Source organism: Rattus norvegicus, chromosome 18 (genome assembly GCF_021556685.1).
Source record: "Rattus norvegicus strain SHRSP/BbbUtx chromosome 18, alternate assembly SHRSP_T2T, whole genome shotgun sequence".
Taxonomy (NCBI): Eukaryota; Metazoa; Chordata; class Mammalia; order Rodentia; family Muridae; genus Rattus; species Rattus norvegicus.
In genome coordinates, this window is record NC_141551.1 from 38,593,431 (window position 1) to 38,737,609 (window position 144,179).

The following is a 144,179-nucleotide window of genomic DNA, read 5'->3' on the forward strand; positions in this document are numbered from 1 at the left end:
GATTCCATTCGTGAAATTTTTCTATATCCCGAACAGTCCACTTATTACTACTGCGGCCTATTGGGAACTAACCGAATTCACCATGTTACTCAGATTCGTCACACCAAATTTTGATAAATCTTTAGAAGTACGCATATTACAAGAGCCTGCTACTGGGAACTAACTGAATTCACAGAGAAACAGTGTTTCCGTACCTTAAAACGCTGCTCTATCTTGAATAACAAGCTTATTACATGCGAATCCTATTGGGAACCTACTGAATTCACCATGATACTTAGAGTCCGTTCCTTAAAATGTTGTTACATATTGAAAAGCACACTCATACAAGCGTGTCACTTTGGGAACTCACTGAATTCGCCTAGAAATTTTGATTCCATTCGTGAAAATTTTTCTATATCCCGAACAGTCCACTTATTACTACTGCGGCCTATTGGGAACTAACCGAATTCACCATGTTACTCAGATTCGGCACACCAAATTTTGATAAATCTTTAGAAGTACGCATATTACAAGAGCCTGCTACTGGGAACTAACTGAATTCACAGAGAAACAGTGTTTCCGTACCTTAAAACGTTGCTCAATCTTGAACAACAAGCTTATTACATGTGAATCCTATTGGGAACCTACTGAATTCACCATGATACTTAGAGTCCGTTCCTTAAAATGTTGTTACATATTGAAAAGCACACTCATACAAGCGTGTCCCTTTGGGAACTCACTGAATTCGCCTAGAAATTTTGATTCCATTCGTGAAAATTTTTCTATATCCCGAACAGTCCACTTATTACTACTGCGGCCTATTGGGAACTAACCGAATTCACCATGTTACTCAGATTCGGCACACCAAATTTTGATAAATCTTTAGAAGTACGCATATTACAAGAGCCTGCTACTGGGAACTAACTGAATTCACAGAGAACAGTGTATCCGTTCCTTAAAACGCTGCTCTATCTTGAATAACAAGCTTATTACATGCGAATCCTATTGGGAACCTACTGAATTCACCATGATACTTAGAGTCCGTTCGTTAAAATGTTGTTACATATTGAAAAGCACACTCATACAAGCATGTCCCATTGGGAACTCACTGAATTCGCCTAGAAATTTTGATTCCATTCGTGAAAATTTTTCTATATCCCGAACAGTCCACTTATTACTACTGCGGCCGATTGGGAACTAACCGAATTCACCATGTTACTCAGATTCGTCACACCAAATTTTGATAAATCTTTAGAAGTACGCATATTACAAGAGCCTGCTACTGGGAACTAACTGAATTCACAGAGAAACAGTGTTTCCGTTCCTTAAAACGTTGCTCAATCTTGAACAACAAGCTTATTACATGCGAATCCTATTGGGAACCTACTGAATTCACCATGATACTTAGAGTCCGTTCCTTAAAATGTTGTTACATATTGAAAAGCACACTCATACAAGCATGTCCCATTGGGAACTCACTGAATTTGCCTAGAAATTTTGATTCCATTCGTGAAAATTTTTCTATATCCCGAACAGTCCACTTATTACTACTGCGGCCTATTGGGAACTAACCGAATTCACCATGTTACTCAGATTCGGCACACCAAATTTTGATAAGTCTTTAGAAGTACGCATATTACAAAGGCCTGCTACTGGGAACTAACTGAATTCACAGAGAAACAGTGTTTCCGTACCTTAAAACGTTGCTCTATCTTGAACAACAAGCTTATTACATGCGAATCCTATTGGGAACCTACTGAATTCACCATGATACTTAGAGTCCGTTCCTTAAAATGTTGTTACATATTGAAAAGCACACTCATACAAGCATGTCCCATTGGGAACTCACTGAATTGGCCTAGAAATTTTGATTCCATTCGTGAAATTTTTCTATATCCCGAACAGTCCACTTATTACTACTGCGGCCTATTGGGAACTAACCGAATTCACCATGTTACTCAGATTCGTCACACCAAATTTTGATAAATCTTTAGAAGTACGCATATTACAAGAGCCTGCTACTGGGAACTAACTGAATTCACAGAGAAACAGTGTTTCCGTACCTTAAAACGCTGCTCTATCTTGAATAACAAGCTTATTACATGCGAATCCTATTGGGAACCTACTGAATTCACCATGATACTTAGAGTCCGTTCCTTAAAATGTTGTTACATATTGAAAAGCACACTCATACAAGCGTGTCCCTTTGGGAACTCACTGAATTCGCCTAGAAATTTTGATTCCATTCGTGAAAATTTTTCTATATCCCGAACAGTCCACTTATTACTACTGCGGCCTATTGGGAACTAACCGAATTCACCATGTTACTCAGATTCGGCACACCAAATTTTGATAAATCTTTAGAAGTACGCATATTACAAGAGCCTGCTACTGGGAACTAACTGAATTCACAGAGAAACAGTGTTTCCGTACCTTAAAACGTTGCTCAATCTTGAACAACAAGCTTATTACATGTGAATCCTATTGGGAACCTACTGAATTCACCATGATACTTAGAGTCCGTTCCTTAAAATGTTGTTACATATTGAAAAGCACACTCATACAAGCGTGTCCCTTTGGGAACTCACTGAATTCGCCTAGAAATTTTGATTCCATTCGTGAAAATTTTTCTATATCCCGAACAGTCCACTTATTACTACTGCGGCCTATTGGGAACTAACCGAATTCACCATGTTACTCAGATTCGGCACACCAAATTTTGATAAATCTTTAGAAGTACGCATATTACAAGAGCCTGCTACTGGGAACTAACTGAATTCACAGAGAACAGTGTATCCGTTCCTTAAAACGCTGCTCTATCTTGAATAACAAGCTTATTACATGCGAATCCTATTGGGAACCTACTGAATTCACCATGATACTTAGAGTCCGTTCGTTAAAATGTTGTTACATATTGAAAAGCACACTCATACAAGCATGTCCCATTGGGAACTCACTGAATTCGCCTAGAAATTTTGATTCCATTCGTGAAAATTTTTCTATATCCCGAACAGTCCACTTATTACTACTGCGGCCGATTGGGAACTAACCGAATTCACCATGTTACTCAGATTCGGCACACCAAATTTTGATAAATCTTTAGAAGTACGCATATTACAAGAGCCTGCTACTGGGAACTAACTGAATTCACAGAGAAACAGTGTTTCCGTTCCTAAAAAAGCTGCTCTATCTTGAATAACAAGCTTATTACATGCGAATCCTATTGGGAACCTACTTAATTCACCATGATACTTAGAGTCCGTTCCTTAAAATATTGTTACATATTGAAAAGCACACTCACACAAGCATGTCCCATTGGGAACTCACTGAATTCGCCTAGAAATTTTGATTCCATTCGTGAAAATTTTTCTATATCCCGAACAGTCCACTTATTACTACTGCGGCCTATTGGGAACTAACCGAATTCACCATGTTACTCAGATTCGGCACACCAAATTTTGATAAATCTTTAGAATTATGCATATGACAAGAGCCTGCTACTGGGAACTAACTGAATTCACAGAGAAACAGTGTTTCCGTTCCTTAAAACGTTGCTCTATCTTGAATAACAAGCTTATTACATGCGAATCCTATTGGGAACCTACTGAATTCACCATGATACTTAGAGTCCGTTCCTTAAAATGTTGTTACATATTGAAAAGCACACTCATACAAGCATGTCCCATTGGGAACTCACTGAATTTGCCTAGAAATTTTGATTCCATTCGTGAAAATTTTTCTATATCCCGTACAGTCCACTTATTACTACTGCGGCCTATTGGGAACTAACCGAATTCACCATGTTACTCAGATTCGGCACACCAAATTTTGATAAGTCTTTAGAAGTACGCATATTACAAAGGCCTGCTACTGGGAACTAACTGAATTCACAGAGAAACAGTGTTTCCGTACCTTAAAACGTTGCTCTATCTTGAACAACAAGCTTATTACATGCGAATCCAATTGGGAACCTACTGAATTCACCATGATACTTAGAGGCCGTTCCTTAAAATGTTGTTACATATTGAAAAGCACACTCATACAAGCGTGTCCCTTTGGGAACTCACTGAATTCGCCTAGAAATTTTGATTCCATTCGTGAAAATTTTTCTATATCCCGAACAGTCCACTTATTACTACTGCGGCCTATTGGGAACTAACCGAATTCACCATGTTACTCAGATTCGGCACACCAAATTTTGATAAATCTTTAGAAGTACGCATATTACAAGAGCCTGCTACTGGGAACTAACTGAATTCACAGAGAACAGTGTATCCGTTCCTTAAAACGCTGCTCTATCTTGAATAACAAGCTTATTACATGCGAATCCTATTGGGAACCTACTGAATTCACCATGATACTTAGAGTCCGTTCGTTAAAATGTTGTTACATATTGAAAAGCACACTCATACAAGCATGTCCCATTGGGAACTCACTGAATTCGCCTAGAAATTTTGATTCCATTCGTGAAAATTTTTCTATATCCCGAACAGTCCACTTATTACTACTGCGGCCTATTGCGAACTAACCGAATTCACCATGTTACTCAGATTCGGCACACCAAATTTTGATAAATCTTTAGAAGTACGCATATTACAAGAGCCTGCTACTGGGAACTAACTGAATTCACAGAGAAACAGTGTTTCCGTTCCTAAAAAAGCTGCTCTATCTTGAATAACAAGCTTATTACATGCGAATCCTATTGGGAACCTACTTAATTCACCATGATACTTAGAGTCCGTTCCTTAAAATATTGTTACATATTGAAAAGCACACTCACACAAGCATGTCCCATTGGGAACTCACTGAATTCGCCTAGAAATTTTGATTCCATTCGTGAAAATTTTTCTATATCCCGAACAGTCCACTTATTACTACTGCGGCCTATTGGGAACTAACCGAATTCACCATGTTACTCAGATTCGGCACACCAAATTTTGATAAATCTTTAGAATTATGCATATTACAAGAGCCTGCTACTGGGAACTAACTGAATTCACAGAGAAACAGTGTTTCCGTTCCTTAAAACGTTGCTCTATCTTGAATAACAAGCTTATTACATGCGAATCCTATTGGGAACCTACTGAATTCACCATGATACTTAGAGTCCGTTCCTTAAAATGTTGTTACATATTGAAAAGCACACTCATACAAGCATGTCCCATTGGGAACTCACTGAATTTGCCTAGAAATTTTGATTCCTTTCGTGAAAATTTTTCTATATCCCGAACAGTCCACTTATTACTACTGCGGCCTATTGGGAACTAACCGAATTCACCATGTTACTCAGATTCGGCACACCAAATTTTGATAAGTCTTTAGAAGTACGCATATTACAAAGGCTTGCTACTGGGAACTAACTGAATTCACAGAGAAACAGTGTTTCCGTACCTTAAAACGTTGCTCTATCTTGAACAACAAGCTTATTGCATGCGAATCCTATTGGGAACCTACTGAATTCACCATGATACTTAGAGTCCGTTCCTTAAAATGTTGTTTCATATTGAAAAGCACACTCATACAAGCATGTCCCATGGGAACTCACTGAATTCGCCTAGAAATTTTGATTCCATTCGTGAAATTTTTCTATATCCCGAACAGTCCACTTATTACTACTGCGGCCTATTGGGAACTAACCGAATTCACCATGTTACTCAGATTCGGCACACCAAATTTTGATAAATCTTTAGAAGTACGCATATTACAAGAGCCTGCTACTGGGAACTAACTGAATTCACAGAGAAACAGTGTTTCCGTACCTTAAAACGTTGCTCAATCTTGAACAACAAGCTTATTACATGCGAATCCTATTGGGAACCTACTTAATTCACCATGATACTTAGAGTCCGTTCCTTAAAATGTTGTTACATATTGAAAAGCACACTCACACAAGCATGTCCCATTGGGAACTCACTGAATTCGCCTAGAAATTTTGATTCCATTCGTGAAAATTTTTCTATATCCCGAACAGTCCACTTATTACTACTGCGGCCTATTGGGAACTAACCGAATTCACCATGTTACTCAGATTCGGCACACCAAATTTTGATAAATCTTTAGAATTATGCATATTACAAGAGCCTGCTACTGGGAACTAACTGAATTCACAGAGAAACAGTGTTTCCGTTCCTTAAAACGTAGCTCTATCTTGAATAACAAGCTTATTATATGCGAATCCTATTGGGAACCTACTGAATTCACCATGATACTTAGAGTCCGTTCCTTAAAATGTTGTTACATATTGAAAAGCACACTCATACAAGCATGTCCCATTGGGAACTCACTGAATTTGCCTAGAAATTTTGATTCCATTCGTGAAAATTTTTCTATATCCCGAACAGTCCACTTATTACTACTGCGGCCTATTGGGAACTAACCGAATTCACCATGTTACTCAGATTCGGCACACCAAATTGTGATAAGTCTTTAGAAGTACGCATATTACAAAGGCCTGCTACTGGGAACTAACTGAATTCACAGAGAAACAGTGTTTCCGTACCTTAAAACGCTGCTCTATCTTGAATAACAAACTTATTACATGCGAATCCTATTGGGAACCTACTGAATTCACCATGATACTTAGAGTCCGTTCCTTAAAATGTTGTTACATATTGAAAAGCACACTCATACAAGCGTGTCCCTTTGGGAACTCACTGAATTCGCCTAGAAATTTTGATTCCATTCGTGAAAATTTTTCTATATCCCGAACAGTCCACTTATTACTACTGCGGCCTATTGGGAACTAACCGAATTCACCATGTTACTCAGATTCGGCACACCAAATTTTGATAAATCTTTGGAAGTACGCATATTACAAGAGCCTGCTACTGGGAACTAACTGAATTCACAGAGAACAGTGTATCCGTTCCTTAAAACGCTGCTCTATCTTGAATAACAAGCTTATTACATGCGAATCCTATTGGGAACCTACTGAATTCACCATGATACTTAGAGTCCGTTCGTTAAAATGTTGTTACATATTGAAAAGCACACTCATACAAGCATGTCCCATTGGGAACTCACTGAATTCGCCTAGAAATTTTGATTCCATTCGTGAAAATTTTTCTATATCCCGAACAGTCCACTTATTACTACTGCGGCCTATTGGGAACTAACCGAATTCACCATGTTACTCAGATTCGGCACACCAAATTTTGATAAATCTTTAGAAGTACGCATATTACAAGAGCCTGCTACTGGGAACTAACTGAATTCACAGAGAAACAGTGTTTCCGTTCCTAAAAAAGCTGCTCTATCTTGAATAACAAGCTTATTACATGCGAATCCTATTGGGAACCTACTTAATTCACCATGATACTTAGAGGCCGTTCGTTAAAATGTTGTTACATATTGAAAAGCACACTCACACAAGCATGTCCCATTGGGAACTCACTGAATTCGCCTAGAAATTTTGATTCCATTCTTGAAAATTTTTCTATATCCCGAAGTCCACTTATTACTACTGCGGCCTATTGAGAACTAACCGAATTCACCATGTTACTCAGATTCGGCACACCAAATTTTGATAAATCTTTAGAATTATGCATATTACAAGAGCCTGCTACTGGGAACTAACTGAATTCACAGAGAAACAGTGTTTCCGTTCCTTAAAACGTTGCTCTATCTTGAATAACAAGCTTATTACATGCGAATCCTATTGGGAACCTACTGAATTCACCATGATACTTAGAGTCCGTTCCTTAAAATGTTGTTACATATTGAAAAGCACACTCATACAAGCATGTCCCATTGGGAACTCACTGAATTTGCCTAGAAATTTTGATTCCATTCGTGAAAATTTTTCTATATCCCGAACAGTCCACTTATTACTACTGCGGCCTATTGGGAACTAACCGAATTCACCATGTTACTCAGATTCGGCACACCAAATTTTGATAAGTCTTTAGAAGTACGCATATTACAAAGGCCTGCTACTGGGAACTAACTGAATTCACAGAGAAACAGTGTTTCCGTACCTTAAAACGTTGCTCTATCTTGAACAACAAGCTTATTACATGCGAATCCTATTGGGAACCTACTGAATTCACCATGATACTTAGAGTCCGTTCCTTAAAATGTTGTTACATATTGAAAAGCACACTCATACAAGCATGTCCCATTGGGAACTCACTGAATTGGCCTAGAAATTTTGATTCCATTCGTGAAATTTTTCTATATCCCGAACAGTCCACTTATTACTACTGCGGCCTATTGGGAACTAACCGAATTCACCATTTTACTCAGATTCGTCACACCAAATTTTGATAAATCTTTAGAAGTACGCATATTACAAGAGCCTGCTACTGGGAACTAACTGAATTCACAGAGAAATAGTGTTTCCGTACCTTAAAACGCTGCTCTATCTTGAATAACAAGCTTATTACATGCGAATCCTATTGGGAACCTACTGAATTCACCATGATACTTAGAGTCCGTTCCTTAAAATGTTGTTACATATTGAAAAGCACACTCATACAAGCGTGTCCCTTTGGGAACTCACTGAATTCGCCTAGAAATTTTGATTCCATTCGTGAAAATTTTTCTATATCCCGAACAGTCCACTTATTACTACTGCGGCCTATTGGGAACTAACCGAATTCACCATGTTACTCAGATTCGGCACACCAAATTTTGATAAATCTTTAGAATTACGCATATTACAAGAGCCTGCTACTGGGAACTAACTGAATTCACAGAGAAACAGTGTTTCCGTTCCTTAAAACGCTGCTCTATCTTGAATAACAAGCTTATTACATGCGAATCCTATTGGGAACCTACTGAATTCACCATGATACTTAGAGTCCGTTCCTTAAAATGTTGTTACATATTGAAAAGCACACTCATACAAGCATGTCCCATTGGGAACTCACTGAATTCGCCTAGAAATTTTGATTCCTTTCGTGAAAATTTTTCTATATCCCGAACAGTCCACTTATTACTACTGTGGCCTATTGGGAACTAACCGAATTCACCATTACTCAGATTCGGCACACCAAATTTTGATAAATCTTTGGAAGTACGCATATTACAAGAGCCTGCTACTGGGAACTAACTGAATTCACAGAGAACAGTGTTTCCGTTCCTTAAAACGCTGCTCTATCTTGAATAACAAGCTTATTACATGCGAATCCTATTGGGAACCTACTGAATTCACCATGATACTTAGAGTCCGTTCCTTAAAATGTTGTTACATATTGAAAAGCACACTCATACAAGCATGTCCCATTGGGAACTCACTGAATTCGCCTAGAAATTTTGATTCCATTCGTGAAAATTTTTCTATATCCCGAACAGTCCACTTATTACTACTGCGGCCTATTGGGAACTAACCGAATTCACCATGTTACTCAGATTCGGCACACCAAATTTTGATAAATCTTTAGAAGTACGCATATTACAAGAGCCTGCTACTGGGAACTAACTGAATTCACAGAGAAACAGTGTTTCCGTACCTTAAAACGCTGCTCTATCTTGAATAACAAGCTTATTACATGCGAATCCTATTGGGAACCTACTGAATTCACCATGATACTTAGAGTCCGTTCGTTAAAATGTTGTTACATATTGAAAAGCACACTCATACAAGCATGTCCCATTGGGAACTCACTGAATTCGCCTAGAAATTTTGATTCCATTCGTGAAAATTTTTCTATATCCCGAACAGTCCACTTATTACTACTGCGGCCTATTGGGACTAACCGAATTCACCATGTTACTCAGATTCGGCACACCAAATTTTGATAAATCTTTGGAAGTACGCATATTACAAGAGCCTGCTACTGGGAACTAACTGAATTCACAGAGAACAGTGTTTCCGTTCCTTAAAACGCTGCTCTATCTTGAATAACAAGCTTATTACATGCGAATCCTATTGGGAACCTACTGAATTCACCATGATACTTAGAGTCCGTTCCTTAAAATGTTGTTACATATTGAAAAGCACACTCATACAAGCATGTCCCATTGGGAACTCACTGAATTCGCCTAGAAATTTTGATTCCATTCGTGAAAATTTTTCTATGTCCCGAACAGTCCACTTATTACTACTGCGGCCTATTGGGAACTAACCGAATTCACCATGTTACTCAGATTCGGCACACCAAATTTTGATAAATCTTTAGAAGTACGCATATTACAAGAGCCTGCTACTGGGAACTAACTGAATTCACAGAGAAACAGTGTTTCCGTACCTTAAAACGCTGCTCTATCTTGAATAACAAGCTTATTACATGCGAATCCTATTGGGAACCTACTGAATTCACCATGATACTTAGAGTCCGTTCGTTAAAATGTTGTTACATATTGAAAAGCACACTCATACAAGCATGTCCCATTGGGAACTCACTGAATTCGCCTAGAAATTTTGATTCCATTCGTGAAAATTTTTCTATATCCCGAACAGTCCACTTATTACTACTGCGGCCTATTGGGACTAACCGAATTCACCATGTTACTCAGATTCGGCACACCAAATTTTGATAAATCTTTGGAAGTACGCATATTACAAGAGCCTGCTACTGGGAACTAACTGAATTCACAGAGAAACAGTGTTTCCGTTCCTTAAAACGCTGCTCTATCTTGAATAACAAGCTTATTACATGCGAATCCTATTGGGAACCTACTGAATTCACCATGATACTTAGAGTCCGTTCCTTAAAATGTTGTTACATATTGAAAAGCACACTCATACAAGCATGTCCCATTGGGAACTCACTGAATTCGCCTAGAAATTTTGATTCCATTCGTGAAAATTTTTCTATATCCCGAACAGTCCACTTATTACTACTGCGGCCTATTGGGAACTAACCGAATTCACCATGTTACTCAGATTCGGCACACCACATTTTGATAAATCTTTAGAAGTACGCATATTACAAGAGCCTGCTACTGGGAACTAACTGAATTCACAGAGAAACAGTGTTTCCGTACCTTAAAACGCTGCTCTATCTTGAATAACAAGCTTATTACATGCGAATCCTATTGGGAACCTACTGAATTCACCATGATACTTAGAGTCCGTTCCTTAAAATGTTGTTACATATTGAAAAGCACACTCATACAAGCATGTCCCATTGGGAACTCACTGAATTCGCCTAGAAATTTTGATTCCATTCGTGAAAATTTTTCTATATCCCGTACAGTCCACTTATTACTACTGCGGCCTATTGGGATTAACCGAATTCACCATGTTACTCAGATTCGGCACACCAAATTTTGATAAATCTTTGGAAGTACGCATATTACAAGAGCCTGCTACTGGGAACTAACTGAATTCACAGAGAACAGTGTTTCCGTTCCTTAAAACGCTGCTCTATCTTGAATAACAAGCTTATTACATGCGAATCCTATTGGGAACCTACTGAATTCACCATGATACTTAGAGTCCGTTCGTTAAAATGTTGTTACATATTGAAAAGCACACTCATACAAGCATGTCCCATTGGGAACTCACTGAATTCGCCTAGAAATTTTGATTCCATTCGGGAAAATTTTTCTATATCCCGAACAGTCCACTTATTACTACTGCGGCCTATTGGGACTAACCGAATTCACCATGTTACTCAGATTCGGCACACCAAATTTTGATAAATCTTTAGAAGTACGCATATTACAAGAGCCTGCTACTGGGAACTAACTGAATTCACAGAGAAACAGTGTTTCCGTTCCTTAAAACGCTGCTCTATCTTGAATAACAAGCTTATTACATGCGAATCCTATTGGGAACCTACTGAATTCACCATGATACTTAGAGTCCGTTCCTTAAAATGTTGTTACATATTGAAAAGCACACTCATACAAGCATGTCCCATTGGGAACTCACTGAATTCGCCTAGAAATTTTGATTCCTTTCGTGAAAATTTTTCTATATCCCGAACAGTCCACTTATTACTACTGTGGCCTATTGGGAACTAACCGAATTCACCATTACTCAGATTCGGCACACCAAATTTTGATAAATCTTTGGAAGTACGCATATTACAAGAGCCTGCTACTGGGAACTAACTGAATTCACAGAGAACAGTGTTTCCGTTCCTTAAAACGCTGCTCTATCTTGAATAACAAGCTTATTACATGCGAATCCTATTGGGAACCTACTGAATTCACCATGATACTTAGAGTCCGTACCTTAAAATGTTGTTACATATTGAAAAGCACACTCATACAAGCATGTCCCATTGGGAACTCACTGAATTCGCCTAGAAATTTTGATTCCATTCGTGAAAATTTTTCTATATCCCGAACAGTCCACTTATTACTACTGCGGCCTATTGGGAACTAACCGAATTCACCATGTTACTCAGATTCGGCACACCAAATTTTGATAAATCTTTAGAAGTACGCATATTACAAGAGCCTGCTACTGGGAACTAACTGAATTCACAGAGAAACAGTGTTTCCGTACCTTAAAACGCTGCTCTATCTTGAATAACAAGCTTATTACATGCGAATCCTATTGGGAACCTACTGAATTCACCATGATACTTAGAGTCCGTTCGTTAAAATGTTGTTACATATTGAAAAGCACACTCATACAAGCATGTCCCATTGGGAACTCACTGAATTCGCCTAGAAATTTTGATTCCATTCGTGAAAATTTTTCTATATCCCGAACAGTCCACTTATTACTACTGCGGCCTATTGGGACTAACCGAATTCACCATGTTACTCAGATTCGGCACACCAAATTTTGATAAATCTTTGGAAGTACGCATATTACAAGAGCCTGCTACTGGGAACTAACTGAATTCACAGAGAACAGTGTTTCCGTTCCTTAAAACGCTGCTCTATCTTGAATAACAAGCTTATTACATGCGAATCCTATTGGGAACTTACTGAATTCACCATGATACTTAGAGTCCGTTCCTTAAAATGTTGTTACATATTGAAAAGCACACTCATACAAGCATGTCCCATTGGGAACTCACTGAATTCGCCTAGAAATTTTGATTCCATTCGTGAAAATTTTTCTATGTCCCGAACAGTCCACTTATTACTACTGCGGCCTATTGGGAACTAACCGAATTCACCATGTTACTCAGATTCGGCACACCAAATTTTGATAAATCTTTAGAAGTACGCATATTACAAGAGCCTGCTACTGGGAACTAACTGAATTCACAGAGAAACAGTGTTTCCGTACCTTAAAACGCTGCTCTATCTTGAATAACAAGCTTATTACATGCGAATCCTATTGGGAACCTACTGAATTCACCATGATACTTAGAGTCCGTTCCTTAAAATGTTGTTACATATTGAAAAGCACACTCATACAAGCATGTCCCATTGGGAACTCACTGAATTCGCCTAGAAATTTTGATTCCATTCGTGAAAATTTTTCTATGTCCCGAACAGTCCACTTATTACTACTGCGGCCTATTGGGACTAACCGAATTCACCATGTTACTCAGATTCGGCACACCAAATTTTGATAAATCTTTGGAAGTACGCATATTACAAGAGCCTGCTACTGGGAACTAACTGAATTCACAGAGAACAGTGTTTCCGTTCCTTAAAACGCTGCTCTATCTTGAATAACAAGATTATTACATGCGAATCCTATTGGGAACCTACTGAATTCACCATGATACTTAGAGTCCGTTCCTTAAAATGTTGTTACGTATTGAAAAGCACACTCATACAAGCATGTCCCATTGGGAACTCACTGAATTCGCCTAGATTTTGATTCCATTCGTGAAAATTTTTCTATATCCTGAACAGTCCACTTATTACTACTGCGGCCTATTGGGAACTAACCGAATTCACCATGTTACTCAGATTCGGCACACCAAATTTTGATAAATCTTTAGAAGTACGCATATTACAAGAGCCTGCTACTGGGAACTAACTGAATTCACAGAGAAACAGTGTTTCCGTACCTTAAAACGCTGCTCTATCTTGAATAACAAGCTTATTACATGCGAATCCTATTGGGAACCTACTGATTTCACCATGATACTTAGAGTCCGTTCCTTAAAATGTTGTTACATATTGAAAAGCACACTCATACAAGCATGTCCCATTGGGAACTCACTGAATTCGCCTAGAAATTTTGATTCCATTCGTGAAAATTTTTCTATATCCCGTACAGTCCACTTATTACTACTGCGGCCTATTGGGACTAACCGAATTCACCATGTTACTCAGATTCGGCACACCAAATTTTGATAAATCTTTGGAAGTACGCATATTACAAGAGCCTGCTACTGGGAACTAACTGAATTCACAGAGAACAGTGTTTCCGTTCCTTAAAACGCTGCTCTATCTTGAATAACAAGCTTATTACATGCGAATCCTATTGGGAACCTACTGAATTCACCATGATACTTAGAGTCCGTTCGTTAAAATGTTGTTACATATTGAAAAGCACACTCATACAAGCATGTCCCATTGGGAACTCACTGAATTCGCCTAGAAATTTTGATTCCATTCGTGAAAATTTTTCTATATCCCGAACAGTCCACTTATTACTACTGCGGCCTATTGGGACTAACCGAATTCACCATGTTACTCAGATTCGGCACACCAAATTTTGATAAATCTTTAGAAGTACGCATATTACAAGAGCCTGCTACTGGGAACTAACTGAATTCACAGAGAAACAGTGTTTCCGTACCTTAAAACGCTGCTCTATCTTGAATAACAAGCTTATTACATGCGAATCCTATTGGGAACCTACTGAATTCACCATGATACTTAGAGTCCGTTCGTTAAAATGTTGTTACATATTGAAAAGCACACTCATACAAGTATGTCCCATTGGGAACTCACTGAATTCGCCTAGAAATTTTGATTCCATTCGTGAAAATTTTTCTATATCCCGAACAATCCACTTATTACTACTGCGGCCTATTGGGACTAACCGAATTCACCATGTTACTCAGATTCGGCACACCAAATTTTGATAAATCTTTGGAAGTACGCATATTACAAGAGCCTGCTATTGGGAACTAACTGAATTCACAGAGAACAGTGTTTCCGTTCCTTAAAACGCTGCTCTATCTTGAATAACAAGCTTATTACATGCGAATCCTATTGGGAACCTACTGAATTCACCATGATACTTAGAGTCCGTTCGTTAAAATGTTGTTACATATTGAAAAGCACACTCATACAAGCATGTCCCATTGGGAACTCACTGAATTCGCCTAGAAATTTTGATTCCATTCGTGAAAATTTTTCTATATCCCGAACAGTCCACTTATTACTACTGCGGCCTATTGGGACTAACCGAATTCACCATGTTACTCAGATTCGGCACACCGAATTTTGATAAATCTTTGGAAGTACGCATATTACAAGAGCCTGCTACTGGGAACTAACTGAATTCACAGAGAAACAGTGTTTCCGTACCTTAAAACGCTGCTCTATCTTGAATAACAAGCTTATTACATGCGAATCCTATTGGGAACCTACTAAATTCACCATGATACTTAGAGTCCGTTCGTTATAATGTTGTTACATATTGAAAAGCACACTCATACAAGCATGTCCCATTGGGAACTCACTGAATTCGCCTAGAAATTTTGATTCCATTCGTGAAAATTTTTCTATATCCCGAACAGTCCACTTATTACTACTGCGGCCTATTGGGACTAACCGAATTCACCATGTTACTCAGATTCGGCACACCAAATTTTGATAAATCTTTGGAAGTACGCATATTACAAGAGCCTGCTACTGGGAACTAACTGAATTCACAGAGAACAGTGTTTCCGTTCCTTAAAACGCTGCTCTATCTTGAATAACAAGCTTATTACATGCGAATCCTATTGGGAACCTACTGAATTCACCATTATACTTAGAGTCCGTTCGTTAAAATGTTGTTACATATTGAAAAGCACACTCATACAAGCATGTCCCATTGGGAACTCACTGAATTCGCCTAGAAATTTTGATTCCATTCGTGAAAATTTTTCTATATCCCGAACAGTCCACTTATTACTACTGCGGCCTATTGGGACTAACCGAATTCACCATGTTACTCAGATTCGGCACACCAAATTTTGATAAATCTTTAGAAGTACGCATATTACAAGAGCCTGCTACTGGGAACTAACTGAATTCACAGAGAAACAGTGTTTCCGTTCCTTAAAACGTTGCTCTATCTTGAATAACAAGCTTATTACATGCGAATCCTATTGGGAACCTACTGAATTCACCATGATACTTAGAGTCCGTTCCTTAAACTGTTGTTACATATTGAAAAGCACACTCATACAAGCATGTCCCATTGGGAACTCAGTGAATTCGCCTAGAAATTTTGATTCCATTCGTGAAAATTTTTCTATATCCCGAACAGTCCACTTATTACTACTGCGGCCTATTGGGAACTAACAGAATTCACCATGTTACTCAGATTCCGCACACCAAATTTTGATAAATCTTTAGAAGTACGCATACTACAAGAGCCTGCTACTGGGAACTAACTGAATTCATAGAGAAACAGTGTTTCCGTACCTTAAAACGCTGCTCTATCTTGAATAACAAGCTTATTACATGCGAATCCTATTGGGAACCTACTGAATTCACCATGATACTTAGAGTCCGTTCCTTAAAATGTTGTTACATATTGAAAAGCACACTCATACAAGCATGTCCCATTGGGAACTCACTGAATTCGCCTAGAAATTTTGATTCCATTCGTGAAAATTTTTCTATATCCCGAACAGTCCACTTATTACTACTGCGGCCTATTGGGAACTAACCGAATTCACCATGTTACTCAGATTCGGCACACCAAATTTTGATAAATCTTTGGAAGTACGCATATTACAAGAGCCTGCTCCTGGGAACTAACTGAATTCACAGAGAACAGTGTTTCCGTTCCTTAAAACGCTGCTCTATCTTGAATAACAAGCTTATTACATGCGAATCCTATTGGGAACCTACTGAATTCACCATGATACTTAGAGTCCGTTCCTTAAAATGTTGTTACATATTGAAAAGCACACTCATACAAGCATGTCCCATTGGGAACTCACTGAATTCGCCTAGAAATTTTGATTCCATTCGTGAAAATTTTTCTATATCCCGAACAGTCCACTTATTACTACTGCGGCCTATTGGGAACTAACCGAATTCACCATGTTACTCAGATTCGGCACACCAAATTTTGATAAACCTTTAGAAGTACGCATATTACAAGAGCCTGCTACTGGGAACTAACTGAATTCACAGAGAAACAGTGTTTCCGTACCTTAAAACGCTGCTCTATCTTGAATAACAAGCTTATTACATGCGAATCCTATTGGGAACCTACTAAATTCACCATGATACTTAGAGTCCGTTCGTTAAAATGTTGTTACATATTGAAAAGCACACTCATACAAGCATGTCCCATTGGGAACTCACTGAATTCGCCTAGAAATTTTGATTCCATTCGTGAAAATTTTTCTATATCCCGAACAGTCCACTTATTACTACTGCGGCCTATTGGGACTAACCGAATTCACCATGTTACTCAGATTCCGCACACCAAATTTTGATAAATCTTTGGAAGTACGCATATTACAAGAGCCTGCTACTGGGAACTAACTGAATTCACAGAGAACAGTGTTTCCGTTCCTTAAAACGCTGCTCTATCTTGAATAACAAGCTTATTACATGCGAATCCTATTGGGAACCTACTGAATTCACCATGATACTTAGAGTCCGTTCGTTAAAATGTTGTTACATATTGAAAAGCACACTCATACAAGCATGTCCCATTGGGAACTCACTGAATTCGCCTAGAAATTTTGATTCCATTCGTGAAAATTTTTCTATATCCAGAACAGTCCACTTATTACTACTGCGGCCTATTGGGACTAACCGAATTCACCATGTTACTCAGATTCGGCACACCAAATTTTGATAAATCTTTAGAAGTACGCATATTACAAGAGCCTGCTACTGGGAACTAACTGAATTCACAGAGAAACAGTGTTTCCGTTCCTTAAAACGTTGCTCTATCTTGAATAACAAGCTTATTACATGCGAATCCTATTGGGAACCTACTGAATTCACCATGATACTTAGAGTCCGTTCCTTAAACTGTTGTTACATATTGAAAAGCACACTCATACAAGCATGTCCCATTGGGAACTCAGTGAATTCGCCTAGAAATTTTGATTCCATTCGTGAAAATTTTTCTATATCCCGAACAGTCCACTTATTACTACTGCGGCCTATTGGGAACTAACAGAATTCACCATGTTACTCAGATTCCGCACACCAAATTTTGATAAATCTTTGGAAGTACGCATATTACAAGAGCCTGCTACTGGGAACTAACTGAATTCACAGAGAACAGTGTTTCCGTTCCTTAAAACGCTGCTCTATCTTGAATAACAAGCTTATTACATGCGAATCCTATTGGGAACCTACTGAATTCACCATGATACTTAGAGTCCGTTCGTTAAAATGTTGTTACATATTGAAAAGCACACTCATACAAGCATGTCCCATTGGGAACTCACTGAATTCGCCTAGAAATTTTGATTCCATTCGTGAAAATTTTTCTATATCCCGAACAGTCCACTTATTACTACTGCGGCCTATTGGGACTAACCGAATTCACCATGTTACTCAGATTCGGCACACCAAATTTTGATAAATCTTTAGAAGTACGCATATTACAAGAGCCTGCTACTGGGAACTAACTGAATTCACAGAGAAACAGTGTTTCCGTTCCTTAAAACGTTGCTCTATCTTGAATAACAAGCTTATTAAAAGCGAATCCTATTGGGAACCTACTGAATTCACCATGATACTTAGAGTCCGTTCCTTAAACTGTTGTTACATATTGAAAAGCACACTCATACAAGCATGTCCCATTGGGAACTCAGTGAATTCGCCTAGAAATTTTGATTCCATTCGTGAAAATTTTTCTATATCCCGAACAGTCCACTTATTACTACTGCGGCCTATTGGGAACTAACAGAATTCACCATGTTACTCAGATTCCGCACACCAAATTTTGATAAATCTTTAGAAGTACGCATACTACAAGAGCCTGCTACTGGGAACTAACTGAATTCACAGAGAAACAGTGTTTCCGTACCTTAAAACGCTGCTCTATCTTGAATAACAAGCTTATTACATGCGAATCCTATTGGGAACCTACTGAATTCACCATGATACTTAGAGTCCGTTCGTTAAAACGTTGTTACATATTGAAAAGCACACTCATACAAGCATGTCCCATTGGGAACTCACTGAATTCGCCTAGAAATTTTGATTCCATTCGTGAAAATTTTTCTATATCCCGAACAGTCCACTTATTACTACTGCGGCCTATTGGGACTAACCGAATTCACCATGTTACTCAGATTCGGCACACCAAATTTTGATAAATCTTTGGAAGTACGCATATTACAAGAGCCTGCTACTGGGAACTAACTGAATTCACAGAGAACAGTGTTTCCGTTCCTTAAAACGCTGCTCTATCTTGAATAACAAGCTTATTACATGCGAATCCTATTGGGAACCTACTGAATTCACCATGATACTTAGAGTCCGTTCCTTAAAATGTTGTTACATATTGAAAAGCACACTCATACAAGCATGTCCCATTGGGAACTCACTGAATTCGCCTAGAAATTTTGATTCCATTCGTGAAAATTTTTCTATATCCCGAACAGTCCACTTATTACTACTGCGGCCTATTGGGACTAACCGAATTCACCATGTTACTCAGATTCGGCACACCAAATTTTGATAAATCTTTAGAAGTACGCATATTACAAGAGCCTGCTACTGGGAACTAACTGAATTCACAGAGAAACAGTGTTTCCGTTCCTTAAAACGTTGCTCTATCTTGAATAACAAGCTTATTACATGCGAATCCTATTGGGAACCTACTGAATTCACCATGATACTTAGAGTCCGTTCCTTAAACTGTTGTTACATATTGAAAAGCACACTCATACAAGCATGTCCCATTGGGAACTCAGTGAATTCGCCTAGAAATTTTGATTCCATTCGTGAAAATTTTTCTATATCCCGAACAGTCCACTTATTACTACTGCGGCCTATTGGGAACTAACAGAATTCACCATGTTACTCAGATTCCGCACACCAAATTTTGATAAATCTTTAGAAGTACGCATACTACAAGACCCTGCTACTGGGAACTAACTGAATTCACAGAGAAACAGTGTTTCCGTACCTTAAAACGCTGCTCTATCTTGAATAACAAGCTTATTACATGCGAATCCTATTGGGAACCTACTGAATTCACCATGATACTTAGAGTCCGTTCGTTAAAACGTTGTTACATATTGAAAAGCACACTCATACAAGCATGTCCCATTGGGAACTCACTGAATTCGCCTAGAAATTTTGATTCCATTCGTGAAAATTTTTCTATATCCCGAACAGTCCACTTATTACTACTGCGGCCTATTGGGACTAACCGAATTCACCATGTTACTCAGATTCGGCACACCAAATTTTGATAAATCTTTGGAAGTACGCATATTACATGAGCCTGCTACTGGGAACTAACTGAATTCACAGAGAACAGTGTTTTCGTTCCTTAAAACGCTGCTCTATCTTGAATAACAAGCTTATTACATGCGAATCCTATTGGGAACCTACTGAATTCACCATGATACTTAGAGTCCGTTCCTTAAAATGTTGTTACATATTGAAAAGCACACTCATACAAGCATGTCCCATTGGGAACTCACTGAATTCGCCTAGAAATTTTGATTCCATTCCTGAAAATTTTTCTATATCCCGAACAGTCCACTTATTACTACTGCGGCCTATTGGGAACTAACCGAATTCACCATGTTACTCAGATTCGGCACACCAAATTTTGATAAATCTTTAGAAGTACGCATATTACAAGAGCCTGCTACTGGGAACTAACTGAATTCACAGAGAAACAGTGTTTCCGTACCTTAAAACGCTGCTCTATCTTGAATAACAAGCTTATTACATGCGAATCCTATTGGGAACCTACTGAATTCACCATGATACTTAGAGTCCGTTCGTTAAAATGTTGTTACATATTGAAAAGCACACTCATACAAGCATGTCCCATTGGGAACTCACTGAATTCGCCTAGAAATTTTGATTCCATTCGTGAAAATTTTTCTATATCCCGAACAGTCCACTTATTACTACTGCGGCCTATTGGGACTAACCGAATTCACCATGTTACTCAGATTCGGCACACCAAATTTTGATAAATCTTTGGAAGTACGCATATTACAAGAGCCTGCTACTGGGAACTAACTGAATTCACAGAGAACAGTGTTTCTGTTCCTTAAAACGCTGCTCTATCTTGAATAACAAGCTTATTACATGCGAATCCTATTGGGAACCTACTGAATTCACCATGATACTTAGAGTCCGTTCGTTAAAATGTTGTTACATATTGAAAAGCACACTCATACAAGCATGTCCCATTGGGAACTCACTGAATTCGCCTAGAAATTTTGATTCCATTCGTGAAAATTCTTCTATATCCCGAACAGTCCACTTATTACTACTGCGGCCTATTGGGACTAACCGAATTCACCATGTTACTCAGATTCGGCACACCAAATTTTGATAAATCTTTAGAAGTACGCATATTACAAGAGCCTGCTACTGGGAACTAACTGAATTCACAGAGAAACAGTGTTTCCGTACCTTAAAACGCTGCTCTATCTTGAATAACAAGCTTATTACTTGCGAATCCTATTGGGAACCTACTGAATTCACCATGATACTTAGAGTCCGTTTGTTAAAATGTTGTTACATATTGAAAAGCACACTCATACAAGTATGTCCCATTGGGAACTCACTGAATTCGCCTAGAAATTTTGATTCCATTCGTGAAAATTTTTCTATATCCCGAACAGTCCACTTATTACTACTGCGGCCTATTGGGACTAACCGAATTCACCATGTTACTCAGATTCGGCACACGAAATTTTGATAAGTCTTTAGAAGTACGCATATTACAAAGGCCTGCTACTGGGAACTAACTGAATTCACAGAGAAACAGTGTTTCCGTACCTTAAAACGTTGCTCTATCTTGAACAACAAGCTTATTACAGGCGAATCCTATTGGGAACCTACGGAATTCACCATGATACTTAGAGTCCGTTCCTTAAAATGTTGTTACATATTGAAAAGCACACTCATACAAGCATGTCCCATTGGGAACTCACTGAATTCGCCTAGAAATTTTGATTCCTTTCGTGAAATTTTTCTATATCCCGAACAGTCCACTTATTACTACTGCGGCCTATTGGGAACTAACCGAATTCACCATGTTACTCAGATTCGGCACACCAAATTTTGATAAATCTTTAGAAGTACGCATATTACAAGAGCCTGCTACTGGGAACTAACTGAATTCACAGAGAAACAGTGTTCCCGTTCCTAAAAAAGCTGCTCTATCTTGAATAACAAGCTTATTACATGCGAATCCTATTGGGAACCTACTGAATTCACCATGATACTTAGAGTCCGTTCCTTAAAATGTTGTTACATATTGAAAAGCACACTCATACAAGCATGTCCCATTGGGAACTCACTGAATTCGCCTAGAAATTTTGATTCCATTCGTGAAAATTTTTCTATATCCCGAACAGTCCACTTATTACTACTGCGGCCTATTGGGAACTAACCGAATTCACCATGTTACTCAGATTCGGCACACCAAATTTTGATAAGTCTTTAGAATAACGCATATTACAAGAGCCTGCTACTGGGAACTAACTGAATTCACAGAGAAACAGTGTTTCCGTTCCTTAAAACGCTGCTCTATCTTGAATAACAAGCTTATTACATGCGAATCCTATTGGGAACCTACTGAATTCACCATGATACTTAGAGTCCGGTCCTTAAAATGTTGTTACATATTGAAAAGCACACTCATACAAGCATGTCCCATTGGGAACTCACTGAATTTGCCTAGAAATTTTGATTCCATTCGTGAAAATTTTTCTATATCCCGAACAGTCCACTTATTACTACTGCGGCCTATTGGGAACTAACCGAATTCACCATGTTACTCAGATTCGGCACACCAAATTTTGATAAGTCTTTAGAAGTACGCATATTACAAAGGCCTGCTACTGGGAACTAACTGAATTCACAGAGAAACAGTGTTTCCGTTCCTTAAAACGCTGCTCTATCTTGAATAACAAGCTTATTACATGCGAATCCTATTGGGAACCTACTGAGTTCACCATGATACTTAGAGTCCGTTCCTTAAAATGTTGTTACATATTGAAAAGCACACTCATACAAGCATGTCCCATTGGGAACTCACTGAATTCGCCTAGAAATTTTGATTCCTTTCGTGAAAATTTTTCTATATCCCGAACAGTCCACTTATTACTACTGTGGCCTATTGGGAACTAACAGAATTCACCATGTTACTCAGATTCGGCACACCAAATTTTGATAAATCTTTAGAAGTACGCATATTACAAGAGCCTGCTACTGGGAACTAACTGAATTCACAGAGAAACAGTGTTTCCGTTCCTAAAAAAGCTGCTCTATCTTGAATAACAAGCTTATTACATGCGAATCCTATTGGGAACCTACTGAATTCACCATGATACTTAGAGTCCGTTCCTTAAAATGTTGTTACATATTGAAAAGCACACTCATACAAGCATGTCCCATTGGGAACTCACTGAATTCGCCTAGAAATTTTGATTCCTTTCGTGAAAATTTTTCTATATCCCGAACAGTCCACTTATTACTACTGTGGCCTATTGGGAACTAACCGAATTCACCATGTTACTCAGATTCCGCACACCAAATTTTGATAAATCTTTAGAAGTACGCATATTACAAGAGCCTGCTACTGGGAACTAACTGAATTCACAGAGAAGCAGTGTTTCCGTACCTTAAAACGCTGCTCTATCTTCAATAACAAGCTTATTACATGCGAATCCTATTGGGAACCTACTGAATTCACCATGATACTTAGAGAACGTTCCTTAAAATGTTGTTACATATTGAAAAGCACACTCATACAAGCATGTCCCATTGGGAACTCACTGAATTCGCCTAGAAATTTTGATTCCATTCGTGAAATTTTTCTATATCCCGAACAGTCCACTTATTACTACTGCGGCCTATTGGGAACTAACCGAATTCACCATGTTACTCAGATTCGGCACACCAAATTTTGATAAATCTTTAGTAGTACGCATATTACAAGAGCCTGCTACTGGGAACTAACTGAATTCACAGAGAAACAGTGTTTCCGTTCCTTAAAACGCTGCTCTATCTTGAATAACAAGCTTATTACATGCGAATCCTATTGGGAACCTACTGAATTCACCATGATACTTAGAGTCCGTTTGTTAAAATGTTGTTACATATTGAAAAGCACACTCATACAAGCATGTCCCATTGGGAACTCACTGAATTCGCCTAGAAGTTTTGATTCCATTCGTGAAAATTTTTCTATATCCCGAACAGTCCACTTATTACTACTGCGGCCTATTGGGACTAACCGAATTCACCATGTTACTCAGATTCGGCACACGAAATTTTGATAAATCTTTAGAAGTACGCATATTACAAGAGCCTGCTCCTGGGAACTAACTGAATTCACAGAGAACAGTGTTTCCGTTCCTTAAAACGCTGCTCTATCTTGAATAACAAGCTTATTACATGCGAATCCTATTGGGAACCTACTGAATTCACCATGATACTTAGAGTCCGTTCGTTAAAATGTTGTTACATATTGAAAAGCACACTCATACAAGCATGTCCCATTGGGAACTCACTGAATTCGCCTAGAAATTTTGATTCCATTCGTGAAAATTTTTCTATATCCCGAACAGTCCACTTATTACTACTGCGGCCTATTGGGAACTAACCGAATTCACCATGTTACTCAGATTCGGCACACCAAATTTTGATAAATCTTTAGAAGTACGCATATTACAAGAGCCTGCTACTGGGAACTAACTGAATTCACAGAGAAACAGTGTTTCCGTTCCTTAAGACGCTGCTCTATCTTAAATAACAAGCTTATTACATGCGAATCCTTTTGGGAACCTACTGAATTCACCATGATACTTAGAGTCCGTTCCTTAAAATGTTGTTACATATTGAAAAGCACACTCATACAAGCATGTCCCATTGGGAACTCACTGAATTCGCCTAGAAATTTTGATTCCATTCGTGAAAATTTTTCTATATCCCGAACAGTCCACTTATTACTACTGCGGCCTATTGGGAACTAACCGAATTCACAATGTTACTCAGATTCGGCACACCAAATTTTGATAAATCTTTAGAATTATGCATATTACAAGAGCCTGCTACTGGGAACTAACTGAATTCACAGAGAAACAGTGTTTCCGTTCCTTAAAACGTTGCTCTATCTTGAATAACAAGCTTATTACATGCGAATCCTATTGGGAACCTACTGAATTCACCATGATACTTAGACTCCGTTCCTTAAAATGTTGTTACATATTGAAAAGCACACTCATACAAGCATGTCCCATTGGGAACTCACTGAATTTGCCTAGAAATTTTGATTCCATTCGTGAAAATTTTTCTATATCCCGAACAGTCCACTTATTACTACTGCGGCCTATTGGGAACTAACCGAATTCACCATGTTACTCAGATTCGGCACACCAAATTTTGATATGTCTTTAGAAGTACGCATATTACAAAGGCCTGCTACTGGGAACTAACTGAATTCACAGAGAAATAGCGTTTCCGTTCCTTAAAACGTTGCTCTATCTTGAATAACAATCTTATTACATGCGAATCCTATTGGGAACCTACTGAATTCACCATGATACTTAGAGTCCGTTCCTTAAAATGTTGTTACATATTGAAAAGCACACTCATACAAGCATGTCCCTTTGGGAACTCAGTGAATTCGCCTAGAAATTTTGATTCCATTCGTGAAAATTTTTCTATATCCCGAACAGTCCAGTTATTACTACTGCGGCCTATTGGGACTAACCGAATTCACCATGTTACTCAGATTCCGCACACCAAATTTTGATAAATCTTTGGAAGTACGCATAAAACAAGAGCCTGCTACTGGGAACTAACTGAATTCACAGAGAACAGTGTTTCCGTTCCTTAAAACGCTGCTCTATCTTGAATAACAAGCTTATTACATGCGAATCCTATTGGGAACCTACTGAATTCACCATGATACTTAGAGTCCGTTCGTTAAAATGTTGTTACATATTGAAAAGCACACTCATACAAGCATGTCCCATTGGGAACTCACTGAATTCGCCTAGAAATTATGATTCCATTCGTGAAAATTTTTCTATATCCCGAACAGTCCACTTATTACTACTGCGGCCTATTGGGACTAACCGAATTCACCATGTTACTCAGATTCGGCACACCAAATTTTGATAAATCTTTAGAAGTACGCATATTACAAGAGCCTGCTACTGGGAACTAACTGAATTCACAGAGAAACAGTGTTTCCGTTCCTTAAAACGTTGCTCTATCTTGAATAACAAGCTTATTACATGCGAATCCTATTGGGAACCTACTGAATTCACCATGATACTTAGAGTCCGTTCCTTAAACTGTTGTTACATATTGAAAAGCACACTCATACAAGCATGTCCCATTGGGAACTCAGTGAATTCGCCTAGAAATTTTGATTCCATTCGTGAAAATTTTTCTATATCCCGAACAGTCCACTTATTACTACTGCGGCCTATTGGGAACTAACAGAATTCACCATGTTACTCAGATTCCGCACACCAAATTTTGATAAATCTTTAGAAGTACGCATACTACAAGAGCCTGCTACTGGGAACTAACTGAATTCACAGAGAAACAGTGTTTCCGTACCTTAAAACGCTGCTCTATCTTGAATAACAAGCTTATTACATGCGAATCCTATTGGGAACCTACTGAATTCACCATGATACTTAGAGTCCGTTCGTTAAAATGTTGTTACATATTGAAAAGCACACTCATACAAGCATGTCCCATTGGGAACTCACTGAATTCGCCTAGAAATTTTGATTCCATTCGTGAAAATTTTTCTATATCCCGAACAGTCCACTTATTACTACTGCGGCCTATTGGGACTAACCGAATTCACCATGTTACTCAGATTCGGCACACCAAATTTTGATAAATCTTTAGAAGTACGCATATTACAAGAGCCTGCTACTGGGAACTAACTGAATTCACAGAGAACAGTGTTTCCGTTCCTTAAAACGCTGCTCTATCTTGAATAACAAGCTTATTACATGCGAATCCTATTGGGAACCTACTGAATTCACCATGATACTTAGAGTCCGTTCGTTAAAATGTTGTTACATATTGAAAAGCACACTCATACAAGCATGTCCCATTGGGAACTCACTGAATTCGCCTAGAAATTTTGATTCCATTCGTGAAAATTTTTCTATATCCCGAACAGTCCACTTATTACTACTGCGGCCTATTGGGACTAACCGAATTCACCATGTTACTCAGATTCGGCACACCAAATTTTGATAAATCTTTAGAAGTACGCATATTACAAGAGCCTGCTACTGGGAACTAACTGAATTCACAGAGAAACAGTGTTTCCGTACCTTAAAACGCTGCTCTATCTTGAATAACAAGCTTATTACATGCGAATCCTATTGGGAACCTACTGAATTCACCATGATACTTAGAGTCCGTTTGTTAAAATGTTGTTACATATTGAAAAGCACACTCATACAAGTATGTCCCATTGGGAACTCACTGAATTCGCCTAGAAATTTTGATTCCATTCGTGAAAATTTTTCTATATCCCGAACAATCCACTTATTACTACTGCGGCCTATTGGGACTAACCGAATTCACCATGTTACTCAGATTCGGCACACCAAATTTTGATAAATCTTTGGAAGTACGCATATTACAAGAGCCTGCTATTGGGAACTAACTGAATTCACAGAGAACAGTGTTTCCGTTCCTTAAAACGCTGCTCTATCTTGAAAAACAAGCTTATTACATGCGAATCCTATTGGGAACCTACTGAATTCACCATGATACTTAGAGTCCGTTCCTTAAAATGTTGTTACATATTGAAAAGCACACTCATACAAGCATGTCCCATTGGGAACTCACTGAATTCGCCTAGAAATTTTGATTCCATTCGTGAAAATTTTTCTATATCCCGAACAGTCCACTTATTACTACTGCGGCCTATTGGGACTAACCGAATTCACCATGTTACTCAGATTCGGCACACCAAATTTTGATAAATCTTTGGAAGTACGCATATTACAAGAGCCTGCTCCTGGGAACTAACTGAATTCACAGAGAACAGTGTTTCCGTTCCTTAAAACGCTGCTCTATCTTGAATAACAAGCTTATTACATGCGAATCCTATTGGGAACCTACTGAATTCACCATGATACTTAGAGTCCGTTCCTTAAAATGTTGTTACATATTGAAAAGCACACTCATACAAGCATGTCCCATTGGGAACTCACTGAATTCGCCTAGAAATTTTGATTCCATTCGTGAAAATTTTTCTATATCCCGAACAGTCCACTTATTACTACTGCGGCCTATTGGGAACTAACCGAATTCACCATGTTACTCAGATTCGGCACACCAAATTTTGATAAACCTTTAGAAGTACGCATATTACAAGAGCCTGCTACTGGGAACTAACTGAATTCACAGAGAAACAGTGTTTCCGTACCTTAAAACGCTGCTCTATCTTGAATAACAAGCTTATTACATGCGAATCCTATTGGGAACCTACTAAATTCACCATGATACTTAGAGTCCGTTCCTTAAAATGTTGTTACATATTGAAAAGCACACTCATACAAGCATGTCCCATTGGGAACTCACTGAATTCGCCTAGAAATTTTGATTCCATTCGTGAAAATTTTTCTATATCCCGAACAGTCCACTTATTACTACTGCGGCCTATTGGGACTAACCGAATTCACCATGTTACTCAGATTCCGCACACCAAATTTTGATAAATCTTTGGAAGTACGCATATTACAAGAGCCTGCTACTGGGAACTAACTGAATTCACAGAGAACAGTGTTTCCGTTCCTTAAAACGCTGCTCTATCTTGAATAACAAGCTTATTACATGCGAATCCTATTGGGAACCTACTGAATTCACCATGATACTTAGAGTCCGTTCGTTAAAATGTTGTTACATATTGAAAAGCACACTCATACAAGCATGTCCCATTGGGAACTCACTGAATTCGCCTAGAAATTTTGATTCCATTCGTGAAAATTTTTCTATATCCCGAACAGTCCACTTATTACTACTGCGGCCTATTGGGACTAACCGAATTCACCATGTTACTCAGATTCGGCACACCAAATTTTGATAAATCTTTAGAAGTACGCATATTACAAGAGCCTGCTACTGGGAACTAACTGAATTCACAGAGAAACAGTGTTTCCGTTCCTTAAAACGTTGCTCTATCTTGAATAACAAGCTTATTACATGCGAATCCTATTGGGAACCTACTGAATTCACCATGATACTTAGAGTCCGTTCCTTAAACTGTTGTTACATATTGAAAAGCACACTCATACAAGCATGTCCCATTGGGAACTCAGTGAATTCGCCTAGAAATTTTGATTCCATTCGTGAAAATTTTTCTATATCCCGAACAGTCCACTTATTACTACTGCGGCCTATTGGGAACTAACAGAATTCACCATGTTACTCAGATTCCGCACACCAAATTTTGATAAATCTTTAGAAGTACGCATACTACAAGAGCCTGCTACTGGGAACTAACTGAATTCACAGAGAAACAGTGTTTCCGTACCTTAAAACGCTGCTCTATCTTGAATAACAAGCTTATTACATGCGAATCCTATTGGGAACCTACTGAATTCACCATGATACTTAGAGTCCGTTCGTTAAAATGTTGTTACATATTGAAAAGCACACTCATACAAGCATGTCCCATTGGGAACTCACTGAATTCGCCTAGAAATTTTGATTCCATTCGTGAAAATTTTTCTATATCCCGAACAGTCCACTTATTACTACTGCGGCCTATTGGGAACTAACCGAATTCACCATGATACTCAGATTCGGCACACCAAATTTTGATAAGTCTTTAGAATAACGCATATTACAAGAGCCTGCTACTGGGAACTAACTGAATTCACAGAGAAACAGTGTTTCCGTTCCTTAAAACGCTGCTCTATCTTGAATAACAAGCTTATTACATGCGAATCCTATTGGGAACCTACTGAATTCACCATGATACTTAGAGTCCGTTCCTTAAAATGTTGTTACATATTGAAAAGCACACTCATACAAGCATGTCCCATTGGGAACTCACTGAATTCGCCTAGAAATTTTGATTCCTTTCGTGAAAATTTTTCTATATCCCGAACAGTCCACTTATTACTACTGTGGCCTATTGGGAACTAACCGAATTCACCATGTTACTCAGATTCCGCACACCAAATTTTGATAAATCTTTAGAAGTACGCATATTACAAGAGCCTGCTACTGGGAACTAACTGAATTCACAGAGAAGCAGTGTTTCCGTACCTTAAAACGCTGCTCTATCTTCAATAACAAGCTTATTACATGCGAATCCTATTGGGAACCTACTGAATTCACCATGATACTTAGAGTCCGTTCCTTAAAATGTTGTTACATATTGAAAAGCACACTCATACAAGCATGTCCCATTGGGAACTCACTGAATTCGCCTAGAAATTTTGATTCCATTCGTGAAATTTTTCTATATCCCGAACAGTCCACTTATTACTACTGCGGCCTATTGGGAACTAACCGAATTCACCATGTTACTCAGATTCGGCACACCAAATTTTGATAAATCTTTAGTAGTACGCATATTACAAGAGCCTGCTACTGGGAACTAACTGAATTCACAGAGAAACAGTGTTTCCGTTCCTTAAAACGCTGCTCTATCTTGAATAACAAGCTTATTACATGCGAATCCTATTGGGAACCTACTGAATTCACCATGATACTTAGAGTCCGTTTGTTAAAATGTTGTTACATATTGAAAAGCACACTCATACAAGCATGTCCCATTGGGAACTCACTGAATTCGCCTAGAAGTTTTGATTCCATTCGTGAAAATTTTTCTATATCCCGAACAGTCCACTTATTACTACTGCGGCCTATTGGGACTAACCGAATTCACCATGTTACTCAGATTCGGCACACGAAATTTTGATAAATCTTTAGAAGTACGCATATTACAAGAGCCTGCTCCTGGGAACTAACTGAATTCACAGAGAACAGTGTTTCCGTTCCTTAAAACGCTGCTCTATCTTGAATAACAAGCTTATTACATGCGAATCCTATTGGGAACCTACTGAATTCACCATGATACTTAGAGTCCGTTCGTTAAAATGTTGTTACATATTGAAAAGCACACTCATACAAGCATGTCCCATTGGGAACTCACTGAATTCGCCTAGAAATTTTGATTCCATTCGTGAAAATTTTTCTATATCCCGAACAGTCCACTTATTACTACTGCGGCCTATTGGGAACTAACCGAATTCACCATGTTACTCAGATTCGGCACACCAAATTTTGATAAATCTTTAGAGGTACGCACATTACAAGAGCCTGCTACTGGGAACTAACTGAATTCACAGAGAAACAGTGTTTCCGTACCTTAAAACGCTGCTCTATCTTGAATAACAAGCTTATTACATGCGAATCCTATTGGGAACCTACTGAATTCACCATGATACTTAGAGTCCGTTCGTTAAAATGTTGTTACATATTGAAAAGCACACTCATACAAGCATGTCCCATTGGGAACTCACTGAATTCGCCTAGAAATTTTGATTCCATTCGTGAAAATTTTTCTATATCCCGAACAGTCCACTTATTACTACTGCGGCCTATTGGGAACTAACCGAATTCACAATGTTACTCAGATTCGGCACACCAAATTTTGATAAATCTTTAGAATTATGCATATTACAAGAGCCTGCTACTGGGAACTAACTGAATTCACAGAGAAACAGTGTTTCCGTTCCTTAAAACGTTGCTCTATCTTGAATAACAAGCTTATTACATGCGAATCCTATTGGGAACCTACTGAATTCACCATGATACTTAGACTCCGTTCCTTAAAATGTTGTTACATATTGAAAAGCACACTCATACAAGCATGTCCCATTGGGAACTCACTGAATTTGCCTAGAAATTTTGATTCCATTCGTGAAAATTTTTCTATATCCCGAACAGTCCACTTATTACTACTGCGGCCTATTGGGAACTAACCGAATTCACCATGTTACTCAGATTCGGCACACCAAATTTTGATAAGTCTTTAGAAGTACGCATATTACAAAGGCCTGCTACTGGGAACTAACTGAATTCACAGAGAAATAGTGTTTCCGTTCCTTAAAACGTTGCTCTATCTTGAATAACAATCTTATTACATGCGAATCCTATTGGGAACCTACTGAATTCACCATGATACTTAGAGTCCGTTCCTTAAAATGTTGTTACATATTGAAAAGCACACTCATACAAGCATGTCCCTTTGGGAACTCAGTGAATTCGCCTAGAAATTTTGATTCCATTCGTGAAAATTTTTCTATATCCCGAACAGTCCACTTATTACTACTGCGGCCTATTGGGACTAACCGAATTCACCATGTTACTCAGATTCCGCACACCAAATTTTGATAAATCTTTGGAAGTACGCATATTACAAGAGCCTGCTACTGGGAACTAACTGAATTCACAGAGAACAGTGTTTCCGTTCCTTAAAACGCTGCTCTATCTTGAATAACAAGCTTATTACATGCGAATCCTATTGGGAACCTACTGAATTCACCATGATACTTAGAGTCCGTTCGTTAAAATGTTGTTACATATTGAAAAGCACACTCATACAAGCATGTCCCATTGGGAACTCACTGAATTCGCCTAGAAATTTTGATTCCATTCGTGAAAATTTTTCTATATCCCGAACAGTCCACTTATTACTACTGCGGCCTATTGGGACTAACCGAATTCACCATGTTACTCAGATTCGGCACACCAAATTTTGATAAATCTTTAGAAGTACGCATATTACAAGAGCCTGCTACTGGGAACTAACTGAATTCATAGAGAAACAGTGTTTCCGTTCCTTAAAACGTTGCTCTATCTTGAATAACAAGCTTATTACATGCGAATCCTATTGGGAACCTACTGAATTCACCATGATACTTAGAGTCCGTTCCTTAAACTGTTGTTACATATTGAAAAGCACACTCATACAAGCATGTCCCATTGGGAACTCAGTGAATTCGCCTAGAAATTTTGATTCCATTCGTGAAAATTTTTCTATATCCCGAACAGTCCACTTATTACTACTGCGGCCTATTGGGAACTAACAGAATTCACCATGTTACTCAGATTCCGCACACCAAATTTTGATAAATCTTTAGAAGTACGCATACTACAAGAGCCTGCTACTGGGAACTAACTGAATTCACAGAGAAACAGTGTTTCCGTACCTTAAAACGCTGCTCTATCTTGAATAACAAGCTTATTACATGCGAATCCTATTGGGAACCTACTGAATTCACCATGATACTTAGAGTCCGTTCGTTAAAATGTTGTTACATATTGAAAAGCACACTCATACAAGCATGTCCCATTGGGAACTCACTGAATTCGCCTAGAAATTTTGATTCCATTCGTGAAAATTTTTCTATATCCCGAACAGTCCACTTATTACTACTGCGGCCTATTGGGACTAACCGAATTCACCATGTTACTCAGATTCGGCACACCAAATTTTGATAAATCTTTGGAAGTACGCATATTACAAGAGCCTGCTACTGGGAACTAACTGAATTCACAGAGAACAGTGTTTCCGTTCCTTAAAACGCTGCTCTATCTTGAATAACAAGCTTATTACATGCGAATCCTATTGGGAACCTACTGAATTCACCATGATACTTAGAGTCCGTTTGTTAAAATGTTGTTACATATTGAAAAGCACACTCATACAAGTATGTCCCATTGGGAACTCACTGAATTCGCCTAGAAATTTTGATTCCATTCGTGAAAATTTTTCTATATCCCGAACAATCCACTTATTACTACTGCGGCCTATTGGGACTAACCGAATTCACCATGTTACTCAGATTCGGCACACCAAATTTTGATAAATCTTTGGAAGTACGCATATTACAAGAGCCTGCTATTGGGAACTAACTGAATTCACAGAGAACAGTGTTTCCGTTCCTTAAAACGCTGCTCTATCTTGAATAACAAGCTTATTACATGCGAATCCTATTGGGAACCTACTGAATTCACCATGATACTTAGAGTCCGTTCCTTAAAATGTTGTTACATATTGAAAAGCACACTCATACAAGCATGTCCCATTGGGAACTCACTGAATTCGCCTAGAAATTTTGATTCCATTCGTGAAAATTTTTCTATATCCCGAACAGTCCACTTATTACTACTGCGGCCTATTGGGACTAACCGAATTCACCATGTTACTCAGATTCGGCACACCAAATTTTGATAAATCTTTGGAAGTACGCATATTACAAGAGCCTGCTCCTGGGAACTAACTGAATTCACAGAGAACAGTGTTTCCGTTCCTTAAAACGCTGCTCTATCTTGAATAACAAGCTTATTACATGCGAATCCTATTGGGAACCTACTGAATTCACCATGATACTTAGAGTCCGTTCCTTAAAATGTTGTTACATATTGAAAAGCACACTCATACAAGCATGTCCCATTGGGAACTCACTGAATTCGCCTAGAAATTTTGATTCCATTCGTGAAAATTTTTCTATATCCCGAACAGTCCACTTATTACTACTGCGGCCTATTGGGAACTAACCGAATTCACCATGTTACTCAGATTCGGCACACCAAATTTTGATAAACCTTTAGAAGTACGCATATTACAAGAGCCTGCTACTGGGAACTAACTGAATTCACAGAGAAACAGTGTTTCCGTACCTTAAAACGCTGCTCTATCTTGAATAACAAGCTTATTACATGCGAATCCTATTGGGAACCTACTAAATTCACCATGATACTTAGAGTCCGTTCGTTAAAATGTTGTTACATATTGAAAAGCACACTCATACAAGCATGTCCCATTGGGAACTCACTGAATTCGCCTAGAAATTTTGATTCCATTCGTGAAAATTTTTCTATATCCCGAACAGTCCACTTATTACTACTGCGGCCTATTGGGACTAACCGAATTCACCATGTTACTCAGATTCCGCACACCAAATTTTGATAAATCTTTGGAAGTACGCATATTACAAGAGCCTGCTACTGGGAACTAACTGAATTCACAGAGAACAGTGTTTCCGTTCCTTAAAACGCTGCTCTATCTTGAATAACAAGCTTATTACATGCGAATCCTATTGGGAACCTACTGAATTCACCATGATACTTAGAGTCCGTTCGTTAAAATGTTGTTACATAATGAAAAGCACACTCATACAAGCATGTCCCATTGGGAACTCACTGAATTCGCCTAGAAATTTTGATTCCATTCGTGAAAATTTTTCTATATCCCGAACAGTCCACTTATTACTACTGCGGCCTATTGGGACTAACCGAATTCACCATGTTACTCAGATTCGGCACACCAAATTTTGATAAATCTTTAGAAGTACGCATATTACAAGAGCCTGCTACTGGGAACTAACTGAATTCACAGAGAAACAGTGTTTCCGTTCCTTAAAACGTTGCTCTATCTTGAATAACAAGCTTATTACATGCGAATCCTATTGGGAACCTACTGAATTCACCATGATACTTAGAGTCCGTTCCTTAAAATGTTGTTACATATTGAAAAGCACACTCACACAAGCATGTCCCATTGGGAACTCACTGAATTCGCCTAGAAATTTTGATTCCATTCGTGAAAATTTTTCTATATCCCGAACAGTCCACTTATTACTACTGCGGCCTATTGGGAACTAACCGAATTCACCATGTTACTCAGATTCGGCACACGAAATTTTGATAAGTCTTTAGAAGTACGCATATTACAAAGGCCTGCTACTGGGAACTAACTGAATTCACAGAGAAACAGTGTTTCCGTACCTTAAAACGTTGCTCTATCTTGAACAACAAGCTTATTACAGGCGAATCCTATTGGGAACCTACGGAATTCACCATGATACTTAGAGTCCGTTCCTTAAAATGTTGTTACATATTGAAAAGCACACTCATACAAGCGTGTCCCATTGGGAACTCACTGAATTCGCCTAGAAATTTTGATTCCATTCGTGAAATTTTTCTATATCCCGAACAGTCCACTTATTACTACTGCGGCCTATTGGGAACTAACCGAATTCACCATGTTACTCAGATTCGGCACACCAAATTTTGATAAATCTTTAGAAGTACGCATATTACAAGAGCCTGCTACTGGGAACTAACTGAATTCACAGAGAAACAGTGTTCCCGTTCCTAAAAAAGCTGCTCTATCTTGAATAACAAGCTTATTACATGCGAATCCTATTGGGAACCTACTGAATTCACCATGATACTTAGAGTCCGTTCCTTAAAATGTTGTTACATATTGAAAAGCACACTCATACAAGCATGTCCCATTGGGAACTCACTGAATTCGCCTAGAAATTTTGATTCCATTCGTGAAAATTTTTCTATATCCCGAACAGTCCACTTATTACTACTGCGGCCTATTGGGAACTAACCGAATTCACCATGTTACTCAGATTCGGCACACCAAATTTTGATAAGTCTTTAGAATAACGCATATTACAAGAGCCTGCTACTGGGAACTAACTGAATTCACAGAGAAACAGTGTTTCCGTTCCTTAAAACGCTGCTCTATCTTGAATAACAAGCTTATTACATGCGAATCCTATTGGGACCCCACTGAATTCACCATGATACTTAGAGTCCGGTCCTTAAAATGTTGTTACATATTGAAAAGCACACTCATACAAGCATGTCCCATTGGGAACTCACTGAATTCGCCTAGAAATTTTGATTCCATTCGTGAAAATTTTTCTATATCCCGAACAGTCCACTTATTACTACTGCGGCCTATTGGGAACTAACCGAATTCACCATGTTACTCAGATTCGGCACACCAAATTTTGATAAGTCTTTAGAAGTACGCATATTACAAAGGCCTGCTACTGGGAACTAACTGAATTCACAGAGAAACAGTGTTTCCGTTCCTTAAAACGCTGCTCTATCTTGAATAACAAGCTTATTACATGCGAATCCTATTGGGAACCTACTGAATTCACCATGATACTTAGAGTCCGTTCCTTAAAATGTTGTTACATATTGAAAAGCACACTCATACAAGCATGTCCCATTGGGAACTCACTGAATTCGCCTAGAAATTTTGATTCCTTTCGTGAAAATTTTTCTATATCCCGAACAGTCCACTTATTACTACTGTGGCCTATTGGGAACTAACCGAATTCACCATGTTACTCAGATTCGGCACACCAAATTTTGATAAATCTTTAGAAGTACGCATATTACAAGAGCCTGCTACTGGTAACTAACTGAATTCACAGAGAAACAGTGTTTCCGTTCCTTAAAACGTTGCTCTATCTTGAATAACAAGCTTATTACATGCGAATCCTATTGGGAACCTATTGAATTCACCATGATACTTAGAGTCCGTTCCTTAAAATGTTGTTACATATTGAAAAGCACACTCATACAAGCATGTCCCATTGGGAACTCACTGAATTCGCCTAGAAATTTTGATTCCTTTCGTGAAAATTTTTCTATATCCCGAACAGTCCACTTATTACTACTGTGGCCTATTGGGAACTAACTGAATTCACCATGTTACTCAGATTCCGCACACCAAATTTTGATAAATCTTTAGAAGTACGCATATTACAAGAGCCTGCTACTGGGAACTAACTGAATTCACAGAGAAGCAGTGTTTCCGTACCTTAAAACGCTGCTCTATCTTCAATAACAAGCTTATTACATGCGAATCCTATTGGGAACCTACTGAATTCACCATGATACTTAGAGTCCGTTCCTTAAAATGTTGTTACATATTGAAAAGCACACTCATACAAGCATGTCCCATTGGGAACTCACTGAATTCGCCTAGAAATTTTGATTCCATTCGTGAAATTTTTCTATATCCCGAACAGTCCACTTATTACTACTGCGGCCTATTGGGAACTAACCGAATTCACCATGTTACTCAGATTCGGCACACCAAATTTTGATAAATCTTTAGTAGTACCCATATTACAAGAGCCTGCTACTGGGAACTAACTGAATTCACAGAGAAACAGTGTTTCCGTTCCTTAAAACGCTGCTCTATCTTGAATAACAAGCTTATTACATGCGAATCCTATTGGGAACCTACTGAATTCACCATGATACTTAGAGTCCGTTTGTTAAAATGTTGTTACATATTGAAAAGCACACTCATACAAGCATGTCCCATTGGGAACTCACTGAATTCGCCTAGAAGTTTTGATTCCATTCGTGAAAATTTTTCTATATCCCGAACAGTCCACTTATTACTACTGCGGCCTATTGGGACTAACCGAATTCACCATGTTACTCAGATTCGGCACACGAAATTTTGATAAATCTTTAGAAGTACGCATATTACAAGAGCCTGCTCCTGGGAACTAACTGAATTCACAGAGAACAGTGTTTCCGTTCCTTAAAACGCTGCTCTATCTTGAATAACAAGCTTATTACATGCGAATCCTATTGGGAACCTACTGAATTCACCATGATACTTAGAGTCCGTTCGTTAAAATGTTGTTACATATTGAAAAGCACACTCATACAAGCATGTCCCATTGGGAACTCACTGAATTCGCCTAGAAATTTTGATTCCATTCGTGAAAATTTTTCTATATCCCGAACAGTCCACTTATTACTACTGCGGCCTATTGGGAACTAACCGAATTCACCATGTTACTCAGATTCGGCACACCAAATTTTGATAAATCTTTAGAGGTACGGACATTACAAAGGCCTGCTACTGGGAACTAACTGAATTCACAGAGAAACAGTGTTTCCGTACCTTAAAACGCTGCTCTATCTTGAATAACAAGCTTATTACATGCGAATCCTATTGGGAACCTACTGAATTCACCATGATACTTAGAGTCCGTTCGTTAAAATGTTGTTACATATTGAAAATCACACTCATACAAGCATGTCCCATTGGGAACTCACTGAATTCGCCTAGAAATTTTGATTCCATTCGTGAAAATTTTTCTATATCCCGAACAGTCCACTTATTACTACTGCGTCCTATTGGGAACTAACCGAATTCACCATGTTACTCAGATTCGGCACACCAAATTTTGATAAATCTTTAGAAGTACGCATATTACAAGAGCCTGCTACTGGGAACTAACTGAATTCACAGAGAACAGTGTTTCCGTTCCTTAAAACGCTGCTCTATCTTGAATAACAAGCTTATTACATGCGAATCCTATTGGGACCCCACTGAATTCACCATGATACTTAGAGTCCGTTCGTTAAAATGTTGTTACATATTGAAAAGCACACTCATACAAGCATGTCCCATTGGGAACTCACTGAATTCGCCTAGAAATTTTGATTCCATTCGTGAAAATTTTTCTATATCCCGAACAGTCCTCTTATTACTACTGCGGCCTATTGGGAACTAACCGAATTCACCATGTTACTCAGATTCGGCACACCAAATTTTGATAAATCTTTAGAAGTACGCATATTACAAGAGCCTGCTACTGGGAACTAACTGAATTCACAGAGAAACAGTGTTTCCGTTCCTAAAAAAGCTGCTCTATCTTGAATAACAAGCTTATTACATGCGAATCCTATTGGGAACCTACTTAATTCACCATGATACTTAGAGTCCGTTCCTTAAAATGTTGTTACATATTGAAAAGCACACTCACACAAGCATGTCCCATTGGGAACTCACTGAATTCGCCTAGAAATTTTGATTCCATTCGTGAAAATTTTTCTATATCCCGAACAGTCCACTTATTACTACTGCGGCCTATTGGGAACTAACCGAATTCACCATGTTACTCAGATTCGGCACACCAAATTTTGATAAATCTTTAGAATTATGCATATTACAAGAGCCTGCTACTGGGAACTAACTGAATTCACAGAGAAACAGTGTTTCCGTTCCTTAAAACGTTGCTCTATCTTGAATAACAAGCTTATTACATGCGAATCCTATTGGGAACCTACTGAATTCACCATGATACTTAGAGTCCGTTCCTTAAAATGTTGTTACATATTGAAAAGCACACTCATACAAGCATGTCCCATTGGGAACTCACTGAATTTGCCTAGAAATTTTGATTCCATTCGTGAAAATTTTTCTATATCCCGAACAGTCCACTTATTACTACTGCGGCCTATTGGGAACTAACCGAATTCACCATGTTACTCAGATTCGGCACACCAAATTTTGATAAGTCTTTAGAAGTACGCATATTACAAAGGCCTGCTACTGGGAACTAACTGAATTCACAGAGAAACAGTGTTTCCGTACCTGAAAACGTTGCTCTATCTTGAACAACAAGCTTATTACAGGCGAATCCTATTGGGAACCTACTGAATTCACCATGATACTTAGAGTCCGTTCCTTAAAATGTTCTTACATATTGAAAAGCACACTCATACAAGCATGTCCCATTGGGAACTCACTGAATTCGCCTAGAAATTTTCATTCCATTCGTGAAATTTTTCTATATCCCGAACAGTCCACTTATTACTACTGCGGCCTATTGGGAACTAACCGAATTCACCATGTTACTCAGATTCGGCACACCAAATTTTGATAAGTCTTTAGAAGTACGCATATTACAAAGGCCTGCTACTGGGAACTAACTGAATTCACAGAGAAACAGTGTTTCCGTACCTTAAAACGCTGCTCTATCTTGAATAACAAGCTTATTACATGCGAATCCTATTGGGAACCTACTGAATTCACCATGATACTTAGAGTCCGCTCGTTAAAATGTTGTTACATATTGAAAAGCACACTCATACAAGCATGTCCCATTGGGAACTCACTGAATTCGCCTAGAAATTTTGATTCCATTCGTGAAAATTTTTCTATATCCCGAACAGTCCACTTATTACTACTGCGTCCTATTGGGAACTAACCGAATTCACCATGTTACTCAGATTCGGCACACCAAATTTTGATAAATCTTTAGAAGTACGCATATTACAAGAGCCTGCTACTGGGAACTAACTGAATTCACAGAGAAACAGTGTTTCCGTTCCTAAAAAAGCTGCTCTATCTTGAATAACAAGCTTATTACATGCGAATCCTATTGGGAACCTACTTAATTCACCATGATACTTAGAGTCCGTTCGTTAAAATGTTGTTACATATTGAAAAGCACACTCACACAAGCATGTCCCATTGGGAACTCACTGAATTCGCCTAGAAATTTTGATTCCATTCGTGAAAATTTTTCTATATCCCGAACAGTCCACTTATTACTACTGCGGCCTATTGGGAACTAACCGAATTCACCATGTTACTCAGATTCGGCACACCAAATTTTGATAAATCTTTAGAAGTACGCATATTACAAGAGCCTGCTACTGGGAACTAACTGAATTCACAGAGAAACAGTGTTTCCGTTCCTTAAAACGCTGCTCTATCTTGAATAACAAGCTTATTACATGCGAATCCTATTGGGAACCTACTGAATTCACCATGATACTTAGAGTCCGTTCGTTAAAATGTTGTTACATATTGAAAAGCACACTCATACAAGCATGTCCCATTGGGAACTCACTGAATTTGCCTAGAAATTTTGATTCCATTCGTGAAAATTTTTCTATATCCCGAACAGTCCACTTATTACTACTGCGGCCTATTGGGACTAACCGAATTCACCATGTTACTCATATTCGGCACACCAAATTTTGATAAATCTTTGGAAGTACGCATATTACAAGAGCCTGCTACTGGGAACTAACTGAATTCACAGAGAACAGTGTTTCCGTTCCTTAAAACGCTGCTCTATCTTGAATAACAAGCTTATTACATGCGAATCCTATTGGGACCCCACTGAATTCACCATGATACTTAGAGTCCGTTCGTTAAAATGTTGTTACATATTGAAAAGCACACTCATACAAGCATGTCCCATTGGGAACTCACTGAATTCGCCTAGAAATTTTGATTCCATTCGTGAAAATTTTTCTATATCCCGAACAGTCCTCTTATTACTACTGCGGCCTATTGGGAACTAACCGAATTCACCATGTTACTCAGATTCGGCACACCAAATTTTGATAAATCTTTAGAAGTACGCATATTACAAGAGCCTGCTACTGGGAACTAACTGAATTCACAGAGAAACAGTGTTTCCGTTCCTAAAAAAGCTGCTCTATCTTGAATAACAAGCTTATTACATGCGAATCCTATTGGGAACCTACTTAATTCACCATGATACTTAGAGTCCGTTCCTTAAAATGTTGTTACATATTGAAAAGCACACTCACACAAGCATGTCCCATTGGGAACTCACTGAATTCGCCTAGAAATTTTGATTCCATTCGTGAAAATTTTTCTATATCCCGAACAGTCCACTTATTACTACTGCGGCCTATTGGGAACTAACCGAATTCACCATGTTACTCATATTCGGCACACCAAATTTTGATAAATCTTTGGAAGTACGCATATTACAAGAGCCTGCTACTGGGAACTAACTGAATTCCCAGAGAACAGTGTTTCCGTTCCTTAAAACGCTGCTCTATCTTGAATAACAAGCTTATTACATGCGAATCCTATTGGGACCCCACTGAATTCACCATGATACTTAGAGTCCGTTCGTTAAAATGTTGTTACATATTGAAAAGCACACTCATACAAGCATGACCCATTGGGAACTCACTGAATTCGCCTAGAAATTTTGATTCCATTCGTGAAAATTTTTCTATATCCCGAACAGTCCTCTTATTACTACTGCGGCCTATTGGGAACTAACCGAATTCACCATGTTACTCAGATTCGGCACACCAAATTTTGATAAATCTTTAGAAGTACGCATATTACAAGAGCCTGCTACTGGGAACTAACTGAATTCACAGAGAAACAGTGTTTCCGTTCCTAAAAAAGCTGCTCTATCTTGAATAACAAGCTTATTACATGCGAATCCTATTGGGAACCTACTTAATTCACCATGATACTTAGAGTCCGTTCCTTAAAATGTTGTTACATATTGAAAAGCACACTCACACAAGCATGTCCCATTGGGAACTCACTGAATTCGCCTAGAAATTTTGATTCCATTCGTGAAAATTTTTCTATATCCCGAACAGTCCACTTATTACTACTGCGGCCTATTGGGAACTAACCGAATTCACCATGTTACTCAGATTCGGCACACCAAATTTTGATAAATCTTTAGAAGTACGCATATTACAAGAGCCTGCTACTGGGAACTAACTGAATTCACAGAGAAACAGTGTTTCCGTTCCTTAAAACGCTGCTCTATCTTGAATAACAAGCTTATTACATGCGAATCCTATTGGGACCCCACTGAATTCACCATGATACTTAGAGTCCGTTCGTTAAAATGTTGTTACATATTGAAAAGCACACTCATACAAGCATGTCCCATTGGGAACTCACTGAATTCGCCTAGAAATTTTGATTCCATTCGTGAAAATTTTTCTATATCCCGAACAGTCCTCTTATTACTACTGCGGCCTATTGGGAACTAACCGAATTCACCATGTTACTCAGATTCGGCACACCAAATTTTGATAAATCTTTAGAAGTACGCATATTACAAGAGCCTGCTACTGGGAACTAACTGAATTCACAGAGAAACAGTGTTTCTGTTCCTAAAAAAGCTGCTCTATCTTGAATAACAAGCTTATTACATGCGAATCCTATTGGGAACCTACTTAATTCACCATGATACTTAGAGTCCGTTCCTTAAAATGTTGTTACATATTGAAAAGCACACTCACACAAGCATGTCCCATTGGGAACTCACTGAATTCGCCTAGAAATTTTGATTCCATTCGTGAAAATTTTTCTATATCCCGAACAGTCCACTTATTACTACTGCGGCCTATTGGGAACTAACCGAATTCACCATGTTACTCAGATTCGGCACACCAAATTTTGATAAATCTTTAGAATTATGCATATTACAAGAGCCTGCTACTGGGAACTAACTGAATTCACAGAGAAACAGTGTTTCCGTTCCTTAAAACGTTGCTCTATCTTGAATAACAAGCTTATTACATGCGAATCCTATTGGGAACCTACTGAATTCACCATGATACTTAGAGTCCGTTCCTTAAAATGTTGTTACATATTGAAAAGCACACTCATACAAGCATGTCCCATTGGGAACTCACTGAATTTGCCTAGAAATTTTGATTCCATTCGTGAAAATTTTTCTATATCCCGAACAGTCCACTTATTACTACTGCGGCCTATTGGGAACTAACCGAATTCACCATGTTACTCAGATTCGGCACACCAAATTTTGATAAGTCTTTAGAAGTACGCATATTACAAAGGCCTGCTACTGGGAACTAACTGAATTCACAGAGAAACAGTGTTTCCGTACCTTAAAACGTTGCTCTATCTTGAATAACAAGCTTATTACAGGCGAATCCTATTGGGAACCTACTGAATTCACCATGATACTTAGAGTCCGTTCCTTAAAATGTTGTTACATATTGAAAAGCACACTCATACAAGCATGTCCCATTGGGAACTCACTGAATTCGCCTAGAAATTTTGATTCCATTCGTGAAATTTTTCTATATCCCGAACAGTCCACTTATTACTACTGCGGCCTATTGGGAACTAACCGAATTCACCATGTTACTCAGATTCGTCACACCAAATTTTGATAAATCTTTAGAAGTACGCATATTACAAGAGCCTGCTACTGGGAACTAACTGAATTCACAGAGAAACAGTGTTTCCGTACCTTAAAACGCTGCTCTATCTTGAATAACAAGCTTATTACATGCGAATCCTATTGGGAACCTACTGAATTCACCATGATACTTAGAGTCCGTTCCTTAAAATGTTGTTACATATTGAAAAGCACACTCATACAAGCGTGTCCCTTTGGGAACTCACTGAATTCGCCCAGAAATTTTGATTCCATTCGTGAAAATTTTTCTATATCCCGAACAGTCCACTTATTACTACTGCGGCCTATTGGGAACTAACCGAATTCACCATGTTACTCAGATTCGGCACACCAAATTTTGATAAATCTTTAGAAGTACGCATATTACAAGAGCCTGCTACTGGGAACTAACTGAATTCACAGAGAAACAGTGTTTCCGTACCTTAAAACGTTGCTCAATCTTGAACAACAAGCTTATTACATGCGAATCCTATTGGGAACCTACTGAATTCACCATGATACTTAGAGTCCGTTCCTTAAAATGTTGTTACATATTGAAAAGCACACTCATACAAGCGTGTCCCTTTGGGAACTCACTGAATTCGCCCAGAAATTTTGATTCCATTCGTGAAAATTTTTCTATATCCCGAACAGTCCACTTATTACTACTGCGGCCTATTGGGAACTAACCGAATTCACCATGTTACTCAGATTCGGCACACCAAATTTTGATAAATCTTTAGAAGTACGCATATTACAAGAGCCTGCTACTGGGAACTAACTGAATTCACAGAGAAACAGTGTTCCCGTTCCTAAAAAAGCTGCTCTATCTTGAATAACAAGCTTATTACATGCGAATCCTATTGGGAACCTACTGAATTCACCATGATACTTAGAGTCCGTTCCTTAAAATGTTGTTACATATTGAAAAGCACACTCATACAAGCATGTCCCATTGGGAACTCACTGAATTCGCCTAGAAATTTTGATTCCATTCGTGAAAATTTTTCTATATCCCGAACAGTCCACTTATTACTACTGCGGCCTATTGGGAACTAACGGAATTCACCATGTTACTCAGATTCGGCACACCAAATTTTGATAAGTCTTTAGAATAACGCATATTACAAGAGCCTGCTACTGGGAACTAACTGAATTCACAGAGAAACAGTGTTTCCGTTCCTTAAAACGCTGCTCTATCTTGAATAACAAGCTTATTACATGCGAATCCTATTGGGAACCTACTGAATTCACCATGATACTTAGAGTCCGTTCGTTAAAATGTTGTTACATATTGAAAAGCACACTCATAGAAGCATGTCCCATTGGGAACTCACTGAATTCGCCTAGAAATTTTGATTCCATTCGTGAAAATTTTTCTATATCCCGAACAGTCCACTTATTACTACTGCGGCCTATTGGGAACTAACCGAATTCACCATGTTACTCAGATTCGGCACACCAAATTTTGATAAGTCTTTAGAAGTACGCATATTACAAAGGCCTGCTACTGGGAACTAACTGAATTCACAGAGAAACAGTGTTTCCGTTCCTTAAAACGCTGCTCTATCGTGAAAAACAAGCTTATTACATGCGAATCCTATTGGGAACCTACTGTATTCACCATGATACTTAGAGTCCGTTCCTTAAAATGTTGTTACATATTGAAAAGCACACTCATACAAGCATGTCCCATTGGGAACTCACTGAATTCGCCTAGAAATTTTGATTCCATTCGTGAAAATTTTTCTATATCCCGAACAGTCCACTTATTACCACTGCGGCCTATTGGGAACTAACCGAATTCACCATATTACTCAGATTCGGCACACCAAATTTTGATAAATCTTTAGAAGTACGCATATTACAAGAGCCTGCTACTGGGAACTAACTGAATTCACAGAGAAACAGTGTTTCCGTTCCTTAAAACGCTGCTCTATCTTGAATAACAAGATTATTACATGCGAATCCTATTGGGACCCTACTGAATTCACCATGATACTTAGAGTCCGTTCCTTAAAATGTTGTTACATATTGAAAAGCACACTCATACAAGCATGTCCCATTGGGAACTCACTGAATTCGCCTAGAAATTTTGATTCCATTCGTGAAAATTTTTCTATATCCCGAACGGTCCACTTATTACTACTGCGGACTATTGGGAACTAACCGAATTCACCATGTTACTCAGGTTCGGCACACCAAATTTTGATAAATCTTTAGAAGTTCGCATATTACAAGAGCCTGCTACTGGGAACTAACTGAATTCACAGAGAAACAGTGTTTCCGTTCCTTAAAACGCTGCTCTATCTTGAATAACAAGCTTAACACATGCGAATCCTATTGGGAACCTACTGAATTCACCATGATACTTAGAGTCCGTTCCTTAAAATGTTGTTACATATTGAAAAGCACACTCATACAAGCATGTCCCATTGGGAACTCACTGAATTCGCCTAGAAATTTTGATTCCATTCGTGAAAATTTTTCTATATCCCGAACGGTCCACTTATTACTACTGCGGCCTATTGGGAACTAACCGAATTCACCATGTTACTCAGATTCGGCACACCAAATTTTGATAAATCTTTAGAAGTACGCATATTACAAGAGCCTGCTACTGGGAACTAACTGAATTCACAGAGAAACAGTGTTTCCGTTCCTTAAAACGCTGCTCTATCTTGAATAACAAGCTTATTACATGCGAATCCTATTGGGAACCTACTGAATTCACCATGATACTTAGAGTCCGTTCCATAAATGTTGTTACATATTGAAAAGCACACTCATACAAGCATGTCCCATTGGGAACTCACTGAATTCGCCTAGAAATTTTGATTCCATTCGTGAAAATTTTTCTATATCCCGAACAGTCCACTTATTACTACTGCGGCCTATTGGGAACTAACTGAATTCTCCATGTTACTCAGATTCGGCACACCAAATTTTGATAAGTCTTTAGAAGTACGCATATTACAAAGGCCTGCTACTGGGAACTAACTGAATTCACAGAGAAACAGTGTTTCCGTACCTTAAAACGCTGCTCTATCTTGAATAACAAGCTTATTACATGCGAATCCTATTGGGAACCTACTGAATTCACCATGATACTTAGAGTCCGTTCCTTAAAATGTTGTTACATATTGAAAAGCACACTCATACAAGCGTGTCCCTTTGGGAACTCACTGAATTCGCCTAGAAATTTTGATTCCTTTCGTGAAAATTTTTCTATATCCCGAACAGTCCACTTATTACTACTGTGGCCTATTGGGAACTAACCGAATTCACCATGTTACTCAGATTCGGCACACCAAATTTTGATAAATCTTTAGAAGTACGCATATTACAAGAGCCTGCTCCTGGGAACTAACTGAATTCACAGAGAAACAGTGTTTCCGTTCCTTAAAACGTTGCTCTATCTTGAATAACAAGCTTATTACATGCGAATCCTATTGGGAACCTACTGAATTCACCATGATACTTAGAGTCCGTTCCTTAAAATGTTGTTACATATTGAAAAGCACACTCATACAAGCATGTCCCATTGGGAACTCAGTGAATTCTCCTAGAAATTTTGATTCCATTCGTGAAAATTTTTCTATATCCCGAACAGTCCACTTATTACCACTGCGGCCCATTGGGAACTAACCGAATTCACCATGTTACTCAGATTCCGCACACCAAATTTTGATAAATCTTTAGAAGTACGCATACTACAAGAGCCTGCTACTGGGAACTAACTGAATTCACAGAGAAACAGTGTTTCCGTTCCTTAAAACGTTGCTCTATCTTGAATAACAAGCTTATTACATGCGAATCCTATTGGGAACCTACTGAATTCACCATGATACTTAGAGTCCGTTCCTTAAAATGTTGTTACATATTGAAAAGCACACTCATACAAGCATGTCCCATTGGGAACTCACTGAATTCGCCTAGAAATTTTGATTCCATTCGTGAAAATTTTTCTATATCCCGAACAGTCCACTTATTACCACTGCGGCATATTGGGAACTAACCGAATTCACCATGTTACTCAGATTCCGCACACCAAATTTTGATAAATCTTTAGAAGTACGCATACTACAAGAGCCTGCTACTGGGAACTAACTGAATTCACAGAGAAACAGTGTTTCCGTTCCTTAAAACGTTGCTCTATCTTGAATAACAAGCTTATTACATGCGAATCCTATTGGGAACCTACTGAATTCACCATGATACTTAGAGTCCGTTCCTTAAAATGTTGTTACATATTGAAAAGCACACTCATACAAGCATGTCCCATTGGGAACTCACTGAATTCGCCTAGAAATTTTGATTCCATTCGTGAAAATTTTTCTATATCCCGAACAGTCCATTTATTACTACTGCGGCCTATTGGGAACTAACCGAATTCACCATGTTACTCAGATTCGGCACACCAAATTTTGATAAATCTTTGGAAGTACGCATAATACAAGAGCCTGCTACTGGGAACTAACTGAATTCCCAAGAACAGTGTTTCCGTTCCTTAAAACGCTGCTCTATCTTGAATAACAAGCTTATTACATGCGAATCCTATTGGGAACCTACTGAATTCACCATGATACTTAGAGTCCGTTCCTTAAAATGTTGTTACATATTGAAAAGCACACTCATACAAGCATGTCCCATTGGGAACTCACTGAATTCGCCTAGAAATTTTGATTCCATTCGTAAAAATTTTTCTATATCCCGAACAGTCCACTTATTACTACTGCGGCCTATTGGGAACTAACCGAATTCACCATGTTACTCAGATTCGGCACACCAAATTTTGATAAATCTTTAGAAGTACGCATATTACAAGAGCCTGCTACTGGGAACTAACTGAATTCACAGAGAAACAGTGTTTCCGTTCCTTAAAACGCTGCTCTATCTTGAATAACAAGCTTATTACATGCGAATCCTTTTGGGACCTACTGAATTCACCATGATACTTAGAGTCCGTTCCTTAAAATGTTGTTACATATTGAAAAGCACACTCATACAAGCATGTCCCATTGGGAACTCACTGAATTCGCCTAGAAATTTTGATTCCATTCGTGAAAATTTTTCTATATCCCGAACAGTCCACTTATTACTACTGCGGCCTATTGGGAACTAACCGAATTCACCATGTTACTCAGGTTCGGCACACCAAATTTTGATAAATCTTTAGAAGTTCGCATATTACAAGAGCCTGCTACTGGGAACTAACTGAATTCACAGAGAAACAGTGTTTCCGTTCCTTAAAACGCTGCTCTATCTTGAATAACAAGCTTATTACATGCGAATCCTATTGGGAACCTACTGAATTCACCATGATACTTAGAGTCCGTTCCTTAAAATGTTGTTATATATTGAAAAGCACACTCATACAAGCATGTCCCATTGGGAACTCACTGAATTCGCCTAGAAATTTTGATTCCATTCGTGAAAATTTTTCTATATCCCGAACAGTCCACTTATTACTACTGCGGCCTATTGGGAACTAACCGAATTCACCATGTTACTCAGATTCGGCACACCAAATTTTGATAAATCTTTAGAAGTACGCATATTACAAGAGCCTGCTAATGGGAACTAACTGAATTCACAGAGAAACAGTGTTTCCGTTCCTTAAAACGCTGCTCTATCTTGAATAACAAGCTTATTACATGCGAATCCTATTGGGAACCTACTGAATTCACCATGATACTTAGAGTCCGTTCCTTAAAATGTTGTTACATATTGAAAAGCACACTCATACAAGCATGTCCCATTGGGAACTCACTGAATTCGCCTAGAAATTTTGATTCCATTCGTGAAAATTTTTCTATATCCCGAACAGTCCACTTAATACTACTGCGGCCTATTGGGAACTAACCGAATTCACCATGTTACTCAGATTCGGCACACCAAATTTTGATAAATCTTTAGAAGTACGCATATTACAAGAGCCTGCTACTGGGAACTAACTGAATTCACAGAGAAACAGTGTTTCCGTTCCTTAAAACGCTGCTCTATCTTGAATAACAAGCTTATTACATGCGAATCCTATTGGGACCCTACTGAATTCACCATGATACTTAGAGTCCGTTCCTTAAAATGTTGTTACATATTGAAAAGCACACTCATACAAGCATGTCCCATTGGGAACTCACTGAATTCGCCTAGAAATTTTGATTCCATTCGTGAAAATTTTTCTATATCCCGAACAGTCCACTTATTACTACTGCGGCCTATTGGGAACTAACTGAATTCTCCATGTTACTCAGATTCGGCACACCAAATTTTGATAAGTCTTTAGAAGTACGCATATTACAAAGGCCTGCTACTGGGAACTAACTGAATTCACAGAGAAACAGTGTTTCCGTACCTTAAAACGCTGCTCTATCTTGAATAACAAGCTTATTACATGCGAATCCTATTGGGAACCTACTGAATTCACCATGATACTTAGAGTCCGTTCCTTAAAATGTTGTTACATTTGAAAAGCACACTCATACAAGCGTGTCCCTTTGGGAACTCACTGAATTCGCCTAGAAATTTTGATTCCTTTCGTGAAAATTTTTCTATATCCCGAACAGTCCACTTATTACTACTGTGGCCTATTGGGAACTAACCGAATTCACCATGTTACTCAGATTCGGCACACCAAATTTTGATAAATCTTTAGAAGTACGCATATTACAAGAGCCTGCTCCTGGGAACTAACTGAATTCACAGAGAAACAGTGTTTCCGTTCCTTAAAACGTTGCTCTATCTTGAATAACAAGCTTATTACATGCGAATCCTATTGGGAACCTACTGAATTCACCATGATACTTAGAGTCCGTTCCTTAAAATGTTGTTACATATTGAAAAGCACAGTCATACAAGCATGTCCCATTGGGAACTCACTGAATTCGCCTAGAAATTTTGATTCCATTCGTGAAAATTTTTCTATATCCCGAACAGTCCACTTATTACTACTGCGGACTATTGGGAACTAACCGAATTCACCATGTTACTCAGATTCGGCACACCAAATTTTGATAAATCTTTAGAAGTACGCATACTACAGAGCCTGCTACTGGGAACTAACGAATTCACAGAGAAACAGTGTTTCCGTTCCTTAAAACGCTGCTCTATCTTGAATAACAAGCTTATTACATGCGAATCCTTTTGGGAACCTACTGAATTCACCATGATACTTAGAGTCCGTTCAATAAAATGTTGTTACATATTGAAAAGCACACTCATACAAGCATGTCCCATTGGGAACTCACTGAATTCGCCTAGAAATTTTGATTCCATTCGTGAAAATTTTTCTATATCCCGAACAGTCCACTTATTACCACTGCGGCCCATTGGGAACTAACCGAATTCACCATGTTACTCAGATTCCGCACACCAAATTTTGATAAATCTTTAGAAGTACGCATACTAGAAGAGCCTGCTACTGGGAACTAACTGAATTCACAGAGAAACAGTGTTTCCGTTCCTTAAAACGTTGCTCTATCTTGAATAACAAGCTTATTACATGCGAATCCTATTGGGAACCTACTGAATTCACCATGATACTTAGAGTCCGTTCCTTAAAATGTTGTTACATATTGAAAAGCACACTCATACAAGCATGTCCCATTGGGAACTCACTGAATTCGCCTAGAAATTTTGATTCCATTCGTGAAAATTTTTCTATATCCCGAACAGTCCACTTATTACTACTGCGGCCTATTGGGAACTAACCGAATTCACCATGTTACTCAGATTCGGCACACCAAATTTTGATAAATCTTTAGAAGTACGCATATTACAAGAGCCTGCTACTGGGAACTAACTGAATTCACAGAGAAACAGTGTTTCCGTTCCTTAAAACGCTGCTCTATCTTGAATAACAAGCTTATTACATGCGAATCCTATTGGGAACCTACTGAATTCACCATGATACTTAGAGTCCGTTCCAAAAATGTTGTTACATATTGAAAAGCACACTCATACAAGCATGTCCCATTGGGAACTCACTGAATTCGCCTAGAAATTTTGATTCCATTCGTGAAAATTTTTCTATATCCCGAACAGTCCACTTATTACTACTGCGGCCTATTGGGAACTAACCGAATTCTCCATGTTACTCAGATTCGGCACACCAAATTTTGATAAGTCTTTAGAAGTACGCATATTACAAAGGCCTGCTACTGGGAACTAACTGAATTCACAGAGAAACAGTGTTTCCGTACCTTAAAACGCTGCTCTATCTTGAATAACAAGCTTATTACATGCGAATCCTATTGGGAACCTACTGAATTCACCATGATACTTAGAGTCCGTTCCTTAAAATGTTGTTACATATTGAAAAGCACACTCATACAAGCGTGTCCCTTTGGGAACTCACTGAATTCGCCTAGAAATTTTGATTCCTTTCGTGAAAATTTTTCTATATCCCGAACAGTCCACTTATTACTACTGTGGCCTATTGGGAACTAACCGAATTCACCATGTTACTCAGATTCGGCACACCAAATTTTGATAAATCTTTAGAAGTTCGCATATTACAAGAGCCTGCTCCTGGGAACTAACTGAATTCACAGAGAAACAGTGTTTCCGTTCCTTAAAACGTTGCTCTATCTTGAATAACAAGCTTATTACATGCGAATCCTATTGGGAACCTACTGAATTCACCATGATACTTAGAGTCCGTTCCTTAAAATGTTGTTACATATTGAAAAGCACACTCATACAAGCATGTCCCATTGGGAACTCAGTGAATTCTCCTAGAAATTTTGATTCCATTCGTGAAAATTTTTCTATATCCCGAACAGTCCACTTATTACCACTGCGGCCCATTGGGAACTAACCGAATTCACCATGTTACTCAGATTCCGCACACCAAATTTTGATAAATCTTTAGAAGTACGCATACTACAAGAGCCTGCTACTGGGAACTAACTGAATTCACAGAGAAACAGTGTTTCCGTTCCTTAAAACGTTGCTCTATCTTGAATAACAAGCTTATTACATGCGAATCCTATTGGGAACCTACTGAATTCACCATGATACTTAGAGTACGTTCCTTAAAATGTTGTTACATATTGAAAAGCACACTCATACAAGCATGTCCCATTGGGAACTCACTGAATTCGCCTAGAAATTTTGATTCCATTCGTGAAAATTTTTCTATATCCCGAACAGTCCACTTATTACTACTGCGGCCTATTGGGAACTAACCGAATTCACCATGTTACTCAGATTCGGCACACCAAATTTTGATAAATCTTTAGAAGTACGCATATTACAAGAGCCTGCTCCTGGGAACTAACTGAATTCACAGAGAAACAGTGTTTCCGTTCCTTAAAACGCTGCTCTATCTTGAATAACAAGCTCATTACATGCGAATCCTTTTGGGAACCTACTGAATTCACCATGATACTTAGAGTCCGTTCCTTAAAATGTTGTTACATATTGAAAAGCACACTCATACAAGCATGTCCCATTGGGAACTCACTGAATTCGCCTAGAAATTTTGATTCCTTTCGTGAAAATTTTTCTATATCCCGAACAGTCCACTTATTACTACTGCGGCCTATTGGGAACTAACCGAATTCACCATGTTACTCAGATTCGGCACACCAAATTTTGATAAATCTTTAGAAGTACGCATATTACAAGAGCCTGCTACTGGGAACTAACTGAATTCACAGAGAAACAGTGTTTCCGTTCCTTAAAACGCTGCTCTATCTTGAATAACAAGCTTATTACATGCGAATCCTATTGGGACCCTACTGAATTCGCCATGATACTTAGAGTCCGTTCCTTTAAATGTTATTACATATTGAAAAGCACACTCATACAAGCATGTCCCATTGGGAACTCACTGAATTCGCCTAGAAATTTTGATTCCATTCGTGAAAATTTTTCTATATCCCGAACAGTCCACTTATTACTACTGCGGCCTATTGGGAACTAACCGAATTCACCATGTTACTCAGATTCGGCACACCAAATTTTGATAAATCTTTAGAAGTACGCATATTACAAGAGCCTGCTACTGGGAACTAACTGAATTCACAGAGAAACAGTGTTTCCGTTCCTTAAAACGCTGCTCTATCTTGAATAACAAGCTTATTACATGCGAATCCTATTGGGAACCTACTGAATTCACCATGATACTTAGAGTCCGTTCCTTAAAATGTTGTTACATATTGAAAAGCACACTCATACAAGCATGTCCCATTGGGAACTCACTGAATTCGCCTAGAAATTTTGATTCCATTCGTGAAAATTTTTCTATATCCCGAACAGTCCACTTATTACTACTGCGGCCTATTGGGAACTAACCGAATTCACCATGTTACTCAGATTCGGCACACCAAATTTTGATAAATCTTTAGAAGTACGCATATTACAAGAGCCTGCTACTGGGAACTAACTGAATTCACAGAGAAACAGTGTTTCCGTTCCTTAAAACGCTGCTCTATCTTGAATAACAAGCTTATTACATGCGAATCCTATTGGGACCCTACTGAATTCACCATGATACTTAGAGTCCGTTCCTTAAAATGTTGTTACATATTGAAAAGCACACTCATACAAGCATGTCCCATTGGGAACTCACTGAATTCGCCTAGAAATTTTGATTCCATTCGTGAAAATTTTTCTATATCCCGAACAGTCCACTTATTACTACTGCGGCCTATTGGGAACTAACCGAATTCACCATGTTACTCAGATTCGGCACACCAAATTTTGATAAATCTTTAGAAGTACGCATATTACAAGAGCCTGCTACTGGGAACTAACTGAATTCACAGAGAAACAGTGTTTCCGTTCCTTAAAACGCTGCTCTATCTTGAATAACAAGCTTATTACATGCGAATCCTATTGGGACCCTACTGAATTCACCATGATACTTAGAGTCCGTTCCTTAAAATGTTGTTACATATTGAAAAGCACACTCATACAAGCATGTCCATTGGGAACTCACTGAATTCGCCTAGAAATTTTGATTCCATTCGTGAAAATTTTTCTATATCCCGAACAGTCCACTTATTACTACTGCGGCCTATTGGGAACTAACCGAATTCACCATGTTACTAGGGTTCGGCACACCAAATTTTGATAAATCTTTAGAAGTTCGCATATTACAAGAGCCTGCTACTGGGAACTAACTGAATTCACAGAGAAACAGTGTTTCCGTTCCTTAAAACGTTGCTCTATCTTGAATAACAAGCTTATTACATGCGAATCCTATTGGGAACCTACTGAATTCACCATGATACTTAGAGTCCGTTCCTTAAAATGTTGTTACATATTGAAAAGCACACTCATACAAGCATGTCCCATTGGGAACTCACTGAATTCGCCTAGAAATTTTGATTCCATTTGTGAAAATTTTTCTATATCCCGAACAGTCCACTTATTACTACTGCGGCCTATTGGGAACTAACCGAATTCACCATGTTACTCAGATTCGGCACACCAAATTTTGATAAATCTTTAGAAGTACGCATATTACAAGAGCCTGCTACTGGGAACTAACTGAATTCACAGAGAAACAGTGTTTCCGTTCCTTAAAACGCTGCTCTATCTTGAATAACAAGCTTATTACATGCGAATCCTATTGGGAACCTAATGAATTCACCATGATACTTAGAGTCCGTTCCATAAATGTTGTTACATATTGAAAAGCACACTCATACAAGCATGTCCCATTGGGAACTCACTGAATTCGCCTAGAAATTTTGATTCCATTCGTGAAAATTTTTCTATATCCCGAACAGTCCACTTATTACTACTGCGGCCTATTGGGAACTAACTGAATTCTCCATGTTACTCAGATTCGGCACACCAAATTTTGATAAGTCTTTAGAAGTACGCATATTACAAAGGCCTGCTACTGGGAACTAACTGAATTCACAGAGAAACAGTGTTTCCGTACCTTAAAACGCTGCTCTATCTTGAATAACAAGCTTATTACATGCGAATCCTATTGGGAACCTACTGAATTCACCATGATACTTAGAGTCCGTTCCTTAAAATGTTGTTACATATTGAAAAGCACACTCATACAAGCGTGTCCCTTTGGGAACTCACTGAATTCGCCTAGAAATTTTGATTCCTTTCGTGAAAATTTTTCTATATCCCGAACAGTCCACTTATTACTACTGTGGCCTATTGGGAACTAACCGAATTCACCATGTTACTCAGATTCGGCACACCAAATTTTGATAAATCTTTAGAAGTACGCATATTACAAGAGCCTGCTCCTGGGAACTAACTGAATTCACAGAGAAACAGTGTTTCCGTTCCTTAAAACGTTGCTCTATCTTGAATAACAAGCTTATTACATGCGAATCCTATTGGGAACCTACTGAATTCACCATGATACTTAGAGTCCGTTCCTTAAAATGTTGTTACATATTGAAAAGCACACTCATACAAGCATGTCCCATTGGGAACTCAGTGAATTCTCCTAGAAATTTTGATTCCATTCGTGAAAATTTTTCTATATCCCGAACAGTCCACTTATTACCACTGCGGCCCATTGGGAACTAACCGAATTCACCATGTTACTCAGATTCCGCACACCAAATTTTGATAAATCTTTAGAAGTACGCATACTACAAGAGCCTGCTACTGGGAACTAACTGAATTCACAGAGAAACAGTGTTTCCGTTCCTTAAAACGTTGCTCTATCTTGAATAACAAGCTTATTACATGCGAATCCTATTGGGAACCTACTGAATTCACCATGATACTTAGAGTACGTTCCTTAAAATGTTGTTACATATTGAAAAGCACACTCATACAAGCATGTCCCATTGGGAACTCACTGAATTCGCCTAGAAATTTTGATTCCATTCGTGAAAATTTTTCTATATCCCGAACAGTCCACTTATTACTACTGCGGCCTATTGGGAACTAACCGAATTCACCATGTTACTCAGATTCGGCACACCAAATTTTGATAAATCTTTAGAAGTACGCATATTACAAGAGCCTGCTCCTGGGAACTAACTGAATTCACAGAGAAACAGTGTTTCCGTTCCTTAAAACGCTGCTCTATCTTGAATAACAAGCTCATTACATGCGAATCCTTTTGGGAACCTACTGAATTCACCATGATACTTAGAGTCCGTTCCTTAAAATGTTGTTACATATTGAAAAGCACACTCATACAAGCATGTCCCATTGGGAACTCATTGAATTCGCCTAGAAATTTTGATTCCTTTCGTGAAAATTTTTCTATATCCCGAACAGTCCACTTATTACTACTGCGGCCTATTGGGAACTAACCGAATTCACCATGTTACTCAGATTCGGCACACCAAATTTTGATAAATCTTTAGAAGTACGCATATTACAAGAGCCTGCTACTGGGAACTAACTGAATTCACAGAGAAACAGTGTTTCCGTTCCTTAAAACGCTGCTCTATCTTGAATAACAAGCTTATTACATGCGAATCCTATTGGGAACCTACTGAATTCACCATGATACTTAGAGTACGTTCCTTAAAATGTTGTTACATATTGAAAAGCACACTCATACAAGCATGTCCCATTGGGAACTCACTGAATTCGCCTAGAAATTTTGATTCCATTCGTGAAAATTTTTCTATATCCCGAACAGTCCACTTATTACTACTGCGGCCTATTGGGAACTAACCGAATTCACCATGTTACTCAGATTCGGCACACCAAATTTTGATAAATCTTTAGAAGTACGCATATTACAAGAGCCTGCTCCTGGGAACTAACTGAATTCACAGAGAAACAGTGTTTCCGTTCCTTAAAACGCTGCTCTATCTTGAATAACAAGCTCATTACATGCGAATCCTTTTGGGAACCTACTGAATTCACCATGATACTTAGAGTCCGTTCCTTAAAATGTTGTTACATATTGAAAAGCACACTCATACAAGCATGTCCCATTGGGAACTCACTGAATTCGCCTAGAAATTTTGATTCCTTTCGTGAAAATTTTTCTATATCCCGAACAGTCCACTTATTACTACTGCGGCCTATTGGGAACTAACCGAATTCACCATGTTACTCAGATTCGGCACACCAAATTTTGATAAATCTTTAGAAGTACGCATATTACAAGAGCCTGCTACTGGGAACTAACTGAATTCACAGAGAAACAGTGTTTCCGTTCCTTAAAACGCTGCTCTATCTTGAATAACAAGCTTATTACATGCGAATCCTATTGGGACCCTACTGAATTCACCATGATACTTAGAGTCCGTTCCTTAAAATGTTATTACATATTGAAAAGCACACTCATACAAGCATGTCCCATTGGGAACTCACTGAATTCGCCTAGAAATTTTGATTCCATTCGTGAAAATTTTTCTATATCCCGAACAGTCCACTTATTACTACTGCGGCCTATTGGGAACTAACCGAATTCACCATGTTACTCAGATTCGGCACACCAAATTTTGATAAATCTTTAGAAGTACGCATATTACAAGAGCCTGCTACTGGGAACTAACTGAATTCACAGAGAAACAGTGTTTCCGTTCCTTAAAACGCTGCTCTATCTTGAATAACAAGCTTATTACATGCGAATCCTATTGGGACCCTACTGAATTCACCATGATACTTAGAGTCCGTTCCTTAAAATGTTGTTACATATTGAAAAGCACACTCATACAAGCATGTCCCATTGGGAACTCACTGAATTCGCCTAGAAATTTTGATTCCATTCGTGAAAATTTTTCTATATCCCGAACAGTCCACTTATTACTACTGCGGCCTATTGGGAACTAACCGAATTCACCATGTTACTCAGATTCGGCACACCAAATTTTGATAAATCTTTAGAAGTACGCATATTACAAGAGCCTGCTAGTGGGAACTAACTGAATTCACAGAGAAACAGTGTTTCCGTTCCTTAAAACGCTGCTCTATCTTGAATAACAAGCTTATTACATGCGAATCCTATTGGGACCCTACTGAATTCACCATGATACTTAGAGTCCGTTCCTTAAAATGTTATTACATATTGAAAAGCACACTCATACAAGCATGTCCCATTGGGAACTCACTGAATTCGCCTAGAAATTTTGATTCCATTCGTGAAAATTTTTCTATATCCCGAACAGTCCACTTATTACTACTGCGGCCTATTGGGAACTAACCGAATTCACCATGTTACTCAGATTCGGCACACCAAATTTTGATAAATCTTTAGAAGTACGCATATTACAAGAGCCTGCTACTGGGAACTAACTGAATTCACAGAGAAACAGTGTTTCCGTTCCTTAAAACGCTGCTCTATCTTGAATAACAAGCTTATTACATGCGAATCCTATTGGGACCCTACTGAATTCACCATGATACTTAGAGTCCGTTCCTTAAAATGTTGTTACATATTGAAAAGCACACTCATACAAGCATGTCCCATTGGGAACTCACTGAATTCGCCTAGAAATTTTGATTCCATTCGTGAAAATTTTTCTATATCCCGAACAGTCCACTTATTACTACTGCGGCCTATTGGGAACTAACCGAATTCACCATGTTACTCAGGTTCGGCACACCAAATTTTGATAAATCTTTAGAAGTTCGCATATTACAAGAGCCTGCTACTGGGAACTAACTGAATTCACAGAGAAACAGTGTTTCCGTTCCTTAAAACGCTGCTCTATCTTGAATAACAAGCTTATTACATGCGAATCCTATTGGGAACCTACTGAATTCACCATGATACTTAGAGTCCGTTCCTTAAAATGTTGTTACATATTGAAAAGCACACTCATACAAGCATGTCCCATTGGGAACTCACTGAATTCGCCTAGAAATTTTGATTCCATTCGTGAAAATTTTTCTATATCCCGAACAGTCCACTTATTACTACTGCGGCCTTTTGGGAACTAACCGAATTCACCATGTTACTCAGATTCGGCACACCAAATTTTGATAAATCTTTAGAAGTACGCATATTACAAGAGCCTGCTACTGGGAACTAACTGAATTCACAGAGAAACAGTGTTTCCGTTCCTTAAAACGCTGCTCTATCTTGAATAACATGCTTATTACATGCGAATCCTATTGGGACCCTACTGAATTCACCATGATACTTAGAGTCCGTTCCTTAAAATGTTGTTACATATTGAAAAGCACACTCATACAAGCATGTCCCATTGGGAACTCACTGAATTCGCCGAGAAATTTTGATTCCATTCGTGAAAATTTTTCTATATCCCGAACAGTCCACTTATTACTACTGCGGCCTATTGGGAACTAACCGAATTCACCATGTTACTCAGATTCGACACACCAAATTTTGATAAATCTTTAGAAGTACGCATACTACAGAGCCTGCTCCTGGGAACTAACTGAATTCACAGAGAAACAGTGTTTCCGTTCCTTAAAACGCTGCTCTATCTTGAATAACAAGCTCATTACATGCGAATCCTTTTGGGAACCTACTGAATTCACCATGATACTTAGAGTCCGTTCCTTAAAATGTTGTTACATATTGAAAAGCACACTCATACAAGCATGTCCCATTGGGAACTCATTGAATTCGCCTAGAAATTTTGATTCCTTTCGTGAAAATTTTTCTATATCCCGAACAGTCCACTTATTACTACTGCGGCCTATTGGGAACTAACCGAATTCACCATGTTACTCAGATTCGGCACACCAAATTTTGATAAATCTTTAGAAGTACGCATATTACAAGAGCCTGCTACTGGGAACTAACTGAATTCACAGAGAAACAGTGTTTCCGTTCCTTAAAACGCTGCTCTATCTTGAATAACAAGCTTATTACATGCGAATCCTATTGGGAACCTACTGAATTCACCATGATACTTAGAGTCCGTTCCTTAAAATGTTGTTACATATTGAAAAGCACACTCATACAAGCATGTCCCATTGGGAACTCACTGAATTCGCCTAGAAATTTTGATTCCATTCGTGAAAATTTTTCTATATCCCGAACAGTCCACTTATTACTACTGCGGCCTATTGGGAACTAACCGAATTCACCATGTTACTCAGATTCGGCACACCAAATTTTGATAAATCTTTAGAAGTACGCATATTACAAGAGCCTGCTCCTGGGAACTAACTGAATTCACAGAGAAACAGTGTTTCCGTTCCTTAAAACGCTGCTCTATCTTGAATAACAAGCTCATTACATGCGAATCCTTTTGGGAACCTACTGAATTCACCATGATACTTAGAGTCCGTTCCTTAAAATGTTGTTACATATTGAAAAGCACACTCATACAAGCATGTCCCATTGGGAACTCACTGAATTCGCCTAGAAATTTTGATTCCTTTCGTGAAAATTTTTCTATATCCCGAACAGTCCACTTATTACTACTGCGGCCTATTGGGAACTAACCGAATTCACCATGTTACTCAGATTCGGCACACCAAATTTTGATAAATCTTTAGAAGTACGCATATTACAAGAGCCTGCTACTGGGAACTAACTGAATTCACAGAGAAACAGTGTTTCCGTTCCTTAAAACGCTGCTCTATCTTGAATAACAAGCTTATTACATGCGAATCCTATTGGGACCCTACTGAATTCACCATGATACTTAGAGTCCGTTCCTTAAAATGTTATTACATATTGAAAAGCACACTCATACAAGCATGTCCCATTGGGAACTCACTGAATTCGCCTAGAAATTTTGATTCCATTCGTGAAAATTTTTCTATATCCCGAACAGTCCACTTATTACTACTGCGGCCTATTGGGAACTAACCGAATTCACCATGTTACTCAGATTCGGCACACCAAATTTTGATAAATCTTTAGAAGTACGCATATTACAAGAGCCTGCTACTGGGAACTAACTGAATTCACAGAGAAACAGTGTTTCCGTTCCTTAAAACGCTGCTCTATCTTGAATAACAAGCTTATTACATGCGAATCCTATTGGGACCCTACTGAATTCACCATGATACTTAGAGTCCGTTCCTTAAAATGTTGTTACATATTGAAAAGCACACTCATACAAGCATGTCCCATTGGGAACTCACTGAATTCGCCTAGAAATTTTGATTCCATTCGTGAAAATTTTTCTATATCCCGAACAGTCCACTTATTACTACTGCGGCCTATTGGGAACTAACCGAATTCACCATGTTACTCAGATTCGGCACACCAAATTTTGATAAATCTTTAGAAGTACGCATATTACAAGAGCCTGCTACTGGGAACTAACTGAATTCACAGAGAAACAGTGTTTCCGTTCCTTAAAACGCTGCTCTATCTTGAATAACAAGCTTATTACATGCGAATCCTATTGGGACCCTACTGAATTCACCATGATACTTAGAGTCCGTTCCTTAAAATGTTATTACATATTGAAAAGCACACTCATACAAGCATGTCCCATTGGGAACTCACTGAATTCGCCTAGAAATTTTGATTCCATTCGTGAAAATTTTTCTATATCCCGAACAGTCCACTTATTACTACTGCGGCCTATTGGGAACTAACCGAATTCACCATGTTACTCAGATTCGGCACACCAAATTTTGATAAATCTTTAGAAGTACGCATATTACAAGAGCCTGCTACTGGGAACTAACTGAATTCACAGAGAAACAGTGTTTCCGTTCCTTAAAACGCTGCTCTATCTTGAATAACAAGCTTATTACATGCGAATCCTATTGGGACCCTACTGAATTCACCATGATACTTAGAGTCCGTTCCTTAAAATGTTGTTACATATTGAAAAGCACACTCATACAAGCATGTCCCATTGGGAACTCACTGAATTCGCCTAGAAATTTTGATTCCATTCGTGAAAATTTTTCTATATCCCGAACAGTCCACTTATTACTACTGCGGCCTATTGGGAACTAACCGAATTCACCATGTTACTCAGGTTCGGCACACCAAATTTTGATAAATCTTTAGAAGTTCGCATATTACAAGAGCCTGCTACTGGGAACTAACTGAATTCACAGAGAAACAGTGTTTCCGTTCCTTAAAACGCTGCTCTATCTTGAATAACAAGCTTATTACATGCGAATCCTATTGGGAACCTACTGAATTCACCATGATACTTAGAGTCCGTTCCTTAAAATGTTGTTACATATTGAAAAGCACACTCATACAAGCATGTCCCATTGGGAACTCACTGAATTCGCCTAGAAATTTTGATTCCATTCGTGAAAATTTTTCTATATCCCGAACAGTCCACTTATTACTACTGCGGCCTTTTGGGAACTAACCGAATTCACCATGTTACTCAGATTCGGCACACCAAATTTTGATAAATCTTTAGAAGTACGCATATTACAAGAGCCTGCTACTGGGAACTAACTGAATTCACAGAGAAACAGTGTTTCCGTTCCTTAAAACGCTGCTCTATCTTGAATAACATGCTTATTACATGCGAATCCTATTGGGACCCTACTGAATTCACCATGATACTTAGAGTCCGTTCCTTAAAATGTTGTTACATATTGAAAAGCACACTCATACAAGCATGTCCCATTGGGAACTCACTGAATTCGCCGAGAAATTTTGATTCCATTCGTGAAAATTTTTCTATATCCCGAACAGTCCACTTATTACTACTGCGGCCTATTGGGAACTAACCGAATTCACCATGTTACTCAGATTCGGCACACCAAATTTTGATAAATCTTTAGAAGTACGCATACTACAGAGCCTGCTACTGGGAACTAACTGAATTCACAGAGAAACAGTGTTTCCGTTCCTTAAAACGCTGCTCTATCTTGAATAACAAGCTTATTACATGCGAATCCTTTTGGGAACCTACTGAATTCACCATGATACTTAGAGTCCGTTCAATAAAATGTTGTTACATATTGAAAAGCACACTCATACAAGCATGTCCCATTGGGAACTCAGTGAATTCTCCTAGAAATTTTGATTCCATTCGTGAAAATTTTTCTATATCCCGAACAGTCCACTTATTACCACTGCGGCCCATTGGGAACTAACCGAATTCACCATGTTACTCAGATTCCGCACACCAAATTTTGATAAATCTTTAGAAGTACGCATACTACAAGAGCCTGCTACTGGGAACTAACTGAATTCACTGAGAAACAGTGTTTCCGTTCCTTAAAACGTTGCTCTATCTTGAATAACAATCTTATTACATGCGAATCCTATTGGGAACCTACTGAATTCACCATGATACTTAGAGTCCGTTCCTTAAAATGTTGTGACATATTGAAAAGCACACTCATACAAGCGTGTCCCATTGGGAACTCACTGAATTCGCCTAGAAATTTTGATTCCATTCGTGAAAATTTTTCTATATCCCGAACAGTCCACTTATTACTACTGCGGCCTATTGGGAACTAACCGAATTCACCATGTTACTCAGATTCGGCACACCAAATTTTGATAAATCTTTAGAAGTACGCATATTACAAGAGCCTGCTACTGGGAACTAACTGAATTCACAGAGAAACAGTGTTTCCGTTCCTTAAAACGCTGCTCTATCTTGAATAACAAGCTTATTACATGCGAATCCTATTGGGAACCTACTGAATTCACCATGATACTTAGAGTCCGTTCCATAAATGTTGTTACATATTGAAAAGCACACTCATACAAGCATGTCCCATTGGGAACTCACTGAATTCGCCGAGAAATTTTGATTCCATTCGTGAAAATTTTGCTATATCCCGAACAGTCCACTTATTACTACTGCGGCCTATTGGGAACTAACTGAATTCTCCATGTTACTCAGATTCGGCACACCAAATTTTGATAAGTCTTTAGAAGTACGCATATTACAAAGGCCTGCTACTGGGAACTAACTGAATTCACAGAGAAACATTGTTTCCGTACCTTAAAACGCTGCTCTATCTTGAATAACAAGCTTATTACATGCGAATCCTATTGGGAACCTACTGAATTCACCATGATACTTAGAGTCCGTTCCTTAAAATGTTGTTACATATTGAAAAGCACACTCATACAAGCGTGTCACTTTGGGAACTAACTGAATTCGCCTAGAAATTTTGATTCCTTTCGTGAAAATTTTTCTATATCCCGAACAGTCCACTTATTACTACTGCGGCCTATTGGGAACTAACCGAATTCACCATGTTACTCAGATTCGGCACACCAAATTTTGATAAATCTTTAGAAGTACGCATATTACAAGAGCCTGCTCCTGGGAACTAACTGAATTCACAGAGAAACAGTGTTTCCGTTCCTTAAAACGTTGCTCTATCTTGAATAACAAGCTTATTACATGCGAATCCTATTGGGAACCTACTGAATTCACCATGATACTTAGAGTCCGTTCCTTAAAATGTTGTTACATATTGAAAAGCACACTCATACAAGCATGTCCCATTGGGAACTCAGTGAATTCTCCTAGAAATTTTGATTCCATTCGTGAAAATTTTTCTATATCCCGAACAGTCCACTTATTACCACTGAGGCCCATTGGGAACTAACCGAATTCACCATGTTACTCATATTCCGCACACCAAATTTTGATAAATCTTTAGAAGTACGCATACTACAAGAGCCTGCTACTGGGAACTAACTGAATTCACAGAGAAACAGTGTTTCCGTTCCTTAAACGTTGCTCTATCTTGAATAACAAGCTTATTACATGCGAATCCTATTGGGAACCTACTGAATTCACCATGATACTTAGAGTCCGTTCCTTAAAATGTTGTTACATATTGAAAAGCACACTCATACAAGCATGTCCCATTGGGAACTCACTGAATTCGCCTAGAAATTTTGATTCCATTCGTGAAAATTTTTCTATATCCCGAACAGTCCACTTATTACTACTGCGGCCTATTGGGAACTAACCGAATTCACCATGTTACTCAGATTCGGCACACCAAATTTTGATAAATCTTTAGAAGTACGCATATTACAAGAGCCTGCTACTGGGAACTAACTGAATTCCCAGAGAACAGTGTTTCCGTTCCTTAAAACGCTGCTCTATCTTGAATAACAAGCTTATTACATGCGAATCCTATTGGGACCCTACTGAATTCACCATGATACTTAGAGTCCGTTCCTTAAAATGTTATTACATATTGAAAAGCACACTCATACAAGCATGTCCCATTGGGAACTCACTGAATTCGCCTAGAAATTTTGATTCCATTCGTGAAAATTTTTCTATATCCCGAACAGTCCACTTATTACTACTGCGGCCTATTGGGAACTAACCGAATTCACCATGTTACTCAGTTTCGGCACACCAAATTTTGATAAATCTTTAGAAGTTCGCATATTACAAGAGCCTGCTCCTGGGAACTAACTGAATTCACAGAGAAACAGTGTTTCCGTTCCTTAAAACGCTGCTCTATCTTGAATAACAAGCTTATTACATGCGAATCCTATTGGGACCCTACTGAATTCACCATGATACTTAGAGTCCGTTCCTTAAAATGTTGTTACATATTGAAAAGCACACTCATACAAGCATGTCCCATTGGGAACTCACTGAATTCGCCTAGAAATTTTGATTCCATTCGTGAAAATTTTTCTATATCCCGAACAGTCCACTTATTACTACTGCGGCCTATTGGGAACTAACCGAATTCACCATGTTACTCAGATTCGGCACACCAAATTTTGATAAATCTTTAGAAGTACGCATATTACAAAGGCCTGCTACTGGGAACTAACTGAATTCACAGAGAAACAGTGTTTCCGTTCCTTAAAACGCTGCTCTATCTTGAATAACAAGCTTATTACATGCGAATCCTATTGGGACCCTACTGAATTCACCATGATACTTAGAGTCCGTTACTTAAAATGTTGTTACATATTGAAAAGCACACTCATACAAGCGTGTCCCATTGGGAACTCACTGAATTCGCCTGAAATTTTGATTCCTTTCGTGAAAATTTTTCTATATCCCGAACAGTCCACTTATTACTACTGCGGCCTATTGGGAACTAACCGAATTCACCATGTTACTCAGATTCGGCACACCAAATTTTGATAAGTCTTTAGAAGTACGCATATTACAAAGGCCTGCTACTGGGAACTAACTGAATTCACAGAGAAACAGTGTTTCCGTTCCTTAAAACGTTGCTCTATCTTGAATAACAAGCTTATTACATGCGAATCCTATTGGGAACCTACTGAATTCACCATGATACTTAGAGTCCGTTCCTTAAAATGTTGTTACATATTGAAAAGCACACTCATACAAGCGTGTCCCATTGGGAACTCACTGAATTCGCCTAGAAATTTTGATTCCATTCGTGAAAATTTTTCTATATCCCGAACAGTCCACTTATTACTACTGCGGCCTATTGGGAACTAACCGAATTCACCATGTTACTCAGATTCGGCACACCAAATTTTGATAAATCTTTGGAAGTACGCATAATACAAGAGCCTGCTACTGGGAACTAACTGAATTCCCAAGAAAAGTGTTTCCGTTCCTTAAAACGCTGCTCTATCTTGAATAACAAGCTTATTACATGCGAATCCTATTGGGACCCTACTGAATTCACCATGATACTTAGAGTCCGTTCCTTAAAATGTTGTTACATATTGAAAAGCACACTCATACAAGCATGTCCCATTGGGAACTCACTGAATTCGCCTAGAAATTTTGATTCCATTCGTGAAAATTTTTCTATATCCCGAACAGTCCACTTATTACTACTGCGGCCTATTGGGAACTAACCGAATTCACCATGTTACTCAGATACGGCACACCAAATTTTGATAAGTCTTTAGAAGTACGCATATTACAAAGGCCTGCTACTGGGAACTAACTGAATTCACGGAGAAACAGTGTTTCCGTACCTTAAAACGCTGCTCTATCTTGAATAACAAGCTTATTACATGCGAATGCTATTGGGAACCTACTGAATTCACCATGATACTTAGAGTCCGTTCCTTAAAATGTTGTTACATATTGAAAAGCACACTCATACAAGCGTGTCCCTTTGGGAACTCACTGAATTCGCCTAGAAATTTTGATTCCTTTCGTGAAAATTTTTCTATATCCCGAACAGTCCACTTATTACTACTGCGGCCTATTGGGAACTAACTGAATTCTCCATGTTACTCAGATTCGGCACACCAAATTTTGATAAATCTTTGGAAGTACGCATAATACAAGAGCCTGCTACTGGGAACTAACTGAATTCCCAAGAACAGTGTTTCCGTTCCTTAAAACGCTGCTCTATCTTGAATAACAAGCTTATTACATGCGAATCCTATTGGGAACCTACTGAATTCACCATGATACTTAGAGTCCGTTCCTTAAAATGTTGTTACATATTGAAAAGCACACTCATACAAGCATGTCCCATTGGGAACTCACTGAATTCGCCTAGAAATTTTGATTCCATTCGTGAAAATTTTTCTATATCCCGAACAGTCCACTTATTACTACTGCGGCCTATTGGGAACTAACCGAATTCACCATGTTACTCAGATTCGGCACACCAAGTTTTGATAAATCTTTAGAAGTACGCATATTACAAGAGCCTGCTACTGGGAACTAACTGAATTCACAGAGAAACAGTGTTTCCGTTCCTTAAAACGCTGCTCTATCTTGAATAACAAGCTTATTACATGCGAATCCTATTGGGACCCTACTGAATTCACCATGATACTTAGAGTCCGTTCCTTAAAATGTTGTTACATATTGAAAAGCACACTCATACAAGCATGTCCCATTGGGAACTCACTGAATTCGCCTAGAAATTTTGATTCCATTCGTGAAAATTTTTCTATATCCCGAACAGTCCACTTATTACTACTGCGGCCTATTGGGAACTAACCGAATTCACCATGTTACTCAGATTCGGCACACCAAGTTTTGATAAATCTTTAGAAGTACGCATATTACAAGAGCCTGCTACTGGGAACTAACTGAATTCACAGAGAAACAGTGTTTCCGTTCCTTAAAACGCTGCTCTATCTTGAATAACAAGCTTATTACATGCGAATCCTATTGGGACCCTACTGAATTCACCATGATACTTAGAGTCCGTTCCTTAAAATGTTGTTACATATTGAAAAGCACACTCATACAAGCATGTCCCATTGGGAACTCACTGAATTCGCCTAGAAATTTTGATTCCATTCGTGAAAATTTTTCTATATCCCGAACAGTCCACTTATTACTACTGCGGCCTATTGGGAACTAACCGAATTCACCATGTTACTCAGATTCGGCACACCAAATTTTGATAAGTCTTTAGAAGTACGCATATTACAAGAGCCTGCTACTGGGAACTAACTGAATTCACAGAGAAACAGTGTTTCCGTTCCTTAAAACGCTGCTCTATCTTGAATAACAAGCTTATTACATGCGAATCCTATTGGGACCCTACTGAATTCACCATGATACTTAGATTCCGTTACTTAAAATGTTGTTACATATTGAAAAGCACACTCATACAAGCGTGTCCCTTTGGGAACTCACTGAATTCGCCTAGAAATTTTGATTCCTTTCGTGAAAATTTTTCTATATCCCGAACAGTCCACTTATTACTACTGCGGCCTATTGGGAACTAACTGAATTCTCCATGTTACTCAGATTCGGCACACCAAATTTTGATAAGTCTTTAGAAGTACGCATATTACAAAGGCCTGCTACTGGGAACTAACTGAATTCACAGAGAAACAGTGTTTCCGTACCTTAAAACGCTGCTCTATCTTGAATAACAAGCTTATTACATGCGAATCCTATTGGGAACCTACTGAATTCACCATGATACTTTGAGTCCGTTCCTTAAAATGTTGTTACATATTGAAAAGCACACTCATACAAGCGTGTCACTTTGGGAACTCACTGAATTCGCCTAGAAATTTTGATTCCTTTCGTGAAAATTTTTCTATATCCCGAACAGTCCACTTATTACTACTGCGGCCTATTGGGAACTAACCGAATTCACCATGTTACTCAGATTCGGCACACCAAATTTTGATAAATCTTTAGAAGTACGCATATTACAAGAGCCTGCTCCTGGGAACTAACTGAATTCACAGACAAACAGTGTTTCCGTTCCTTAAAACGTTGTTCTATCTTGAATAACAAGCTTATTACATGAGAATCCTATTGGGAACCTACTGAATTCACCATGATACTTAGAGTCCGTTCCTTAAAATGTTGTTACATATTGAAAAGCACACTCATACAAGCATGTCCCATTGGGAACTCACTGAATTCGCCTAGAAATTTTGATTCCATTCGTGAAAATTTTTCTATATCCCGAACAGTCCACTTATTACTACTGCGGCCTATTGGGAACTAACCGAATTCACCATGTTACTCAGATTCGGCACACCAAATTTTGATAAATCTTTGGAAGTACGCATAATACAAGAGCCTGCTACTGGGAACTAACTGAATTCCCAAGAACAGTGTTTCCGTTCCTTAAAACGCTGCTCTATCTTGAATAACAAGCTTATTACATGCGAATCCTATTGGGAACCTACTGAATTCACCATGATACTTAGAGTCCGTTCCTTAAAATGTTGTTACATATTGAAAAGCACACTCATACAAGCATGTCCCATTGGGAACTCACTGAATTCGCCTAGAAATTTTGATTCCATTCGTGAAAATTTTTCTATATCCCGAACAGTCCACTTATTACTACTGCGGCCTATTGGGAACTAACCGAATTCACCATGTTACTCAGGTTCGGCACACCAAATTTTGATAAATCTTTAGAAGTTCGCATATTACAAGAGCCTGCTACTGGGAACTAACTGAATTCACAGAGAAACAGTGTTTCCGTTCCTTAAAACGCTGCTCTATCTTGAATAACAAGCTTATTACATGCGAATCCTATTGGGAACCTACTGAATTCACCATGATACTTAGAGTCCGTTCCTTAAAATGTTGTTACATATTGAAAAGCACACTCATACAAGCGTGTCCCTTTGGGAACTCACTGAATTCGCCTAGAAATTTTGATTCCTTTCGTGAAAATTTTTCTATATCCCGAACAGTCCACTTATTACTACTGCGGCCTATTGGGAACTAACCGAATTCACCATGTTACTCAGATTCGGCACACCAAATTTTGATAAATCTTTAGAAGTACGCATATTACAAGAGCCTGCTCCTGGGAACTAACTGAATTCACAGACAAACAGTGTTTCCGTTCCTTAAAACGCTGCTCTATCTTGAATAACAAGCTCATTACATGCGAATCCTATTGGGAACCTACTGAATTCACCATGATACTTAGAGTCCGTTCCTTAAAATGTTGTTACATATTGAAAAGCACACTCATACAAGCATGTCCCATTGGGAACTCACTGAATTCGCCTAGAAATTTTGATTCCATTCGTGAAAATTTTTCTATATCCCGAACAGTCCACTTATTACTACTGCGGCCTATTGGGAACTCACCGAATTCACCATGTTACTCAGATTCGGCACACCAAATTTTGATAAATCTTTGGAAGTACGCATAATACAAGAGCCTGCTACTGGGAACTAACTGAATTCCCAAGAACAGTGTTTCCGTTCCTTAAAACGCTGCTCTATCTTGAATAACAAGCTTATTACATGCGAATCCTATTGGGAACCTACTGAATTCACCATGATACTTAGAGTCCGTTCCTTAAAATGTTGTTACATATTGAAAAGCACACTCATACAAGCATGTCCCATTGGGAACTCACTGAATTCGCCTAGAAATTTTGATTCCATTCGTGAAAATTTTTCTATATCCCGAACAGTCCACTTATTACTACTGCGGCCTATTGGGAACTAACCGAATTCACCATGTTACTCAGGTTCGGCACACCAAATTTTGATAAATCTTTAGAAGTTCGCATATTACAAGAGCCTGCTACTGGGAACTAACTGAATTCACAGAGAAACAGTGTTTCCGTTCCTTAAAACGCTGCTCTATCTTGAATAACAAGCTTATTACATGCGAATCCTATTGGGACCCTACTGAATTCACCATGATACTTAGAGTCCGTTACTTAAAATGTTGTTACATATTGAAAAGCACACTCATACAAGCATGTCCCATTGGGAACTCACTGAATTCGCCTGAAATTTTGATTCCATTCGTGAAAATTTTTCTATATCCCGAACAGTCCACTTATTACTACTGCGGCCTATTGGGAACTAACTGAATTCTCCATGTTACTCAGATACGGCACACCAAATTTTGATAAGTCTTTAGAAGAACGCATATTACAAAGGCCTGCTACTGGGAACTAACTGAATTCACAGAGAAACAGTGTTTCCGTTCCTTAAAACGTTGCTCTATCTTGAATAACAAGCTTATTACATGCGAATGCTATTGGGAACCTACTGAATTCACCATGATACTTAGAGTCCGTTCCTTAAAATGTTGTTACATATTGAAAAGCACACTCATACAAGCGTGTCCCTTTGGGAACTCACTGAATTCGCCTAGAAATTTTGATTCCTTTCGTGAAAATTTTTCTATAGCCCGAACAGTCCACTTATTACTACTGCGGCCTATTGGGAACTAACCGAATTCACCATGTTACTCAGATTCGGCACACCAAATTTTGATAAATCTTTGGAAGTACGCATAATACAAGAGCCTGCTACTGGGAACTAACTGAATTCCCAAGAACAGTGTTTCCGTTCCTTAAAACGCTGCTCTATCTTGAATAACAAGCTTATTACATGCGAATCCTATTGGGAACCTACTGAATTCACCATGATACTTAGAGTCCGTTCCTTAAAATGTTGTTACATATTGAAAAGCACACTCATACAAGCGTGTCCCATTGGGAACTCACTGAATTCGCCGAGAAATTTTGATTCCATTCGTGAAAATTTTTCTATATCCCGAACAGTCCACTTATTACTACTGCGGCCTATTGGGAACTAACCGAATTCACCATGTTACTCAGATTCGGCACACCAAGTTTTGATAAATCTTTAGAAGTACGCATATTACAAGAGCCTGCTACTGGGAACTAACTGAATTCACAGATAAACAGTGTTTCCGTTCCTTAAAACGCTGCTCTATCTTGAATAACAAGCTTATTACATGCGAATCCTATTGGGACCCTACTGAATTCACCATGATACTTAGATTCCGTTACTTAAAATGTTGTTACATATTGAAAAGCACACTCATACAAGCATGTCCCATTGGGAACTCACTGAATTCGCCTAGAAATTTTGATTCCATTCGTGAAAATTTTTCTATATCCCGAACAGTCCACTTATTACTACTGCGGCCTATTGGGAACTAACTGAATTCTCCATGTTACTCAGATACGGCACACCAAATTTTGATAAGTCTTTAGAAGTACGCATATTACAAAGGCCTGCTACTGGGAACTAACTGAATTCACGGAGAAACAGTGTTTCCGTACCTTAAAACGCTGCTCTATCTTGAATAACAAGCTTATTACATGCCAATGCTATTGGGAACCTACTGAATTCACCATGATACTTAGAGTCCGTTCCTTAAAATGTTGTTACATATTGAAAAGCACACTCATACAAGCGTGTCCCTTTGGGAACTCACTGAATTCGCCTAGAAATTTTGATTCCTTTCGTGAAAATTTTTCTATATCCCGAACAGTCCACTTATTACTACTGCGGCCTATTGGGAACTAACCGAATTCACCATGTTACTCAGATTCGGCACACCAAATTTTGATAAATCTTTGGAAGTACGCATAATACAAGAGCCTGCTACTGGGAACTAACTGAATTCCCAAGAACAGTGTTTCCGTTCCTTAAAACGCTGCTCTATCTTGAATAACAAGCTTATTACATGCGAATCCTATTGGGAACCTACTGAATTCACCATGATACTTAGAGTCCGTTCCTTAAAATGTTGTTACATATTGAAAAGCACACTCATACAAGCATGTCCCATTGGGAACTCACTGAATTCGCCTAGAAATTTTGATTCCATTCGTGAAAATTTTTCTATATCCCGAACAGTCCACTTATTACTACTGCGGCCTATTGGGAACTAACCGAATTCACCATGTTACTCAGATTCGGCACACCAAGTTTTGATAAATCTTTAGAAGTACGCATATTACAAGAGCCTGCTACTGGGAACTAACTGAATTCACAGAGAAACAGTGTTTCCGTTCCTTAAAACGCTGCTCTATCTTGAATAACAAGCTTATTACATGCGAATCCTATTGGGACCCTACTGAATTCACCATGATACTTAGATTCCGTTACTTAAAATGTTGTTACATATTGAAAAGCACACTCATACAAGCGTGTCCCATTGGGAACTCACTGAATTCGCCTAGAAATTTTGATTCCATTCGTGAAAATTTTTCTATATCCCGAACAGTCCACTTATTACTACTGCGGCCTATTGGGAACTAACTGAATTCTCCATGTTACTCAGATTCGGCACACCAAATTTTGATAAGTCTTTAGAAGTACGCATATTACAAAGGCCTGCTACTGGGAACTAACTGAATTCACAGAGAAACAGTGTTTCCGTACCTTAAAACGCTGCTCTATCTTGAATAACAAGCTTATTACATGCGAATCCTATTGGGAACCTACTGAATTCACCATGATACTTTGAGTCCGTTCCTTAAAATGTTGTTACATATTGAAAAGCACACTCATACAAGCGTGTCCCTTTGGGAACTCACTGAATTCGCCTAGAAATTTTGATTCCTTTCGTGAAAATTTTTCTATATCCCGAACAGTCCACTTATTACTACTGTGGCCTATTGGGAACTAACCGAATTCACCATGTTACTCAGATTCGGCACACCAAATTTTGATAAATCTTTAGAAGTACGCATATTACAAGAGCCTGCTCCTGGGAACTAACTGAATTCACAGACAAACAGTGTTTCCGTTCCTTAAAACGTTGCTCTATCTTGAATAACAAGCTTATTACATGAGAATCCTATTGGGAACCTACTGAATTCACCATGATACTTAGAGTCCGTTCCTTAAAATGTTGTTACATATTGAAAAGCACACTCATACAAGCGTGTCCCATTGGGAACTCACTGAATTCGCCTAGAAATTTTGATTCCATTCGTGAAAATTTTTCTATATCCCGAACAGTCCACTTATTACTACTGCGGCCTATTGGGAACTAACCGAATTCACCATGTTACTCAGATTCGGCACACCAAATTTTGATAAATCTTTGGAAGTACGCATAATACAAGAGCCTGCTACTGGGAACTAACTGAATTCCCAAGAACAGTGTTTCCGTTCCTTAAAACGCTGCTCTATCTTGAATAACAAGCTTATTACATGCGAATCCTATTGGGACCCTACTGAATTCACCATGATACTTAGAGTCCGTTCCTTAAAATGTTGTTACATATTGAAAAGCACACTCATACAAGCATGTCCCATTGGGAACTCACTGAATTCGCCTAGAAATTTTGATTCCATTCGTGAAAATTTTTCTATATCCCGAACAGTCCACTTATTACTACTGCGGCCTATTGGGAACTAACCGAATTCACCATGTTACTCAGATACGGCACACCAAATTTTGATAAGTCTTTAGAAGTACGCATATTACAAAGGCCTGCTACTGGGAACTAACTGAATTCACGGAGAAACAGTGTTTCCGTACCTTAAAACGCTGCTCTATCTTGAATAACAAGCTTATTACATGCGAATGCTATTGGGAACCTACTGAATTCACCATGATACTTAGAGTCCGTTCCTTAAAATGTTGTTACATATTGAAAAGCACACTCATACAAGCGTGTCCCTTTGGGAACTCACTGAATTCGCCTAGAAATTTTGATTCCTTTCGTGAAAATTTTTCTATATCCCGAACAGTCCACTTATTACTACTGCGGCCTATTGGGAACTAACTGAATTCTCCATGTTACTCAGATTCGGCACACCAAATTTTGATAAATCTTTGGAAGTACGCATAATACAAGAGCCTGCTACTGGGAACTAACTGAATTCCCAAGAACAGTGTTTCCGTTCCTTAAAACGCTGCTCTATCTTGAATAACAAGCTTATTACATGCGAATCCTATTGGGAACCTACTGAATTCACCATGATACTTAGAGTCCGTTCCTTAAAATGTTGTTACATATTGAAAAGCACACTCATACAAGCATGTCCCATTGGGAACTCACTGAATTCGCCTAGAAATTTTGATTCCATTCGTGAAAATTTTTCTATATCCCGAACAGTCCACTTATTACTACTGCGGCCTATTGGGAACTAACCGAATTCACCATGTTACTCAGATTCGGCACACCAAGTTTTGATAAATCTTTAGAAGTACGCATATTACAAGAGCCTGCTACTGGGAACTAACTGAATTCACAGAGAAACAGTGTTTCCGTTCCTTAAAACGCTGCTCTATCTTGAATAACAAGCTTATTACATGCGAATCCTATTGGGACCCTACTGAATTCACCATGATACTTAGAGTCCGTTCCTTAAAATGTTGTTACATATTGAAAAGCACACTCATACAAGCATGTCCCATTGGGAACTCACTGAATTCGCCTAGAAATTTTGATTCCATTCGTGAAAATTTTTCTATATCCCGAACAGTCCACTTATTACTACTGCGGCCTATTGGGAACTAACCGAATTCACCATGTTACTCAGATTCGGCACACCAAATTTTGATAAGTCTTTAGAAGTACGCATATTACAAGAGCCTGCTACTGGGAACTAACTGAATTCACAGAGAAACAGTGTTTCCGTTCCTTAAAACGCTGCTCTATCTTGAATAACAAGCTTATTACATGCGAATCCTATTGGGACCCTACTGAATTCACCATGATACTTTGAGTCCGTTCCTTAAAATGTTGTTACATATTGAAAAGCACACTCATACAAGCGTGTCCCTTTGGGAACTCACTGAATTCGCCTAGAAATTTTGATTCCATTCGTGAAAATTTTTCTATATCCCGAACAGTCCACTTATTACTACTGCGGCCTATTGGGAACTAACCGAATTCACCATGTTACTCAGATTCGGCACACCAAATTTTGATAAATCTTTAGAAGTACGCATATTACAAGAGCCTGCTCCTGGGAACTAACTGAATTCACAGACAAACAGTGTTTCCGTTCCTTAAAACGTTGTTCTATCTTGAATAACAAGCTTATTACATGCGAATCCTATTGGGAACCTACTGAATTCACCATGATACTTAGAGTCCGTTCCTTAAAATGTTGTTACATATTGAAAAGCACACTCATACAAGCATGTCCCATTGGGAACTCACTGAATTCGCCTAGAAATTTTGATTCCATTCGTGAAAATTTTTCTATATCCCGAACAGTCCACTTATTACTACTGCGGCCTATTGGGAACTAACCGAATTCACCATGTTACTCAGATTCGGCACACCAAATTTTGATAAATCTTTGGAAGTACGCATAATACAAGAGCCTGCTACTGGGAACTAACTGAATTCCCAAGAACAGTGTTTCCGTTCCTTAAAACGCTGCTCTATCTTGAATAACAAGCTTATTACATGCGAATCCTATTGGGAACCTACTGAATTCACCATGATACTTAGAGTCCGTTCCTTAAAATGTTGTTACATATTGAAAAGCACACTCATACAAGCATGTCCCATTGGGAACTCACTGAATTCGCCTAGAAATTTTGATTCCATTCGTGAAAATTTTTCTATATCCCGAACAGTCCACTTATTACTACTGCGGCCTATTGGGAACTAACCGAATTCACCATGTTACTCAGGTTCGGCACACCAAATTTTGATAAATCTTTAGAAGTTCGCATATTACAAGAGCCTGCTACTGGGAACTAACTGAATTCACAGAGAAACAGTGTTTCCGTTCCTTAAAACGCTGCTCTATCTTGAATAACAAGCTTATTACATGCGAATCCTATTGGGAACCTACTGAATTCACCATGATACTTAGAGTCCGTTCCTTAAAATGTTGTTACATATTGAAAAGCACACTCATACAAGCGTGTCCCTTTGGGAACTCACTGAATTCGCCTAGAAATTTTGATTCCTTTCGTGAAAATTTTTCTATATCCCGAACAGTCCACTTATTACTACTGCGGCCTATTGGGAACTAACCGAATTCACCATGTTACTCAGATTCGGCACACCAAATTTTGATAAATCTTTAGAAGTACGCATATTACAAGAGCCTGCTCCTGGGAACTAACTGAATTCACAGACAAACAGTGTTTCCGTTCCTTAAAACGCTGCTCTATCTTGAATAACAAGCTCATTACATGCGAATCCTATTGGGAACCTACTGAATTCACCATGATACTTAGAGTCCGTTCCTTAAAATGTTGTTACATATTGAAAAGCACACTCATACAAGCATGTCCCATTGGGAACTCACTGAATTCGCCTAGAAATTTTGATTCCATTCGTGAAAATTTTTCTATATCCCGAACAGTCCACTTATTACTACTGCGGCCTATTGGGAACTAACCGAATTCACCATGTTACTCAGATTCGGCACACCAAATTTTGATAAATCTTTGGAAGTACGCATAATACAAGAGCCTGCTACTGGGAACTAACTGAATTCCCAAGAACAGTGTTTCCGTTCCTTAAAACGCTGCTCTATCTTGAATAACAAGCTTATTACATGCGAATCCTATTGGGAACCTACTGAATTCACCATGATACTTAGAGTCCGTTCCTTAAAATGTTGTTACATATTGAAAAGCACACTCATACAAGCATGTCCCATTGGGAACTCACTGAATTCGCCTAGAAATTTTGATTCCATTCGTGAAAATTTTTCTATATCCCGAACAGTCCACTTATTACTACTGCGGCCTATTGGGAACTAACCGAATTCACCATGTTACTCAGGTTCGGCACACCAAATTTTGATAAATCTTTAGAAGTTCGCATATTACAAGAGCCTGCTACTGGGAACTAACTGAATTCACAGAGAAACAGTGTTTCCGTTCCTTAAAACGCTGCTCTATCTTGAATAACAAGCTTATTACATGCGAATCCTATTGGGAACCTACTGAATTCACCATGATACTTAGAGTCCGTTCCTTAAAATGTTGTTACATATTGAAAAGCACACTCATACAAGCATGTCCCATTGGGAACTCACTGAATTCGCCTAGAAATTTTGATTCCATTCGTGAAAATTTTTCTATATCCCGAACAGTCCACTTATTACTACTGCGGCCTATTGGGAACTAACTGAATTCTCCATGTTACTCAGATTCGGCACACCAAATTTTGATAAGTCTTTAGAAGTACGCATATTACAAAGGCCTGCTACTGGGAACTAACTGAATTCACAGAGAAACAGTGTTTCCGTACCTTAAAACGCTGCTCTATCTTGAATAACAAGCTTATTACATGCGAATCCTATTGGGAACCTACTGAATTCACCATGATACTTTGAGTCCGTTCCTTAAAATGTTGTTACATATTGAAAAGCACACTCATACAAGCGTGTCCCTTTGGGAACTCACTGAATTCGCCTAGAAATTTTGATTCCTTTCGTGAAAATTTTTCTATATCCCGAACAGTCCACTTATTACTACTGTGGCCTATTGGGAACTAACCGAATTCACCATGTTACTCAGATTCGGCACACCAAATTTTGATAAATCTTTAGAAGTACGCATATTACAAGAGCCTGCTCCTGGGAACTAACTGAATTCACAGACAAACAGTGTTTCCGTTCCTTAAAACGTTGCTCTATCTTGAATAACAAGCTTATTACATGAGAATCCTATTGGGAACCTACTGAATTCACCATGATACTTAGAGTCCGTTCCTTAAAATGTTGTTACATATTGAAAAGCACACTCATACAAGCGTGTCCCATTGGGAACTCACTGAATTCGCCTAGAAATTTTGATTCCATTCGTGAAAATTTTTCTATATCCCGAACAGTCCACTTATTACTACTGCGGCCTATTGGGAACTAACCGAATTCACCATGTTACTCAGATTCGGCACACCAAATTTTGATAAATCTTTGGAAGTACGCATAATACAAGAGCCTGCTACTGGGAACTAACTGAATTCCCAAGAACAGTGTTTCCGTTCCTTAAAACGCTGCTCTATCTTGAATAACAAGCTTATTACATGCGAATCCTATTGGGACCCTACTGAATTCACCATGATACTTAGAGTCCGTTCCTTAAAATGTTGTTACATATTGAAAAGCACACTCATACAAGCATGTCCCATTGGGAACTCACTGAATTCGCCTAGAAATTTTGATTCCATTCGTGAAAATTTTTCTATATCCCGAACAGTCCACTTATTACTACTGCGGCCTATTGGGAACTAACCGAATTCACCATGTTACTCAGATACGGCACACCAAATTTTGATAAGTCTTTAGAAGTACGCATATTACAAAGGCCTGCTACTGGGAACTAACTGAATTCACGGAGAAACAGTGTTTCCGTACCTTAAAACGCTGCTCTATCTTGAATAACAAGCTTATTACATGCGAATGCTATTGGGAACCTACTGAATTCACCATGATACTTAGAGTCCGTTCCTTAAAATGTTGTTACATATTGAAAAGCACACTCATACAAGCGTGTCCCTTTGGGAACTCACTGAATTCGCCTAGAAATTTTGATTCCTTTCGTGAAAATTTTTCTATATCCCGAACAGTCCACTTATTACTACTGCGGCCTATTGGGAACTAACTGAATTCTCCATGTTACTCAGATTCGGCACACCAAATTTTGATAAATCTTTGGAAGTACGCATAATACAAGAGCCTGCTACTGGGAACTAACTGAATTCCCAAGAACAGTGTTTCCGTTCCTTAAAACGCTGCTCTATCTTGAATAACAAGCTTATTACATGCGAATCCTATTGGGAACCTACTGAATTCACCATGATACTTAGAGTCCGTTCCTTAAAATGTTGTTACATATTGAAAAGCACACTCATACAAGCATGTCCCATTGGGAACTCACTGAATTCGCCTAGAAATTTTGATTCCATTCGTGAAAATTTTTCTATATCCCGAACAGTCCACTTATTACTACTGCGGCCTATTGGGAACTAACCGAATTCACCATGTTACTCAGATTCGGCACACCAAGTTTTGATAAATCTTTAGAAGTACGCATATTACAAGAGCCTGCTACTGGGAACTAACTGAATTCACAGAGAAACAGTGTTTCCGTTCCTTTAAACGCTGCTCTATCTTGAATAACAAGCTTATTACATGCGAATCCTATTGGGACCCTACTGAATTCACCATGATACTTAGAGTCCGTTCCTTAAAATGTTGTTACATATTGAAAAGCACACTCATACAAGCATGTCCCATTGGGAACTCACTGAATTCGCCTAGAAATTTTGATTCCATTCGTGAAAATTTTTCTATATCCCGAACAGTCCACTTATTACTACTGCGGCCTATTGGGAACTAACCGAATTCACCATGTTACTCAGATTCGGCACACCAAATTTTGATAAGTCTTTAGAAGTACGCATATTACAAGAGCCTGCTACTGGGAACTAACTGAATTCACAGAGAAACAGTGTTTCCGTTCCTTAAAACGCTGCTCTATCTTGAATAACAAGCTTATTACATGCGAATCCTATTGGGACCCTACTGAATTCACCATGATACTTAGATTCCGTTACTTAAAATGTTGTTACATATTGAAAAGCACACTCATACAAGCGTGTCCCTTTGGGAACTCACTGAATTCGCCTAGAAATTTTGATTCCTTTCGTGAAAATTTTTCTATATCCCGAACAGTCCACTTATTACTACTGCGGCCTATTGGGAACTAACTGAATTCTCCATGTTACTCAGATTCGGCACACCAAATTTTGATAAGTCTTTAGAAGTACGCATATTACAAAGGCCTGCTACTGGGAACTAACTGAATTCACAGAGAAACAGTGTTTCCGTACCTTAAAACGCTGCTCTATCTTGAATAACAAGCTTATTACATGCGAATCCTATTGGGAACCTACTGAATTCACCATGATACTTTGAGTCCGTTCCTTAAAATGTTGTTACATATTGAAAAGCACACTCATACAAGCGTGTCCCTTTGGGAACTCACTGAATTCGCCTAGAAATTTTGATTCCATTCGTGAAAATTTTTCTATATCCCGAACAGTCCACTTATTACTACTGCGGCCTATTGGGAACTAACCGAATTCACCATGTTACTCAGATTCGGCACACCAAATTTTGATAAATCTTTAGAAGTACGCATATTACAAGAGCCTGCTCCTGGGAACTAACTGAATTCACAGACAAACAGTGTTTCCGTTCCTTAAAACGTTGTTCTATCTTGAATAACAAGCTTATTACATGCGAATCCTATTGGGAACCTACTGAATTCACCATGATACTTAGAGTCCGTTCCTTAAAATGTTGTTACATATTGAAAAGCACACTCATACAAGCATGTCCCATTGGGAACTCACTGAATTCGCCTAGAAATTTTGATTCCATTCGTGAAAATTTTTCTATATCCCGAACAGTCCACTTATTACTACTGCGGCCTATTGGGAACTAACCGAATTCACCATGTTACTCAGATTCGGCACACCAAATTTTGATAAATCTTTGGAAGTACGCATAATACAAGAGCCTGCTACTGGGAACTAACTGAATTCCCAAGAACAGTGTTTCCGTTCCTTAAAACGCTGCTCTATCTTGAATAACAAGCTTATTACATGCGAATCCTATTGGGAACCTACTGAATTCACCATGATACTTAGAGTCCGTTCCTTAAAATGTTGTTACATATTGAAAAGCACACTCATACAAGCATGTCCCATTGGGAACTCACTGAATTCGCCTAGAAATTTTGATTCCATTCGTGAAAATTTTTCTATATCCCGAACAGTCCACTTATTACTACTGCGGCCTATTGGGAACTAACCGAATTCACCATGTTACTCAGGTTCGGCACACCAAATTTTGATAAATCTTTAGAAGTTCGCATATTACAAGAGCCTGCTACTGGGAACTAACTGAATTCACAGAGAAACAGTGTTTCCGTTCCTTAAAACGCTGCTCTATCTTGAATAACAAGCTTATTACATGCGAATCCTATTGGGAACCTACTGAATTCACCATGATACTTAGAGTCCGTTCCTTAAAATGTTGTTACATATTGAAAAGCACACTCATACAAGCGTGTCCCTTTGGGAACTCACTGAATTCGCCTAGAAATTTTGATTCCTTTCGTGAAAATTTTTCTATATCCCGAACAGTCCACTTATTACTACTGCGGCCTATTGGGAACTAACCGAATTCACCATGTTACTCAGATTCGGCACACCAAATTTTGATAAATCTTTAGAAGTACGCATATTACAAGAGCCTGCTCCTGGGAACTAACTGAATTCACAGACAAACAGTGTTTCCGTTCCTTAAAACGCTGCTCTATCTTGAATAACAAGCTCATTACATGCGAATCCTATTGGGAACCTACTGAATTCACCATGATACTTAGAGTCCGTTCCTTAAAATGTTGTTACATATTGAAAAGCACACTCATACAAGCATGTCCCATTGGGAACTCACTGAATTCGCCTAGAAATTTTGATTCCATTCGTGAAAATTTTTCTATATCCCGAACAGTCCACTTATTACTACTGCGGCCTATTGGGAACTAACCGAATTCACCATGTTACTCAGATTCGGCACACCAAATTTTGATAAATCTTTGGAAGTACGCATAATACAAGAGCCTGCTACTGGGAACTAACTGAATTCCCAAGAACAGTGTTTCCGTTCCTTAAAACGCTGCTCTATCTTGAATAACAAGCTTATTACATGCGAATCCTATTGGGAACCTACTGAATTCACCATGATACTTAGAGTCCGTTCCTTAAAATGTTGTTACATATTGAAAAGCACACTCATACAAGCATGTCCCATTGGGAACTCACTGAATTCGCCTAGAAATTTTGATTCCATTCGTGAAAATTTTTCTATATCCCGAACAGTCCACTTATTACTACTGCGGCCTATTGGGAACTAACCGAATTCACCATGTTACTCAGGTTCGGCACACCAAATTTTGATAAATCTTTAGAAGTTCGCATATTACAAGAGCCTGCTACTGGGAACTAACTGAATTCACAGAGAAACAGTGTTTCCGTTCCTTAAAACGCTGCTCTATCTTGAATAACAAGCTTATTACATGCGAATCCTATTGGGAACCTACTGAATTCACCATGATACTTAGAGTCCGTTCCTTAAAATGTTGTTACATATTGAAAAGCACACTCATACAAGCATGTCCCATTGGGAACTCACTGAATTCGCCTAGAAATTTTGATTCCATTCGTGAAAATTTTTCTATATCCCGAACAGTCCACTTATTACTACTGCGGCCTATTGGGAACTAACCGAATTCACCATGTTACTCAGATTCGGCACACCAAATTTTGATAAATCTTTAGAAGTACGCATATTACAAGAGCCTGCTACTGGGAACTAACTGAATTCACCGAGAAACAGTGTTACCGTTCCTTAAAACGCTGCTCTATCTTGAATAACAAGCTTATTACATGCGAATCCTATTGGGAACCTACTGAATTCACCATGATACTTAGAGTCCGTTCCTTAAAATGTTGTTACATATTGAAAAGCACACTCATACAGCATGTCCCATTGGGAACTCACTGAATTCGCCTAGAAATTTTGATTCCATTCGTGAAAATTTTTCTATATCCCGAACAGTCCACTTATTACTACTGCGGCCTATTGGGAACTAACCGAATTCACCATGTTACTCAGATTCGGCACACCAAATTTTGATAAATCTTTGGAAGTACGCATAATACAAGAGCCTGCTACTGGGAACTAACTGAATTCCCAAGAACAGTGTTTCCGTTCCTTAAAACGCTGCTCTATCTTGAATAACAAGCTTATTACATGCGAATCCTATTGGGAACCTACTGAATTCACAATGATACTTAGAGTCTGTTCCTTAAAATGTTGTTACATATTGAAAAGCACACTCATACAAGCATGTCCCATTGGGAACTCACTGAATTCGCCTAGAAATTTTGATTCCATTCGTGAAAATTTTTCTATATCCCGAACAGTCCACTTATTACTACTGCGGCCTATTGGGAACTAACCGAATTCACCATGTTACTCAGGTTCGGCACACCAAATTTTGATAAATCTTTAGAAGTACGCATATTACAAGAGCCTGCTACTGGGAACTAACTGAATTCACAGAGAAACAGTGTTTCCGTTCCTTAAAACGCTGCTCTATCTTGAATAACAAGCTTATTACATGCGAATCCTATTGGGACCCTACTGAATTCACCATGATACTTAGAGTCCGTTACTTAAAATGTTGTTACATATTGAAAAGCACACTCATACAAGCATGTCCCATTGGGAACTCACTGAATTCGCCTGAAATTTTGATTCCATTCGTGAAAATTTTTCTATATCCCGAACAGTCCACTTATTACTACTGCGGCCTATTGGGAACTAACTGAATTCTCCATGTTACTCAGATACGGCACACCAAATTTTGATAAGTCTTTAGAAGTACGCATATTACAAAGGCCTGCTACTGGGAACTAACTGAATTCACAGAGAAACAGTGTTTCCGTTCCTTAAAACGTTGCTCTATCTTGAATAACAAGCTTATTACATGCGAATGCTATTGGGAACCTACTGAATTCACCATGATACTTAGAGTCCGTTCCTTAAAATGTTGTTACATATTGAAAAGCACACTCATACAAGCGTGTCCCTTTGGGAACTCACTGAATTCGCCTAGAAATTTTGATTCCTTTCGTGAAAATTTTTCTATAGCCCGAACAGTCCACTTATTACTACTGCGGCCTATTGGGAACTAACCGAATTCACCATGTTACTCAGATTCGGCACACCAAATTTTGATAAATCTTTGGAAGTACGCATAATACAAGAGCCTGCTACTGGGAACTAACTGAATTCCCAAGAACAGTGTTTCCGTTCCTTAAAACGCTGCTCTATCTTGAATAACAAGCTTATTACATGCGAATCCTATTGGGAACCTACTGAATTCACCATGATACTTAGAGTCCGTTCCTTAAAATGTTGTTACATATTGAAAAGCACACTCATACAAGCGTGTCCCATTGGGAACTCACTGAATTCGCCGAGAAATTTTGATTCCATTCGTGAAAATTTTTCTATATCCCGAACAGTCCACTTATTACTACTGCGGCCTATTGGGAACTAACCGAATTCACCATGTTACTCAGATTCGGCACACCAAGTTTTGATAAATCTTTAGAAGTACGCATATTACAAGAGCCTGCTACTGGGAACTAACTGAATTCACAGATAAACAGTGTTTCCGTTCCTTAAAACGCTGCTCTATCTTGAATAACAAGCTTATTACATGCGAATCCTATTGGGACCCTACTGAATTCACCATGATACTTAGATTCCGTTACTTAAAATGTTGTTACATATTGAAAAGCACACTCATACAAGCATGTCCCATTGGGAACTCACTGAATTCGCCTAGAAATTTTGATTCCATTCGTGAAAATTTTTCTATATCCCGAACAGTCCACTTATTACTACTGCGGCCTATTGGGAACTAACTGAATTCTCCATGTTACTCAGATACGGCACACCAAATTTTGATAAGTCTTTAGAAGTACGCATATTACAAAGGCCTGCTACTGGGAACTAACTGAATTCACGGAGAAACAGTGTTTCCGTACCTTAAAACGCTGCTCTATCTTGAATAACAAGCTTATTACATGCCAATGCTATTGGGAACCTACTGAATTCACCATGATACTTAGAGTCCGTTCCTTAAAATGTTGTTACATATTGAAAAGCACACTCATACAAGCGTGTCCCTTTGGGAACTCACTGAATTCGCCTAGAAATTTTGATTCCTTTCGTGAAAATTTTTCTATATCCCGAACAGTCCACTTATTACTACTGCGGCCTATTGGGAACTAACCGAATTCACCATGTTACTCAGATTCGGCACACCAAATTTTGATAAATCTTTGGAAGTACGCATAATACAAGAGCCTGCTACTGGGAACTAACTGAATTCCCAAGAACAGTGTTTCCGTTCCTTAAAACGCTGCTCTATCTTGAATAACAAGCTTATTACATGCGAATCCTATTGGGAACCTACTGAATTCACCATGATACTTAGAGTCCGTTCCTTAAAATGTTGTTACATATTGAAAAGCACACTCATACAAGCATGTCCCATTGGGAACTCACTGAATTCGCCTAGAAATTTTGATTCCATTCGTGAAAATTTTTCTATATCCCGAACAGTCCACTTATTACTACTGCGGCCTATTGGGAACTAACCGAATTCACCATGTTACTCAGATTCGGCACACCAAGTTTTGATAAATCTTTAGAAGTACGCATATTACAAGAGCCTGCTACTGGGAACTAACTGAATTCACAGAGAAACAGTGTTTCCGTTCCTTAAAACGCTGCTCTATCTTGAATAACAAGCTTATTACATGCGAATCCTATTGGGACCCTACTGAATTCACCATGATACTTAGATTCCGTTACTTAAAATGTTGTTACATATTGAAAAGCACACTCAAACAAGCGTGTCCCATTGGGAACTCACTGAATTCGCCTAGAAATTTTGATTCCTTTCGTGAAAATTTTTCTATATCCCGAACAGTCCACTTATTACTACTGCGGCCTATTGGGAACTAACTGAATTCTCCATGTTACTCAGATTCGGCACACCAAATTTTGATAAGTCTTTAGAAGTACGCATATTACAAAGGCCTGCTACTGGGAACTAACTGAATTCACAGAGAAACAGTGTTTCCGTACCTTAAAACGCTGCTCTATCTTGAATAACAAGCTTATTACATGCGAATCCTATTGGGAACCTACTGAATTCACCATGATACTTTGAGTCCGTTCCTTAAAATGTTGTTACATACTGAAAAGCACACTCATACAAGCGTGTCCCTTTGGGAACTCACTGAATTCGCCTAGAAATTTTGATTCCTTTCGTGAAAATTTTTCTATATCCCGAACAGTCCACTTATTACTACTGTGGCCTATTGGGAACTAACCGAATTCACCATGTTACTCAGATTCGGCACACCAAATTTTGATAAATCTTTAGAAGTACGCATATTACAAGAGCCTGCTCCTGGGAACTAACTGAATTCACAGACAAACAGTGTTTCCGTTCATTAAAACGTTGCTCTATCTTGAATAACAAGCTTATTACATGAGAATCCTATTGGGAACCTACTGAATTCACCATGATACTTAGAGTCCGTTCCTTAAAATGTTGTTACATATTGAAAAGCACACTCATACAAGCATGTCCCATTGGGAACTCACTGAATTCGCCTAGAAATTTTGATTCCATTCGTGAAAATTTTTCTATATCCCGAACAGTCCACTTATTACTATTGCGGCCTATTGGGAACTAACCGAATTCACCATGTTACTCAGATTCGGCACACCAAATTTTGATAAATCTTTGGAAGTACGCATAATACAAGAGCCTGCTACTGGGAACTAACTGAATTCCCAAGAACAGTGTTTCCGTTCCTTAAAACGCTGCTCTATCTTGAATAACAAGCTTATTACATGCGAATCCTATTGGGAACCTACTGAATTCACCATGATACTTAGAGTCCGTTCCTTAAAATGTTGTTACATATTGAAAAGCACACTCATACAAGCATGTCCCATTGGGAACTCACTGAATTCGCCTAGAAATTTTGATTCCATTCGTGAAAATTTTTCTATATCCCGAACAGTCCACTTATTACTACTGCGGCCTATTGGGAACTAACCGAATTCACCATGTTACTCAGATTCGACACACCAAATTTTGATAAATCTTTAGAAGTACGCATACTACAAGAGCCTGCTACTGGGAACTAACTGAATTCACAGAGAAACAGTGTTTCCGTTCCTTAAAACGCTGCTCTATCTTGAATAACAAGCTTATTACATGCGAATCCTATTGGGAACCTACTGAATTCACCATGATACTTAGAGTCCGTTCCATAAATGTTGTTACATATTGAAAAGCACACTCATACAAGCATGTCCCATTGGGAACTCACTGAATTCGCCTAGAAATTTTGATTCCATTCGTGAAAATTTTTCTATATCCCGAACAGTCCACTTATTACTACTGCGGCCTATTGGGAACTAACTGAATTCTCCATGTTACTCAGATTCGGCACACCAAATTTTGATAAGTCTTTAGAAGTACGCATATTACAAAGGCCTGCTACTGCGAACTAACTGAATTCACAGAGAAACAGTGTTTCCGTACCTTAAAACGCTGCTCTATCTTGAATAACAAGCTTATTACATGCGAATCCTATTGGGAACCTACTGAATTCACCATGATACTTAGAGTCCGTTCCTTAAAATGTTGTTACATATTGAAAAGCACACTCATACAAGCGTGTCCCTTTGGGAACTCACTGAATTCGCCTAGAAATTTTGATTCCTTTCGTGAAAATTTTTCTATATCCCGAACAGTCCACTTATTACTACTGTGGCCTATTGGGAACTAACCGAATTCACCATGTTACTCAGATTCGGCACACCAAATTTTGATAAATCTTTAGAAGTACGCATATTACAAGAGCCTGCTCCTGGGAACTAACTGAATTCACAGACAAACAGTGTTTCCGTTCCTTAAAACGTTGCTCTATCTTGAATAACAAGCTTATTACATGCGAATCCTATTGGGAACCTACTGAATTCACCATGATACTTAGAGTCCGTTCCTTAAAATGTTGTTACATATTGAAAAGCACACTCATACAAGCATGTCCCATTGGGAACTCACTGAATTCGCCTAGAAATTTTGATTCCATTCGTGAAAATTTTTCTATATCCCGAACAGTCCACTTATTACTATTGCGGCCTATTGGGAACTAACCGAATTCACCATGTTACTCAGATTCGGCACACCAAATTTTGATAAATCTTTGGAAGTACGCATAATACAAGAGCCTGCTACTGGGAACTAACTGAATTCCCAAGAACAGTGTTTCCGTTCCTTAAAACGCTGCTCTATCTTGAATAACAAGCTTATTACATGCGAATCCTATTGGGAACCTACTGAATTCACCATGATACTTAGAGTCCGTTCCTTAAAATGTTGTTACATATTGAAAAGCACACTCATACAAGCATGTCCCATTGGGAACTCACTGAATTCGCCTAGAAATTTTGATTCCATTCGTGAAAATTTTTCTATATCCCGAACAGTCCACTTATTACTACTGCGGCCTATTGGGAACTAACCGAATTCACCATGTTACTCAGGTTCGGCACACCAAATTTTGATAAATCTTTAGAAGTTCGCATATTACAAGAGCCTGCTACTGGGAACTAACTGAATTCACAGAGAAACAGTGTTTCCGTTCCTTAAAACGCTGCTCTATCTTGAATAACAAGCTTATTACATGCGAATCCTATTGGGAACCTACTGAATTCACCATGATACTTAGAGTCCGTTCCTTAAAATGTTGTTATATATTGAAAAGCACACTCATAAAAGCATGTCCCATTGGGAACTCACTGAATTCGCCTAGAAATTTTGATTCCATTCGTGAAAATTTTTCTATATCCCGAACAGTCCACTTATTACTACTGCGGCCTATTGGGAACTAACCGAATTCACCATGTTACTCAGATTCGGCACACCAAATTTTGATAAATCTTTAGAAGTACGCATATTACAAGAGCCTGCTACTGGGAACTAACTGAATTCACCGAGAAACAGTGTTACCGTTCCTTAAAACGCTGCTCTATCTTGAATAACAAGCTTATTACATGCGAATCCTATTGGGAACCTACTGAATTCACCATGATACTTAGAGTCCGTTCCTTAAAATGTTGTTACATATTGAAAAGCACACTCATACAAGCATGTCCCATTGGGAACTCACTGAATTCGCCTAGAAATTTTGATTCCATTCGTGAAAATTTTTCTATATCCCGAACAGTCCACTTATTACTACTGCGGCGTATTGGGAACTAACCGAATTCACCATGTTACTCAGATTCGGCACACCAAATTTTGATAAATCTTTAGAAGTACGCATATTACAAGAGCCTGCTACTGGGAACTAACTGAATTCACAGAGAAACAGTGTTTCCGTTCCTTAAAACCCTGCTCTATCTTGAATAACAAGCTTATTACATGCGAATCCTATTGGGACCCTACTGAATTCACCATGATACTTAGAGTCCGTTCCTTAAAATGTTGTTACATATTGAAAAGCACACTCATACAAGCATGTCCCATTGGGAACTCACTGAATTCGCCTAGAAATTTTGATTCCTTTCGTGAAAATTTTTCTATATCCCGAACAGTCCACTTATTACTACTGCGGCCTATTGGGAACTAACCGAATTCACCATGTTACTCAGGTTCGGCACACCAAATTTTGATAAATCTTTAGAAGTTCGCATATTACAAGAGCCTGCTACTGGGAACTAACTGAATTCACAGAGAAACAGTGTTTCCGTTCCTTAAAACGCTGCTCTATCTTGAATAACAAGCTTATTACATGCGAATCCTATTGGGAACCTACTGAATTCACCATGATACTTAGAGTCCGTTCCATAAATGTTGTTACATATTGAAAAGCACACTCATACAAGCATGTCCCATTGGGAACTCACTGAATTCGCCTAGAAATTTTGATTCCATTCGTGAAAATTTTTCTATATCCCGAACAGTCCACTTATTACTACTGCGGCCTATTGGGAACTAACTGAATTCTCCATGTTACTCAGATTCGGCACACCAAATTTTGATAAGTTTTTAGAAGTACGCATATTACAAAGGCCTGCTACTGGGAACTAACTGAAATCACAGAGAAACAGTGTTTCCGTACCTTAAAACGCTGCTCTATCTTGAATAACAAGCTTATTACATGCGAATCCTATTGGGAACCTACTTAATTCACCATGATACTTAGAGTCCGTTCCTTAAAATGTTGTTACATATTGAAAAGCACACTCATACAAGCGTGTCCCTTTGGGAACTCACTGAATTCGCCTAGAAATTTTGATTCCTTTCGTGAAAATTTTTCTATATCCCGAACAGTCCACTTATTACTACTGTGGCCTATTGGGAACTAACCGAATTCACCATGTTACTCAGATTCGGCACACCAAATTTTGATAAATCTTTAGAAGTACGCATATTACAAGAGCCTGCTCCTGGGAACTAACTGAATTCACAGAGAAACAGTGTTTCCGTACCTTAAAACGCTGCTCTATCTTGAATAACAAGCTTATTACATGCGAATCCTATTGGGAACCTACTGAATTCACCATGATACTTAGAGTCCGTTCCTTAAAATGTTGTTACATATTGAAAAGCACACTCATACAAGCATGTCCCATTGGGAACTCACTGAATTCGCCTAGAAATTTTGATTCCATTCGTGAAAATTTTTCTATATCCTGAACAGTCCACTTATTACTACTGCGGCCTATTGGGAACTAACCGAATTCACCATGTTACTCAGATTCGGCACACCAAATTTTGATAAATCTTTGGAAGTACGCATAATACAAGAGCCTGCTACTGGGAACTAACTGAATTCCCAAGAACAGTGTTTCCGTTCCTTAAAACGCTGCTCTATCTTGAATAACAAGCTTATTACATGCGAATCCTATTGGGAACCTACTGAATTCACCATGATACTTAGAGTCCGTTCCTTAAAATGTTGTTACATATTGAAAAGCACACTCATACAAGCATGTCCCATTGGGAACTCACTGAATTCGCCTAGAAATTTTGATTCCATTCGTGAAAATTTTTCTATATCCCGAACAGTCCACTTATTACTACTGCGGCGTATTGGGAACTAACCGAATTCACCATGTTACTCAGATTCGGCACACCAAATTTTGATAAATCTTTAGAAGTACGCATATTACAAGAGCCTGCTACTGGGAACTAACTGAATTCACAGAGAAACAGTGTTTCCGTTCCTTAAAACCCTGCTCTATCTTGAATAACAAGCTTATTACATGCGAATCCTATTGGGACCCTACTGAATTCACCATGATACTTAGAGTCCGTTCCTTAAAATGTTGTTACATATTGAAAAGCACACTCATACAAGCATGTCCCATTGGGAACTCACTGAATTCGCCTAGAAATTTTGATTCCTTTCGTGAAAATTTTTCTATATCCCGAACAGTCCACTTATTACTACTGCGGCCTATTGGGAACTAACCGAATTCACCATGTTACTCAGGTTCGGCACACCAAATTTTGATAAATCTTTAGAAGTTCGCATATTACAAGAGCCTGCTACTGGGAACTAACTGAATTCACAGAGAAACAGTGTTTCCGTTCCTTAAAACGCTGCTCTATCTTGAATAACAAGCTTATTACATGCGAATCCTATTGGGAACCTACTGAATTCACCATGATACTTAGAGTCCGTTCCATAAATGTTGTTACATATTGAAAAGCACACTCATACAAGCATGTCCCATTGGGAACTCACTGAATTCGCCTAGAAATTTTGATTCCATTCGTGAAAATTTTTCTATATCCCGAACAGTCCACTTATTACTACTGCGGCCTATTGGGAACTAACTGAATTCTCCATGTTACTCAGATTCGGCACACCAAATTTTGATAAGTTTTTAGAAGTACGCATATTACAAAGGCCTGCTACTGGGAACTAACTGAAATCACAGAGAAACAGTGTTTCCGTACCTTAAAACGCTGCTCTATCTTGAATAACAAGCTTATTACATGCGAATCCTATTGGGAACCTACTGAATTCACCATGATACTTAGAGTCCGTTCCTTAAAATGTTGTTACATATTGAAAAGCACACTCATACAAGCGTGTCCCTTTGGGAACTCACTGAATTCGCCTAGAAATTTTGATTCCTTTCGTGAAAATTTTTCTATATCCCGAACAGTCCACTTATTACTACTGTGGCCTATTGGGAACTAACCGAATTCACCATGTTACTCAGATTCTGCACACCAAATTTTGATAAATCTTTAGAAGTACGCATATTACAAGAGCCTGCTCCTGGGAACTAACTGAATTCACAGAGAAACAGTGTTTCCGTACCTTAAAACGCTGCTCTATCTTGAATAACAAGCTTATTACATGCGAATCCTATTGGGAACCTACTGAATTCACCATGATACTTAGAGTCCGTTCCTTAAAATGTTGTTACATATTGAAAAGCACACTCATACAAGCATGTCCCATTGGGAACTCACTGAATTCGCCTAGAAATTTTGATTCCATTCGTGAAAATTTTTCTATATCCTGAACAGTCCACTTATTACTACTGCGGCCTATTGGGAACTAACCGAATTCACCATGTTACTCAGATTCGGCACACCAAATTTTGATAAATCTTTGGAAGTACGCATAATACAAGAGCCTGCTACTGGGAACTAACTGAATTCCCAAGAACAGTGTTTCCGTTCCTTAAAACGCTGCTCTATCTTGAATAACAAGCTTATTACATGCGAATCCTATTGGGAACCTACTGAATTCACCATGATACTTAGAGTCCGTTCCTTAAAATGTTGTTACATATTGAAAAGCACACTCATACAAGCATGTCCCATTGGGAACTCACTGAATTCGCCTAGAAATTTTGATTCCATTCGTGAAAATTTTTCTATATCCCGAACAGTCCACTTATTACTACTGCGGCCTATTGGGAACTAACCGAATTCACCATGTTACTCAGATTCGGCACACCAAATTTTGATAAATCTTTAGAAGTACGCATATTACAAGAGCCTGCTACTGGGAACTAACTGAATTCACAGAGAAACAGTGTTTCCGTTCCTTAAAACGCTGCTCTATCTTGAATAACAAGCTTATTACATGCGAATCCTATTGGGACCCTACTGAATTCACCATGATACTTAGAGTCCGTTACTTAAAATGTTGTTACATATTGAAAACACACTCATACAAGCATGTCCCATTGGGAACTCACTGAATTCGCCTGAAATTTTGATTCCATTCGTGAAAATTTTTCTATATCCCGAACAGTCCACTTATTACTACTGCGGCCTATTGGGAACTAACTGAATTCTCCATGTTACTCAGATACGGCACACCAAATTTTGATAAGTCTTTAGAAGTACGCATATTACAAAGGCCTGCTACTGGGAACTAACTGAATTCACAGAGAAACAGTGTTTCCGTTCCTTAAAACGTTGCTCTATCTTGAATAACAAGCTTATTACATGCGAATGCTATTGGGAACCTACTGAATTCACCATGATACTTAGAGTCCGTTCCTTAAAATGTTGTTACATATTGAAAAGCACACTCATACAAGCGTGTCCCTTTGGGAACTCACTGAATTCGCCTAGAAATTTTGATTCCTTTCGTGAAAATTTTTCTATATCCCGAACAGTCCACTTATTACTACTGCGGCCTATTGGGAACTAACCGAATTCACCATGTTACTCAGATTCGGCACACCAAATTTTGATAAATCTTTGGAAGTACGCATAATACAAGAGCCTGCTACTGGGAACTAACTGAATTCCCAAGAACAGTGTTTCCGTTCCTTAAAACGCTGCTCTATCTTGAATAACAAGCTTATTACATGCGAATCCTATTGGGAACCTACTGAATTCACCATGATACTTAGAGTCCGTTCCTTAAAATGTTGTTACATATTGAAAAGCACACTCATACAAGCATGTCCCATTGGGAACTCACTGAATTTGCCTAGAAATTTTGATTCCATTCGTGAAAATTTTTCTATATCCCGAACAGTCCACTTATTACTACTGCGGCCTATTGGGAACTAACCGAATTCACCATGTTACTCAGATTCGGCACACCAAGTTTTGATAAATCTTTAGAAGTACGCATATTACAAGAGCCTGCTACTGGGAACTAACTGAATTCACAGATAAACAGTGTTTCCGTTCCTTAAAACGCTGCTCTATCTTGAATAACAAGCTTATTACATGTGAATCCTATTGGGACCCTACTGAATTCACCATGATACTTAGATTCCGTTACTTAAAATGTTGTTACATATTGAAAAGCACACTCATACAAGCATGTCCCATTGGGAACTCACTGAATTCGCCTAGAAATTTTGATTCCATTCGTGAAAATTTTTCTATATCCCGAACAGTCCACTTATTACTACTGCGGCCTATTGGGAACTAACTGAATTCTCCATGTTACTCAGATACGGCACACCAAATTTTGATAAGTCTTTAGAAGTACGCATATTACAAAGGCCTGCTACTGGGAACTAACTGAATTCACAGAGAAACAGTGTTTCCGTACCTTAAAACGCTGCTCTATCTTGAATAACAAGCTTATTACATGCGAATGCTATTGGGAACCTACTGAATTCACCATGATACTTAGAGTCCGTTCCTTAAAATGTTGTTACATATTGAAAAGCACACTCATACAAGCGTGTCCCTTTGGGAACTCACTGAATTCGCCTAGAAATTTTGATTCCTTTCGTGAAAATTTTTCTATATCCCGAACAGTCCACTTATTACTACTGCGGCCTATTGGGAACTAACCGAATTCACCATGTTACTCAGATTCGGCACACCAAATTTTGATAAATCTTTGGAAGTACGCATAATACAAGAGCCTGCTACTGGGAACTAACTGAATTCCCAAGAACAGTGTTTCCGTTCCTTAAAACGCTGCTCTATCTTGAATAACAAGCTTATTACATGCGAATCCTATTGGGAACCTACTGAATTCACCATGATACTTAGAGTCCGTTCCTTAAAATGTTGTTACATATTGAAAAGCACACTCATACAAGCATGTCCCATTGGGAACTCACTGAATTCGCCTAGAAATTTTGATTCCATTCGTGAAAATTTTTCTATATCCCGAACAGTCCACTTATTACTACTGCGGCCTATTGGGAACTAACCGAATTCACCATGTTACTCAGATTCGGCACACCAAGTTTTGATAAATCTTTAGAAGTACGCATATTACAAGAGCCTGCTACTGGGAACTAACTGAATTCACAGAGAAACAGTGTTTCCGTTCCTTAAAACGCTGCTCTATCTTGAATAACAAGCTTATTACATGCGAATCCTATTGGGACCCTACTGAATTCACCATGATACTTAGATTCCGTTACTTAAAATGTTGTTACATATTGAAAAGCACACTCATACAAGCATGTCCCATTGGGAACTCACTGAATTCGCCTAGAAATTTTGATTCCATTCGTGAAAATTTTTCTATATCCCGAACAGTCCACTTATTACTACTGCGGCCTATTGGGAACTAACTGAATTCTCCATGTTACTCAGATTCGGCACACCAAATTTTGATAAGTCTTTAGAAGTACGCATATTACAAAGGCCTGCTACTGGGAACTAACTGAATTCACAGAGAAACAGTGTTTCCGTACCTTAAAACGCTGCTCTATCTTGAATAACAAGCTTATTACATGCGAATCCTATTGGGAACCTACTGAATTCACCATGATACTTTGAGTCCGTTCCTTAAAATGTTGTTACATATTGAAAAGCACACTCATACAAGCGTGTCCCTTTGGGAACTCACTGAATTCGCCTAGAAATTTTGATTCCTTTCGTGAAAATTTTTCTATATCCCGAACAGTCCACTTATTACTACTGTGGCCTATTGGGAACTAACCGAATTCACCATGTTACTCAGATTCGGCACACCAAATTTTGATAAATCTTTAGAAGTACGCATATTACAAGAGCCTGCTCCTGGGAACTAACTGAATTCACAGACAAACAGTGTTTCCGTTCCTTAAAACGTTGCTCTATCTTGAATAACAAGCTTATTACATGCGAATCCTATTGGGAACCTACTGAATTCACCATGATACTTAGAGTCCGTTCCTTAAAATGTTGTTACATATTGAAAAGCACACTCATACAAGCATGTCCCATTGGGAACTCACTGAATTCGCCTAGAAATTTTGATTCCATTCGTGAAAATTTTTCTATATCCCGAACAGTCCACTTATTACTATTGCGGCCTATTGGGAACTAACCGAATTCACCATGTTACTCAGATTCGGCACACCAAATTTTGATAAATCTTTGGAAGTACGCATAATACAAGAGCCTGCTACTGGGAACTAACTGAATTCCCAAGAACAGTGTTTCCGTTCCTTAAAACGCTGCTCTATCTTGAATAACAAGCTTATTACATGCGAATCCTATTGGGAACCTACTGAATTCACCATGATACTTAGAGTCCGTTCCTTAAAATGTTGTTACATATTGAAAAGCACACTCATACAAGCATGTCCCATTGGGAACTCACTGAATTCGCCTAGAAATTTTGATTCCATTCGTGAAAATTTTTCTATATCCCGAACAGTCCACTTATTACTACTGCGGCCTATTGGGAACTAACCGAATTCACCATGTTACTCAGGTTCGGCACACCAAATTTTGATAAATCTTTAGAAGTTCGCATATTACAAGAGCCTGCTACTGGGAACTAACTGAATTCACAGAGAAACAGTGTTTCCGTTCCTTAAAACGCTGCTCTATCTTGAATAACAAGCTTATTACATGCGAATCCTATTGGGAACCTACTGAATTCACCATGATACTTAGAGTCCGTTCCATAAATGTTGTTAAATTTTGATAAATCTTTAGAAGTACGCATATTACAAGAGCCTGCTCCTGGGAACTAACTGAATTCACAGACAAACAGTGTTTCCGTTCCTTAAAACGCTGCTCTATCTTGAATAACAAGCTTATTACATGCGAATCCTATTGGGACCCTACTGAATTCACCATGATACTTAGATTCCGTTACTTAAAATGTTGTTACATATTGAAAAGCACACTCATACAAGCATGTCCCATTGGGAACTCACTGAATTCGCCTAGAAATTTTGATTCCATTCGTGAAAATTTTTCTATATCCCGAACAGTCCACTTATTACTACTGCGGCCTATTGGGAACTAACTGAATTCTCCATGTTACTCAGATTCGGCACACCAAATTTTGATAAGTCTTTAGAAGTACGCATATTACAAAGGCCTGCTACTGGGAACTAACTGAATTCACAGAGAAACAGTGTTTCCGTACCTTAAAACGCTGCTCTATCTTGAATAACAAGCTTATTACATGCGAATCCTATTGGGAACCTACTGAATTCACCATGATACTTTGAGTCCGTTCCTTAAAATGTTGTTACATATTGAAAAGCACACTCATACAAGCGTGTCCCTTTGGGAACTCACTGAATTCGCCTAGAAATTTTGATTCCTTTCGTGAAAATTTTTCTATATCCCGAACAGTCCACTTATTACTACCGTGGCCTATTGGGAACTAACCGAATTCACCATGTTACTCAGATTCGGCACACCAAATTTTGATAAATCTTTAGAAGTACGCATATTACAAGAGCCTGCTCCTGGGAACTAACTGAATTCACAGACAAACAGTGTTTCCGTTCCTTAAAACGTTGCTCTATCTTGAATAACAAGCTTATTACATGAGAATCCTATTGGGAACCTACTGAATTCACCATGATACTTAGAGTCCGTTCCTTAAAATGTTGTTACATATTGAAAAGCACACTCATACAAGCATGTCCCATTGGGAACTCACTGAATTCGCCTAGAAATTTTGATTCCATTCGTGAAAATTTTTCTATATCCCGAACAGTCCACTTATTACTATTGCGGCCTATTGGGAACTAACCGAATTCACCATGTTACTCAGATTCGGCACACCAAATTTTGATAAATCTTTGGAAGTACGCATAATACAAGAGCCTGCTACTGGGAACTAACTGAATTCCCAAGAACAGTGTTTCCGTTCCTTAAAACGCTGCTCTATCTTGAATAACAAGCTTATTACATGCGAATCCTATTGGGAACCTACTGAATTCACCATGATACTTAGAGTCCGTTCCTTAAAATGTTGTTACATATTGAAAAGCACACTCATACAAGCATGTCCCATTGGGAACTCACTGAATTCGCCTAGAAATTTTGATTCCATTCGTGAAAATTTTTCTATATCCCGAACAGTCCACTTATTACTACTGCGGCCTATTGGGAACTAACCGAATTCACCATGTTACTCAGGTTCGGCACACCAAATTTTGATAAATCTTTAGAAGTTCGCATATTACAAGAGCCTGCTACTGGGAACTAACTGAATTCACAGAGAAACAGTGTTTCCGTTCCTTAAAACGCTGCTCTATCTTGAATAACAAGCTTATTACATGCGAATCCTATTGGGAACCTACTGAATTCACCATGATACTTAGAGTCCGTTCCATAAATGTTGTTACATATTGAAAAGCACACTCATACAAGCATGTCCCATTGGGAACTCACTGAATTCGCCTAGAAATTTTGATTCCATTCGTGAAAATTTTTCTATATCCCGAACAGTCCACTTATTACTACTGCGGCCTATTGGGAACTAACTGAATTCTCCATGTTACTCAGATTCGGCACACCAAATTTTGATAAGTCTTTAGAAGTACGCATATTACAAAGGCCTGCTACTGGGAACTAACTGAATTCACAGAGAAACAGTGTTTCCGTACCTTAAAACGCTGCTCTATCTTGAATAACAAGCTTATTACATGCGAATCCTATTGGGAACCTACTGAATTCACCATGATACTTAGAGTCCGTTCCTTAAAATGTTGTTACATATTGAAAAGCACACTCATACAAGCGTGTCCCTTTGGGAACTCACTGAATTCGCCTAGAAATTTTGATTCCTTTCGTGAAAATTTTTCTATATCCCGAACAGTCCACTTATTACTACTGTGGCCTATTGGGAACTAACCGAATTCACCATGTTACTCAGATTCGGCACACCAAATTTTGATAAATCTTTAGAAGTACGCATATTACAAGAGCCTGCTCCTGGGAACTAACTGAATTCACAGACAAACAGTGTTTCCGTTCCTTAAAACGTTGCTCTATCTTGAATAACAAGCTTATTACATGCGAATCCTATTGGGAACCTACTGAATTCACCATGATACTTAGAGTCCGTTCCTTAAAATGTTGTTACATATTGAAAAGCACACTCATACAAGCATGTCCCATTGGGAACTCACTGAATTCGCCTAGAAATTTTGATTCCATTCGTGAAAATTTTTCTATATCCCGAACAGTCCACTTATTACTATTGCGGCCTATTGGGAACTAACCGAATTCACCATGTTACTCAGATTCGGCACACCAAATTTTGATAAATCTTTGGAAGTACGCATAATACAAGAGCCTGCTACTGGGAACTAACTGAATTCCCAAGAACAGTGTTTCCGTTCCTTAAAACGCTGCTCTATCTTGAATAACAAGCTTATTACATGCGAATCCTATTGGGAACCTACTGAATTCACCATGATACTTAGAGTCCGTTCCTTAAAATGTTGTTACATATTGAAAAGCACACTCATACAAGCATGTCCCATTGGGAACTCACTGAATTCGCCTAGAAATTTTGATTCCATTCGTGAAAATTTTTCTATATCCCGAACAGTCCACTTATTACTACTGCGGCCTATTGGGAACTAACCGAATTCACCATGTTACTCAGGTTCGGCACACCAAATTTTGATAAATCTTTAGAAGTTCGCATATTACAAGAGCCTGCTACTGGGAACTAACTGAATTCACAGAGAAACAGTGTTTCCGTTCCTTAAAACGCTGCTCTATCTTGAATAACAAGCTTATTACATGCGAATCCTATTGGGAACCTACTGAATTCACCATGATACTTAGAGTCCGTTCCATAAATGTTGTTAAATTTTGATAAATCTTTAGAAGTACGCATATTACAAGAGCCTGCTCCTGGGAACTAACTGAATTCACAGACAAACAGTGTTTCCGTTCCTTAAAACGTTGCTCTATCTTGAATAACAAGCTTATTACATGCGAATCCTATTGGGAACCTACTGAATTCACCATGATACTTAGAGTCCGTTCCTTAAAATGTTGTTACATATTGAAAAGCACACTCATACAAGCATGTCCCATTGGGAACTCACTGAATTCGCCTAGAAATTTTGATTCCATTCGTGAAAATTTTTCTATATCCCGAACAGTCCACTTATTACTATTGCGGCCTATTGGGAACTAACCGAATTCACCATGTTACTCAGATTCGGCACACCAAATTTTGATAAATCTTTGGAAGTACGCATAATACAAGAGCCTGCTACTGGGAACTAACTGAATTCCCAAGAACAGTGTTTCCGTTCCTTAAAACGCTGCTCTATCTTGAATAACAAGCTTATTACATGCGAATCCTATTGGGAACCTACTGAATTCACCATGATACTTAGAGTCCGTTCCTTAAAATGTTGTTACATATTGAAAAGCACACTCATACAAGCATGTCCCATTGGGAACTCACTGAATTCGCCTAGAAATTTTGATTCCATTCGTGAAAATTTTTCTATATCCCGAACAGTCCACTTATTACTACTGCGGCCTATTGGGAACTAACCGAATTCACCATGTTACTCAGGTTCGGCACACCAAATTTTGATAAATCTTTAGAAGTTCGCATATTACAAGAGCCTGCTACTGGGAACTAACTGAATTCACAGAGAAACAGTGTTTCCGTTCCTTAAAACGCTGCTCTATCTTGAATAACAAGCTTATTACATGCGAATCCTATTGGGAACCTACTGAATTCACCATGATACTTAGAGTCCGTTCCATAAATGTTGTTAAATTTTGATAAATCTTTAGAAGTACGCATATTACAAGAGCCTGCTCCTGGGAACTAACTGAATTCACAGACAAACAGTGTTTCCGTTCCTTAAAACGTTGCTCTATCTTGAATAACAAGCTTATTACATGCGAATCCTATTGGGAACCTACTGAATTCACCATGATACTTAGAGTCCGTTCCTTAAAATGTTGTTACATATTGAAAAGCACACTCATACAAGCATGTCCCATTGGGAACTCACTGAATTCGCCTAGAAATTTTGATTCCATTCGTGAAAATTTTTCTATATCCCGAACAGTCCACTTATTACTATTGCGGCCTATTGGGAACTAACCGAATTCACCATGTTACTCAGATTCGGCACACCAAATTTTGATAAATCTTTGGAAGTACGCATAATACAAGAGCCTGCTACTGGGAACTAACTGAATTCCCAAGAACAGTGTTTCCGTTCCTTAAAACGCTGCTCTATCTTGAATAACAAGCTTATTACATGCGAATCCTATTGGGAACCTACTGAATTCACCATGATACTTAGAGTCCGTTCCTTAAAATGTTGTTACATATTGAAAAGCACACTCATACAAGCATGTCCCATTGGGAACTCACTGAATTCGCCTAGAAATTTTGATTCCATTCGTGAAAATTTTTCTATATCCCGAACAGTCCACTTATTACTACTGCGGCCTATTGGGAACTAACCGAATTCACCATGTTACTCAGGTTCGGCACACCAAATTTTGATAAATCTTTAGAAGTTCGCATATTACAAGAGCCTGCTACTGGGAACTAACTGAATTCACAGAGAAACAGTGTTTCCGTTCCTTAAAACGCTGCTCTATCTTGAATAACAAGCTTATTACATGCGAATCCTATTGGGAACCTACTGAATTCACCATGATACTTAGAGTCCGTTCCATAAATGTTGTTACATATTGAAAAGCACACTCATACAAGCATGTCCCATTGGGAACTCACTGAATTCGCCTAGAAATTTTGATTCCATTCGTGAAAATTTTTCTATATCCCGAACAGTCCACTTATTACTACTGCGGCCTATTGGGAACTAACTGAATTCTCCATGTTACTCAGATTCGGCACACCAAATTTTGATAAGTCTTTAGAAGTACGCATATTACAAAGGCCTGCTACTGGGGACTAACTGAATTCACAGAGAAACAGTGTTTCCGTACCTTAAAACGCTGCTCTATCTTGAATAACAAGCTTATTACATGCGAATCCTATTGGGAACCTACTGAATTCACCATGATACTTAGAGTCTGTTCCTTAAAATGTTGTTACATATTGAAAAGCACACTCATACAAGCGTGTCCCTTTGGGAACTCACTGAATTCGCCTAGAAATTTTGATTCCTTTCGTGAAAATTTTTCTATATCCCGAACAGTCCACTTATTACTACTGTGGCCTATTGGGAACTAACCGAATTCACCATGTTACTCAGATTCGGCACACCAAATTTTGATAAATCTTTAGAAGTACGCATATTACAAGAGCCTGCTCCTGGGAACTAACTGAATTCACAGACAAACAGTGTTTCCGTTCCTTAAAACGTTGCTCTATCTTGAATAACAAGCTTATTACATGCGAATCCTATTGGGAACCTACTGAATTCACCATGATACTTAGAGTCCGTTCCTTAAAATGTTGTTACATATTGAAAAGCACACTCATACAAGCATGTCCCATTGGGAACTCACTGAATTCGCCTAGAAATTTTGATTCCATTCGTGAAAATTTTTCTATATCCCGAACAGTCCACTTATTACTATTGCGGCCTATTGGGAACTAACCGAATTCACCATGTTACTCAGATTCGGCACACCAAATTTTGATAAATCTTTGGAAGTACGCATAATACAAGAGCCTGCTACTGGGAACTAACTGAATTCCCAAGAACAGTGTTTCCGTTCCTTAAAACGCTGCTCTATCTTGAATAACAAGCTTATTACATGCGAATCCTATTGGGAACCTACTGAATTCACCATGATACTTAGAGTCCGTTCCTTAAAATGTTGTTACATATTGAAAAGCACACTCATACAAGCATGTCCCATTGGGAACTCACTGAATTCGCCTAGAAATTTTGATTCCTTTCGTGAAAATTTTTCTATATCCCGAACAGTCCACTTATTACTACTGCGGCCTATTGGGAACTAACCGAATTCACCATGTTACTCAGGTTCGGCACACCAAATTTTGATAAATCTTTAGAAGTTCGCATATTACAAGAGCCTGCTACTGGGAACTAACTGAATTCACAGAGAAACAGTGTTTCCGTTCCTTAAAACGCTGCTCTATCTTGAATAACAAGCTTATTACATGCGAATCCTATTGGGAACCTACTGAATTCACCATGATACTTAGAGTCCGTTCCATAAATGTTGTTACATATTGAAAAGCACACTCATACAAGCATGTCCCATTGGGAACTCACTGAATTCGCCTAGAAATTTTGATTCCATTCGTGAAAATTTTTCTATATCCCGAACAGTCCACTTATTACTACTGCGGCCTATTGGGAACTAACCGAATTCACCATGTTACTCAGATTCGGCACACCAAATTTTGATAAATCTTTAGAAGTACGCATATTACAAGAGCCTGCTACTGGGAACTAACTGAATTCACCGAGAAACAGTGTTACCGTTCCTTAAAACGCTGCTCTATCTTGAATAACAAGCTTATTACATGCGAATCCTATTGGGAACCTACTGAATTCACCATGATACTTAGAGTCCGTTCCTTAAAATGTTGTTACATATTGAAAAGCACACTCATACAAGCATGTCCCATTGGGAACTCACTGAATTCGCCTAGAAATTTTGATTCCATTCGTGAAAATTTTTCTATATCCCGAACAGTCCACTTATTACTACTGCGGCGTATTGGGAACTAACCGAATTCACCATGTTACTCAGATTCGGCACACCAAATTTTGATAAATCTTTAGAAGTACGCATATTACAAGAGCCTGCTACTGGGAACTAACTGAATTCACAGAGAAACAGTGTTTCCGTTCCTTAAAACGCTGCTCTATCTTGAATAACAAGCTTATTACATGCGAATCCTATTGGGACCCTACTGAATTCACCATGATACTTAGAGTCCGTTCCTTAAAATGTTGTTACATATTGAAAAGCACACTCATACAAGCATGTCCCATTGGGAACTCACTGAATTCGCCTAGAAATTTTGATTCCATTCGTGAAAATTTTTCTATATCCCAAACAGTCCACTTATTACTACTGCGGCCTATTGGGAACTAACCGAATTCACCATGTTACTCAGGTTCGGCACACCAAATTTTGATAAATCTTTAGAAGTTCGCATATTACAAGAGCCTGCTACTGGGAACTAACTGAATTCACAGAGAAACAGTGTTTCCGTTCCTTAAAACGCTGCTCTATCTTGAATAACAAGCTTATTACATGCGAATCCTATTGGGAACCTACTGAATTCACCATGATACTTAGAGTCCGTTCCTTAAAATGTTGTTACATATTGAAAAGCACACTCATACAAGCATGTCCCATTGGGAACTCACTGAATTCGCCTAGAAATTTTGATTCCATTCGTGAAAATTTTTCTATATCCCGAACAGTCCACTTATTACTACTGCGGCCTATTGGGAACTAACCGAATTCACCATGTTACTCAGATTCGGCACACCAAATTTTTATAAATCTTTAGAAGTACGCATACTACAGAGCCTGCTACTGGGAACTAACTGAATTCACAGAGAAACAGTGTTTCCGTTCCTTAAAACGCTGCTCTATCTTGAATAACAAGCTTATTACATGCGAATCCTTTTGGGAACCTACTGAATTCACCATGATACTTAGAGTCCGTTCAATAAAATGTTGTTACATATTGAAAAGCACACTCATACAAGCATGTCCCATTGGGAACTCAGTGAATTCTCCTAGAAATTTTGATTCCATTCGTGAAAATTTTTCTATATCCCGAACAGTCCACTTATTACCACTGCGGCCCATTGGGAACTAACCGAATTCACCATGTTACTCAGATTCGGCACACCAAATTTTGATAAATCTTTGGAAGTACGCATAATACAAGAGCCTGCTACTGGGAACTAACTGAATTCCCAAGAACAGTGTTTCCGTTCCTTAAAACGCTGCTCTATCTTGAATAACAAGCTTATTACATGCGAATCCTATTGGGAACCTACTGAATTCACCATGATACTTAGAGTCCGTTCCTTAAAATGTTGTTACATATTGAAAAGCACACTCATACAAGCGTGTCCCTTTGGGAACTCACTGAATTCGCCTAGAAATTTTGATTCCTTTCGTGAAAATTTTTCTATATCCCGAACAGTCCACTTATTACTACTGTGGCCTATTGGGAACTAACCGAATTCACCATGTTACTCAGATTCGGCACACCAAATTTTGATAAATCTTTAGAAGTACGCATATTACAAGAGCCTGCTCCTGGGAACTAACTGAATTCACAGAGAAACAGTGTTTCCGTTCCTTAAAACGTTGCTCTATCTTGAATAACAAGCTTATTACATGCGAATCCTATTGGGAACCTACTGAATTCTCCATGATACTTAGAGTCCGTTCCTTAAAATGTTGTTACATATTGAAAAGCACACTCATACAAGCATGTCCCATTGGGAACTCACTGAATTCGCCTAGAAATTTTGATTCCATTCGTGAAAATTTTTCTATATCCCGAACAGTCCACTTATTACTACTGCGGCCTATTGGGAACTAACCGAATTCACCATGTTACTCAGATTCGGCACACCAAATTTTGATAAATCTTTGGAAGTACGCATAATACAAGAGCCTGCTACTGGGAACTAACTGAATTCCCAAGAACAGTGTTTCCGTTCCTTAAAACGCTGCTCTATCTTGAATAACAAGCTTATTCCATGCGAATCCTATTGGGAACCTACTGAATTCACCATGATACTTAGAGTCCGTTCCTTAAAATGTTGTTACATATTGAAAAGCACACTCATACAAGCATGTCCCATTGGGAACTCACTGAATTCGCCTAGAAATTTTGATTCCATTCGTGAAAATTTTTCTATATCCCGAACAGTCCACTTATTACTACTGCGGCCTATTGGGAACTAACCGAATTCACCATGTTACTCAGATTCGGCACACCAAATTTTGATAAATCTTTAGAAGTACGCATATTACAAGAGCCTGCTACTGGGAACTAACTGAATTCACAGAGAAACAGTGTTTCCGTTCCTTAAAACGCTGCTCTATCTTGAATAACAAGCTTATTACATGCGAATCCTATTGGGACCCTACTGAATTCACCATGATACTTAGAGTCCGTTCCTTAAAATGTTGTTACATATTGAAAAGCACACTCATACAAGCATGTCCCATTGGGAACTCACTGAATTCGCCTGAAATTTTGATTCCATTCGTGAAAATTTTTCTATATCCCGAACAGTCCACTTATTACTACTGCGGCCTATTGGGAACTAACTGAATTCTCCATGTTACTCAGATACGGCACACCAAATTTTGATAAGTCTTTAGAAGTACGCATATTACAAAGGCCTGCTACTGGGAACTAACTGAATTCACAGAGAAACAGTGTTTCCGTTCCTTAAAACGTTGCTCTATCTTGAATAACAAGCTTATTACATGCGAATGCTATTGGGAACCTACTGAATTCACCATGATACTTAGAGTCCGTTCCTTAAAATGTTGTTACATATTGAAAAGCACACTCATACAAGCGTGTCCCTTTGGGAACTCACTGAATTCGCCTAGAAATTTTGATTCCTTTCGTGAAAATTTTTCTATATCCCGAACAGTCCACTTATTACTACTGCGGCCTATTGGGAACTAACCGAATTCACCATGTTACTCAGATTCGGCACACCAAATTTTGATAAATCTTTGGAAGTACGCATAATACAAGAGCCTGCTACTGGGATCTAACTGAATTCCCAAGAACAGTGTTTCCGTTCCTTAAAACGCTGCTCTATCTTGAATAACAAGCTTATTACATGCGAATCCTATTGGGAACCTACTGAATTCACCATGATACTTAGAGTCCGTTCCTTAAAATGTTGTTACATATTGAAAAGCACACTCATACAAGCATGTCCCATTGGGAACTCACTGAATTCGCCTAGAAATTTTGATTCCATTCGTGAAAATTTTTCTATATCCCGAACAGTCCACTTATTACTACTGCGGCCTATTGGGAACTAACCGAATTCACCATGTTACTCAGATTCGGCACACCAAGTTTTGATAAATCTTTAGAAGTACGCATATTACAAGAGCCTGCTACTGGGAACTAACTGAATTCACAGATAAACAGTGTTTCCGTTCCTTAAAACGCTGCTCTATCTTGAATAACAAGCTTATTACATGCGAATCCTATTGGGACCCTACTGAATTCACCATGATACTTAGATTCCGTTACTTAAAATGTTGTTACATATTGAAAAGCACACTCATACAAGCATGTCCCATTGGGAACTCACTGAATTCGCCTAGAAATTTTGATTCCATTCGTGAAAATTTTTCTATATCCCGAACAGTCCACTTATTACTACTGCGGCCTATTGGGAACTAACTGAATTCTCCATGTTACTCAGATACGGCACACCAAATTTTGATAAGTCTTTAGAAGTACGCATATTACAAAGGCCTGCTACTGGGAACTAACTGAATTCACAGAGAAACAGTGTTTCCGTACCTTAAAACGCTGCTCTATCTTGAATAACAAGCTTATTACATGCGAATGCTATTGGGAACCTACTGAATTCACCATGATACTTAGAGTCCGTTCCTTAAAATGTTGTTACATATTGAAAAGCACACTCATACAAGCGTGTCCCTTTGGGAACTCACTGAATTCGCCTAGAAATTTTGATTCCTTTCGTGAAAATTTTTCTATATCCCGAACAGTCCACTTATTACTACTGCGGCCTATTGGGAACTAACCGAATTCACCATGTTACTCAGATTCGGCACACCAAATTTTGATAAATCTTTGGAAGTACGCATAATACAAGAGCCTGCTACTGGGAACTAACTGAATTCCCAAGAACAGTGTTTCCGTTCCTTAAAACGCTGCTCTATCTTGAATAACAAGCTTATTACATGAGAATCCTATTGGGAACCTACTGAATTCACCATGATACTTAGAGTCCGTTCCTTAAAATGTTGTTACATATTGAAAAGCACACTCATACAAGCATGTCCCATTGGGAACTCACTGAATTCGCCTAGAAATTTTGATTCCATTCGTGAAAATTTTTCTATATCCCGAACAGTCCACTTATTACTATTGCGGCCTATTGGGAACTAACCGAATTCACCATGTTACTCAGATTCGGCACACCAAATTTTGATAAATCTTTGGAAGTACGCATAATACAAGAGCCTGCTACTGGGAACTAACTGAATTCCCAAGAACAGTGTTTCCGTTCCTTAAAACGCTGCTCTATCTTGAATAACAAGCTTATTACATGCGAATCCTATTGGGAACCTACTGAATTCACCATGATACTTAGAGTCCGTTCCTTAAAATGTTGTTACATATTGAAAAGCACACTCATACAAGCATGTCCCATTGGGAACTCACTGAATTCGCCTAGAAATTTTGATTCCATTCGTGAAAATTTTTCTATATCCCGAACAGTCCACTTATTACTACTGCGGCCTATTGGGAACTAACCGAATTCACCATGTTACTCAGGTTCGGCACACCAAATTTTGATAAATCTTTAGAAGTTCGCATATTACAAGAGCCTGCTACTGGGAACTAACTGAATTCACAGAGAAACAGTGTTTCTGTTCCTTAAAACGCTGCTCTATCTTGAATAACAAGCTTATTACATGCGAATCCTATTGGGAACCTACTGAATTCACCATGATACTTAGAGTCCGTTCCATAAATGTTGTTACATATTGAAAAGCACACTCATACAAGCATGTCCCATTGGGAACTCACTGAATTCGCCTAGAAATTTTGATTCCATTCGTGAAAATTTTTCTATATCCCGAACAGTCCACTTATTAATACTGCGGCCTATTGGGAACTAACTGAATTCTCCATGTTACTCAGATTCGTCACACCAAATTTTGATAAGTCTTTAGAAGTACGCATATTACAAAGGCCTGCTACTGGGAACTAACTGAATTCACAGAGAAACAGTGTTTCCGTACCTTAAAACGCTGCTCTATCTTGAATAACAAGCTTATTACATGCGAATCCTATTGGGAACCTACTGAATTCACCATGATACTTAGAGTCCGTTCCTTAAAATGTTGTTACATATTGAAAAGCACACTCATACAAGCGTGTCCCTTTGGGAACTCACTGAATTCGCCTAGAAATTTTGATTCCTTTCGTGAAAATTTTTCTATATCCCGAACAGTCCACTTATTACTACTGTGGCCTATTGGGAACTAACCGAATTCACCATGTTACTCAGATTCGGCACACCAAATTTTGATAAATCTTTAGAAGTACGCATATTACAAGAGCCTGCTCCTGGGAACTAACTGAATTCACAGACAAACAGTGTTTCCGTTCCTTAAAACGTTGCTCTATCTTGAATAACAAGCTTATTACATGCGAATCCTATTGGGAACCTACTGAATTCACCATGATACTTAGAGTCCGTTCCTTAAAATGTTGTTACATATTGAAAAGCACACTCATACAAGCATGTCCCATTGGGAACTCACTGAATTCGCCTAGAAATTTTGATTCCATTGGTGAAAATTTTTCTATATCCCGAACAGTCCACTTATTACTACTGCGGCCTATTGGGAACTAACCGAATTCACCATGTTACTCAGATTCGGCACACCAAATTTTTATAAATCTTTAGAAGTACGCATACTACAGAGCCTGCTACTGGGAACTAACTGAATTCACAGAGAAACAGTGTTTCCGTTCCTTAAAACGCTGCTCTATCTTGAATAACAAGCTTATTACATGCGAATCCTTTTGGGAACCTACTGAATTCACCATGATACTTAGAGTCCGTTCAATAAAATGTTGTTACATATTGAAAAGCACACTCATACAAGCATGTCCCATTGGGAACTCAGTGAATTCTCCTAGAAATTTTGATTCCATTCGTGAAAATTTTTCTATATCCCGAACAGTCCACTTATTACCACTGCGGCCCATTGGGAACTAACCGAATTCACCATGTTACTCAGATTCCGCACACCAAATTTTGATAAATCTTTAGAAGTACGCATACTACAAGAGCCTGCTACTGGGAACTAACTGAATTCACAGAGAAACAGTGTTTCCGTTCCTTAAAACGTTGCTCTATCTTGAATAACAAGCTTATTACATGCGAATCCTATTGGGAACCTACTGAATTCACCATGATACTTAGAGTCCGTTCCTTAAAATGTTGTTACATATTGAAAAGCACACTCATACAAGCATGTCCCATTGGGAACTCACTGAATTCGCCTAGAAATTTTGATTACATTCGTGAAAATTTTTCTATATCCCGAACAGTCCACTTATTACTACTGCGGCCTATTGGGAACTAACCGAATTCACCATGTTACTCAGATTCGGCACACCAAATTTTGATAAATCTTTAGAAGTTCGCATATTACAAGAGCCTGCTACTGGGAACTAACTGAATTCACAGAGAAATAGTGTTTCCGTTCCTTAAAACGCTGCTCTATCTTGAATAACAAGCTTATTACATGCGAATCCTATTGGGAACCTACTGAATTCACCATGATACTTAGAGTCCGTTCCATAAATGTTGTTACATATTGAAAAGCACACTCATACAAGCATGTCCCATTGGGAACTCACTGAATTCGCCTAGAAATTTTGATTCCATTCGTGAAAATTTTTCTATATCCCGAACAGTCCACTTATTACTACTGCGGCCTATTGGGAACTAACTGAATTCACCATGTTACTCAGATTCGGCACACCAAATTTTGATAAGTCTTTAGAAGTACGCATATTACAAAGGCCTGCTACTGGGAACTAACTGAATTCACAGAGAAACAGTGTTTCCGTACCTTAAAACGCTGCTCTATCTTGAATAACAAGCTTATTACATGCGAATCCTATTGGGAACCTACTGAATTCACCATGATACTTAGAGTCCGTTCCTTAAAATGTTGTTACATATTGAAAAGCACACTCATACAAGCGTGTCCCTTTGGGAACTCACTGAATTCGCCTAGAAATTTTGATTCCTTTCGTGAAAATTTTTCTATATCCCGAACAGTCCACTTATTACTACTGTGGCCTATTGGGAACTAACCGAATTCACCATGTTACTCAGATTCGGCACACCAAATTTTGATAAATCTTTAGAAGTACGCATATTACAAGAGCCTGCTACTGGGAACTAACTGAATTCACAGAGAAACAGTGTTTCCGTTCCTTAAAACGTTGCTCTATCTTGAATAACAAGCTTATTACATGCGAATCCTATTGGGAACCTACTGAATTCACCATGATACTTAGAGTCCGTTCCTTAAAATGTTGTTACATATTGAAAAGCACACTCATACAAGCATGTCCCATTGGGAACTCAGTGAATTCTCCTAGAAATTTTGATTCCATTCGTGAAAATTTTTCTATATCCCGAACAGTCCACTTATTACCACTGCGGCCCATTGGGAACTAACCGAATTCACCATGTTACTCAGATTCCGCACACCAAATTTTGATAAATCTTTAGAAGTACGCATACTACAAGAGCCTGCTACTGGGAACTAACTGAATTCACAGAGAAACAGTGTTTCCGTTCCTTAAAACGTTGCTCTATCTTGAATAACAAGCTTATTACATGCGAATCCTATTGGGAACCTACTGAATTCACCATGATACTTAGAGTCCGTTCCTTAAAATGTTGTTACATATTGAAAAGCACACTCATACAAGCATGTCCCATTGGGAACTCACTGAATTCGCCTAGAAATTTTGATTCCATTCGTGAAAATTTTTCTATATCCCGAACAGTCCACTTATTACTACTGCGGCCTATTGGGAACTAACCGAATTCACCATGTTACTCAGATTCGGCACACCAAATTTTGATAAATCTTTGGAAGTACGCATAATACAAGAGCCTGCTACTGGGAACTAACTGAATTCCCAAGAACAGTGTTTCCGTTCCTTAAAACGCTGCTCTATCTTGAATAACAAGCTTATTACATGCGAATCCTATTGGGAACCTACTGAATTCACCATGATACTTAGAGTCCGTTCGTTAAAATGTTGTTACATATTGAAAAGCACACTCATACAAGCATGTCCCATTGGGAACTCACTGAATTCGCCTAGAAATTTTGATTCCATTCGTGAAATTTTTTCTATATCCCGAACAGTCCACTTATTACTACTGCGGCCTATTGGGAACTAACCGAATTCACCATTTTACTCAGATTCGGCACACCAAATTTTGATAAATCTTTAGAAGTACGCATATTACAAGAGCCTGCTACTGGGAACTAACTGAATTCACAGAGAAACAGTGTTTCCGTTCCTTAAAACGCTGCTCTATCTTGAATAACAAGCTTATTACATGCGAATCCTTTTGGGAACCTACTGAATTCACCATGATACTTAGAGTCCGTTCCTTAAAATGTTGTTACATATTGAAAAGCACACTCATACAAGCATGTCCCATTGGGAACTCACTAAATTCGCCTAGAAATTTTGATTCCTTTCGTGAAAATTTTTCTATATCCCGAACAGTCCACTTATTACTACTGCGGCCTATTGGGAACTAACCGAATTCACCATGTTACTCAGATTCGGCACACCAAATTTTGATAAATCTTTAGAAGTACGCATATTACAAGAGCCTGCTACTGGGAACTAACTGAATTCACAGAGAAACAGTGTTTCCGTTCCTTAAAACGCTGCTCTATCTTGAATAACAAGCTTATTACATGCGAATCCTATTGGGACCCTACTGAATTCACCATGATACTTAGAGTCCGTTCCTTAAAATGTTGTTACATATTGAAAAGCACACTCATACAAGCATGTCCCATTGGGAACTCACTGAATTCGCCTAGAAATTTTGATTCCATTCGTGAAAATTTTTCTATATCCCGAACAGTCCACTTATTACTACTGCGGCCTATTGGGAACTAACCGAATTCACCATGTTACTCAGATTCGGCACACCAAATTTTGATAAATCTTTAGAAGTACGCATATTACAAGAGCCTGCTACTGGGAACTAACTGAATTCACAGAGAAACAGTGTTTCCGTTCCTTAAAACGCTGCTCTATCTTGAATAACAAGCTTATTACATGCGAATCCTATTGGGAACCTACTGAATTCACCATGATACTTAGAGTCCGTTCCTTAAAATGTTGTTACATATTGAAAAGCACACTCATACAAGCATGTCCCATTGGGAACTCACTGAATTCGCCTAGAAATTTTGATTCCATTCGTGAAAATTTTTCTATATCCCGAACAGTCCACTTATTACTACTGCGGCCTATTGGGAACTAACTGAATTCACCATGTTACTCAGATTCGGCACACCAAATTTTGATAAGTCTTTAGAAGTACGCATATTACAAAGGCCTGCTACTGGGAACTAACTGAATTCACAGAGAAACAGTGTTTCCGTACCTTAAAACGCTGCTCTATCTTGAATAACAAGCTTATTACATGCGAATCCTATTGGGAACCTACTGAATTCACCATGATACTTAGAGTCCGTTCCTTAAAATGTTGTTACATATTGAAAAGCACACTCATACAAGCGTGTCCCTTTGGGAACTCACTGAATTCGCCTAGAAATTTTGATTCCTTTCGTGAAAATTTTTCTATATCCCGAACAGTCCACTTATTACTACTGTGGCCTATTGGGAACTAACCGAATTCACCATGTTACTCAGATTCGGCACACCAAATTTTGATAAATCTTTAGAAGTACGCATATTACAAGAGCCTGCTACTGGGAACTAACTGAATTCACAGAGAAACAGTGTTTCCGTTCCTTAAAACGTTGCTCTATCTTGAATAACAAGCTTATTACATGCGAATCCTATTGGGAACCTACTGAATTCACCATGATACTTAGAGTCCGTTCCTTAAAATGTTGTTACATATTGAAAAGCACACTCATACAAGCATGTCCCATTGGGAACTCAGTGAATTCTCCTAGAAATTTTGATTCCATTCGTGAAAATTTTTCTATATCCCGAACAGTCCACTTATTACCACTGCGGCCCATTGGGAACTAACCGAATTCACCATGTTACTCAGATTCCGCACACCAAATTTTGATAAATCTTTAGAAGTACGCATACTACAAGAGCCTGCTACTGGGAACTAACTGAATTCACAGAGAAACAGTGTTTCCGTTCCTTAAAACGTTGCTCTATCTTGAATAACAAGCTTATTACATGCGAATCCTATTGGGAACCTACTGAATTCACCATGATACTTAGAGTCCGTTCCTTAAAATGTTGTTACATATTGAAAAGCACACTCATACAAGCATGTCCCATTGGGAACTCACTGAATTCGCCTAGAAATTTTGATTCCATTCGTGAAAATTTTTCTATATCCCGAACAGTCCACTTATTACTACTGCGGCCTATTGGGAACTAACCGAATTCACCATGTTACTCAGATTCGGCACACCAAATTTTGATAAATCTTTGGAAGTACGCATAATACAAGAGCCTGCTACTGGGAACTAACTGAATTCCCAAGAACAGTGTTTCCGTTCCTTAAAACGCTGCTCTATCTTGAATAACAAGCTTATTACATGCGAATCCTATTGGGAACCTAGTGAATTCACCATGATACTTAGAGTCCGTTCGTTAAAATGTTGTTACATATTGAAAAGCACACTCATACAAGCATGTCCCATTGGGAACTCACTGAATTCGCCTAGAAATTTTGATTCCATTCGTGAAATTTTTTCTATATCCCGAACAGTCCACTTATTACTACTGCGGCCTATTGGGAACTAACCGAATTCACCATTTTACTCAGATTCGGCACACCAAATTTTGATAAATCTTTAGAAGTACGCATATTACAAGAGCCTGCTACTGGGAACTAACTGAATTCACAGAGAAACAGTGTTTCCGTTCCTTAAAACGCTGCTCTATCTTGAATAACAAGCTTGTTACATGCGAATCCTTTTGGGAACCTACTGAATTCACCATGATACTTAGAGTCCGTTCCTTAAAATGTTGTTACATATTGAAAAGCACACTCATACAAGCATGTCCCATTGGGAACTCACTAAATTCGCCTAGAAATTTTGATTCCTTTCGTGAAAATTTTTCTATATCCCGAACAGTCCACTTATTACTACTGCGGCCTATTGGGAACTAACCGAATTCACCATGTTACTCAGATTCGGCACACCAAATTTTGATAAATCTTTAGAAGTACGCATATTACAAGAGCCTGCTACTGGGAACTAACTGAATTCACAGAGAAACAGTGTTTCCGTTCCTTAAAACGCTGCTCTATCTTGAATAACAAGCTTATTACATGCGAATCCTATTGGGACCCTACTGAATTCACCATGATACTTAGAGTCCGTTCCTTAAAATGTTGTTACATATTGAAAAGCACACTCATACAAGCATGTCCCATTGGGAACTCACTGAATTCGCCTAGAAATTTTGATTCCATTCGTGAAAATTTTTCTATATCCCGAACAGTCCACTTATTACTACTGCGGCCTATTGGGAACTAACCGAATTCACCATGTTACTCAGATTCGGCACACCAAATTTTGATAAATCTTTAGAAGTACGCATATTACAAGAGCCTGCTACTGGGAACTAACTGAATTCACAGAGAAACAGTGTTTCCGTTCCTTAAAACGCTGCTCTATCTTGAATAACAAGCTTATTACATGCGAATCCTATTGGGAACCTACTGAATTCACCATGATACTTAGAGTCCGTTCCTTAAAATGTTGTTACATATTGAAAAGCACACTCATACAAGCATGTCCCATTGGGAACTCACTGAATTCGCCTAGAAATTTTGATTCCATTCGTGAAAATTTTTCTATATCCCGAACAGTCCACTTATTACTACTGCGGCCTATTGGGAACTAACCGAATTCACCATGTTACTCAGATTCGGCACACCAAATTTTGATAAATCTTTAGAAGTACGCATATTACAAGAGCCTGCTACTGGGAACTAACTGAATTCACAGAGAAACAGTGTTTCCGTTCCTTAAAACGCTGCTCTATCTTGAATAACAAGCTTATTACATGCGAATCCTATTGGGAACCTACTGAATTCACCATGATACTTAGAGTCCGTTCCTTAAAATGTTGTTACATATTGAAAAGCACACTCATACAAGCATGTCCCATTGGGAACTCACTGAATTCGCCTAGAAATTTTGATTCCATTCGTGAAAATTTTTCTATATCCCGAACAGTCCACTTATTACTACTGCGGCCTATTGGGAACTAACCGAATTCACCATGTTACTCAGATTCGGCACACCAAATTTTGATAAATCTTTAGAAGTACGCATATTACAAGAGCCTGCTACTGGGAACTAACTGAATTCACAGAGAAACAGTGTTTCCGTTCCTTAAAACGCTGCTCTATCTTGAATAACAAGCTTATTACATGCGAATCCTATTGGGACCCTACTGAATTCACCATGATACTTAGAGTCCCGTCCTTAAAATGTTGTTACATATTGAAAAGCACACTCATACAAGCATGTCCCATTGGGAACTCACTGAATTCGCCTAGAAATTTTGATTCCATTCGTGAAAATTTTTCTATATCCCGAACAGTCCACTTATTTCTACTGCGGCCTATTGGGAACTAACCGAATTCACCATGTTACTCAGGTTCGGCACACCAAATTTTGATAAATCTTTAGAAGTTCGCATATTACAAGAGCCTGCTACTGGGAACTAACTGAATTCACAGAGAAACAGTGTTTCCGTTCCTTAAAACGCTGCTCTATCTTGAATAACAAGCTTATTACATGCGAATCCTATTGGGACCCTACTGAATTCACCATGATACTTAGAGTCCGTTCCTTAAAATGTTGTTACATATTGAAAAGCACACTCATACAAGCATGTCCCATTGGGAACTCACTGAATTCGCCTAGAAATTTTGATTCCATTCGTGAAAATTTTTCTATATCCCGAATAGTCCACTTATTACTACTGCGGCCTATTGGGAACTAACCGAATTCACCATGTTACTCAGGTTTGGCACACCAAATTTTGATAAATCTTTAGAAGTTCGCATATTACAAGAGCCTGCTACTGGGAACTAACTGAATTCACAGAGAAACAGTGTTTCCGTTCCTTAAAACGCTGCTCTATCTTGAATAACAATCTTATTACATGCGAATCCTATTGGGAACCTACTGAATTCACCATGATACTTAGAGTCCGTTCCTTAAAATGTTGTTACATATTGAAAAGCACACTCATACAAGCATGTCCCATCGGGACCTCACTGAATTCGCCTAGAAATTTTGATTCCATTCGTGAAAATTTTTCTATATCCCGAACAGTCCACTTATTACTACTGCGGCCTATTGGGAACTAACCGAATTCACCAAGTTACTCAGATTCGGCACACCAAATTTTGATAAATCTTTAGAAGTACGCATATTACAAGAGCCTGCTACTGGGAACTAACTGAATTCACAGAGAAACAGTGTTTCCGTTCCTTAAAACGCTGCTCTATCTTGAATAACAAGCTTATTACATGCGAATCCTATTGGGACCCTACTGAATTCACCATGATACTTAGAGTCCGTTCCTTAAAATGTTGTTACATATTGAAAAGCACACTCATACAAGCATGTCCCATTGGGAACTCACTGAATTCGCCTAGAAATTTTGATTCCATTCGTGAAAATTTTTCTATATCCCGAACAGTCCACTTATTACTACTGCGGCCTATTGGGAACTAACCGAATTCACCATGTTACTCAGATTCGGCACACCAAATTTTGATAAATCTTTGGAAGTACGCATAATACAAGAGCCTGCTACTGGGAACTAACTGAATTCCCAAGAACAGTGTTTCCGTTCCTTAAAACGCTGCTCTATCTTGAATAACAAGCTTATTATATGCGAATCCTATTGGGAACCTAGTGAATTCACCATGATACTTAGAGTCCGTTCGTTAAAATGTTGTTACATATTGAAAAGCACACTCATACAAGCATGTCCCATTGGGAACTCACTGAATTCGCCTAGAAATTTTGATTCCATTCGTGAAATTTTTTCTATATCCCGAACAGTCCACTTATTACTACTGCGGCCTATTGGGAACTAACCGAATTCACCATGTTACTCAGATTCGGCACACCAAATTTTGATAAATCTTTGGAAGTACGCATAATACAAGAGCCTGCTACTGGGAACTAACTGAATTCCCAAGAACAGTGTTTCCGTTCCTTAAAACGCTGCTCTATCTTGAATAACAAGCTTATTACATGCGAATCCTATTGGGAACCTAGTGAATTCACCATGATACTTAGAGTCCGTTCGTTAAAATGTTGTTACATATTGAAAAGCACACTCATACAAGCATGTCCCATTGGGAACTCACTGAATTCGCCTAGAAATTTTGATTCCATTCGTGAAATTTTTTCTATATCCCGAACAGTCCACTTATTACTACTGCGGCCTATTGGGAACTAACCGAATTCACCATGTTACTCAGGTTCGGCACACCAAATTTTGATAAATCTTTAGAAGTTCGCATATTACAAGAGCCTGCTACTGGGAACTAACTGAATTCACAGAGAAACAGTGTTTCCGTTCCTTAAAACGCTGCTCTATCTTGAATAACAAGCTTATTACATGCGAATCCTATTGGGAACCTACTGAATTCACCATGATACTTAGAGTCCGTTCCTTAAAATGTTGTTATATATTGAAAAGCACACTCATACAAGCATGTCCCATTGGGAACTCACTGAATTCGCCTAGAAATTTTGATTCCATTCGTGAAAATTTTTCTATATCCCGAACAGTCCACTTATTACTACTGCGGCCTATTGGGAACTAACCGAATTCACCATGTTACTCAGATTCGGCACACCAAATTTTGATAAATCTTTAGAAGTACGCATATTACAAGAGCCTGCTACTGGGAACTAACTGAATTCACCGAGAAACAGTGTTACCGTTCCTTAAAACGCTGCTCTATCTTGAATAACAAGCTTATTACATGCGAATCCTATTGGGAACCTACTGAATTCACCATGATACTTAGAGTCCGTTCCTTAAAATGTTGTTACATATTGAAAAGCACACTCATACAAGCATGTCCCATTGGGAACTCACTGAATTCGCCTAGAAATTTTGATTCCATTCGTGAAAATTTTTCTATATCCCGAACAGTCCACTTATTACTACTGCGGCGTATTGGGAACTAACCGAATTCACCATGTTACTCAGATTCGGCACACCAAATTTTGATAAATCTTTAGAAGTACGCATATTACAAGAGCCTGCTACTGGGAACTAACTGAATTCACAGAGAAACAGTGTTTCCGTTCCTTAAAACGCTGCTCTATCTTGAATAACAAGCTTATTACATGCGAATCCTATTGGGACCCTACTGAATTCACCATGATACTTAGAGTCCGTTCCTTAAAATGTTGTTACATATTGAAAAGCACACTCATACAAGCATGTCCCATTGGGAACTCACTGAATTCGCCTAGAAATTTTGATTCCATTCGTGAAAATTTTTCTATATCCCGAACAGTCCACTTATTACTACTGCGGCCTATTGGGAACTAACCGAATTCACCATGTTACTCAGGTTCGGCACACCAAATTTTGATAAATCTTTAGAAGTTCGCATATTACAAGAGCCTGCTACTGGGAACTAACTGAATTCACAGAGAAACAGTGTTTCCGTTCCTTAAAACGCTGCTCTATCTTGAATAACAAGCTTATTACATGCGAATCCTATTGGGAACCTACTGAATTCACCATGATACTTAGAGTCCGTTCCTTAAAATGTTGTTACATATTGAAAAGCACACTCATACAAGCATGTCCCATTGGGAACTCACTGAATTCGCCTAGGAATTTTGATTCCATTCGTGAAAATTTTTCTATATCCCGAACAGTCCACTTATTACTACTGCGGCCTATTGGGAACTAACCGAATTCACCATGTTACTCAGATTCGGCACACCAAATTTTGATAAATCTTTAGAAGTACGCATACTACAGAGCCTGCTACTGGGAACTAACTGAATTCACAGAGAAACAGTGTTTCCGTTCCTTAAAACGCTGCTCTATCTTGAATAACAAGCTTATTACATGCGAATCCTTTTGGGAACCTACTGAATTCACCATGATACTTAGAGTCCGTTCAATAAAATGTTGTTACATATTGAAAAGCACACTCATACAAGCATGTCCCATTGGGAACTCAGTGAATTCTCCTAGAAATTTTGATTCCATTCGTGAAAATTTTTCTATATCCCGAACAGTCCACTTATTACCACTGCGGCCCATTGGGAACTAACCGAATTCACCATGTTACTCAGATTCCGCACACCAAATTTTGATAAATCTTTAGAAGTACGCATACTACAAGAGCCTGCTACTGGGAACTAACTGAATTCACAGAGAAACAGTGTTTCCGTTCCTTAAAACGTTGCTCTATCTTGAATAACAAGCTTATTACATGCGAATCCTATTGGGAACCTACTGAATTCACCATGATACTTAGAGTCCGTTCCTTAAAATGTTGTTACATATTGAAAAGCACACTCATACAAGCATGTCCCATTGGGAACTCACTGAATTCGCCTAGAAATTTTGATTACATTCGTGAAAATTTTTCTATATCCCGAACAGTCCACTTATTACTACTGCGGCCTATTGGGAACTAACCGAATTCACCATGTTACTCAGATTCGGCACACCAAATTTTGATAAATCTTTAGAAGTACGCATATTACAAGAGCCTGCTACTGGGAACTAACTGAATTCAGAGAGAAACAGTGTTTCCGTTCCTTAAAACGCTGCTCTATCTTGAATAACAAGCTTATTACATGCGAATCCTATTGGGACCCTACTGTATTCACCATGATACTTAGAGTCCGTTCCTTAAAATGTTGTTACATATTGAAAAGCACACTCATACAAGCATGTCCCATTGGGAACTCACTGAATTCGCCTAGAAATTTTGATTCCATTCGTGAAAATTTTTCTATATCCCGAACAGTCCACTTATTACTACTGCGGCCTATTGGGAACTAACCGAATTCACCATGTTACTCAGGTTCGGCACACCAAATTTTGATAAATCTTTAGAAGTTCGCATATTACAAGAGCCTGCTACTGGGAACTAACTGAATTCACAGAGAAATAGTGTTTCCGTTCCTTAAAACGCTGCTCTATCTTGAATAACAAGCTTATTACATGCGAATCCTATTGGGAACCTACTGAATTCACCATGATACTTAGAGTCCGTTCCATAAATGTTGTTACATATTGAAAAGCACACTCATACAAGCATGTCCCATTGGGAACTCACTGAATTCGCCTAGAAATTTTGATTCCATTCGTGAAAATTTTTCTATATCCCGAACAGTCCACTTATTACTACTGCGGCCTATTGGGAACTAACTGAATTCACCATGTTACTCAGATTCGGCACACCAAATTTTGATAAGTCTTTAGAAGTACGCATATTACAAAGGCCTGCTACTGGGAACTAACTGAATTCACAGAGAAACAGTGTTTCCGTACCTTAAAACGCTGCTCTATCTTGAATAACAAGCTTATTACATGCGAATCCTATTGGGAACCTACTGAATTCACCATGATACTTAGAGTCCGTTCCTTAAAATGTTGTTACATATTGAAAAGCACACTCATACAAGCGTGTCCCTTTGGGAACTCACTGAATTCGCCTAGAAATTTTGATTCCTTTCGTGAAAATTTTTCTATATCCCGAACAGTCCACTTATTACTACTGTGGCCTATTGGGAACTAACCGAATTCACCATGTTACTCAGATTCGGCACACCAAATTTTGATAAATCTTTAGAAGTACGCATATTACAAGAGCCTGCTACTGGGAACTAACTGAATTCACAGAGAAACAGTGTTTCCGTTCCTTAAAACGTTGCTCTATCTTGAATAACAAGCTTATTACATGCGAATCCTATTGGGAACCTACTGAATTCACCATGATACTTAGAGTCCGTTCCTTAAAATGTTGTTACATATTGAAAAGCACACTCATACAAGCATGTCCCATTGGGAACTCAGTGAATTCTCCTAGAAATTTTGATTCCATTCGTGAAAATTTTTCTATATCCCGAACAGTCCACTTATTACCACTGCGGCCCATTGGGAACTAACCGAATTCACCATGTTACTCAGATTCCGCACACCAAATTTTGATAAATCTTTAGAAGTACGCATACTACAAGAGCCTGCTACTGGGAACTAACTGAATTCACAGAGAAACAGTGTTTCCGTTCCTTAAAACGTTGCTCTATCTTGAATAACAAGCTTATTACATGCGAATCCTATTGGGAACCTACTGAATTCACCATGATACTTAGAGTCCGTTCCTTAAAATGTTGTTACATATTGAAAAGCACACTCATACAAGCATGTCCCATTGGGAACTCACTGAATTCGCCTAGAAATTTTGATTCCATTCGTGAAAATTTTTCTATATCCCGAACAGTCCACTTATTACTACTGCGGCCTATTGGGAACTAACCGAATTCACCATGTTACTCAGATTCGGCACACCAAATTTTGATAAATCTTTGGAAGTACGCATAATACAAGAGCCTGCTACTGGGAACTAACTGAATTCCCAAGAACAGTGTTTCCGTTCCTTAAAACGCTGCTCTATCTTGAATAACAAGCTTATTACATGCGAATCCTATTGGGAACCTAGTGAATTCACCATGATACTTAGAGTCCGTTCGTTAAAATGTTGTTACATATTGAAAAGCACACTCATACAAGCATGTCCCATTGGGAACTCACTGAATTCGCCTAGAAATTTTGATTCCATTCGTGAAATTTTTTCTATATCCCGAACAGTCCACTTATTACTACTGCGGCCTATTGGGAACTAACCGAATTCACCATGTTACTCAGATTCGGCACACCAAATTTTGATAAATCTTTAGAAGTACGCATATTACAAGAGCCTGCTACTGGGAACTAACTGAATTCACAGAGAAACAGTGTTTCCGTTCTTTAAAACGCTGCTCTATCTTGAATAACAAGCTTATTACATGCGAATCCTATTGGGACCCTACTGAATTCACCATGATACTTAGAGTCCGTTCCTTAAAATGTTGTTACATATTGAAAAGCACACTCATACAAGCATGTCCCATTGGGAACTCACTGAATTCGCCTAGAAATTTTGATTCCATTCGTGAAAATTTTTCTATATCCCGAACAGTCCACTTATTACTACTACGGCCTATTGGGAACAAACGAATTCACCATGTTACTCAGGTTTGGCACACCAAATTTTGATAAATCTTTAGAAGTACGCATATTACAAGAGCCTGCTACTGGGAACTAACTGAATTCACAGAGAAACAGTGTTTCCGTTCCTTAAAACGCTGCTCTATCTTGAATAACAAGCTTATTACATGCGAATCCTATTGGGAACCTACTGAATTCACCATGATACTTAGAGTCCGTTCCTTAAAATGTTGTTACATATTGAAAAGCACACTCATACAAGCATGTCCCATTGGGAACTCACTGAACTCGCCTAGAAATTTTGATTCCATTCGTGAAAATTTTTCTATATCCCGAACAGTCCACTTATTACTACTGCGGCCTATTGGGAACTAACCGAATTCACCATGTTACTCAGATTCGGCACACCAAATTTTGATAAATCTTTAGAAGTACGCATATTACAAGAGCCTGCTACTGGGAACTAACTGAATTCACAGAGAAACAGTGTTTCCGTTCCTTAAAACGCTGCTCTATCTTGAATAACAAGCTTATTACATGCGAATCCTATTGGGAACCTACTGAATTCACCATGATACTTAGAGTCCGTTCCTTAAAATGTTGTTACATATTGAAAAGCACACTCATACAAGCATGTCCCATTGGGAACTCACAGAATTCGCCTAGAAATTTTGATTCCATTCGTGAAAATTTTTCTATATCCCGAACAGTCCACTTATTACTACTGCGGCCTATTGGGAACTGACCGAATTCACCATGTTACTCAGATACGGCACACCAAATTTTGATAAATCTTTAGAAGTACGCATATTACAAGAGCCTGCTACTGGGAACTAACTGAATTCACAGAGAAACAGTGTTTCCGTTCCTTAAAACGCTGCTCTATCTTGAATAACAAGCTTATTACATGCGAATCCTATTGGGACCCTACTGAATTCACCATGATACTTAGAGTCCCGTCCTTAAAATGTTGTTACATATTGAAAAGCACACTCATACAAGCATGTCCCATTGGGAACTCACTGAATTCGCCTAGAAATTTTGATTCCATTCGTGAAAATTTTTCTATATCCCGAACAGTCCACTTATTTCTACTGCGGCCTATTGGGAACTAACCGAATTCACCATGTTACTCAGGTTCGGCACACCAAATTTTGATAAATCTTTAGAAGTTCGCATATTACAAGAGCCTGCTACTGGGAACTAACTGAATTCACAGAGAAACAGTGTTTCCGTTCCTTAAAACGCTGCTCTATCTTGAATAACAAGCTTATTACATGCGAATCCTATTGGGACCCTACTGAATTCACCATGATACTTAGAGTCCGTTCCTTAAAATGTTGTTACATATTGAAAAGCACACTCATACAAGCATGTCCCATTGGGAACTCACTGAATTCGCCTAGAAATTTTGATTCCATTCGTGAAAATTTTTCTATATCCCGAACAGTCCACTTATTACTACTGCGGCCTATTGGGAACTAACCGAATTCACCATGTTACTCAGGTTTGGCACACCAAATTTTGATAAATCTTTAGAAGTTCGCATATTACAAGAGCCTGCTACTGGGAACTAACTGAATTCACAGAGAAACAGTGTTTCCGTTCCTTAAAACGCTGCTCTATCTTGAATAACAAGCTTATTACATGCGAATCCTATTGGGAACCTACTGAATTCACCATGATACTTAGAGTCCGTTCCTTAAAATGTTGTTACATATTGAAAAGCACACTCATACAAGCATGTCCCATCGGGACCTCACTGAATTCGCCTAGAAATTTTGATTCCATTCGTGAAAATTTTTCTATATCCCGAACAGTCCACTGATTACTACTGCGGCCTATTGGGAACTAACCGAATTCACCAAGTTACTCAGATTCGGCACACCAAATTTTGATAAATCTTTAGAAGTACGCATATTACAAGAGCCTGCTACTGGGAACTAACTGAATTCACAGAGAAACAGTGTTTCCGTTCCTTAAAACGCTGCTCTATCTTGAATAACAAGCTTATTACTTGCGAATCCTATTGGGACCCTACTGAATTCACCATGATACTTAGAGTCCGTTCCTTAAAATGTTGTTACATATTGAAAAGCACACTCATACAAGCATGTCCCATTGGGAACTCACTGAATTCGCCTAGAAATTTTGATTCCATTCGTGAAAATTTTTCTATATCCCAAACAGTCCACTTATTACTACTGCGGCCTATTGGGAACTAACCGAATTCACCATGTTACTCAGATTCGGCACACCAAATTTTGATAAATCTTTAGAAGTACGCATATTACAAGAGCCTGCTACTGGGAACTAACTGAATTCACAGAGAAACAGTGTTTCCGTTCCTTAAAACGCTGCTCTATCTTGAATAACAAGCTTATTACATGCGAATCCTATTGGGACCCTACTGAATTCACCATGATACTTAGAGTCCCGTCCTTAAAATGTTGTTACATATTGAAAAGCACACTCATACAAGCATGTCCCATTGGGAACTCACTGAATTCGCCTAGAAATTTTGATTCCATTCGTGAAAATTTTTCTATATCCCGAACAGTCCACTTATTACTACTGCGGCCTATTGGGAACTAACCGAATTCACCATGTTACTCAGGTTCGGCACACCAAATTTTGATAAATCTTTAGAAGTTCGCATATTACAAGAGCCTGCTACTGGGAACTAACTGAATTCACAGAGAAACAGTGTTTCCGTTCCTTAAAACGCTGCTCTATCTTGAATAACAAGCTTATTACATGCGAATCCTATTGGGAACCTACTGAATTCACCATGATACTTAGAGTCCGTTCCTTAAAATGTTGTTACATATTGAAAAGCACACTCATACAAGCATGTCCCATTGGGAACTCACTGAATTCGCCTAGAAATTTTGATTCCATTCGTGAAAATTTTTCTATATCCCGAACAGTCCACATATTACTACTGCGGCCTATTGGGAACTAACCGAATTCACCATGTTACTCAGATTCGGCACACCAAATTTTGATAAATCTTTAGAAGTACGCATATTACAAGAGCCTGCTACTGGGAACTAACTGAATTCACAGAGAAACAGTGTTTCCGTTCCTTAAAACGCTGCTCTATCTTGAATAACAAGCTTATTACATGCGAATCCTTTTGGGAACCTACTGAATTCACCATGATACTTAGAGTCCGTTCCTTAAAATGTTGTTACATATTGAAAAGCACACTCATACAAGCATGTCCCATTGGGAACTCACTGAATTCGCCTAGAAATTTTGATTCCTTTCGTGAAAATTTTTCTATATCCCGAACAGTCCACTTATTACTACTGCGGCCTATTGGGAACTAACCGAATTCACCATGTTACTCAGATTCGGCACACCAAATTTTGATAAATCTTTAGAAGTACGCATATTACAAGAGCCTGCTACTGGGAACTAACTGAATTCACAGAGAAACAGTGTTTCCGTTCCTTAAAACGTTGCTCTATCTTGAATAACAAGCTTATTACATGCGAATCCTATTGGGACCCTACTGAATTCACCATGATACTTAGAGTCCGTTCCTTAAAATGTTGTTACATATTGAAAAGCACACTCATACAAGCATGTCCCATTGGGAACTCACTGAATTCGCCTAGAAATTTTGATTCCATTCGTGAAAATTTTTCTATATCCAAAACAGTCCACTTATTACTACTGCGGCCTATTGGGAACTAACCGAATTCACCATGTTACTCAGATTCGGCACACCAAATTTTGATAAATCTTTAGAAGTACGCATATTACAAGAGCCTGCTACTGGGAACTAACTGAATTCACAGAGAAACAGTGTTTCCGTTCCTTAAAACGCTGCTCTATCTTGAATAACAAGCTTATTACATGCGAATCCTATTGGGACCCTACTGAATTCACCATGATACTTAGAGTCCGTTCCTTAAAATGTAGTTACATATTGAAAAGCACACTCATACAAGCATGTCCCACTGGGAACTCACTGAATTCGCCTAGAAATTTTGATTCCATTCGTGAAAATTTTTCTATATCCCGAACAGTCCACATATTACTACTGCGGCCTATTGGGAACTAACCGAATTCACCATGTTACTCAGATTCGGCACACCAAATTTTGATAAATCTTTAGAAGTACGCATATTACAAGAGCCTGCTACTGGGAACTAACTGAATTCACAGAGAAACAGTGTTTCCGTTCCTTAAAACGCTGCTCTATCTTGAATAACAAGCTTATTACATGCGAATCCTTTTGGGAACCTACTGAATTCACCATGATACTTAGAGTCCGTTCCTTAAAATGTTGTTACATATTGAAAAGCACACTCATACAAGCATGTCCCATTGGGAACTCACTGAATTCGCCTAGAAATTTTGATTCCTTTCGTGAAAATTTTTCTATATCCCGAACAGTCCACTTATTACTACTGCGGCCTATTGGGAACTAACCGAATTCACCATGTTACTCAGATTCGGCACACCAAATTTTGATAAATCTTTAGAAGTACGCATATTACAAGAGCCTGCTACTGGGAACTAACTGAATTCACAGAGAAACAGTGTTTCCGTTCCTTAAAACGCTGCTCTATCGTGAATAACAAGCTTATTACATGCGAATCCTATTGGGACCCTACTGAATTCACCATGATACTTAGAGTCCGTTCCTTAAAATGTTGTTACATATTGAAAAGCACACTCATACAAGCATGTCCCATTGGGAACTCACTGAATTCGCCTAGAAATTTTGATTCCATTCGTGAAAATTTTTCTATATCCAAAACAGTCCACTTATTACTACTGCGGCCTATTGGGAACTAACCGAATTCACCATGTTACTCAGATTCGGCACACCAAATTTTGATAAATCTTTAGAAGTATGCATATTACAAGAGCCTGCTACTGGGAACTAACTGAATTCACAGAGAAACAGTGTTTCCGTTCCTTAAAACGCTGCTCTATCTTGAATAACAAGCTTATTACATGCGAATCCTATTGGGACCCTACTGAATTCACCATGATACTTAGAGTCCGTTCCTTAAAATGTTGTTACATATTGAAAAGCACACTCATACAAGCATGTCCCATTGGGAACTCACTGAATTCGCCTAGAAATTTTGATTCCATTCGTGAAAATTTTTCTATGTCTCGAACAGTCCACTTATTACTACTGCGGCCTATTGGGAACTAACCGAATTCACCATGTTACTCAGATTCGGCACACCAAATTTTGATAAATCTTTAGAAGTACGCATATTACAAGAGCCTGCTACTGGGAACTAACTGAATTCACAGAGAAACAGTGTTTCCGTTCCTTAAAACGCTGCTCTATCTTGAATAACAAGCTTATTACATGCGAATCCTATTGGGACCCTACTGAATTCACCATGATACTTAGAGTCCGTTCCTTAATATGTTGTTACATATTGAAAAGCACACTCATACAAGCGTGTCCCTTTGGGAACTCACTGAATTCGCCTAGACATTTTGATTCCATTCGTGAAAATTTTTCTATATCCCGAACAGTCCACTTATTACTACTGCGGCCTATTGGGAACTAACCGAATTCACCATGTTACTCAGATTCGGCACACCAAATTTTGATAAGTCTTTAGAAGTACGCATATTACAAAGGCCTGCTACTGGGAACTAACTGAATTCACAGAGAAACAGTGTTTCCGTACCTTAAAACGCTGCTCTATCTTGAATAACAAGCTTATTACATGCGAATCCTATTGGGAACCTACTGAATTCACCATGATACTTAGAGTCCGTTCCTTAAAATGTTGTTACATATTGAAAAGCACACTCATACAAGCGTGTCCCTTTGGGAACTAACTGAATTCGCCTAGAAATTTTGATTCCTTTCGTGAAAATTTTTCTATATCCCGAACAGTCCACTCATTACTACTGTGGCCTATTGGGAACTAACCGAATTCACCATGTTACTCAGATTCGGCACACCAAATTTTGATAAATCTTTAGAAGTACGCATATTACAAGAGCCTGCTACTGGGAACTAACTGAATTCACAGAGAAACAGTGTTTCCGTTCCTTAAAACGTTGCTCTATCTTGAATAACAAGCTTATTACATGCGAATCCTATTGGGAACCTACTGAATTCACCATGATACTTAGAGTCCGTTCCTTAAAATGTTGTTACATATTGAAAAGCACACTCATACAAGCATGTCCCTTTGGGAACTCAGTGAATTCTCCTAGAAATTTTGATTCCATTCGTGAAAATTTTTCTATATCCCGAACAGTCCACTTATTACCACTGCGGCCCATTGGGAACTAACCGAATTCACCATGTTACTCAGATTCCGCACACCAAATTTTGATAAATCTTTAGAAGTACGCATACTACAAGAGCCTGCTACTGGGAACTAACTGAATTCACAGAGAAACAGTGTTTCCGTTCCTTAAAACGCTGCTCTATCTTGAAAAACAAGCTTATTACATGCGAATCCTAATGGGACCCTACTGAATTCACCATGATACTTAGAGTCCGTTCCTTAAAATGTTGTTACATATTGAAAAGCACACTCATACAAGCGTGTCCGTTTGGGAACTCACTGAATTCGCCTAGACATTTTGATTCCATTCGTGAAAATTTTTCTATATCCCGAACAGTCCACTTATTACTACTGCGGCCTATTGGGAACTAACCGAATTCACCATGTTACTCAGATTCGGCACACCAAATTTTGATAAATCTTTAGAAGTACGCATATTACAAGAGCCTGCTACTGGGAACTAACTGAATTCACAGAGAAACAGTGTTTCCGTTCCTTAAAACGCTGCTCTATCTTGAATAACAAGCTTATTACATGCGAATCCTATTGGGAACCTACTGAATTCACCATGATACTTAGAGTCCGTTCCTTAAAATGTTGTTACATATTGAAAAGCACACTCATACAAGCATGTCCCATTGGGAACTCACTAAATTCGCCTAGAAATTTTGATTCCATTCGTGAAAATTTTTCTATATCCCGAACAGTCCACTTATTACTACTGCGGCCTATTGGGAACTAACCGAATTCACCATGTTACTCAGGTTCGGCACACCAAATTTTGATAAATCTTTAGAAGTTCGCATATTACAAGAGCCTGCTACTGGGAACTAACTGAATTCACAGAGAAACAGTGTTTCCGTTCCTTAAAACGCTGCTCTATCTTGAATAACAAGCTTATTACATGCGAATCCTATTGGGAACCTACTGAATTCACCATGATACTTAGAGTCCGTTCCTTAAAATGTTGTTACATATTGAAAAGCACACTCATACAAGCATGTCCCATTGGGAACTCACTGAATTCGCCTAGAAATTTTGATTCCATTCGTGAAAATTTTTCTATATCCCGAACAGTCCACTTATTACTACTGCGGCCTATTGGGAACTAACCGAATTCACCATGTTACTCAGATTCGGCACACCAAATTTTGATAAATCTTTAGAAGTACGCATATTACAAGAGCCTGCTACTGGGAACTAACTGAATTCACAGAGAAACAGTGTTTCCGTTCCTTAAAACGCTGCTCTATCTTGAATAACAAGCTTATTACATGCGAATCCTTTTGGGAACCTACTGAATTCACCATGATACTTAGAGTCCGTTCCTTAAAATGTTGTTACATATTGAAAAGCACACTCATACAAGCATGTCCCATTGGGAACTCACTGAATTCGCCTAGAAATTTTGATTCCTTTCGTGAAAATTTTTCTATATCCCGAACAGTCCACTTATTACTACTGCGGCCTATTGGGAACTAACCGAATTCACCATGTTACTCAGATTCGGCACACCAAATTTTGATAAATCTTTAGAAGTACGCATATTACAAGAGCCTGCTACTGGGAACTAACTGAATTCACAGAGAAACAGTGTTTCCGTTCCTTAAAACGCTGCTCTATCTTGATTAACAAGCTTATTACATGCGAATCCTATTGGGAACCTACTGAATTAACCACGATACTTAGAGTCCGTTCCATAAATGTTGTTACATATTGAAAAGCACACTCATACAAGCGTGTCCCTTTGGGAACTCAGTGAATTCGCCTAGAAATTTTGATTCCTTTCGTGAAAATATTTCTATATCCCGAACAGTCCACTTATTACTACTGTGGCCTATTGGGAACTAACCGAATTCACCATGTTACTCAGATTCGGCACACCAAATTTTGATAAATCTTTAGAAGTACGCATATTACAAGAGCCTGCTACTGGGAACTAACTGAATTCACAGAGAAACAGTGTTTCCGTTCCTTAAAACGTTGCTCTATCTTGAATAACAAGCTTATTACATGCGAATCCTATTGGGAACCAACTGATTTCACCATGATACTTAGAGTCCGTTCCTTAAAATGTTGTTACATATTGAAAAGCACACTCATACAAGCATGTCCCATTGGGAACTCAGTGAATTCTCCTAGAAATTTTGATTCCATTCGTGAAAATTTTTCTATATCCCGAACAGTCCACTTATTACCACTGCGGCCCATTGAGAACTAACCGAATTCACCATGTTACTCAGATTCCGCACACCAAATTTTGATAAATCTTTAGAAGTACGCATACTACAAGAGCCTGCTACTGGGAACTAACTGAATTCACAGAGAAACAGTGTTTCCGTTCCTTAAAACGTTGCTCTATCTTGAATAACAAGCTTATTACATGCGAATCCTATTGGGAACGTACTGAATTCACCATGATACTTAGAGTCCGTTCCTTAAAATGTTGTTACATATTGAAAAGCACACTCATACAAGCATGTCCCATTGGGAACTCACTGAATTCGCCTAGAAATTTTGATTCCATTCGTGAAAATTTTTCTATATCCCGAACAGTCCACTTATTACTACTGCGGCCTATTGGGAACTAACCGAATTCACCATGTTACTCAGATTCGGCACACCAAATTTTGATAAATCTTTGGAAGTACACATAATACAAGAGCCTGCTACTGGGAACTAACTGAATTCCCAAGAACAGTGTTTCCGTTCCTTAAAACGCTGCTCTATCTTGAATAACAAGCTTATTACATGCGAATCCTATTGGGAACCTACTGAATTCACCATGATACTTAGAGTCCGTTCCTTAAAATGTTGTTACATATTGAAAAGCACACTCATACAAGCATGTCCCATTGGGAACTCACTTAATTCGCCTAGAAATTTTGATTCCATTCGTGAAAATTTTTCTATATCCCGAACAGTCCACTTATTACTACTGCGGCCTATTGGGAACTAACCGAATTCACCATGTTACTCACATTCGGCACACCAAATTTTGATAAATCTTTAGAAGTTCGCATATTACAAGAGCCTGCTACTGGGAACTAACTGAATTCACAGAGAAACAGTGTTTCCGTTCCTTAAAACGCTGCTCTATCTTGAATAACAAGCTTATTACATGCGAATCCTATTGGGAACCTACTGAATTCACCATGATACTTAGAGTCCGTTCCTTAAAATGTTGTTACATATTGAAAAGCACACTCATACAAGCATGTCCCATTGGGAACTCACTGAATTCGCCTAGAAATTTTGATTCCATTCGTGAAAATTTTTCTATATCCCGAACAGTCCACTTATTACTACTGCGGCCTATTGGGAACTAACCGAATTCACCATGTTACTCAGATTCGGCACACCAAATTTTGATAAATCTTTAGAAGTACGCATATTACAAGAGCCTGCTACTGGGAACTAACTGAATTCACAGAGAAACAGTGTTTCCGTTCCTTAAAACGCTGCTCTATCTTGAATAACAAGCTTATTACATGCGAATCCTATTGGGAACCTACTGAATTCACCATGATACTTAGAGTCCGTTCCTTAAAATGTTGTTACATATTGAAAAGCACACTCATACAAGCATGTCCCATTGGGAACTCACTGAATTCGCCTAGAAATTTTGATTCCATTCGTGAAAATTTTTCTATATCCCGAACAGTCCACTTATTACTACTGCGGCCTATTGGGAACTAACCGAATTCACCATGTTACTCAGGTTCGGCACACCAAATTTTGATAAATCTTTAGAAGTTCGCATATTACAAGAGCCTGCTACTGGGAACTAACTGAATTCACAGAGAAACAGTGTTTCCGTTCCTTAAAACGCTGCTCTATCTTGAATAACAAGCTTATTACATGCGAATCCTATTGGGAACCTACTGAATTCACCATGATACTTAGAGTCCGTTCCTTAAAATGTTGTTACATATTGAAAAGCACACTCATACAAGCATGTCCCATTGGGAACTCACTGAATTCGCCTAGAAATTTTGATTCCATTCGTGAAAATTTTTCTATATCCCGAACAGTCCACTTATTACTACTGCGGCCTATTGGGAACTAACCGAATTCACCATGTTACTCAGATTCGGCACACCAAATTTTGATAAATCTTTAGAAGTACGCATATTACAAGAGCCTGCTACTGGGAACTAACTGAATTCACAGAGAAACAGTGTTTCCGTTCCTTAAAACGCTGCTATATCTTGAATAACAAGCTTATTACATGCGAATCCTATTGGGAACCTATTGAATTCACCATGATACTTAGAGTCCGTTCCTTAAAATGTTGTTACATATTGAAAAGCACACTCATACAAGCATGTCCCATTGGGAACTCACTGAATTCGCCTAGAAATTTTGATTCCATTCGTGAAAATTTTTCTATATCCCGAACAGTCCACTTATTACTACTGCGGCCTATTGGGAACTAACCGAATTCACCATGTTACTCAGATTCGGCACACCAAATTTTGATAAATCTTTAGAAGTACGCATATTACAAGAGCCTGCTACTGGGAACTAACTGAATTCACAGAGAAACAGTGTTTCCGTTCCTTAAAACGCTGCTCTATCTTGAATAACAAGCTTATTACATGCGAATCCTATTGGGAACCTACTGAATTAACCACGATACTTAGAGTCCGTTCCATAAATGTTGTTACATATTGAAAAGCACACTCATACAAGCGTGTCCCTTTGGGAACTCAGTGAATTCGCCTAGAAATTTTGATTCCTTTCGTGAAAATATTTCTATATCCCGAACAGTCCACTTATTACTACTGTGGCCTATTGGGAACTAACCGAATTCACCATGTTACTCAGATTCGGCACACCAAATTTTGATAAATCTTTAGAAGTACGCATATTACAAGAGCCTGCTACTGGGAACTAACTGAATTCACAGAGAAACAGTGTTTCCGTTCATTAAAACGTTGCTCTATCTTGAATAACAAGCTTATTACATGCGAATCCTATTGGGAACCAACTGATTTCACCATGATACTTAGAGTCCGTTCCTTAAAATGTTGTTACATATTGAAAAGCACACTCATACAAGCATGTCCCATTGGGAACTCAGTGAATTCTCCTAGAAATTTTGATTCCATTCGTGAAAATTTTTCTATATCCCGAACAGTCCACTTATTACCACTGCGGCCCATTGGGAACTAACCGAATTCACCATGTTACTCAGATTCCGCACACCAAATTTTGATAAATCTTTAGAAGTACGCATACTACAAGAGCCTGCTACTGGGAACTAACTGAATTCACAGAGAAACAGTGTTTCCGTTCCTTAAAACGTTGCTCTATCTTGAATAACAAGCTTATTACATGCGAATCCTATTGGGAACCTACTGAATTCACCATGATACTTAGAGTCCGTTCCTTAAAATGTTGTTACATATTGAAAAGCACACTCATACAAGCATGTCCCATTGGGAACTCACTGAATTCGCCTAGAAATTTTGATTCCATTCGTGAAAATTTTTCTATATCCCGAACAGTCCACTGATTACTACTGCGGCCTATTGGGAACTAACCGAATTCACCATGTTACTCAGATTCGGCACACCAAATTTTGATAAATCTTTGGAAGTACACATAATACAAGAGCCTGCTACTGGGAACTAACTGAATTCCCAAGAACAGTGTTTCCGTTCCTTAAAACGCTGCTCTATCTTGAATAACAAGCTTATTACATGCGAATCCTATTGGGAACCTACTGAATTCACCATGATACTTAGAGTCCGTTCCTTAAAATGTTGTTACATATTGAAAAGCACACTCATACAAGCATGTCCCATTGGGAACTCACTTAATTCTCCTAGAAATTTTGATTCCATTCGTGAAAATTTTTCTATATCCCGAACAGTCCACTTATTACTACTGCGGCCTATTGGGAACTAACCGAATTCACCATGTTACTCAGATTCGGCACACCAAATTTTGATAAATCTTTAGAAGTTCGCATATTACAAGAGCCTGCTACTGGGAACTAACTGAATTCACAGAGAAACAGTGTTTCCGTTCCTTAAAACGCTGCTCTATCTTGAATAACAAGCTTATTACATGCGAATCCTATTGGGAACCTACTGAATTCACCATGATACTTAGAGTCCGTTCCTTAAAATGTTGTTACATATTGAAAAGCACACTCATACAAGCATGTCCCATTGGGAACTCACTGAATTCGCCTAGAAATTTTGATTCCATTCGTGAAAATTTTTCTATATCCCGAACAGTCCACTTATTACTACTGCGGCCTATTGGGAACTAACCGAATTCACCATGTTACTCAGATTCGGCACACCAAATTTTGATAAATCTTTAGAAGTACGCATATTACAAGAGCCTGCTACTGGGAACTAACTGAATTCACAGAGAAACAGTGTTTCCGTTCCTTAAAACGCTGCTCTATCTTGAATAACAAGCTTATTACATGCGAATCCTATTGGGAACCTACTGAATTCACCATGATACTTAGAGTCCGTTCCTTAAAATGTTGTTACATATTGAAAAGCACACTCATACAAGCATGTCCCATTGGGAACTCACTAAATTCGCCTAGAAATTTTGATTCCATTCGTGAAAATTTTTCTATATCCCGAACAGTCCACTTATTACTACTGCGGCCTATTGGGAACTAACCGAATTCACCATGTTACTCAGGTTCGGCACACCAAATTTTGATAAATCTTTAGAAGTTCGCATATTACAAGAGCCTGCTACTGGGAACTAACTGAATTCACAGAGAAACAGTGTTTCCGTTCCTTAAAACGCTGCTCTATCTTGAATAACAAGCTTATTACATGCGAATCCTATTGGGAACCTACTGAATTCACCATGATACTTAGAGTCCGTTCCTTAAAATGTTGTTACATATTGAAAAGCACACTCATACAAGCATGTCCCATTGGGAACTCACTGAATTCGCCTAGAAATTTTGATTCCATTCGTGAAAATTTTTCTATATCCCGAACAGTCCACTTATTACTACTGCGGCCTATTGGGAACTAACCGAATTCACCATGTTACTCAGATTCGGCACACCAAATTTTGATAAATCTTTAGAAGTACGCATATTACAAGAGCCTGCTACTGGGAACTAACTGAATTCACAGAGAAACAGTGTTTCCGTTCCTTAAAACGCTGCTCTATCTTGAATAACAAGCTTATTACATGCGAATCCTATTGGGAACCTACTGAATTCACCATGATACTTAGAGTCCGTTCCTTAAAATGTTGTTACATATTGAAAAGCACACTCATACAAGCATGTCCCATTGGGAACTCACTGAATTCGCCTAGAAATTTTGATTCCTTTCGTGAAAATTTTTCTATATCCCGAACAGTCCACTTATTACTACTGCGGCCTATTGGGAACTAACCGAATTCACCATGTTACTCAGATTCGGCACACCAAATTTTGATAAATCTTTAGAAGTACGCATATTACAAGAGCCTGCTACTGGGAACTAACTGAATTCACAGAGAAACAGTGTTTCCGTTCCTTAAAACGCTGCTCTATCTTGAATAACAAGCTTATTACATGCGAATCCTATTGGGAACCTACTGAATTAACCACGATACTTAGAGTCCGTTCCATAAATGTTGTTACATATTGAAAAGCACACTCATACAAGCGTGTCCTTTGGGAACTCACTGAATTCGCCTAGAAATTTTGATTCCTTTCGTGAAAATATTTCTATATCCCGAACATTCCACTTATTACTACTGTGGCCTATTGGGAATAACCGAATTCACCATGTTACTCAGATTCGGCACACCAAATTTTGATAAATCTTTAGAAGTACGCATATTACAAGAGCCTGCTACTGGGAACTAACTGAATTCACAGAGAAACAGTGTTTCCGTTCCTTAAAACGTTGCTCTATCTTGAATAACAAGCTTATTACATGCGAATCCTATTGGGAACCAACTGATTTCACCATGATACTTAGAGTCCGTTCCTTAAAATGTTGTTACATATTGAAAAGCACACTCATACAAGCATGTCCCATTGGGAACTCAGTGAATTCTCCTAGAAATTTTGATTCCATTCGTGAAAATTTTTCTATATCCCGAACAGTCCACTTATTACCACTGCGGCCTATTGGGAACTAACCGAATTCACCATGTTACTCAGATTCGGCACACCAAATTTTGATAAATCTTTAGAAGTACGCATATTACAAGAGCCTGCTACTGGGAACTAACTGAATTCACAGAGAAACAGTGTTTCCGTTCCTTAAAACGCTGCTCTATCTTGAATAACAAGCTTATTACATGCGAATCCTATTGGGAACCTACTGAATTCACCATGATACTTAGAGTCCGTTCCTTAAAATGTTGTTACATATTGAAAAGCACACTCATACAAGCATGTCCCATTGGGAACTCACTGAATTCGCCTAGAAATTTTGATTCCATTCGTGAAAATTTTTCTATATCCCGAACAGTCCACTTATTACTACTGCGGCCTATTGGGAACTAACCGAATTCACCATGTTACTCAGGTTCGGCACACCAAATTTTGATAAATCTTTAGAAGTTCGCATATTACAAGAGCCTGCTACTGGGAACTAACTGAATTCACAGAGAAACAGTGTTTCCGTTCCTTAAAACGCTGCTCTATCTTGAATAACAAGCTTATTACATGCGAATCCTATTGGGAACCTACTGAATTCACCATGATACTTAGAGTCCGTTCCTTAAAATGTTGTTACATATTGAAAAGCACACTCATACAAGCATGTCCCATTGGGAACTCACTGAATTCGCCTAGAAATTTTGATTCCATTCGTGAAAATTTTTCTATATCCCGAACAGTCCACTTATTACTACTGCGGCCTATTGGGAACTAACCGAATTCACCATGTTACTCAGGTTCGGCACACCAAATTTTGATAAATCTTTAGAAGTTCGCATATTACAAGAGCCTGCTACTGGGAACTAACTGAATTCACAGAGAAACAGTGTTTCCGTTCCTTAAAACGCTGCTCTATCTTGAATAACAAGCTTATTACATGCGAATCCTATTGGGACCCTACTGAATTCACCATGATACTTAGAGTCCGTTCCTTAAAATGTTGTTACATATTGAAAAGCACACTCATACAAGCATGTCCCATTGGGAACTCACTGAATTCGCCTAGAAATTTTGATTCCATTCGTGAAAATTTTTCTATATCCCGAACAGTCCACTTATTACTACTGCGGCCTATTGGGAACTAACCGAATTCACCATGTTACTCAGATTCGGCACACCAAATTTTGATAAATCTTTGGAAGTACACATAATACAAGAGCCTGCTACTGGGAACTAACTGAATTCCCAAGAACAGTGTTTCCGTTCCTTAAAACGCTGCTCTATCTTGAATAACAAGCTTATTACATGCGAATCCTATTGGGAACCTACTGAATTCACCATGATACTTAGAGTCCGTTCCTTAAAATGTTGTTACATATTGAAAAGCACACTCATACAAGCATGTCCCATTGGGAACTCACTGAATTCGCCTAGAAATTTTGATTCCATTCGTGAAAATTTTTCTATATCCCGAACAGTCCACTTATTACCACTGCGGCCTATTGGGAACTAACCGAATTCACCATGTTACTCAGATTCGGCACACCAAATTTTGATAAATCTTTAGAAGTACGCATATTACAAGAGCCTGCTACTGGGAACTAACTGAATTCACAGAGAAACAGTGTTTCCGTTCCTTAAAACGCTGCTCTATCTTGAATAACAAGCTTATTACATGCGAATCCTATTGGGAACCTACTGAATTCACCATGATACTTAGAGTCCGTTCCTTAAAATGTTGTTACATATTGAAAAGCACACTCATACAAGCATGTCCCATTGGGAACTCACTTAATTCTCCTAGAAATTTTGATTCCATTCGTGAAAATTTTTCTATATCCCGAACAGTCCACTTATTACTACTGCGGCCTATTGGGAACTAACCGAATTCACCATGTTACTCAGATTCGGCACACCAAATTTTGATAAATCTTTAGAAGTTCGCATATTACAAGAGCCTGCTACTGGGAACTAACTGAATTCACAGAGAAACAGTGTTTCCGTTCCTTAAAACGCTGCTCTATCTTGAATAACAAGCTTATTACATGCGAATCCTATTGGGAACCTACTGAATTCACCATGATACTTAGAGTCCGTTCCTTAAAATGTTGTTACATATTGAAAAGCACACTCATACAAGCATGTCCCATTGGGAACTCACTGAATTCGCCTAGAAATTTTGATTCCATTCGTGAAAATTTTTCTATATCCCGAACAGTCCACTTATTACTACTGCGGCCTATTGGGAACTAACCGAATTCACCATGTTACTCAGATTCGGCACACCAAATTTTGATAAATCTTTAGAAGTACGCATATTACAAGAGCCTGCTACTGGGAACTAACTGAATTCACAGAGAAACAGTGTTTCCGTTCCTTAAAACGCTGCTCTATCTTGAATAACAAGCTTATTACATGCGAATCCTATTGGGAACCTACTGAATTCACCATGATACTTAGAGTCCGTTCCTTAAAATGTTGTTACATATTGAAAAGCACACTCATACAAGCATGTCCCATTGGGAACTCACTAAATTCGCCTAGAAATTTTGATTCCATTCGTGAAAATTTTTCTATATCCCGAACAGTCCACTTATTACTACTGCGGCCTATTGGGAACTAACCGAATTCACCATGTTACTCAGGTTCGGCACACCAAATTTTGATAAATCTTTAGAAGTTCGCATATTACAAGAGCCTGCTACTGGGAACTAACTGAATTCACAGAGAAACAGTGTTTCCGTTCCTTAAAACGCTGCTCTATCTTGAATAACAAGCTTATTACATGCGAATCCTATTGGGAACCTACTGAATTCACCATGATACTTAGAGTCCGTTCCTTAAAATGTTGTTACATATTGAAAAGCACACTCATACAAGCATGTCCCATTGGGAACTCACTGAATTCGCCTAGAAATTTTGATTCCATTCGTGAAAATTTTTCTATATCCCGAACAGTCCACTTATTACTACTGCGGCCTATTGGGAACTAACCGAATTCACCATGTTACTCAGATTCGGCACACCAAATTTTGATAAATCTTTAGAAGTACGCATATTACAAGAGCCTGCTACTGGGAACTAACTGAATTCACAGAGAAACAGTGTTTCCGTTCCTTAAAACGCTGCTCTATCTTGAATAACAAGCTTATTACATGCGAATCCTATTGGGAACCTACTGAATTCACCATGATACTTAGAGTCCGTTCCTTAAAATGTTGTTACATATTGAAAAGCACACTCATACAAGCATGTCCCATTGGGAACTCACTGAATTCGCCTAGAAATTTTGATTCCTTTCGTGAAAATTTTTCTATATCCCGAACAGTCCACTTATTACTACTGCGGCCTATTGGGAACTAACCGAATTCACCATGTTACTCAGATTCGGCACACCAAATTTTGATAAATCTTTAGAAGTACGCATATTACAAGAGCCTGCTACTGGGAACTAACTGAATTCACAGAGAAACAGTGTTTCCGTTCCTTAAAACGCTGCTCTATCTTGAATAACAAGCTTATTACATGCGAATCCTATTGGGAACCTACTGAATTAACCACGATACTTAGAGTCCGTTCCATAAATGTTGTTACATATTGAAAAGCACACTCATACAAGCGTGTCCTTTGGGAACTCACTGAATTCGCCTAGAAATTTTGATTCCTTTCGTGAAAATATTTCTATATCCCGAACATTCCACTTATTACTACTGTGGCCTATTGGGAATAACCGAATTCACCATGTTACTCAGATTCGGCACACCAAATTTTGATAAATCTTTAGAAGTACGCATATTACAAGAGCCTGCTACTGGGAACTAACTGAATTCACAGAGAAACAGTGTTTCCGTTCCTTAAAACGTTGCTCTATCTTGAATAACAAGCTTATTACATGCGAATCCTATTGGGAACCA